At 46.1% G+C, this 144,179-nt stretch overlaps 2 protein-coding genes and 1 pseudogene across 12 annotated transcripts in view; all 3 read right to left on the reverse strand.

Annotated features, from left to right (window-relative positions):
• Positions 1–26,877: 26,877 nt before the first annotated feature.
• LOC138767972 (zinc finger protein 182-like) lies at positions 26,878–64,959 on the reverse strand. Its single transcript, XM_069945909.1, has 12 exons — positions 64,874–64,959; positions 58,524–58,657; positions 57,906–58,079; positions 57,691–57,814; positions 57,481–57,587; positions 47,137–47,218; positions 30,705–30,838; positions 30,423–30,596; positions 30,208–30,331; positions 30,001–30,104; positions 28,833–28,914; positions 26,878–28,405 (listed from the first exon to the last, which is right to left on the reverse strand). Exons 1-12 carry the CDS (start codon positions 64,902–64,904, stop codon positions 27,093–27,095), a joined length of 2,583 nt encoding a protein of 860 aa, XP_069802010.1. The 5' UTR covers positions 64,905–64,959; the 3' UTR covers positions 26,878–27,092.
• A 6,316-nt stretch (positions 64,960–71,275) lies between these two features.
• LOC138767434 (zinc finger protein 420-like) lies at positions 71,276–101,435 on the reverse strand (annotated as a pseudogene).
• A 24,623-nt stretch (positions 101,436–126,058) lies between these two features.
• ILDR2 (immunoglobulin like domain containing receptor 2) overlaps positions 126,059–144,179 on the reverse strand; it is a 275,290-nt gene continuing 257,169 nt past the window's right edge. For 8 of the 11 annotated variants that reach the window (XM_069945917.1, XM_069945916.1, XM_069945915.1 and 5 more), the window contains 5 exons: positions 132,992–133,138; positions 132,528–132,698; positions 132,240–132,353; positions 129,434–129,632; positions 127,173–128,528 (listed from right to left, as the gene is read on the reverse strand). In XM_069945917.1, the coding sequence (XP_069802018.1) occupies positions 127,826–128,528; positions 129,434–129,632; positions 132,240–132,353; positions 132,528–132,698; positions 132,992–133,138 (1,334 nt within the window). In that variant the 3' untranslated portion in view covers positions 127,173–127,825. Of the gene's footprint in view, positions 126,633–127,172; positions 128,529–129,433; positions 129,633–132,239; positions 132,354–132,527; positions 132,699–132,991; positions 133,139–144,179 lie in introns of those variants that run through there. The other 3 variants (XM_069945912.1, XM_069945919.1, XM_069945913.1) reach the window with 2 other exon arrangements.

Genomic DNA, 144,179 nt, shown 5'->3' on the forward strand with positions numbered 1-144,179 from the left:
TCTCTATTCTACTGGTCCATTTACACAGAAAGATTATCTGCCAAAGATTTGAAGCCAAAGCCAGGAACAGACTATAATCAGAGATCAGGTCATACAGGAAAACCTGAGATTTCTCCTCTTTTTAAATCCATTCCTGGCTTTTGCTTCAAATCTTTGGCAGATAATCTTTCTGTGTAAATGGACCCTTAGCGGCTGCCTCCTGTCACTGGCTGAGGGGTAAGCAGCAGTGATCGGGGACCTGGGACCCCACCCGGCAGCCATGGAAGCAGCTACCCTTTGGCCCCTCTTGTCTACAGTTCAGGTGTGGTTTGCAGATTGAAGCCCGGGACATACTAAAAAGCATGAACAAAAAGAATGAACATTATTTCCTATGGGGAAACATGTAAAATATGGTTTTAATTGGTTTTATTAGATAGACCCGGAATAAACAGCATTTTTCTGTAGAGCTCAGTGGACTGAGTGTATATATATATATATATATACCATAAATACCGATGTGTTATACGCTACCTGTGCAAGGTACACATGAGTGGGATATAGAGGTATTGGAATGGGGGCATATCCCATAGAAAAAGAGGTGTAGTTCTCTCCCCGTGCGAGATAGACCCGGAATGAACAGCATTTTTCTGTAGTTCTCAGGTGTACCTTGCACAGGTATCACACATCGGTATTTATGGTATATACGCTCAGTCCATTAAGCACTACAGCAATGACATCCATGGTTGTAAACATTGACTCACAGAATAGGATGGGTCTGATACTGTATGGAGACCATAGCTTGCATTCATGTGTAAGGGCACTGTCACACAGGACGTTCTGTGTAATTGCAGGCATCGATTAAATGACTAATGAGAATTCGCTGATCGTTTTTTTAAACCTGAACCTAAAATCATCATTGATCGCAGATAGTTCGCAAATCGTTCGGTGTAATAACACGTCCTTCCCGTAGGTGTAATAGCTGCGAAACGAACGAAAAGCGAGGACAGGACGACCACAAGAAGGATCGCAAGTAACGTTCAATGTTCTGTGTAATTGGGTGAACGATTTCAGGTTGTTCGCCAAAGCGGTCCTTAGAGATGGTTTATCGTTAATCGTCTAATAGGAGCCTAATGATAAATCAATATGAAAAGTCGTTTATGCGATCGTGATTGCGTTTGTATATATTCAGTGACTATTCATAATTGCGTTCATGTCTATATACTACGAGTGATGAATGTTTACAATGAAAGACTTAAGAACGAGTTCACACTGCGTTTTTGCAATCCGTTTTAGGGCCAGTTCACACGGAGTAAAACTGGTGGAATTCTGTGGTGGAACTCTCCCATAGACTGCCAGTATGATACAGTCGCTGCTGGGATGTATTCGCCACGGAATTACGCCAGTTTTACTCCATGTGAACGGGCCCTTATGCAGAAAAGCAGATGAAAAAACAGATGTATTTGTGTGTATCCATCTTAGTCTGTTTTTTTCCCCCCCCAATGACTTCCATTATGTATATATAAAAAAAGTCAATGGAAAAATGGACAAAAACATTAGTTTTTTCATACGTTTCCCCCCCCCATAAAATGGATGAAAAAAAGGGATTGCAAAAACACAGTGTGAACCCAACCTAACTATGATTGAGTTCAGCTCAAAAAATGCATTGAACGACAACAAATTTTCGTTCAGCGTTTAATCGTTGCTGCGTTTATGCCGGAAGATTATGGCTTAAATTAAAACTTTTTGCACGATAGTAAGTGCATATAAAATGCCCTTCAGGGGCCTAAATTGTTGGTACCTTTAAGGACAGAGACAAATTTTATGAATATGACCTGTGTCACTTTATGTTTACTTTATGTTGGCGGCATTTATTAAACTATATTTCATTTTTTTTAGACAATGGAAAGCTTAAAACATAAGCAGCAAATTTCCAAATTTTCTGTAAAATTTTGAAATCGGATATTTTTAGGGACCTGTTCAGGTTTAGGCTGCGTTCACACTACGTATATTTCAGTCAGTATTGTGGTCCTCATATTGCAACCAAAACCAGGAGTGGATTAAAAACACAGAAAGGATCTGTTCACACAATGTTGAAATTGAGTGGATGGCCGCGATATAACAGTAAATAACGGCCATTATTTCAATATAACAGCCGTTGTTGTAAAATAAAATATTTGCCATTAAATGGCGGCCATCCACTCAATTTCATCATTGTGTGAACAGATCCTTTCTGTGTTTTTAATCCACTCCTGGTTTTGGTAGCAATACTGACTGAAATATACTGACTGAAATATATACTGACTGAAATATACATAGTGTGAACGCAGCCTTAGGCTAGGTTCACACTATGTATCTGTGCGGCTGTATTGCGGGCTGTAAATCATGGGCCGTTTTTTTCCGGTTCATGTGTACGCTGGAAAGTATACAATATACGGCTGCACAGTGCACACTATGTATGAACCTACGGCCCGATCGTAAACGGACCCGTAAAAAATTAACAAGACCATTGTTTGCGGCTGGAACTGTGCAAATTCACGGCCGTGGATTGACAGGCGGTCCGTACGGAGTACTTCAAAAATAGCCGGCAATAATGCCGAATGCCGATGCCTCTAATAGTTAATATATTAAATTAATAAAACACATTTTCTTTGTAATAAAGTCCCTTTCGTTGTTCAATAATTTAATTCTAACGAATCCATCATTGTGCAATTAAATATACTGTTAAAATAAATATATATATAAATAAATGTATATTTATATATATATATATATATATATTTATTTTTTGACAGTATATTTACTGTATATTTGCACAATGATGGATTCATTTAAATTAAATTATTGAACAACGAAACTGATTTTATTACAACGAAAATGTGTTTTATTAATTAAATATTAATTAGCACAGGAAGCTCCATAAGCCGTTAATTCATATTGCCGGCAATAGAGCTTTCTGTACTAATCATCACTTTACTTTAATGAAAACATCAAATGTTTCTTCTAATTATGTTATCACAATAGCATTATTAGAAGAAACATTTAGAATTATATGTGCGCTCAGCTGATTGGCTGATCGGCTCAGCGCACATATAATTAGCGGGTCCGCAGTACAGTGACTTCATTGTGCTGCAGACCAGCGAAGAGACAACATCGGGGTGAGTATAGAGCTCTCCCCACCCCCTCCCCAGCACTGCACCCCTCCCAGCAAGGAAGGGGGGTCACTTAACCCCTCCTTGCTGGGATGGGTGCAGTCTGACATCAGTCGGGCCCCCAAGGGGTTAAGGGGGATGCACTACATCCTCCCTTAACCCCTTGGGGGCCAGACTGTAAGCAGCGATCTGTAAAGATGCTGCATACTGTAAGGAGCACAACACCGCTCACAATGATGGGTGTTGTGCTCCTGTTTGTGTGTTTTTTGTGTGTTTCTCCCTTTTTGTTATTCAGATATCGGTATCCAGTGGATTACGTCGGATTCGGTGGACTACGTCGATGATCAGCGGTTGTTTGGTGTTTTCTTTTTATAAAATGGTCAATGAGGGGTGTGGGGGTGTTTTTATTTGAATAAAAAAAATTTTTCACTTGTGTCTTGTCTTTATTTCTTTACTTTATAGACTTAGTAGTGGAAGCCGTCTAATAGACGGAATCCATTACTAAGTTGGGGCCTAGTGTTAGCCGGTATAAAATGGCTAACACTAACCCCCCATTATTACCCCAGTACCCAATGCCACCAGGGGTACTGGGAAGAGCCGGGTGCCAGTGGTCCCGGAACGTCAATATTGGCGCTCCTGGCCTGGGCGGCAGCAGGCTGGTAAGATTTAGGCTGGGGAGGGCCTAAACCAATGGCTCTTCCCACCCTGGTGTTACCAGGCTGCTGTCGTTTGGTTTTTAACCCGGCTGGTTATAAAAATAGGGGGGACCCTATGCGGACTCGGGGGAAATTGCTCTACACATTTTGTGTATTTTTTTTTCTCTTTTAACCTCTTGTGAAAATGAAAAAATTAAGGCTAAACCAACATTATAGTGTAAAAAATGTAATATTTCATTTTCACGCCACATTGTTCCACATTTGTGCCCGTCACCAGTGGGGTCCATATGCTCACTACACCCCTTTTTAAAAATGAAAAAAATCAAGACAAGATCAATGATTTAGTGTAAAAATTTAACATTTTTTACACTAAATGTTGGTCTAGCCTTGATTTTTTTCCATTTTCACCAGGGGTTATAAAAGAAAATGAACGCAAAACGTGTAGGGTAATTTCCCCTGAGCACGAAAATACCCCACATGTGGGCATAATGTGCCATATGAGCACAGGGCAAGCCACCAAAGGGACAGAGCGCTATTTAGAGGCTGGAATGGAGGATGGAGGATATGTCGCAATTACAAAGCTCCTGTGCTGCCAGGACAGTAGAAACCCCCCACAAGTGACCCCATTCTGGAAACTACACCCCTCAAGGAATCCAACAAGGGGTGCAGTGAGCATATGGACCCCACTGGTGACTGGCACATAAGTGGAACATGTGCCATGAAAATAAAAAATACAATTTCTTTCAATTTCACGGCACAAATTATGGCCGTCACCAGGGGGCCATATTCCCGCTGCCCCCCTTGTTAGATTCCTTATGGGGTGTAGTTTCGAGAATGGGGTCACTTGTGGGGGGTTTCTACTGTCCTGGCCGCACAGAGGCTTTGTAATTGCATCATGGCAGCCTCTAATGGGAATGGCGGCCATACCTATTTAGCTGGGGAAAAGGGACAATTCTAATTTATTTGGGGGTATTAGGCCAATTATTAGTTTATAAGGTTGGAAATGACAGGTGTCCATCAAATTCAACCTGTGTTGATCCAGAGGAAGGCAAAAAAAACTTTGCTAGTCAGACGACAGTAGCCTCATCACAGGGAAAAAATTCCTTCCCGACTCCATAATGGGGATCAGAATAATCCCCGGATCAACGTGACCCCTGAAATAGGAATAAGGGACAGAATTTAGATAATGTAGAACCCCAATGACGTGTGGTGCACCTTGGAGCGATCCAGTATGCAGAGGCCGTGGTGATCAGGACAGGTGTCACACTGGAAAATGGCGTCCTTCCTGATCCCCCTGTTACGCCACACTCTGCACTTCTTCTGGGGTCTCCCTTTCTCCTGTGTGGGGGACGTCACCTGGAAAATGTTGTCCTGGTGCGATACGGGGTCCTTCATATCCAGAAGCGCTGGGTCCGCTCCATGGCTGCTAAATATTAGGGCGCTGTTACTGCTTCTGATATTTTCGTATCGGGCCGCAAGCTACAGTAGCTCGGGCAGCGAGGGACCAGGAGAGGGGGTGCTGGTATAAAAGTTATCCCCGTACAGGTGGTAACCTTTATCCAGCAGTGGGAAGATCAGTTCCCGAACGACCTTCCCACTAGGATGGGGGGGGGGGCATCTGGGCGATGGATTCAGGTGTCCCTTCCTTCATACACTCTAAGGGTACGTGCACACTGCGGAATGGCGAAGGATAACCCTTTGTGCATTCCGCAGCTGGCACCCGCCGGCGGACTGATGGAGGCGCGTGTCTCCGTCCGTGTCATAGACTCCATTCTATGTACAGGCGGATTCCGCTCTCCGTCCAACGTGTTCATTCTCTGGATGGACGATGGAATCCGCCCGTGCATAGAATGAAGTCTATGAGACGGGTGGAGACGCGCGCCCGCATCAGTCCGCCAGCAGGTGCCAGCTGCGAAATGCACAAAGGGTTATCCTCCGCCATTCCGCAGTGTGCACGTACCCTAAGGCTGGGTTCACACTACGTATATTTCAGTCAGTATATTTTAGTCAGTATTGCAACCAAAACCAGGAGTGGATTAAAAACACAGAAAGGCTCTGTTCACACAATGTTGAAATTGAGTGGATGGCCGCCATTTAATGGCAAATATTTGCTGTTATTTTAGAACAACGGCTGTTATATTGAAATAATGGCCGTTATTTACTGTTATATGGCGGCCATCCACTCAATTTCACCATTGTGTGAACAGATCCTTTCTGTGTTTTTAATCCACTCCTGGTTTTGGTGGCAATACTGACTGAAATATATGTAGTGTGAACCCAGCCTAAAATCTGTAAGTGTACCCTGAGGTACGCTCACAGAGTTTGTAGAATTTTACGCCATACCGTCATCTCTTATTGGGACGGTTCTGGCGGAAAAGACGTGTCTGGGGGCAGCGTACGCTACGCTACCCCCAGACACGTCACTGGATGATGATTTTGATGATGAGGATGAATGGAGGGAAAAAGGATCCCCCCATTCATCCTCACTGTCTGTTTCGGTGTCGGAGGCAATAATAGCGTATGCGTCCAACGCCGAAAACATATTTTTTACATATATTTTACATATTTTTATATGGGGATTGGTATATGGGGTATGTAAATGTGTACTAGTGTAGTGTAAAACTTTATTTCATGTAGTGTTGTGTAATGTAGTGTTTACGTTTTTTTGACAGTAAGAAAAAAAATATCCCTACGCCAAGAAAGTAGTTGCTGATAAATGCCGCACTTATGTGATATAGGGGGAAAAAAACGCCCCTAGGCCAAAAAGGAGGAGTTGCTGATCAGCGGCGCACTTATTTGCGATGCTGATCAGCACTCAGCAGCATTAGGGCGCAAAAAAAGAAAAAAAAAAATGAAAAAAAAAAAAAATCTTTTTAACCCAAAGCAACTGATCAGTGAATAATATTGCTGATCAGCCGCTAGGGGGCAGTAGAGCGACGCTGCCAGAGACTTCCGAAGCGCCGAGGATTTCCGGAGATTGCCGAAGACCCGACACTGGACCCGACCGAACCAGGAAGTAAGCGTACGGACACCGCGGACCGCAGATCGTCGCTCCGGACGTCGGGATCAGTATAGTATAGGCACATACACTACACACACCTGTTCTGCACCCCACAGCTACCTAGCTGAGGGGTGCAGAACCCGGCAACACTGTTTTTTAACAGTTTGATTGCCGTGATGAGCCGGCTGGTACTGGCCGGCCCATCACGGCAATCGTGGGGGTGGCACCGGCGCCATCTTTACACAGGACACTAATGGCGATTGGTGCTATCTCGGACAGCACCAATCGCCATTGCTTTTCGGGTCACCCATGACCCGGAAAGTTGTATTCAGCTGCTATCGGCTGATCTGTATTGATCAGCCGATAGCAGGGATCGTCGGCACGGGGAGGGTTTGTAATGCCAGAAGGTTCTGCTGCAGTATTAGAGCATAGAGGTTGGATGTTATCACCTCCGTCCAGCAGAGGGAGTCAGTTCCCAGCTAGGAGTAACAGAGGTAACTGGGGAAGGAAAAGCCAGAGACTCAGGAAGTGTGACCCACCCAGTTCCTGTAGAGAGAGAAGATTCCAGTGCTGGAGGTCAAGGGCAGTGACCTGTGCCCAGTGTCGGACTGGAGTGCCTTGGCCCACCAGGGGAAATCATTCTTGGGGCCCACCCTTCTGCCACCGCACTTATGTATGGTAACATTAATAAAGGTACATTAACACGGCGTGATATGGGGCAGCATAGGGCTGCAAATGATTGCTAATCAGCAGGGCAGGAATATATAGAGATGTGCAGCCGACAGCAATGATCTTAGCCGCACAAAAGATCAAATCAGCCGACTATGGGACATTTCCTTGCATGTCAGCCAATCTCTGGCACTTTTACATGGGCCGATCATCGGCTGAATAGACTTCCTAGGAGCACTTGTTACCGATTATTGGCCGGTGTAATCGCGCTATAAGACAATTTTCTTTGCATGATAACACTGTATGCTACCAATAACACCAGTATATAAAGAGCAAATATCCCCACACATATTACCGCTATACAGTAACTGACCAAATCCTGTATATCAAGACCGATATTACCAATAAACCAGTATACAGGAGGGAAATAGTATCACCATATATATTACCGCTATACTGTTACTGACCAAATCCTGTATACTGAGACCAAAATTACCAGTACACAAGGGGGAAATATTACCGCCACACCACAACCATCACCACCATATTGTTACTGACCAAATCTGGTATACTAAGACCAATGAACACCGCACCAGATTACAAGTAACAAATAATACCCCCACATACTGACTAACACCGCCATTTACTGACTAACACCCCCACATACTGACTAACACCACAGCTGCTACTGAATAAAATCCTCTGAACAAAGATCAATATCCCCTCATACAGTCATATAGAGGTAGCCCCAGCTCTACACCATATACATTACGGTGCACATAGATTTAGTGACTCACAGGGGACGTCTTCTCTGATCGGAGTTCTTCCCTTTTCATCTACTTCTCCATCTGCCCTGGGCCGTTATGAGAACTTCTCCGAGCCACGAATCCACAGAATCTGCCAGAGAAATATATTAGGCTCCTCGCTCTGTCACCATCCTCATCTCTCTACAAACTGCACATCTGTATTGGCCTCTTTACACCTTCTCTCAGTGGTTAGCCCTGACTATTGTGTGTGTGTGTGTGTGTGTGTGTGTGTGTGTGTGTGTGTGTGTGTGTATATATATATATATATATATATATATATATATATATATATATATATATATATATATATAGTGCACACACCTTGTAGATGGCCCCTTGTTCAGTCCTCCATATAGATGGCCCTGTGTGCCTCTACTATAGTAGAGATCCCCCTCTGTGTAATCCCTTTATAGTAGATGACAACCTCTGTGCATTCCCTATTATCAGGGGTAGGGAACCTTGGCTCTCCAGCTGTTGCAAAACTACAACTCCCTTCATGCCTGCAACAACTGCAACAGCTGGAGATCCAAGGTTCCCTATTCCTGCCCTATAGTATATGGCCCCCTCTGTGTAGTCCCCTTATAGATGACCCCTCTGTGTAGTCCACTAAAGTAGATGCCCCCTATAGCCTATTGTATACACACCGCACTTAGTATAGTTAACCTTATAGATGCCCCCCATTGTTGTCCCCCTCTGTGTAGTGCCCTTTATAGATGCCTCCTCAGTGTTGTCCTCCTTATAAATTGCCCCCATCCAGTGTCCCTTATAGATGTCTCCCTGTGTTATCCCCCTTATAACTGGCCCCGCTTGTGTTATCCATCCCCCCATATAGATAGCCCCCTTATGTTGTCCATCCCTACCCCCCATATAGCCCCTTATGTTGTCTATTCCCCCGTATAGCCCCCTTATGTTGTCCTTGCCCCATATAGCCCCCTTAAGTTTTCCTTCCCCTGTATACAGCCCCTTATGTTGTCCTCCCCTGTATACAGCCCCTTATGTTGTCCTCCCCCTGTTTATAGCCCCTTATGTTGTCTTCCCCCTGTATACAGCCCCTTATGTTGTCCTTCCCTGTATATACCCCCTTATGTTGTCCTCCCCCTGTATATAGCCCCCCTTGTGTTGTCCTCCCCCTGTATACAGCCCCCCTTATGTTGTCCTTCCCTGTATACAGCCCCCCTTATGTTGTCCTGCCCCTGTATATACCCCCTTATGTTGTCCTCCCCCTGTATATAGCCCCCTTTATGTTGTTCTCCCCCTGTATACAGCCCCCCTTATGTTGTCCTGCCCCTGTATATAGCCCCTTATGTTGTCCTTCTCCTGTATATAGCCCCCTTATGTTGTCCTCCCCCTGTATATAGCCCCCCTTATGTTGTCCTCCCCCTGTATACAGCCCCTTATGTTGTCCTCCCCTGTATACAGCCCCCTTATCTTGTCCTCCCCCTGTATACAGCCCCCTTATCTTGTCCTCCCCCTGTATACAGCCCCCTTATCTTGTCCTCCCCCTGTATACAGCCCCCCTTCTGTTGTCCTCCCCCTGTATACAGCCCCCTTATGTTGTCCTCCCCCTGTATACAGCCCCCCTTCTGTTGTCCTCCCCCTGTATACAGCCCCTTATGTTGTCCTCCCCTGTATACAGCCCCCCTTATCTTGTCCTCCCCCTGTATACAGCCCCCCTTATGTTGTCCTCCCCTGTATACAGCCCCCCTTATGTTGTCCTCCCCTGTATATAGCCCCCTTATGTTGTTCTCCCCCTGTATACAGACCCCCTTATGCTGTCCTCCCCCTGTATACAGCCCCCCTTATGTTGTCCTCCCCCTGTATACAGCCCCCTTATGTTGTCCTCCCCCTGTATACAGACCCCCTTCTGTTGTCCTCCCCTGTATACAGCCCCCCTTATGTTGTCCTCCCCTGTATACAGCCCCCCTTATGTTGTCCTCCCCCTGTATACAGCCCCCCTTATGTTGTCCTCCCCCTGTATACAGCCCCCCCTTATCTTGCCCCCTCTGATAAAAAAAAAAAAAAACACAAGACAACTCACCTAACCACACGCTCCCCCGTCGGTTGCCGGTGTCCTCTTCTCTGACAGCAGCTCCGATGTGAAGTCCCGCCGGCGCCATCACTGACCTCAGTGTGCGCCGCGGTGGCTGGGACTTCCGGTATGCGCTGCATGAACCGGAAGTCCTAGCCGCCGCGGCGCACACTGAGGTCAGTGGTGGCGCCGGCGGGACTTCGCAACGGAGCTTGCGTAACTCTTGTGATCGCAAGCAAATCTCTGCTTGCGGTCACAAGAGTGATTGACAGGGCGGGAAGCCGTAGGCTTCCCGCCCTGTCAATCACAACACTGCTTACATTTAACTGGAAGCGATTGTTGCGATCGCTTCCAGTTAAAAAGGGAGGTGCGGCTCCCGGCCCCCCTAGGAGCAGGGGGCCCACTCCAGTTCGGGGCCCACCGGGGGTTTCCCCGGCCCCCCGGTGGCCCAGTCCGAGCCTGCCTGTGCCAGAGCTAAAGAGAGGTGTGACAAGGTGATCCACAGAAAGCAGGACAGCTCAGCCAGGTCCATGAGAGCTACAGCAGACAGAGCAGTGTGCAGCAGTGAGGGAAGAGAGCAACACAGCCCAGTGCTAGCAAGTGGAGTGCAGAGCACCTGGGACAAAGAGACACTGACACAGGAGTGTCCAGCCAGCCTCATCACTGCAGCAAGGAGGAAGGTACTGACACAGGAGTGTCCAGCCAGCCTCATCACTGCAGCAAGGAGGAAGGTACTGACACAGGAGTGTCCAGCCAGCCTCATCACTGCAGCAAGGAGAAAGGTACTGACACAGGAGTGTCCAGCCAGCCTCATCACTGCAGCAAGGAGAAAGGTACTGACACAGGAGTGTCCAGCCAGCCTCATCACTGCAGCAAGAAGGAAGGTACTGCTTAGGGGAGACAGAGCTGGTGCTGCAGGGGAGCCCATTGTTACCAGCAGAGTCAGGAAGTGGGGCCCCCTGAGAGACTGTATATAGTTGTGCTACACCACATAGACTGAAGTGATATCCTCCCTGCTACTTACCTAGCTTCATAAAGTGTTCCTGTTCAGTAAGAATCTACCTGTTATACAAGTTAAAGAGTTGTGGTTGTACTGCTGAATGATCTACAGTAAAGTTATCCCAACATTACTCAGCTGTCAGAGTGAGTTTGTCGCCATCCACCTGCACCCCTTACACGTGGCGTAGTCGGCAGGATGGAAATGGATATGGCGACAGAAGGCGCAACATCATCTGTTAGCGGCATGCAGACCATGATTCCAGTGGGGGCGCTACTGAGTCATCTGCCTAAGTTTAATGGATCCAGTGTGTTACTAGAGGACTGGAGAGAGAGGCTGGAGGGAGCCGCACGCCTGTGTAATACTGCCCCGCATCTGAGAGCAGAGCTAGCCTTGAACACATTAGAAGGGGAAGCCAGAAAAACAGTATTGCTACAGCCAGCAAGGCTGAGACAGACGTTTGAACAGATCTCAAGCATCCTTGAAGATGTGTATGGGGATGCAACATCTGAAGCTATGCTGAGGAAGAAATTCTTCACCAGATATCAGGGGGAAGATGAGTCATTGCCCCAGTATGCAAATGGCTTGCAAGAGCTTATGGCCACATTACAAAGAAAAGAAGGACGGGGAGCCACCTCCTTTACTAATGCCGAAGTAGTGTTGCGTGATCAGTTTCTTCTCGGCCTGAGGAGCCAGCCTTTAAGGAGAACCCTACGTGAGAGATTCAAGCTAGAGCCACACTCAACCTTACATGAGGTGCTTAAGGAAGCTATTACTCTGGAAAAGGAGGAACAAGGTACTATTGTCACAATAGCCCAGCAAGCAGAAGTGCTGCCAGTCAAAGAGAAAAGTATGGAGGCACGTGTCTCATCATTGGAAGAAGTGATTAGAGAACTCAAGGAGGCACTGACTATAACAGTGGAGAGGGCTGCACCCAGGGCCGGCCTTAAGGTAATTGGCGCCCTGTGCGAAACTTTTTTTCGGCGCCCCCCCCCCCCCCCCACACACACACACGGGTCTGCTGAGACCCCCTGAAGGTGTTATAAAGCTCCTACTCCTCCAGACAATATCCAGCACCCATCACCCGACCCTCCCAAACATTACTGCCACACCACAACCACTACCATCACTATCATATTGTTACTGACCAAATCAGTATACTAAATCCAATAAAACAAAGTACCAGACTACAAGTAACAAATATTACCACCGCATACTGACTAATACCACTGCATACTGACTACCACCACATACTAACTAACACCACCACATACTGACTAACACCGCAGCTGCTACTGACTAACACCACCACTGATACTGAACAACACCACCACATACTGACTAAAACCACTGCTGCTACTGAATAACACCACCACATACTGACTAAAACCACCGCCACTACTGAATAAAATCCTCTGTACACAGATCACTATAGAGGTAGAGCCAGCCCTAGACAGCTCTGTACACCATATACATTACAGTGAAGTTATATCCAGTGACTCACAGGGGACGTCTTCTCTGATCGGAGTTCTTCCCTTTTCATCATCTTCTCCATCTGTCCTGGGCCATCATGAGAACTTCTCCGAGCCACAAATCCACAGAATCTGCCAGACAGACATATTAGACTCCTCACTCTGGCATCATCCTCATCTCTATACTAACTGCACATCTGTATTGGCCCCTTTACACCCTCAGTTAGTGGGTAGGCTGACTCTATGTGACCCCCTTATAGTATATCCCCCCCCTGTGTAGCCTCCTTACAGATGGCCCCTTGTTTAGACTTCCCTATATATGGCCCTAAGTGGATCTCCATAAGAACCACCCTCTGTGTAGTCCCCTTATGGTATATGGCCCCCCTCTCTGTAGCCCTCCCTTATAAATGGCCCCCTCTTTGTAGTCTCCCTTACAGATGCCCCCCCCATGTTGTCCCCTCTGCCCCTCTTACAGATGGCCCCCATGTTGTCCCCTCTGCCCCTCTTACAGATTCCCCCTATGTTGTCCCCTCTTACAGATGGCCCCTCTATGTTGTACCCCTTATAAATGGCCCCGTGTTGTCCATCCCCTTATAGATGGCCCCCGTATTGTCACCCTTATAGATGCCCCCCCCTGTGTTGTCCATCCCCCTTACAGATGGCCCCCTTATGTTGTATCTTCTTATAGATTGCCCCCTTATAGATCGCCCCCCTTGTTGTCCCCTTTATAGATAGCCCCCTTATGTTGTCCCCCCTTATAGCTTGCCCCCTTATGTTGTCCCCTCTTATAGATTGTCCCCTTACAGATTGCCCCCTAATGTTGTCTCCCCCCTTATAGATACCTCCCCTATTGATTGCCCCCTTATGTTGTCTCCCCCCTTATAGATACCTCCCCTATTGATTGCCCCCTTATGTTGTCTCCCCCCTTATAGATGCCTCCCCTATTGATTGCCCCCTTATGTTGTCGCCCCCCTTACAGATGCCTCCCCAATAGATTTCCCCCTTGTTGTCTACCCCCTATAGATTGCCCCCTTGTTGTCTACCCCTTTATAAATTCCCCCCTATATATTGCCCCCTTGTTGTCTCCCCCCCTTATAGATGCCTCCCCTATAGATTGCCCCCTTGTTGTCTCCCCCTTATAGATGCCTCCCTATAGATTGCCCCCTTGTTGTGTACCCCCTTATAGATTGCCCCCTTGTGTACCCCCTTATAGATTGCCCCCTTGTTGTCTCCCCCTATAGATTGCCCCCTTGTGTACCCCCTTATAGATTGCCCCCTTGTTGTCTCCCCTATAGATTGCCCCCTTGTGTACCCCCTTATAGATTGCCCCCTTGTTGTCTCCCCCTATAGATTGCCCCCTTGTGTACCCCCTTATAGATTGCCCCCTTGTTGTCTCCCCTATAGATTGCCCCCTTGTGTACCCCCTTATAGATTGCCCCCTTGTTGTCTCCCCCTATAGATTGCCCCCTTGTGTACCCCCTTATAGATTGCCCCCTTGTCACCCCCTTATAGATTGCCCCCTTGTCTCCCCCTATAGATTGCCCCCTTGCTGTCTCCCCCTATAGATTGCCCCCCTGTGTACCCCCTTATAGATTGACCGCTTGTCTTCCCCTATAGATTGCCCCCTTGTGTACCCCCTTATAGATTGACCCCTTGCTGTTTGCCCTATAGATTGCCCCCTTGTGTACTCCCTTATAGATTTCCACCTTGTGTACCCCCTTATAGATTGACCCCCACCCCACACACACACACACACACACACACACAACTCACCTATTCCTCGTTCCCCCGCCGCGGCTCTCGTCTCGTCCCGGCCGATGCGCGCTCTCTGGCACCGCACACACCAGTGACTTCAGCGCACGCTGGGGCCGGTACTTCCTCCCTGTGCAGGAAGTACAAGGCCGACGGCTGACGCAGAGGTCACTGATGCGTGCTCTGCTGGGGAATTCCCAGGGAGCACGCATCAGCCGGGGGCGTACTGTCCTATCAATCTTGTGACCGCAAGCAGTCACAAGATTGATAGGACACAGTAGGCGGCGCCCGTGGGGAGGGGAGGCTGGGGGAAGCCACCACAGGAGGGGGGTGCCGGGCGGCCAGCTAGGGGAGCGCTCGGGCAGAAAGACAGCTGTCTCTCTGCCTCAGCGCCCCCCCAGCTAGACGGGAGTGATGCGCCCTGTGCAAGCGCACAGGTCGCACACCCCAAAGGCCGGCGCTGGCTGCACCTCAGACTCATTACCAAGGGGAGTCCTGTCCTGCATCCAGACAGTTCTACAAAGAGGCTCAACCTGCAAGAAGATGCTGGACATGTAATCAGGAGGGGCACCTAGCCAGAAACTGCCCCAACCGTGGCTTTATCAGCAACAGGAGAGATTTAAACTAGTTCCACCTGCGATTGAGGGGCGAATCGCAGGAGGAAGTACAGATTTGTGCCCCCTTCTGGAAGCTGTGGACTTAGTAGGAGAAAGTCCAGTCGTTAGAGCCAAGTTTAATGGAATAGAACTGTCCTGTCTACTAGACACTCTGTCACAAGTGACGACAATGGCCAGGAAAGTCTTTGAGACTTACTTTCCCTCCTCCTTGCACCAGGGAAGTACAGAATGGGTAAATCTTAAAGCTGCCAATAGTCTGCCTATTCCAATAGTTGGAGTCATGCAAGTTGACATTGAGCTTTGGGGCCGATTTATGAAGAAGAAAGGAGTGGTGGTGGTACAGAGTGCAATGGACCCAGAAGTCCCTGTGATATTGGGAATTAATGTGTTAAAAGAATTAGATGGTCTGATGGCTCAAGAGCTGGGTCCCAAGTATTGGAAGAATGTCCTAAACCTGAAACCTCCACAAGTGGCCCTCCAGAGATCGCTGAAACAGTGCCGGATGCAGGCAACCCTGTCCTGCCTTGTAGGAAAAGTGGGATGTGTGAGAGTACCCTGTTCAACTTCTTTGGAAGTGCCAGCAGGCCATGAAGTAGTAGTACCCCTACCAGTGGGCACCAGCCACCAATTGCTAGGAGCTACAGTGATGGTAGAGCCTGTGCTACAGAAAGAAGGGGTAGCAGTGGGACGAACCTTGTGCACAGTCCAGAGTGGCCAAGTCCTGATGAGAATAATGATCATTAACAGCCACAGTGTGGTACTGGCACCAAGAGAACTGGTGGCAGATGTGTTTCCTATTGAGGAGGTTGAAGCCATACAGGAGCCTAGCTGGCACATCAAGTCAACTGATATGGCCACCACCACCCTGACATTGTGCCAAGTAAGAACTGAAGCTGTCAGGACTACAGGAGGGCAGCTCTTGAACGAAGTACATTTGGAAGGTGCAGAGATGACTCCCGAGGAGAGGGAGCAGTTAGTCAGGGTCCTGGGATCTCACCCAAATGCTTTTTCCCGGCACGAAGCAGACTTTGGGAAGACACAGACGCTTGAACATGAAATTCCAACTGGAGATGCTCGACCAGTACGGGAACGGTACCGACAAATACCCCCAGCACTGTATCAGGAGGTCAAGGCCCTGCTGAAACATATGCAGGAAAGTCACATCATTCAGCCTAGCAGGAGCCCCTGGGCCTCACCAATTGTGCTGGTAAAGAAAAAGGATGGGACCTTGCGATTCTGTGTTGACTATAGGCGCCTCAATGCATGTACAGTCCGGGATGCCTACCCATTACCTCGAATTGAGGAATCCTTGGCAGCGCTAGGCCGTGCCAAATTCTTCTCTACCCTTGACCTGGCAAGTGGGTACTGGCAAGTGCCAATGGCAGAAAAAGACAGAGAGAAGACTGCCTTTGTTACACCTATGGGACTGTATGAGTTCCTCCGCATGCCTTTTGGACTGAACAATGCACCAGCTACATTCCAGAGGCTAATGGAACTGTGCTTGGGTGATCTGAATTTTGAATGCCTGCTGATTTACCTAGATGACATAATCATCTTTTCATCAAGTTTTGCGGAACATTTGGAGCGGTTAGACGTGGTCCTCGGCCGCCTAGAGGAGCATGGGCTGAAGTTAAAACCCATTAAGTGCCACTTGTTCCAGAAGAGCATTGAGTATCTAGGTCATGTGGTAACAAGGCAAGGAGTCCAGCCCATAGACTCAAAGATTCAGGCCGTTAAACAGTGGCCCACACCCAGCAACAGCAGTGAGCTTCGGGCCTTCCTGGGGCTGGTTGGATATTACCGGCGATTCATCAAGGAGTTTGCCCAGGTAGCAGCGCCTCTGTATGCGCTCCTCCAGGGGTGCTTGCCTGGAGATACAAAAGGAAAGCCATTTGTCTGGGCTGAGGAAGCCGAACTGGCCTTTAGGGAGCTGAAGAAATTGTTGACCAGTGCCCCTATCCTGGCCTATGCTGATTTCACAAAGCCATTTGTGCTGCAAACTGATGGAAGCCTGAGGGGACTTGGAGCTGTACTGACCCAAGAGCAAGATGGTCAAGAACGAGTAATAGCATATGCCAGCAGAACTCTGCGGGAGAGTGAGAAGAACCCCGACAACTACAGCTCCTTCAAACTTGAGCTCCTGGCAGTGGTGTGGGCGGTGACAGAAAAGTTTGCGGACATCTTGACAGGAGTCGAGTTTGTGTTGATGACTGACAATAACCCACTGGTTCACCTGAATAATGCCAAGCTGGGTGCCTTGGAGCAGCGGTGGGCAGCTCGACTTTGTAAATTTAACTTCAAGACACAATACAGGCCGGGGCGGAGTAATGCTAATGCAGATGCCTTGTCTCGTAACCCGTTGGAGAATCCCAGTGGCCCCACAGACGAAGAGCGGGAAGAGGTCGAGACCCCCAATTTCATGAAAGTGCCTAAACCACTGAAGAGTGCTCCGGTTCAGGGGGTGGAGCAGGCTGTCGAGATCACTGCGGGAAGGTCCATGGAGGAGTGGCAGGACTGCCAACAGCAAGACCCACAAATTGCCAGAGTAAGAGAATGGCTCCTTACTGATCACCAGCCAGCGTACAGGGAGTGTGAAACCTTGACATCATTTGGAAAGAAGTTGTGGCTGCAGAGGGGCCGTCTGACCTTCCGCGAGGGAGTCCTATGCAGAAGAGTACAACTCCCCACAGAGATTGGTCCCACCTGGCAAGTAGTAATACCAGATAGTGAGGTAAGGAACGTAGCTGAGTGGATGCATGAAAGGAAAGGGCATTTTGGACCTGCCAAGACTTGGGCATGGCTACAGAGATTCTTCTATCATCCTAACTCACAAAAGGTGGCCCAGGACATTTGCAGAAGCTGCCGAAACTGCAACGTAGCAAGAGCTGGGGATCAGCAGGCCCCAATTGGTGTTATACAGACAAGCTACCCACAACAACTTGTGATGATGGACTATCTTACAGTAGGAGAGTCCCCGAGAGGATACAAGTATTTGCTGGTCATGGTGGACCACTTTACGAAGTTTGCTGTAGCGGTCCCCACCCGGGACCAAACTGCTGAATCAGCAGCACAGTGCCTGTGGAAAAATTTCATTCTGCCTTATGGCTGTCCTACACAACTGCACTCTGACCAAGGGGCTTGCTTTGAAGGAAGAGTGATAGAGGAGCTCTGTCGGTTGTACCAGATTCGGAAGACACGCACAACACCTTACCATCCACAGGGAAATGGCGCATGTGAGCGCCTGAACAGAACCCTTCTACAGCTCTTGAGGACACTGGAGGAACAGAAAAAGGAGAGATGGCCAGACTACATTGCAGAGTTAGTGTGGGTGTACAACAACACTTTACACTCAGCCACCGGTTATTCACCATTCTTGTTGATGTTTGGGAGAAATGGGAGATGCCCTCTGACCATGATGATGCCTGACAGTGGAGAAAGTGAAGGGTGGACCCCTGAGACTTGGATGGGAGACCATCCGAAGAAGGTACAAGAAATGTACGACCTGGTTGCCCAGCGCCTTGGCCCCCGCACATTACCAGCAAACAAGAAATTGAAGGAGTTGCCGTTACAGGTGGGAGATCGGGTAATGGTACGCAATCGCACAGCCAGAAGGGCTGGAAAGCTGCAGTGGCGGTGGGAAGTCACGCCATATGAGGTGATCCGGCAACCCAACCCAACCATACCAGTGTATGAGGTAAGACCGGAGGGTGCAACTGGACCGATGCGCATAGTGCATCGAAATATGCTTAGACCATGCACTTTTCTGAGAAGAGTTCCTGAACCCCAGCCAGAGAGTATCAACATGCCCACGGTACCCTCTGGGGAAGAGGAATGGTGGGTACCACCCCAACCAGATCCAACCCCCTTGGAAAGAAGGGAAGATATGCAGCAAGAGGAGAACAACGCTCCCTCTGTGGAGCCTTCAGTTGAGCTAAGACATTCTGGACGTGCTAACTTTGGAAGGATGCCTGCACGTTATGATGACTATGTCTTGGGGATGCAGGTTGCCGGGACGGCTACCCTCAAACGAGGGGGGGAAGGTGTAATGCCAGAAGGTTCTGCTGCAGTATTAGAGCATAGAGGTTGGATGTTATCACCTCCGTCCAGCAGAGGGAGTCAGTTCCCAGCTAGGAGTAACAGAGGTAACTGGGGAAGGAAAAGCCAGAGACTCAGGAAGTGTCACCCACCCAGTTCCTGTAGAGAGAGAAGATTCCAGTGCTGGAGGTCAAGGGCAGTGACCTGTGCCAGAGCTAAAGAGAGGTGTGACAAGGTGATCACGAGCAAGCAGGACAGCTCAGCCAGGTCCATAAGAGCTACAACAGACAGAGCAGTGTGCAGCAGTGAAGGAAGAGAGCAACACAGCCCAGTGCTAGCAAGTGGAGTGCAGAGCACCTGGGACAAAGAGACACTGACACAGGAGTGTCCAGCCAGCCCCATCACTGCAGCAAGGAGGAAGGTACTGACACAGGAGTGTCCAGCCAGCCTCATCACTGCAGGAAGGAGGAAGGTACTGACACAGGAGTGTCCAGCCAGCCTCATCACTGCAGGAAGGAGGAAGGTACTGACACAGGAGTGTCCAGCCAGCCTCATCACTGCAGGAAGGAGGAAGGTACTGACACAGGAGTGTCCAGCCAGCCTCATCACTGCAGCAAGGAGGAAGGTACTGACACAGGAGTGTCCAGCCAGCCTCATCACTGCAGCAAGGAGAAAGGTACTGACACAGGAGTGTCCAGCCAGCCTCATCACTGCAGCAAGGAGGAAGGTACTGACACAGGAGTGTCCAGCCAGCCTCATCACTGCAGCAAGAAGGAAGGTACTGCTCAGGGGAGACAGAGCTGGTGCTGCAGGGGAGCCCATTGTTACCAGCAGAATCAGGAAGTGGGGCCCCCTGAGAGACTGTATATAGTTGTGCTACACCACATAGACTGAAGTGATATCCTCCCTGCTACTTACCTAGCTTCATAAAGAGACAGTGTTCCTGTTCAGTAAGAATCTACCTGTTATACAAGTTAAAGAATTGGTTGTACTGCTGAATTATCTGCAGTAAAGTTATCCCAACATTACTCAGCTGTCAGAGTGAGTTTGTCGCCATCCACCTGAGGTCAATCACCCCCCATGCCGATGAGCAGAGATGGCCTGCTATACATTATAGCAGGCCATCTTCCAGACCGCTGTGTGTGAACACACAGCAATCGGGGAAACATCGGGCGTAAACTTACGCCCGTTTGCGCTAAGTACCAGGGCGCAGTGGCGTAAGTTTATGCCCCATGTCGTTAAGGGGTTAAAGGGATACTCCAGTAAATTTTTTTTATTTCAAATCAATATATTTTAGAAAGTTATATAGGTCCGTGTGAACCTTCATATGTATGGACACTGCATATTAAATGCTGACACGCTACTGAACAAAAACCACTCGCTGCTGCTGCCGCCATCTCTGACCCCCAATGTCATCAAAGGATTATTCCCATTTAAAAAATTTCCACCATCTCATTGGGTCTTATTTTAAAGTTATGGGAACAATAAAGGAAACAGAAGAGAGAGTGTAGAAAAGGTGTATAGTAAAAGGTGTAAAATCCCGAGGTTTTTCAGCATACAGTGTATATAGAGCTATACATTTAGCATACAGTATATAGAGCTATACATTCAGTATACAGTGTATATAGAGCTATACATTCAGCATACAGTGTATATAGAGCTATACATTCAGCATACAGTATATAGTGCTATACATTCAGCATAAATAAACACTATAGACAAAGCATCAAAGATCATAATATTATATAATTCATAAAATGTACAATCCAAGAACTTACAAATATAATTCCTTCTCCATCCACTCACCTGATGAGTGATGTTATAGTCACCATACATTGACTCTCCTCACACTCCGCTCTCTCTCTCCACTCACCTGAGTGATGTTATAGTCACCATACATGGACTCTCCTCACACTCCGCTCTCTATCTCCACTCACCTGAGTGATGTTATAGTCACCATACATGGCCTCTCCTCACACTCCGCTCTCTCTCCACTCACCTGAGTGATGTTATAGTCACCATACATGGCCTCTCCTCACACTCCGCTCTCTCTCCACTCACCTGAGTGATGTTATAGTCACCATACATGGACTCTCCTCACACTCCGCTCTCTCTCTCCAGTCTCTGGCCCAAGTCTGTTCTTCTGGTGAGCTCCTTCCTGGTGAATGACCCCCATCTCACCACATTGGGGTCTCTTATAACCCTCTGGTGGCTACAGCCGCCTGCTCCCCCCACCTGGAGACACCCAGTCTGACAGAAACTTTTCATCCTCAGATTGGTCTCCCCTCCCCCACCTACAATATACAAAGTAAGAACAATGGGGCCAGAACCTGATCAACCAGTTTTAGTATCTATGGAGTCCTGGGATCAGCCTTGATTTACACATTGTATTGTAGGGAGCAGACATATTGGTCACACTCCTATTTACCATCTGTAAGAGACACCTGGGATACTCAGAGACCTTTTCATATGGAAATCAGTTTCTTTTATTGAATTCCATGCCCGTTCTCTGCACAGATCGTCTTTTGTGTTATTAGTCGCGTTGTTTACAAAACGTTTTGTTACTTGTTACTCTTTTTATAGTCAGGTTGTTGTTGTTCTTCAGCAATAGGAACTATTTTGTGTATGGACGGCTCTAGTTATGTGATTCCTGCATTGGGTATAAGGATTACATCGCACTATAGTATTACTATACCAATACTATACATATAAATAATTTGTGGCATTCATTATGTTTGTGAATCTCTAAGGGGGAAGAATATTTTTGGTTTATTATTAGGAGCATTACTGACCCCCTGTTCTTATATTTTACTGTAGCTCTATCAGCTGTTGTACATGGGTTTCATTATAAGTCCTAAAGGGAACGTCTGGCGCTGGATCAAAAATTATTTCGGGCTGGGGGTGGGGGTGAACATAAAAAAAGAAGTCATAATCACCTATTCCGGTGCCTGTGCAGTGCCGCGTCCCGCTCCTGGATGCCAAACAGCTCCGTTCTGGCCACATCCGACCGGATTGATGGATGTCCTGTTCAGCCAGTCAGCAACTGGGGCAGGACACCACAGAAGTCACTGATTGGCAGAGCAGGCTAAATCCCACCCGATTGTGACGTACCCAGAAAGCGGGAGGACACCTGGGAAGGTACCGGTGATGCGGAGCAGAGCGGGCATGGGGACAGGTGAGCATATTGTCTGTTTTCATTTCCCCCCACCACATGCCAATAATCTTTTGCTCCCCTGCCGGAATTCTCCTTTAATATCTATCATCTTTGTGCAGCCGCTGTATAATATCTGTAGTATAGCAATAATTAATAAAATTGGGTAACACAGCAAAATATTATTACCACTTACTGAGCCCCTCCATATTGTAACTGAATACCACCATGGTGACACCACTGTACCGTTAAGAAATACCACCGCCATAAAGTAACTAATTAATACCAATATACCGTAACCGCATAATATTCTCCATACTGTTAGTGAATATTATTACAGTAACAGCGCCCCTCTTGTCCTCAGGTTGGGTGCGGTATCGCAGCTCAGTTCCACTGAAGTGAATGGAGCTCAACTGTAATACCACACACAACCTGAGGACAGGGGTGGCGCTTTTTTGCAAGAAACTAGCTGTGTTTTATTTTCTCATCTTTAAAGAGGAGAATTGGTCTCTTTGTTTCAAAGCGAACCTTAAAATACTCCACATCTGCGACAAAAATCAGCGTCAGATAGCAGCCAACCACAGCCCATTTTAATAAAAATTAAAAGGTCCTCATACACCTTCAATAAGTGACAGCCAAGCCATCATTCATCTTTCACGTCCGACACCCATGCTTCCCACTCACAGGAGCATTTGGTGCGACCAGAGAGCTCTGACTGTGACTTATCTTTCCCAGAACAAAGGGGTCAAGCTGTGATTTTCCATCAGGCCCCTATCTCCGTCTATGCCAGCCTGCCTCCCCCCTTGTGCTGCCCAGTGCCCACTCATGTGCCAGCTTGCCTCCCCCCTTGTGCTGCCCGGTGCCCGCTCATGTGCCAGCCTGCCTACCTCCTTGTGCTGCCCGGTGCCCGCTTATGTGCCAGCCTGCCTCCCTCCTTGTGCTGCCCGGTGCCCGCTCATATGCCAGCTTGCCTCCCTCCTTGTGCTGCCCGATGCCTGCTCATGTGCCAGCCTGCCTCCCTCCTTGTGCTGCCCGGTGCCCGCTCATGTGCCAGCCTGCCTCCCTCCTTGTGCTGCCCGGTGCCCGCTCATGTGCCAGCCTGCCTCCCTCCTTGTGCTGCCCGGTGCCCGCTTATGTGCCAGCCTGCCTCCCCCTTGTGCTGCCCGGTGCCCACTTATGAGTTCACCCGCTGCATGGGAAGGGGCTGGGGATGATTCCACTACATAGACTACTGCATAGACTTCTACTTCTACATATACTGCGCCCCCTGACGTCACTTTTTTTTTTTTTTTTTGAGAAATTGAAGCCTGTCTGATCTACTAAATTGAGGGAAATAGCAGTATATGTGCATTTGCCATAACCAGTGTACATTAGGAATAAGTCTAACTGTGCTTATGTAATCACATATAAAAAAAAAGATTTTGGCCGGAGTTCTCCTTTAAAGTCTGCCTAAAGTTTAAAAAAAACTTGTTACATGTTATATTGACAGGCCTGAAGGATATCAATTTCATAGTCTCAGAGAACCCCTTTAAAGCGCCATTAAATGGTGGTCTAATTTTGGTTGCAAAATACTGTGTGAGAACATAGCCTTAAAGGGATCTATCTAGGATTAGGAAAAACACAGCTACTTTCTTGCAAAAACAGCGCCACCCCTGTCCTCAGGTTGTGTGTGTTATTACAACTCGGCTTTATTTGCTTCAGCGGGACAGAGCTGCAAACCCCCTCATAGACTGAGGACAGGAGAGGAGCTGTTTCTGGAAGTAAGTGGCCAGTATTAGACATCAGTGACCGGGCTGATCCTGGTATATACTGAAGACTCTCATGGTGCGTTTACACGTAACGATTATCGTGCAAATTTGCGTGATAACGATCTAATTCGAACGATAATCGTACGTTTAAACGCAGCGAACGATCAAACGACAAACGATACATCGCTCATTTTGATCTTTCAACATGTCATCAAATCGTCGTTCGCAAAAAATTCGCAAATCCTTCCGTGTGAACAGTCGTTCCCCGATTTAATCAATGTGTGAGATAGGCTTAAGCGTTCGCAAAACGAATTTTCCATACGATATATCGTACCGTATAAACGCTGATTGTTATGGGAAAAAAAATCGTTACTCCGACATCGTTAATCGTACGATCGGGCCAATTATCGTTTTGTGTAAACGCACCATCAGAGACGCCTACTATATATAACTAGATCAAATCCACCTGAACAAAGAGACATCCATCTACTTTCCGTCACCATGTTGTCTCCTGTGTTGCACTTGGAGAGGAGGAAACTTTAGATAAGACAGGACGGAGCATGGCGGCTACTGTCCCTATAGTCACATGATCCATGAAGCAGCCCCCAAACCAAGACAGGGGACCACTATGTCCAGGTCCGGACTATATACTATACTGAAATGTACTTAGTGATAAAACTAACACACACATATATATATATATATATATATATATATATATATATATACAGTGGTGCCTTGGATTACGAGCATAATTCGTTTCGGGGCCGTTCTTGTAATCTAAATCCACTCTTAAACCAAAGCAAATTTTCCCATAAGAAATCACTGATATGCAGACCATTGGTTACACTCCCCCAAAAATAATTATTTATTATTCTGAATAACATGTAAAACAGATGAAACAAACATTCAGAAACAGCAGAATCTGTGATATTATAAGTTACTGTACAGTAATGGAGAGGATGGGAAACACAAGGAAGGACAGAGACTGCAGGGAGCATGAAGGAATGAGCAGGGCAGATGTGGGCACATACATGCAGCGCTCTCTGTCCAGGGAGAGAGGGGTTACAGCTATGGAGAGATTACCCCCACAGTCCTGTCCCCTGATGTAAGCCCCAGCCTCAAGTGGATCTGCTATGATTTGGAAGGTGAGGGAGACTTCCTGGGTCAGAGTACAGTGCTGTAGACCCCGCTATGCAGACCATGCCCCTCCTCCACTCGCGCTCCAACCCAGTACAGGGAGCTCTTAAACCAAAGCAATGCTCTTAAACCAAATCACAATTTTGAAAAACTGTGAGCTCTTAAACCAAGTTACTCTTAAACCAAGGTACCACTGTATATATATATATATATATATATATATATATATATATATATATATATATATATATTGTAGGGATCTTCCCGGGGGATGGTGTGTTTGGACACAGTTCAGACAGCAAACTTGGACTTATAAAAACAGCTGGGTGTTTATTAGCTGCATAAACAGTCCTCAACAGAAATGTAGCAATACCATGCTTTTCAGAACAAAACAAAACAAAAAGGTCCTTGCCCGTCTGGGCACTTACTAACACAGGTCTCCTATCTGACTCTTCAGTAGGCAGTATCACAGGGTATGAATAGGCCCCAGCGGCGGCAGTATTCGTTGCTCCCAGGAGATACAGCATGCAAGCTGTTCACCCCTGGCTGAGAGCAATCCCTTTCAGACTGACCAGAGCTTTTGCCTTCTCAGGCTGATTGGGATCAGAGCTCACCTGATCCCAAAACCCACACTGGATCGAGGGGGAGGGAATGGCAGGTCCCACTACCAACCTACCCACCATTCCAGTAAATCCGGCCCGGAAAATTTAAAGAACAACTCAGCAGCATATCACTGCTGAGTGACAGGTCTCTTCCAGATTTACCATCTCCCCATAAGCAGTAGTCTGGGTGAGATGTACCTCCCCTCGAGCACTTTTCCTGTGACATGTCCACAATATATATAATTTTTTTTTAATTTCTTCCCAGTACCAATCGTAGAGGGACATTTATGAAGACTGGTGTACTCATAGGTCAGTCTTGAATAAAGCCCCGCCCCTTTTCCCCTGCCAGATTTACTAAGAGGCGCACACCTCTCAGTACAGCGTGCCGACCCTGCGCCTGGCGCATCAAATCTGCAGCTGATTGGAACAGGTGTAGATTTTTGCCTGGTTTACGTCTGTTTCCAAGAGTGAACCTTAAAGGGGTAATCCAGCAAAATCTTTTTTGTTTCAGATCAACTGGTTTCAGAAAGTTATATTGATTTGTAAATTGCTTCTATTTAAAATGCTCCTGTCATCAAGTACTTATCAACTGCTGTACGTCCTGCAGGAAGTGGTCTATTCATCCAGTGTGACACAGTGCTCTCTGCTGCCACCTCTGTCCATGTCAGGAACTGTCCAGAGCAGGAGCAAATCCCCATAGAAAACCTCTCCTGCTCTGGACAGTTCCTGACATGGACAGAGGTGGCAGCAGAGAGCACTGTGTCAGACTGGAAAGAATACACCAGTTCCTGCAGGACATACAGCAGCTGATAAGTACTGGAAGACTTGAGATTTTTAAATACAAGTAAATTACAAATCTATATAACTTTCTGAAACCATTTGATTTGAAAGAAAACGTTTTGCGCTCATCACTAATACTGTCCTCCCCCCTGATCCCTCTCTGCTCCCGCCACAGCTCCCATTCTTCTCCTTTGAGTATTTGGTGCAGGATCTGCTGCCTCAGCCAATCACCAGTAACAAGCTGAGTGGGAAGGTCCTGCAACAAAAAAAAAATGAAAGCAGGAGAGACTGATGCTGGGTAAGTATGGGGTTCCTTTTATTTTTTTTCCCCCAAAGTTCTCTAGACCCGATTTCTGGCTAAAACATTTCCCATATACTGCAGATACAGTACTGTTTATTCTCTTTGTGACCTGTCAAATGTTCAAAAAGGTTTATTCTCCAGCTAAAACATTTACCACATTCATGACATAGATGTTCGACTAGTAAAGCAACTTTTGAGCATAAAATCATCACTTTTCTACTGAGCCTGAATACCGTTTACCCCGTATGTGCAATTTCTGATGAGTAATAAGACTTGATTTTTGAGTAAAATGCTTCCCGCATTCTGAACAATGAAATGGCTTCTCTCCTGTGTGAATTCGCTGATGTTTTACAAGACTTGATTTATAGCTAAACCTTTTCTCACATTCTAAACATGAATACAGCTTCTCCTTAGTGTGAATTTTCAGATGTGAAGTTTCCTGATGTCTAAGAAACATAAATTTCTTAGTAAAAGAACTTCCACATTCCTGGCAAGGAAAAAACTTTTTCACTTTGTGAGTTTTCTGATGTTCCACAAGATGGGATTTGCGGCCAAAACATTTCCCACATTCAGGACATGAAAACGGCTTCTCTCTTGTGTGAGTCCTCAGATGTTCCACAAGATGTGATTTGCGGCCAAAACATTTTCCACATTCAGGACAAGAAAATGGCTTCTCTCCTGTGTGAGTTCTTTGGTGTTCCATAAGACTTGATTTTTCATTAAAAGATTTTTCACATTCTGAATATGTGAGATTGCCCCGTGTGTGAATTCTCTGATGTTTAAAAAGACTTGATTGTTGAGTAAAACGCTTCCCGCATTTTGAACAAGGAAATGGCTTCTCTCCTGTATGAATTCTTTGATGTTTGATAAGATTTGATTTCTGAGTAAAACATTTCTCACATTCTGAACATGAAAATGGCCTCTCCCCTGTGTGTTTTCTGTGATGTTTTACAAGGCTTGATTTATGGCTAAAACATTTCTCACATTCTGAACATGAATACAGCTTCTCCTTTGTGTGATTGTTCAGATGTTCCACAAGACTCCATTTATGGTTAAAACTTCTCCGGCAGAAAGTGCATGAAAATGGCTTCTCTCCTGTATGAGTTAACTGATGTCTAACAAGCTGACATTTCTGAGTAAAACAACGTCCACATTCCAGGCATGAAAAGGGCTTTTCCGCTTTGTGAGTTTTCTGATGTTCCACAAGATGACATTTGCGGCCAAAACATTTTCCACATTCAGGACACGAAAACGGCTTCTCTCTTGTGTGAGTTCTCAGATGTTCCACAAGATGGGATTTGCGACCAAAACATTTCCCACATTTAGAACATGAAAATGGCTTCTTTCCTTTGTGAGTTCTCCGATGTTCCATAAGACTTGACTTTTCCGTAAAAGATTTTCCACATTCTGAAGATGAAAGCGGTCTTTCATCTACCCGAACTTTCTCATGCAAGGACAGATGAGGATTGTCACCCAAATGGGAGTCTTCTATTCTGGCTTCACTTGGCAAAAGATGAAATACTAGAAAGAAAATCAACAAAAGAAATGTATAAAAATCACGACAAACACATGAAGATAAGAGGTTCACTTTTTCAAGATTATATACAGTAAATATGATAAAAAGTCTTGTTCTATGTATTTAGCTGCTACTCAGAGACAGATAATCCATCAGATTCTACCTGACATTTTAAATGATAGATACAGCTGGAGAAGTAGACGGTTACACACCAGCTCAGATAGTATGCAGGGGAGAGAAAAACCATGGAGGACAGATCACACATGTAAAAAAAGAGCAGCAGAGACTGTAGATGTGGTAACAATTTTTAATAAAAATGGAGAAGTGGTTTTTTTTTCTCCCACCATAATAAGAATAATAATAAAGGTTATTAGGAGTTTATAGCCTTTAGGTAACTTAATATAATATAAAGGATTAAAGTAAGGCTCTCACCATTCTCTGGCACTGGTGTGGGCTCTTCCTGTCTACTTGTTGTTTCTCCATAATTTTCCCGCAAGGATTCCATATTATGGACCTGAGGAAAAGAAGTAAAAAGGAGCCTTAGATTATCTTATAATCAGGTAATGAGCAGAACCCCTAACCCTGAACCTTGTTTGGAGCTTATAGGGAAGGGGTCTGAATACTAATACTAATAAGTAATAACCAGGTGGTATCACTACCCAATAGTGTTCTCCATAAAATCTCCTTCCGGTGCTGGACACATGGTGGCGCTGTGGTGCGGTCACTGGATCTATGCTCTGGTTGGACTCCCCCTGCCCTAATCTGCGTTGTTTTTGAACCTTCTTCTCTCCAGTCAAACAGACGTCATTATAATATTTTGTAGTGATCTTACTCACCGTATTTCTTATATTTACACTAAACATTTATATAAAAAAAACAACAAACGTCTATTCTCAAAACAACAGGAATTTTAATAAAGGGATACTCTGATAAAAAAAAGTATATTTGCAAATGAAATGGTCTCAGAAATTTATAGAAATTATCAAAATTATTTCAGTTAGAAAAATCTCCAGTCTTCCAGTACTTATCAGCTGCTGTATGTCCTGCAGGAAGTGGTGTATTCTCTTCAGTCTGACACTGTGCTCTCTGCTGCCACCTCTGCCCATGTCAGGAACTGTCCAGAGCAGTATAGGTTTTCTATGTGGATTTGCTGCTGCTCTGGACAGTTCCTGACATGGACAGAGGTGGCAGCAGAGAGCACTGTGTCAGACTGGAGAGAATACACCAGTTCCTGCAGGACATACAGCAGCTGATAAGTACTGGAAGACTGGATATTTTTAAAAGAAGTAAATTATATATCTTTCTGACACCAGTTGATATGGAAAAAAAAATTTCCGCGAGACTACCCTCATAACGTCCATTTTCCTATTAAATCAATAGAACTCATTAGTAATAGAAAGTGGCTGATTATCACCAATTTTTTAACCATAAAATAGACATTTTAAGGGTGTTTCAAGGCCCAAAATATAGGCAAAAACTGTATGAGAACTCCAGCCACAACCTACTATACCACAGCCAACACCAGATCATATACAGCGTATACTGCACTATATATAGTAGAAAGCTACAGAGGATTTACAGAAACATCAGCTTCATGTACCTGGTAATCCAGTGGGATATCTTCCTCTTCCTCCTCCTCCTTACACTCCTGGGGATATAGAGGACGGGGACATCTCTCTGGTGGATTTCTACTACTGGATCCATCTATAGGAAATAATCACAGGGACTGAATACATTGTATATATGTGATGATCAGATTATGGGGGGTCCAGGAGATCCATAACCCCAGTGTTTCCTCTCCTCTTACCTGGTGATGTGAGGGGCTGCTGATCCTCCACCATGACATCCTTGTACAGATCCTTGTGTCCTTCTATATACTCCCACTCCTCCATGGAGAAATAGACAGTGACATCCTGACACCTTATAGGAACCTGACACAGACAATGATACAATTATCCTCCAGACCCCTCACCCCTTGGTGTTATTGTATAATGTCCCAGCATTCCCAGCAGCATTGCTCACCTCTCTAGTCAGGAGCTCAATCATCCTGGAGGTCAGTTCTAGGATCTTCTGCTCATGTATCAGTGACTGAGGTGGAGGCTCGGTGATGGGGCTCTGGCTGCTGCTCCAGCCTCCTGACCTGACACCAGGGGGCGCCACACACTCACCAGACCCCTTCTTCACTACTGTGTAATTCTGTGTATGGAGACACTGATCACTACAGAGAGTCTAACAATCCTTCCCCTCCCGTCATTTACCTGCTTTATTACTAGAGATACAAGTGACATCATGTGAGACTCTCACCTCTCCAGTTATCCAGTAGATGATCTCTAGGGTGAGGTCTAATATCCTTCCCGCCATCTGCTCTCTCTCCTTCTCCATCCTTCTGGGGTCACTGATGTAATGGACCATAGTCTTTAGCTGTGAGAGTCCTGTACCTGAGGGAAAACAAATAAAATTAAGCATTGCACTAATAGTTCTAAAGGACTACTGATATCAGCATGCAATATATATATATATATATATATATATATATATATATATGTATATACACACACACACACACAAGCATCATGTTATAGAGCAGAAGGAGCTGAGTGGATTGATATATACCTTAGTATAACTAGTAATTTATTGATCTCTGATTTTTCCATGCCAAAGAGTCTAGTGAGCGACCCTATCATTGTGTGACATGGTTCACTGGACTCCTTACAGGGGAACTCCAGTAAAGAATGGGTTAACCCTGTTCAATACCCACGACAATCTAAGCTTGTGTGTGATAACTTTCTATTCCATGACTTGGCCCGTTTGTCTCCACCACATCCTGACTCACACCCTGAAGATGCAGAAAATCATCAATGCCTGGTCCACTCTGTCTCCACTTCTCTGTCCTCACCCTCCCTTCTGAGACAGAGGTCACATGATCTCTGTCTCTACTGTTGCCAGGCAAGCTGTAATACCTCATCTGTAACCCCGCCCACCACTGACATCACACAGTGATCACCTGACCAAGTCATCCTGACTACTGGGGCTGTGGTAATGGTAAAAACGTGTACAATCATCGGTATAGACAACAAAGATTCCAGTGTCTTATAATTCCTCCTACTTCCACTCACCTGAGTGATGTTATAGTCACCATACATGGACTCTCCTCACACTCCGCTCTCTCTCTCCACTCACCTGAGTGATGTTATAGTCACCATACATGGCCTCTCCTCAGACTCCGCTCTCTCTCTCCACTCACCTGAGTGATGTTATAGTCACCATACATGGACTCTCCTCACACTCCGCTCTCTATCTCCACTCACCTGAGTGATGTTAGTCACCATACATGGACTCTCCTCACACTCCGCTCTCTCTCTCCACTCACCTGAGTGATGTTATAGTCACCATACATGGCCTCTCCTCAGACTCCGCTCTCTATCTCCACTCACCTGAGTGATGTTATAGTCACCATACATGGACTCTCCTCACACTCCGCTCTCTCTCTCCACTCACCTGAGTGATGTTATAGTCACCATACATGGCCTCTCCTCAGACTCCGCTCTCTCTCTCCACTCACCTGAGTGATGTTATAGTCACCATACATGGCCTCTCCTCACACTCCGCTCTCTCTCTCCACTCACCTGAGTGATGTTATAGTCACCATACATGGACTCTCCTCACACTCCGCTCTCTGTCTCCACTCACCTGAGTGATGTTATAGTCACCATACATGGACTCTCCTCACACTCCGCTCTCTCTCTCCAGTCACTGTCCCAAGTCTGTTCTTCTGGTGAGCATCTTCCTGGTGAATGACCCCCATCTCACCACATTGGGGTCTCTTATACCCCTCTGGTGGCTACAGCCGCCTGCTCCCCCCACCTGGAGACACCCAGTCTAACAGAAACTTTTCATCCTCAGATTGGTCTTCCCTCCCCCACCTACAATATACAAAGTAAGAACAATGGCGCCAGAACCTGATCAACCAGTTTTAGTATCTATGGAGTCCTGGGATCAGCCTTCATTTACACATTGTATTGTAGGGAGCAGACATATTGGTCACACTCCTATTTACCATCTGTAAGAGACACCTGGGATACTCAGAGACATTTTCATATGGGAATCAGGGGAAACAGTCAGCATTTCATCTCCTGATGAGGAACACAGAGGTGCAGTCACCAACCTCAATAAATAAAAAACAACACACTTCCAAATGGTGAAGAAATTGGCAGCTGCATATAAAAGGGAAAATATAACCACACAACAGTTTGGCCCTCACACACACACTTTTTGTCTGGTATTTTTCAGGCCAAAAAAAATAAACACCAGAAAAAATGCCACTGTGGTGCATGACAATTTTTTTTTTTAACTTTATGTGTGAATGATCTTTTTTGTGATGTTTTTTCCCTCTGCTATCACATGACCTCGCTGCTGGACCACAAAAGGTGACAAAAACGCCAGAAATAAAACACCATACAAACAGTAATAGCATTTCTGAGACAAAGAGAACAATCCCATTGAAGTTTATGGGGGAAAAACACCACCCCCTCAGCAAGCTGCATTTGGGAAAAACTGCCACAGAGCTTCAACACCAGAGAGGAGAGAAAAACTCCACCCCAAAAACACTATGGGTAAGATTTATCAAACATGGTGTAAAGTGAAACTGGCTCAGTTGCCGCCAGCAACCAATCAGATTCTACCTCTCATTCCTCACAGACTCTTTCAAAAATAAAAGGTGGAATCTGCTTAGCCGGCAATGTGAGCAGACGTGCCTCAGTGAGCTCCATCAGCTAATCCTTCGTATATCCTGGGCATCCTGCCATCCACTACATTTTCCTGCCTTAGACCGTGTGGAGTATCGACCGGTTCTCTGCTGAGACGGGAATGAGCCACAAAAACAAGAATTTGACTAAGGATAAGACGAAGAGGGGAGGAGGAGCGCAGGGGTCTGCTGCCCCGGCGCCATCTTCACAGACAGACACAGCGGCTAATATTCCTGGGTGGCTCAGGAAATACACCCGCATGCAGGAAGATTCTAATCCTGCGGACGACCGGGGAGATATCGGGTCCGCACAGGCCGAGTGGCTATCTCCTGGGACCGCGAACTCCGGGACGGTGGCAGAGGCCTCCGCTCCAAAGATGGCGGCCGCACCTGAGGTGAGCGCGCAAAAGACTTGGGAGGAAGAAGCCGGGGCTTCTGACCAGAATGGTGCTACCCCCACTTTGCAGGACGTGCTAACAGCTATTGCAAGAGGCAACAAAGACCTCACGCTACTCATGGGGAACATACGGGAGGATGTCAACTTGCTCCGCCATGATTTACAAAAAGTCTCTGAAAGAATGGGTGCAGTGGAGGAAAGAGTGGGAGACAGAGGATCAAGTGAATCCCATGAAAAGAGACATGAAAAGGGTGGCTGCAAAGGCGGATGACATAGAAAACCGCCTGAGGCGGAATAACGTGCGCCTTATAGGAGTACCGGAGAAGGTGGAGGGGAGAAACCCCAGCGAATTCTTTGAGACATGGCTGCTGACGACCTTTGGCAAGGACACCCTAACGCCTTTATTTGCGGTGGAGCGAGCTCATTTGAGTGCCGTCCCGTCCATTACCCCCGGGGTCCCCTCCCAGAGAAGTCCTGATCAGGATATTACATTACAAGGACCGTGACATTATCCTGCGAAAAGCCCGTGAATTAGAACGTATAACCCTGGAGGGTCATAATATCTCTGTGTTCCCTGACTTTTCGGCAGAGGTGCAGAAGAGGAGGGCCAAATATATAGACATTAAAAAGAGACTGCGAGTGGCTGCGCTGGGCAGCACGCATATCTTTGAGGAACCTGCGGCGGCTCTCTCCTGGCTGGATGAAAATGAAAGCAGACTCCGCAGTTCCAATAGACGCAGACTGGACAGAGATTAACCTTGCGGATAAGGATTGCTGGGAAGATGATATACCTTGCAGCGGATCTGCAGGGCTCTTGGAGTATTTCTGTTGCGGATATTAACAGAAAGAAACGCCCTGTAACTGTTTTTTATGTCAATGTGCAGGAAGAGGGATATGCTGTGATATCCCCAGTTGCCTATGGAAGAAACAGCTCATAGGGTTTTCTCTTCTTTTATTTCCTCCGCTATCCCTGTCTCCCCATCTCCCTGTGTACTGTGATTATCTTTCTTTTCTTTATTTTACCGTCGCCATTGGAGTTAGATATACTATGCGCCTAAAGAGATTATTTAGGCTATTTAACTATTCTGTACGATGTGGTGCAGGAGGGAATATGAGCTGTGGTGTTCACTGTCTACTGTTAAAGGGGTTGTCCGGCGATAAAAAATTATTCACAGAATAACACACATTACAAAGTTATACAACTTTGTAATGTATGTTATGTCTGTGAATGGCCCCCTTCCCCGTGTTTCCCCCCACCCACGCTAGACCCGGAAGTGTGGTGCATTATACTCACCGCATCTCGTGTCGTCCACGGTCTCCGATCGTCAGCAGTGACGTCTTCTTCGGGAGCTTGGCGGATCTTCCCGAGTGCCGGCCACCCTCTGCAGCGTCATCCGAAGCTCAGCCGCGATTGGCTGAGCATAACTGTGCTCAGCCAATCACGGCTGAGCGGCTGATGACGCGGCCACGTCATCAGCTGCTCAGCCGCGATTGGCTGAGCACAGTTATGCTCAGCCAATCGCGGCTGAGCTTCGGATGACGCTGCAGAGGGCGGCCGGCACTCGGGAAGATCCGCCGGCCTCCCGAAGAAGACGTCACTGCTGACGATCGGAGACCGTGGTTGGCACGTGACAGGTAATGTATAGCGCACCACACTTCCGGGTACACGGGTGGGGGTGGTGGTGGGACACAGGGAAGGGGGCCATTCACAGACATAACATACATTACAAAGTTGTATAACTTTGTAATGTGTGTTATTCTGTGAATAATTTTTTATCGCCGGACAACCCCTTTAAAGAGGCAGAACGTACTGTTAAGCCTCCTCCTTCTTTTCTCCTTTTTCTGACCTATTCGCTATCCCTGTCTTCCCGCCTCCCCTTGTATTGTGTCTGCCTTTCCTTTCTTTTGAATGTTGTTACTACTGAGGCAAGATAACGCGAACACTTAGGGATGTATTACATGTTCCACAACTGTCCTTTTAGCGAGATGGGATGTCTGCTATAGGGTCTGTAATGTACTACGGGAGGGGCGGGCTACAACATCCTACCTCTTTTCTACAGTCTATTAGCTATCCCTGTCCCCCTGCTTCCCTTTGTATTGTGTTCATCCTTCTATTCTGTATGTAGTGGCAGGGCCCAAGTTTGTTAAGGAGCTCAGCAGAAGTTAACGCAAGCACATGAAGTGGCTGCTAGGAATGTTATGTGTTCTGCTCTCTTGTTGGGTCTTTTGTTTGGACCCCGATAACCGCCAGTTGCAGATGTTTCCAGTTTTTTTTATAACAGTTATTTTCTTAAGGATGGCTATTATATTGGAAGGTTGTTAATATGTGCTATACTCACCCAAGTGCAACTCTCGTATTGGAGGCTGTATATATGTGTATTTCCTACCCCCTAGCGTCCACATGGCACAGCAACTAACAATTATAGCATGGAATGTGAGGGGGTTGGGCTCTCCCACAAAGAGGTTAGCGGTATTTCAGGCCCTACATAAATCCCAACCTGCCATATTATGTCTATCAGAAACACATCTTACAGACGACACTAAAAACATATTGAATAAGTCTTGGGTGGGACATGCATATCACTCTACCTTTTCTTCACATGCAAGGGGAGTGCATCGGACTCTGATGTACAAAGAGCTTAAGTCACTGGTGGACTCTGAGGGTCGATATGTATGTGTCTCTACTGTGAGATTTGGCGGGTGCGCTATGTAATAATAGCATTGCACATTCCCCCCCCCTTACTCTCATGCCACGCTACGTAGCATACTTACCTTTACCATGACAGTACCGGAGGTGCCGACACTCCTAATAGGAGACTTTAATAACGTAATGGATCTGCAGCTGGATAAGCTTCATGTTTCATATAGTGGCCCGGTGCCTCACCCCTCGAGCATGTCACAAGTTCTGGAGGAGTCAGGTATGTTGGATCTCTGGCGTGCGAAGCACCCACAGAGTACTCAGTTCTCTTGTTACTCCTCATCACATGGCACACTGTCTCGCATTGATCTGGCAATAGGAAACAATTTAATGAGGCAGGCTACTTTGCAGGTGGAATACTTACCTCGCGGCCTATCTGACCACTCTCCTCTGAAAGTAGACATAGGGAGAGGTACCCCATTGGGTGCTCTAAGAGCCCCCTGGCGGTTGAATCCGTACTGGCTTGAAATTATCGGTACTACTTCCCGCTTAGCTGTTGAAATAGAATCCTTTCTCCATATAAATAGGGGTACCGCATCTCTTTTAATAATATGGGACACACTAAAGGCATATATCCGAGGTCTCCTCATAAAAGATATAAACACCTGTAAAACTAAATCAAAACGTATTCATGACTCGCTACAGAAAAGGGTGGTGGACACGGAACGGCGGTTTATTAATAGCCCCTCGGAGACTACAAGGAAGACATGGGATGAGGCCCAAACAATTTTTAAAGAGCACCTAGAACATACTGCGGACAATAAAAGATTCTTTCAAAAGCTAGCTTATTTTGAAAGTGGGGAGAGCACGGGTAGGCTACTCGCTAGAATAGCCTCAGCAAAAAGGGGACCGTCATTTATACTGCAATTGAACGGACCAGATGGTGGGTTAATTACTGGGGACGGGGACATCTTGCAGGCAATGGTGTCGTTTTACAAGGAAACTTATTCCTCTACATTGTTGCCCACTTCTAGTGAAATAATGGAGTTTGTCTCTAACATTGATCTCCCTTCCCTGACACAGGCACAGAGGGAACAATTAGATGATCCCCTGACGGTGGAGGAGTTGGAGGGGGCGTTACAAGACTTTCCCAATGAACGCTCGCCTGGGTCGGATGGTTTGCCCAGTGAATTCTTTAAATTACACAGTGAGTGCCTATTGACACAACTTTTGGCCACCTTTGACTCCTCCACGGCAGAGGGAATATTGCCTGCCTCTATGAGGGAGGCAATAATAGTCCTCATTCCAAAGCCGGGCAAAAACTTACAACAAATGGGTTCATACAGGCCAATCTCACTATTGTGTGTAGATATCAAAATCATAGCCAAGGCGCTGGCCAATAGACTCATTCGGGTTATCTCGGGTCTGGTCCATGGAGACCAGACTGGATTTATGCCTGGAAAATCCACTGCAGATAATATACGATGTGTATTCTTTAATTTGCAGGCGCCAATTGAGGGGGCGGAGGGGCAGCGGGCGATGCTCTCACTCGACGCTGCCAAAGCATTTGACAGCGTCGAGTGGGAATACCTATGGTGTGTGCTGTCTCACATGGGATTTGGTCCTAGATACATTTCATGGATTAAACTACTCTATACCGAGCCATCTGCGCGACTCAGAGTGAACGGTCTGCTGTCCGAATCGTTCCTCCTCCAACGGGGTACTAGGCAGGGGTGTCCCCTCTCCCCGTTTCTTTTTGCATTGGCTATTGAGCCACTGGCCTGCATGATTCGGGCCTCAAATGGTGTGGTGGGCTTTAGACATGGAAGGATTGAGGACCGCATCGCACTGTACGCTAATGACATGCTCCTGTTCCTAAGGGATGCAGCGAGTTCCCTACCACTGGTCATGGACCTTCTTTCTGTATTTGGCAGGTATTCGGGGTTGACAATCAATTGGTACAAATCGGCGCTGCTGCCCTTGGATGCTCCCCCGAAACAATTCCGGTTGTTGGACGCAACTGTCCCTGTTGTTTCTCAATTCAGATACTTGGGGGTGCAGGTCACTTCGGATGTTTCGAAATATCTATCACTAAATCTGTCTCCTCTAATGGTAAGGTCGGCTAGTAAGATAAAGATATGGCGCAAGCTTCCCCTATCGCTTGTAGGTAGGTCTAATTTAACAAAAATGATACTGATGCCACAGTTTTTGTATATATTGCATAATGCACCAGTATGGGTGCCTATGACATATTTTAATCGCATTCAGCCCTTGTTTCGAGAACTGATATGGGATGGGAAGACACCTAGAATTCGGTTAGACACGTTGCAGAGGGACAAAGATCGGGGAGGATTGGCGGTACCCAACCCTTATCTATATTATTTGGCTGCGCAGCTTCAACAGCTCAGAGGATGGGCAGGATCGGGGAACATGGCTCCCACGGGCATACTGTTTCTAAGTGTGGCTGAAGGGCGAACTCCTATATATTTGCTAGAAATAGCGTCTCAAACAAGGCCGCCGGATGTGCCTCTCCTGTTGCCTATGCTCAAAAAGGTCTGGTCACAGGCTAAATACTTCTTAAATTGTACGTCTTATACTAAATATACCCCACTGTGGCATAATGCAGATTTTCCTCATTTGTGTACTCTAGACGGGTCTACCTTCTGGGATACAAAAGGGGTGCATACACTTTCACAACTGTATAGTGAGGGAACCCTAAAAACATATGCCCAGCTCCAGGCCGACTATGATCTACCACACTCTGCCTTCTATAGGTACTTGCAATTACGACATGCCTTGGAGGCACAGTTTGGTGGGACTCCAGTCACCATATCCACACCACCAATACTTGACACGGTTCTTACTGCGTCAGACTCTAAAGGTCTGATATCTCTAATATATCAGGAACTGCTAGAGGCCTGCCTCTCACGACGACCCCTGGTGGTTAAGGAGCAATGGGAAGTAGATATAGGCCCAATAACTGACGAACAATGGACAAATATACTTGCCCTAACTCCCAAATTGGCTGTATCAGAGACACATAGATCCTCTCAATTGTTCTTACTACACCGGGTGTATAGGACACCCAAGTTTCTGCATAGAATTGGTGTGCGTGCTGATTCCAATTGCCCTAGGTGTGGCTTAGCTGACGCACATATTATTCATCTGATGTGGAGTTGCACTGAGCTGGAGGGTTATTGGAGGGAGGTTGTAGCCCTCATACGAAGGGTATATGGAGGTGCTGTGCCAGTGGAACCCCTAAAATGTATACTGGGTCTGATACCTGAGGAAGATGAGCCTACTGGTATTGAGCTGGCTATATGCAGAATTCTATGCCAGGCACGTAAATTATTTGCCCATCACTGGATACAGGCGAGTGCGCCCACCATCACGGAACTCGTAGCCAGACTTAATGAGGTTATACGTTTGGAAAAAGGGGTATATCAGAAAAGAAAGGCATCCAAGAAATTTGAAAGTATATGGGGCCCCTGGCTCGATGCACCTGGTATACCGTCTAGAAATCTTAGACGCAATCCAATGGAAGCCCTCTTATTATTGTCAGACCAGACTGCGGCAACTGTTCGCCGTGATGGGACACGGGGAGGGAGGAGAGATACTATACGGTAGATGATTGAGTTATCCTGATGGTGAGTGCCCTGACGGGACTGTTGGGCTCAAGATAGGGAGGCTCATACCCAGGTCTTTGAACACACCACTGTGCCTTATTGTTCTCTAATGGATGATACTGAGGAGAGTTGCACTTTATCATCTTATTTTTATGATAATAGTTTTTATCTGTATAGCCTAACCAATGTTGTTGCCTTCATACAATTATTATCCCTTTGTGATAGGGAAGTTGGTTCGGGGGGGAGAGGGGGGTTGGTACTTTAAGATGTGTGGGGGGAGGATGGGGGGTCTGTTTTGTTTGTATGTTTAACAAAAAAAGACACGCTTTGTGTGTGTGGAAAATACTGTTAATAAAAACAATCTGATAAAAAAAAAAAAGGTGGAATCTGATTGGTTGCTAGGGGCAACTGAGACAGTTTCACTTTACACCATGTTTGATAAATCTCCCCCTTTGTGTATAAGGCTGACATCTGGCCACTGGCGTTTTTATTGGGGTTTTTAAAGATTTTAGGGCTATGTGAAGCCGGGTTTAGGCCATGTTCACAGAATGCAATGGAAATCATTAAAGACTGAAAATAAGGGCGGTTTTAATTTTAAAATGGTGGTTGTAATTTTACTAAAAAAAAAAAACATGGCCTCCAGGGCTGCTGCCACATGTGCCAGTGACACCATACCCACATGGGATGTCTAACAGCCGCCCAATGTCGTGGGGATATACTGCGGGTCTATAACAAATTTGGTGCAACCTTTATTAGAAATATCTTGTATGGGTGGAAAAACAAAATGGTGCCTGTACATCCTCAGCGTGGCTTCTTCTTCATGTGAGTTCTTAGATGTTCCACAAGACTCGATTTATGCATAAAACATTTGTCACATGCGGTACATGAATATGGCTTCTCCCCCGTGTGAGTTCTAAGATGATCTACAAGAATCGATTTCCGACTAAAGCACCTCTCACACTCAGGACAGGAATACGGCTTTTCTCCTGTGTGAGTTTTCACATGTAACGCAGGACCCAATTTCTGTACAAAACATTTCCTACATTCAGGACACGAGAATGGCTTCTCGCCTGTGTGAATTCTCTGATGTCTAAACAGATGCGATCTCCTAGTAAAACATTTCCCACAATCCGGGCATAAAAATGGTTTCTCTCCCGTGTGAGTCCTTTCATGGGTCACAAGACCGGATTTCTGAGTAAAGGATGTCCCACATTCTAAGCAGGAAAATGTGCCAATCCTCTTGTGTACAGAGAGAGGAGATTTCTCTTTGAAAAAATTTTCACATTTCGAATTTACGAAAATTTTCCCTGGTCCAAGTTCTGTCTTTGGCAATCTGAGATTGGTTCTCTTCTGCCTCATAGGGCGGCCATAAAACCAGATAAAATCAGGAGTTTCTCATCCCATCTTCCCCTGAAAAATAAACAATTTTCCCTAACTAAACTGATATTTCATCCAATTCTATTTAAAATTCATACAATGAGCATTACAGATCTATGTATCAAAATGAGGTCAAAAAATCCCCCCCAGTTACACACAGAAACTTTTAGACCTATACAAATGTAGTATTACATGGCACCCATTCACATTAATGTAGATTGCCCTAAATCCAGTGACAATTGGGATTGTGTATACCATCCAATAGAGAAGAAGGAATTTTATAGATTGGCCTTTTTCCCATCCTTCTCTACCCAGAGTACATCTGGAAGAGCGAACAATTCCTGTTTATTCATGTAGATAAATATTTTATGATTCTGTAATCTTAAAGGGGTACTCCGTGCTGGGGTCATTTTTATTGTACGGCCGGGGCAGGGGTGGATATAGAAGCCGCCGGTCACTTACCTCCAAGGTTCCAGCGACGGGTCCCGGATTGAGCCGTCCCGTTCTTCCGTTCGGCTGCCGCTTCCTGGTCTTAGCTGTGGCTTGAGATATGACGTCTCAAGGCAGCTCAGCTACTCAGCAGCCAAGGCGGGACTGTACTACGACCGCTAAATGGCTGAGCTGCCTTAAAACTAGGGCTGGGCGGTATATCGTCAAAATACCGATAATGTCCTTGGCGTCGGTTAACTGACCTCAACTCTGCCAGGACGGTATCTGTGGTATATTTGTCCTCCGGCGGCCGCATCCTCAGTCCCCTCGCGTCTGGGGCTCCTACCCTGCCTGGGGACGCATATATAGTGGAGCAGGGCAGGGGACGAGAGATCCCGTGCCTCCGTAGTATGACAGTTTGAAGCTTCCCCCCCCCCCCCGCGCCCTGGGCACACATGCGCCCTGGTGGGAGGAGGAGATACCATTTATGTGCCCCCCTTTTACCCAGGTCCCCCAAGCTTCTGCCACCCTGGCCAGTCACCCCCAGCTTCTGCCACCCTGCCCCAGTCATCCCCAGCTGCTGCCACCCTGTCCCAGTCATCCCTAACTCCCCCAGTCACCCCCAGCTGCTGCCACCCTGTCCCAGTCATCCCTAACTCCCCCAGTCACCCCCAGCTTCTGCCACCCTGCCCCAGTCATCCCTAACTGCCCCAGTCACCCCCAGCTGCTGCCACCCTGCCCCAGTCACCCCCAGCTGCTGCCACCCTGCCCCAGTCATCCCTAACTCCCCCAGTCACCCCCAGCTGCTGCCACCCTGCCCCAGTCATCCCTAACTCCCCCAGTCACCCCCAGCTTCTGCCACCCTGCCCCAGTCTTCCCTAACTGCCCCAGTCACCCCCAGCTGCTGCCACCCTGCCCCAGTCATCCCTAACTCCCCCAGTCACCCCCATCTTCTGCCACCCTGCCCCAGTCACCCCCAGCTGCTGCCACCCTGCCCCAGTCATCCCTAACTCCCCAAGTCACCCCCAGCTGCTGCCACCCTGCCCCAGTCATCCCTAACTGCCCCAGTCACCCCCAGCTGCTGCCACCCTGCCCCAGTCATCCCTAACTCCCCCAGTCACCCCCATCTTCTGCCACCCTGCCCCAGTCACCCCCAGCTGCTGCCACCCTGCCCCAGTCATCCCTAACTCCCCCAGTCACCCCCAGCTGCTGCCACCCTGCCCCAGTCACCCCCAGCTGCTGCCACCCTGCCCAGTCATCCCCAACTCCCCAAGTCACCCCCAGCTGCTGCCACCCTGCCCCAGTCACCACCAGCTGCTGCCACCCTGCCCCAGTCACCCCCAGGCGCTGCCACCCTGCCCCAGTAACCCCCAGCTGCTGCCACCCTGCCCCAGTCATCCCTAACTCCCCCAGTCACCCCCAGCTGCTGCCACCCTGCCCCAGTCACCCCCAGCTGCTGCCACCCTGCCCCAGTCACCCCCAGCTGCTGCCACCCTGCCCCAGTCATCCCTAACTCCCCCAGTCACCCCCATCTTCTGCCACCCTGCCCCAGTCACCCCCAGCTGCTGCCACCCTGCCCCAGTCATCCCTAACTCCCCAAGTCACCCCCAGCTGCTGCCACCCTGCCCCAGTCATCCCTAACTCCCCCAGTCACCCCCAGCTGCTGCCACCCTGCCCCAGTCACCCCCAGCTGCTGCCACCCTGCCCAGTCATCCCCAACTCCCCAAGTCACCCCCAGCTGCTGCCACACTTCCCCAGTCACCCCCAGCTGCTGCCACCCTGCCCCAGTCGTCCCTAACTCCCCAAGTCACCCCCAGCTTCTGCCACCCTGCCCCAGTCATCCCTAACTGCCCCAGTCACCCCCAGCTGCTGCCACCCTGCCCCAGTCTCCTCCAGCTGCTGCCACCCTGCCCCAGTCATCCCTAACTGCCCCAGTCACCCCCAGCTGCTGCCACCCTGCCACAGTCCGCCCCAGCTGCTGCCATCATGCCCCAGTCAGACCCAGCTGCTGCCACCCTGCCCCAGTCACCCCCAGCTGGTGCCACCCTGCCCCAGTCATCCCTAACTGCCCCAGTCACCCCCAGCTACTGCCACCCTGCCCCAGTCACCCCCAGCTGCTGCCACCCTGCCCCAGTCACCCCCAGCTGCTGCCACCCTGCCCCAGTCACCCCCAGCTGCTGCCACCCTGCCCCAGTCACCCCCAGCTGCTGCCACCCTGCCCCAGTCATCCCCAACTCCCCAAGTCACCCCCAGCTGCTGCCACCCTGCCCCAGTCGTCCCTAACTGCCCAAGTTACCCCCAGCTTCTGCCACCCTGCCCCAGTCATCCCTAACTGCCCCAGTCACCCCCAGCTGCTGCCACCCTGCCCCAGTCTCCTCCAGCTGCTGCCACCCTGCCCCAGTCATCCCTAACTGCCCCAGTCACCCCCAGCTGCTGCCACCCTGCCACAGTCACCCCCAGCTGCTGCCACCCTGCCCTGTCACCCCCAGCTGCTGCCACCCTGCCCCAGTCACCCCCAGCTGGTGCCACCCTGCCCCAGTCATCCCTAACTGCCCCAGTCACCCCCAGCTGCTGCCACCCTGCCACAGTCACCCCCAGCTGCTGCCACCCTGCCCTGTCACCCCCAGCTGCTGCCACCCTGCCCCAGTCACCCCCAGCTGCTGCAACCTTGCCCCAGTCACCCCCAGCTGCTGCCACCCTGCCCCAGTCACCCCCAGCTGCTGCCACCCTTCCCAAGTCATCCCTAACTGCCCCAGTTCTAATTGCAACGCCCCCTCTTCTTTTTGATGTATTGCCACAGGTTGGGGCAGGCTCACACAGAATTCAGTGCAGTTTCTATGCTATGGGGCCCCATGAATCCTAGCTCTGCCCCTGCTCCACCCCCAGCTATCTCTTGGGATCCCCTGATACACATGAATGCTCAGCTTAACTGAGTGTACATGTGTTTTCAATCAAAATGGGAAGAAGACTGTACCAGCAATAGGGCATGAGGATCTGCATAGCTATATATACACGTCTTGTAGTGTGTACATAGCTGTGTACTTGTATATACACGTCTTGTAGTGTGTATATAGCTGTGTACTTGTATATACATGTCCTGTAGTGTGTACATAGCTGTGTACTTGTATACACATGTCCTGTAGTGTGTACATAGCTGTGTACTTGTATACACATGTCCTGTAGTGTGTACATAGCTGTATACTTGTATATACATGCAGGGGCGGTCTTGGCATTTCTGGGGCCCCAAGCGAAGTTATGTCTGGGCCCCCCCCTCGACACACGTTCCAAAACAATAGACTGCTGTGTGTTGCCCTCAGTAGTATATACCCCTTGTGCGCTACTGCCAGTAATATATACTCCTTGTGTGCTGCCCCCAATAGTATATACCCCTTGTGTCCTGTCCCCAGTAGTATATATCCCTTGTTTGCTTCCCCCAGTAGTATATAGACCCCTGTGTGTTCCCCCAGTTTTATATAGCCCCCAGTGTGCTCCCCCAGAAGTATATAGACCTCCTGTGTGCTGCCCCAGTTGTATATAGACCCCCTGTGTGCTGCCCCCAGTTGTATATACCCCCTGTGTGCTCCCCCACTAGTATATAGGCCCCCTGTGTGCTCCCTCAGGGGTATTTAGCCCCCTTGTGTGCTCCCCCACTTGGATATAGACCCCTGTGTTCTACTCCAGTAGTATATAAACCCCCTGTGTGGTTCCCCCAGTAGTATATAGACCCCCTGTGTGCCCCACCAGTATTATATAGACCACCTGTGTGCCTCACAAGTAGTATATAGACCCCCTGTATGTTTCCCCAGTAGTATATAGACCCCCTGTGTGCCCCACCAGTATTATATAGACCACCTGTGTGCCTCACAAGTAGTATATAGACCCCCTGTATGTTCCCCCAGTAGTATATAGCATAGTATATATAGTATTATATAGTATACAGACCCCTGTGTGCTCCCCCAGTTATATATAGACCACCTGTGTGCCTCACAAGTAGTATATAGACCCCCTGTATGTTCCCCCAGTAGTATATAGACCCCCTATGTGCCTCACCAGTAGTATATAGACCCCCTGTGTGCTCCCCCACTTGGATATAGACATCCTGTGTGCTCTCCAAGTTGTATATAGACCCCATTCTGCTGCCCCAAGTAGTATATAGACCCCCTGTGTGCTGCCCCCAGTAGTATATAGACCCCTCTGTGAAGCCCCAGTAGTCTATAGCCCCCCTGTGTGCTCCCCCTGTTATATAGCCCCCCTGTGTGCTCCCCCCATTTATATAGACCCCCGATGTGCGCTCCCCCAGTTAAAAAGACCCCTGTGTGCTCCCCCTCCCATATAGTATATAACACAATAAAACAAACACTTATACTAACCTGGGTCAGGGCGTCTCCTCTTCTCTTCACTCTTGTGGCCGCGGGAAGGGTTTTCCCTGCGATCACAAGAGACCGCACTCCCCTTGTCCTGGCGCCGATGCTCCAGTGATGTCGCTGGAGCGCCGGCACCACAAGGACAAAGCTGCCACTTGTGACCGCAGGGAAAACCCTTCCTGCGGCCACAAGAGTGACTGACAGGAAGGGAGCCAATGTCTCCCGCCCTGTCAGTGCTGCTGCTGCATGTAACTGTGAGCGCTAATTACGAGTGCTCATAGTTACAGTTCAGATGGCAGCAACGAGCGGGGCAGCGGCCCTGTCCAGCAGTCTTGAGCACAAGAGCGGGGCGTGGGGGCCCCCCTGGATGTTGGGGGCCCCAAGTGATCACTTGGGGTGCTTGGTGCCAAAGACCGCCACTGTATACATGTCCTGTAGTGTGTACATAGCTGTATACTTGTATATACATGTCCTGTAGTGTGTACATAGCTGTATACTTGTATATACATGTCCTGTAGTGTGTACATAGCTGTATACTTGTATATACATGTCCTGTAGTGTGTACATAGCTGTATACCTGTGTATACATGTCCTGTAGTGTGTACATAGCTGTATACTTGTATATACATGTCCTGTAGTGTGTACATAGCAGAGACCTGGACGTGCATACACAGGTACACAGCTGAGACCCCCTAATAATGACAATAGACTAAATGGCACAGCCTTGGGTTGCTGCTAAGTGAGTTACTTTATTTCTTTTACTCTATTGAAAAAAAATATCCCCACGGTCAGGTGGATGTGGCTTACAAAGGCGCGTGTCATAATTATCGCTCGATTATCGTTACCGTGGCTACATGTATGATTAACCGCGATATCTATTTAGGCCAATATCGCCCAGCCCTACTCGAGACGTCGCGTCCCAAGCCGCAGCTCAGTCCAGGAAGCGGCAGCCAGACGGGAGAACGGGGCGGCGCGATGCAGGACCCGGCGCTGGAACCGGGGAGGAAAGTGACCGGCGGCTTCTATATCCACCCCCTCACCAGCAGTACAATAAAAATGACCCCAGCCCGGAGTACCCCTTTAATCTCGCATTTCTTTTCCTTTACATTTTACAATGATTCTTAATGTCTGCAACTTATAAGGAAGAATAAAGGCTCTCACCTTTCACTGACACTGATATGGGGCGGTCAACTCTATTCATTGTTTCTCCATAATGTTCCTGTGATGATCTCACATTATGGACCTGAGGGAAGAAAATAAAGGAAGGAAGGAGCGTTAGGTTATTGTATGTCCATAGGTAAGAAACTACTTGAAGGCTTAGGAAGGTTTTCCTCAAGTAGTGATCCGACAGGATGAACATTCGGCTGAGTATTGGACACATCACCCTTGGTGCCTACATCTGAGCTGTGTATTCTGGATGGGGCTGCAGTATGATCTGTGTAGCAGAATGATGTCAGCGACTTGTTCAATACACTAGAATATTCCGAGGCAGCTGATTGGCATTATGCTGTTATTTAAGGGGTATTCCACTCAAACATACCTTTTGATATGTTGCTGCCCATGGTGAGACTAACAATTCTTTCCGTACTTATTATTATCTATTCAGTCGCCTTCCCCCAGTTCTCAGCTGCTGCTTTCTGCTGAAGACATAAAAATCTGTGTGTGAGCTTTTCTCTTTGTCTCCCCCTCCCTTGTGAGGCGGCTGATGTAAACAAGTCTCTGGCAACTTTGTGGCTTCTTTGTAATGCAACAAAGTTGCAGATAAAGCCTACCAGGTCAGAGACAGAGGTCTCTGTGTAAACAGGGGATATGTGGCCGATAACAATGAATGTTAATGGCTGCACAAACGATAGAGGGATTGTTCATTAGACTTGGACATGCGATGCGCCCGGCCTTGTAAAGGCACTGCAGGGAAACACCGATCTCATTGACTGGCACTCATTTGTGTCCTTGCGCAGGGCCATATCGAGTCCCTACACTGCAGAACCTTACTTTTATTTAAACCAGGGGTGTTGCTAAGTTCTAAAAAGATCAGGGGCACAAGCCCTAAGGCAAAACCAATAAGTATAACAGACAACAGACATGGAAAACAGACATGTTAACTAGATGGGCTCATGACCTCTTGTGGGTGAGTTCTCCCTGGGCAGTTGAGGCATGTAATGTAATGTAATGTAATGACCCTATCGACCACCAGATGGCGCAGGACTTCCACATTCTTTCTGCCTAAAGCTGTTGCACGGCTTGAGTGCCAAAACTGTATACTGTGCAGAAGACTGTAAAGTATATACTGGTTCCTTTACACAGGGGAGCCACCGTTTCCATGATTTCTCCCCGTTGCTCTCATAAAATATGACACACCCTCCCGATATTATATACTGTATACTGTGCAGGCAGCTGGGCAGCATACACTTATAGCCAGACATAGCAGTTCCTTCACACATGGGCAGTGCTTATCCCCCTACTGCAGCCTATATACCCCATTGCACAGTATACAGTCCAGAGACTGTGCAGTATACAGTACATCAGGGGAATCAGTGGTTCATCCACAATGGGATTCCGCTTATACCCCTACTGCTGCCCATATACCCAACGGCTGAGTATTGGACACATCACCCTTGGTGCCTACATCTGAGCTGTGTATTCTGGATGGGGCTGCAGTATGATCTGTGTAGCAGAATGATGTCAGCGACTTGTTCAATACATTAGAATATCTAGAATCAGCTGATTGGCATGGTGCCAAAAAGTGCTAGAGATTTGTAATTTACTTCTATTAAAAAAATCTCAAGTCTTCTAGTACTTATGAGCTGCTGTATGTCCTGCAGGAAGTGGTGAATTCTTTCCAGTCTGACACAGTGCTCTCTGCTGCCACCTCTGTCCATGGCAGGAACTGTCCAGAGAAGGAAAGGTTTTCTATGGGGATTTGCTGCTGCTCTGGACAGTTCCTGACATGGACAGAGGTGGCAGCAGAGAGCACTGTGTCATACTGGAGAGAATACACCACTTCCTGCAGGACATACAGCAGCTGATAAGTACGGAAAGACTTGAGGTTTTATAATAGAAGTAAATTACAAATCTCTGGCACTTTCTGGCAACAGTTGATTTGAAAGGAAAAGTCCTGATTAGCAGCAATGGGCGTTTCTAGAAATGCTCGTAGGCCCATCTGAAAGTGCCAGGGATCAGCCGACCAGCAGGAAAACGTTGGTTGGATGACTGGATCCAGGGGGTAAAATCTATTGTTATCTTTTGTCTGGAAGTAAAATCTATTGTTATCTTTTGTCTGGAAGTAAAATCTATTGTTATCTTTTGTTTGGAAGTAAAATCTATTGTTATCTTTGAAAAGAAGGTAAACTCTATTGTTATCTTTTGGCCAGCGGTAAAATCTATTGTTATCGGTTGCACACCTCTCTGTTTACATAGGAGATGCGTATACAGCCTAAAGACTGAACTGTACATCAGAGGGACAGCGGCTTCTTTCCACAGGGGCACTGCCCGACCCTTGATTCTACCCCAGAGACAGTATGTAGGCTGTAGATTGTGTCAGTGGCTGCAGCCAGGTGAGAAGCAACGTGCTTCCATATCGTACAGGGTTGGAGAGGGGTGGGTGGTCTCCCTGCCGGGGATCAGCTGGTACGGTGGTGTGGTAGCGGAGTGGGTCTGGGGTCACTTGGGCACTAGTCATGGTAGCCTGGAGTGGTGGGACCCACCCCAAACAGTCTGGTGTCCCAGTGGCTTACAAAAAAAAAAAAAAAAAAAGGTTAACTCAAGTGTAAGTGTATATAGGTGCAGATGCACAAGAATAGGCCAGGGTCCAGTACTTAGAATAAAAATAGATCAATTTACTTGTCAGAACTTTGCAGGAATACAGTTCAGTGCAATACAATACAAGGAGACAATCTTGCAGTTGAGGTAGAGATCAGGTGCTTTTGAAAAGAGAGTGTTGTAGAAGAGAGAAGAGAGGAGAGGGGGTGCCTGAGGGACCTTGTCCAATGTAGTACTGTACTCTGCCTGGAACAGTTGGAAGAGTGTAGAAGAGATACAGAGAACACTCATACTCACGTATAGACTTCAGTCTGACCGCCATCTGCACTACAGTTGTGAGCTACTTGTCCTGTCAGGGTAGTACGAGCCTCAGGCCTCGTTATCTGGGCTAAGCAGACTCCTGAGACTTCACAGTCATACTGCACTGCGCAGTGGAATACGTAGACTTTTCGTAACTTTGTTCCACTGGGGTCAATTGCTGTGACTGCTGAGGTAACTGCTCTGCACGTTTAGAGAGGTTCACAAGGGTGCTCCCTCTTACACTGACTCCAGACAACTAACTACACTCCTCTCACCAGAAACTAACTCCTTCCAACAGGGGTGCATCTAAACCTTCCTGTGATTGGTGGGGCTGAATGGGTAAATGGGTAAATAACATGTGACACATAACATTTAGCCCTTAGCCTCCTTCAGCTGTGCATAGAAGATAACAGACACTTTATCGACACCTAGTGGGAAAAACACTAACTGCAGTGGATACTTCCTCCCACTTTTGTGAACCCAAGGGGCTCATACCGGGTCACTACACCCCTCTTATCGAAAGCCTCATTCACTGGTATATAGGGGTCTGGGGGTTACCTCCAGCTATATTACAGTCTATTGAACACATCCACAGTACATTGAATTTATCAGTTGATTTAAAGACATTTTTATCCTCTTTAAATAATGTTTTATTATATTTTTTACTCAAACATATATTATATATATACTCAAACAGTAGTTTCACAGGAAACTTTGCTTCAGTTCTCAAACAGTGCAGTGCACCGCCATCTCCCATCCTTTACTGTATAAGGCTGGGTTCACACTATGTATATTTGAGGCTGTATTTGGTCCTCATGTCAGGTCCTCATAGCAACCAAAACCAGGAGTGGATTGAAAACACAGAAAGGATCTGTTCACACAATGTTGAAATTGAGTGGATGGCCGCCATATAACAGTAAATAACGGCCATTATTTCAATACCACAGCCGTTGTTTTAAAATAACAGCAAATATTTGCCATTAAATGACGGCCATCCACTCAATTACAACATTATGTGAACAGAGCCTTTCTGTGTTTTCAATCCACTCCTGGTTTTGGTTGCTATACAGCCTCACAAATACAGCCTCAAATATACATAGTGTGAACCCAGCCTAAGATTGCTGGAGTGCATATACAGTACAGTAGTAGTACAGTCAGTGCACCGCCATCTCCCATCCTTTACTGTATAAGATTGCTGGAGTGCATATACAGTACAGTAGTAGTACAGTCAGTGCACCACCATCTCCCATACTTTACTGTATAAGACTGCTGGAGTGCATATACAGCACAGTAGTAGTACAGTCAGTGCACCGCCATCTCCCATCCTTTACTGTATAAGATTGCTGGAGTGCATATACAGTACAGTAGTAGTACATTCAGTGCACCACCATCTCCCGTCCTGTACTGTATAGGACTGCTGGAGTGCATATACAGTACAGTAGTAGGACAGTCAGTGCACGGCCATCTCCCATCCTTTACTGTATAAGATTGCTGGAGTGCATATACAGTACAGTAGTAGTACAGTCAGTGCACCACCATCTCCCATCCTGTACAGTATAAGATTGCTGGAGTGCATATACAGTACAGTAGTAGTACAGTCAGTGCACCGCCATCTCCCATCCTTTACTGTATAAGATTGCTGGAGTGCATATACAGTACAGTAGTAGTACAGTCAGTGCACCGCCATCTCCCATCCTTTACTGTATAAGATTGCTGGAGTGCATATACAGTACAGTAGTAGTACAGTCAGTGCACCACCATCTCCCATCCTGTACTGTATAAGATTGCTGGAGTGCATATACAGCACAGTAGTAGTACAGCCAGTGCACCACCATCTCCCATCCTGTACAGTATAAGATTGCTGGAGTGCATATACAGTACAGTAGTAGTACAGCCAGTGCACCACCATCTCCCATCCTGTACTGCATAAGACTGCTGAAGTGCATATACAGCACAGTAGTAGTACAGTCAGTGCACCACCATCTCCAATCCGGTACTAAAATTGCTGGTTTTGTTGAATGTTTCTTGTATATAATGTCCTGTACAGTATATAGTGCTGCTCTGTAATGTACCCGGGAATATACCGGGTATTTATCAACATAACAAATGATACTGTAGGTTATTATTGGTGGCTGCTGGAACCAATTAAAACACATTTACATTATTTCCTATGGGAAGACACTGCTCGCTTCTCAAACTGCCCTCCTGAACCAATTACGTTCCAGAACAGAGGCATCGCTGTATTATAGATGCATTAGCACAGCACTGTTCATTTACCACGGTGTTCCTCTGGGTATTCGTAAAAATGCATTTAGTGTGTCCTTAATGTTTCTGGCAACCGCTTTGGTGACGACGTAACGTTTGCGGGTCTCCCTATTAATAAAGTCCCGCAAGATCTTAGGCAGCGCCTTCTTACCCCTCGATCCATCATAGTTAACTGTGTGGTTCCATTTCTTGTATATATCAAAGGGGACCAATTCTTGAAAGAGTAATTGCGCAAAGCGGTGTGGTTTATTTTTTGCGATACTTTGTAAATTACCAAGACTATAAGAGTCCAGTTTACGTAGTTTAAAATTGGAGATAGTCACATTTGAGGTACCAGTGTCACCTATACAATTGTCAGTGGTGGTGGTCGTGCTGGGTGTGGTGGCAGTGCTGGCGGTACTGAAGTTGTTGCTGGATGTAGTGATGGTACTACTGCTAGTGGTAGTGAAGGTGTTGCTGGATGTGCTGGCGGTAGTGGGGGTGGTGCTGGATGTGGTGGCAGTGCTGGCGGTAGTGGGGGTGGTGCTGGATGTGGTGGCAGTGCTGGCGGTAGTGGGGGTGGTGCTGGATGTGGTGGCAGTGCTGGCGGTACTGAAGTTGTTGAATCCACTAAAGCAGGATGAATCCTCTGGTTCCTCTGTCTTAAGGTTGGGTACCCTTTCAATGTCATTTGTATCCCACAATAGCGATGAGAGTGAACCACATGTTTCATTGGAAACCACTTGACCAACCAAGGATAATGTTTCAGTCCAATCCTCTGCCTCAACCTGTTTTGCTGTTGAAATGTTTTTCTTAACCCCTTCTGCAAGTGCCTGGTTTATTGAAGCTAGCCCTTGGTTTAGGCCATCTGCCAATGTCTGGTTGAGCGTAGAACAGGCTTGCTTCACCCCATTTTTCAGCATTTGGTTTGCGCTGGAGAATGCGGTTTGAACAGCGTCCTGCACAATATTTCCAATGACACAACGCAGTTCCTTGACCTCCATTTCCAAAGTGGCAAGTCTGTCTTCAGCAATACGTTCACCTCGTGGCACAATGGAGGGAGTGGAGACAGTGGGTAGCAGATATTGTAGGTTTGTTGTTAGTGGGGTGGAACACATACCGCGCTCATGGGAAGGCCATCGTCCTGCCATACTTTCACCAACTGTAGGTAAATTCAAAGCGCCCTCCGAAAGACAGCCCGTGTCCATCTGTGTTGTATCACCGTCCGTCCGATGGAAATTTTGTACTGATAAGTTGTCATGTCGATAAGCGTGAGCCATAACCTGCGCCTCGGTAATATGGTCCACTGTGACAGTGGGAGCCTGAATAACTGCAACGTCCTCATTGTGTTTCTGACAATACCCAGGTGAGGTAAAAATAGAGTTTTTGAGGTGCACCAAGGCCTCTGTTTGGGGTGTCTTCAGGGCTTCCTTTTGCTGCTAATAACAGGATAAATTTAGGAAAGGGCTCAGATATAACAAAGAAGATTCATAGAGATCTTGAGTTTATTAATAAGTTTAAGTGCAAGCAGTGGTGTGGGCTTGGGGTGGGGGTGGGGTGCGATTTGGTGGCGCCCCTAAGAATGTTAAGTGGAGATGCATACAGGACATACACTTCATAGTTCACCACACCAATTGCTAAGCTTGCTACATCGCATCCTGCGCCACCTTCAGGAGAAGACCTGCACTGACCTGCTGGATCGGAGGGAAGGTGAGGGAGGAGTTTTATTATTATTGTTTTTTGTCTGACCTATTAGGGAAAGGGAGAAGAAACTATCTGAATATACCTACTGGGGCATCTACTATATGGGGATGGGGGGTTAACTAAATGGGGGTATTTACTTAAAATGATAGTCACCACCATCATCTTCTGATCATTACAAATATTCCTTTGTCATGGAGAGAGGGATTCGTGGCCATTGAGTCCCATGGATTGCGTCTCCGGACTGAGGTGGGGAGAGGGGGCTCAACGGTCAAGTAGCCCGCCTCGGAGACACTGTCCACCAATGATTAAAAGGCTCTTTTTCAGCTAAACGAGGAACAGGAAATTTTTTAAAAAGGTATTTTTGTAACGATCAGGAGAAGCAGTAGATAATGGTGTCGAAAACCGCACCTACACAAAGGGATGACAGTATCCCTTTAATTGGAGGGTTAACTACCTTAAAGATTCAGCATACTGGGGAGATTACATAACTAAGGTAATGAGGGGATTACCTACCTTATATACTGGGGGCATCTACCTAATGGAGGAATTACCGACCTACTGGTGGCATCTACCTAATGGGAGATTACCTATATACTGGGGGCATCTAAATAATGGGGGATTACCTATATACTGGGGGCATCTACCTAATGGGGGATTACCTATATACTGGTGGCATCTACCTAATGGGGGATTACCTATATACTGGGGGCATCTACCTAATGGGGGATTACCTATATACTGGTGGCATCTACCTAATGGGGGATTACCTATGTATTGGTGGCATCTACCTAATGGGGGATTACCTATCTACTGGAAGGCATCTACCTAAAGGGGGATTACCTATATACTGGGGGGCATCTACCTAATGGGGGCATCTACCTAATGGAGGTTAGCTATATACTGGGGGCAACTACCTAATGGGTGGGATAACCCGCCTACTGGGGGTATCTACCTACTGGATATGATTACCTATATACTGTGGGCAACTACCTACTGGGTAGGATTATGTGCCTACTGGGGGCATCTATCTAATTTGAGGTTTACCTGCCTACTAGGGAATCTACATAATGAAACAACAGTAGTTCTCAGTCTTTTCACAATGAGAACCATTTGGCCATCAACCTACAGCAAAATAACCCGTGTCCGAGGTGCCCTATAGTATAAAGTTGTTGTGTGGCTGAGAAATTTCTTTCCTGATGTCTAAATATTTATCTCTGTATCACGAACCTAACATGTATGACTGGGGTATTAAGGGTGTGCATGATTTTAATATTGGTCTTCACTGCCACCACTGGGGAGCAACACTTGTAAAGGATGAATAGAGTGTTGGTCACATGACCTTTCCTCAGACCAGCTTGTAATAGAGTATTTAGAGTAAGAGTATTCTGAAGGATTCATCTCACAGGTTCAACCCCTTTACTCAGGTTGGAACCAGTCACTGGAACCACGTCCAGCCATCTCCAGAAAGCTGGATGATTTAAGTCAGTCCAGGCCCGACTAGGAAAGAAGTCGGAGGTGTACAACTATTCTAGCTCAGGCTAGTAGACACAAAAGGAAATTGTAATGAAATTCCCTGCTCTATATGTAAAGAACCAGCGGTCATTTGGCCACAGGATTTTTCGAGACAATTCAAAACATTTTGCCTCTGCTCCAGGAATAACTCTCACCAGCTCCTGTACTATTCTGTAAGGATAACCGCCAGCAAGTAAAGACGCCCCTAACCGCCAGCAAGTAAAGACGCCCCTAACCGCCAGCAAGTATAGACGCCCCTAACTACTCAGACACATGGCTATGTAAGCAATGAGACTACAATTTTATTGTAGCTGTCTGGGACTGCAATCACTTCAAGAAATGCTTTTTATTGCTGCTCTGAAGTGTCATAGAGGTGTGGCCAAAATACTTCAGTGCCACGCCTGGCCACACCTCTGTGACACTTCAGAGCAGCAATAAAAAGCATTTCTTGAAGTGATCGCAGTCCCAGACAGCTACAATAAAATTGTAGTCTCATTGCTTACATCAGAGTAGTGATACAGAATTATGAAACATTTTATGCACAATATCCTGTAGGTCACCTCCACATGAAAGTGTTTTATGCATAAAATATATTTTGTTATGAAGTTTTATATTTTTTTGTAATCATTTTAATAAAGTACAGATTTAATATTTACAATCACAGTTATGTGATTAAGCAATTATATATAGAAGATGTAAAAAAAAAAAAAAAAAGCAAACCATGACAGAGATGGCGTGTCCAGACTGAGTGCCCGCCACACAGTAACAATGCCAGTGAGTGCCCCTCAAATCTTTCATAATGCCTATTAGTGCCCACACTCACTAATAATGCCCCAGTAATAGCAATGATGCCCCCTGCTTGGTAATGCCATACTCCGTAGTGCCCCTAGTGAGTAGTGTTGCCACCAATAGAGCCTATATTTAGTAATATTGCCACCTCTTAATGGTAATCCCCCCTTATTGCCCCTACGTGTAATTATGTCCCTCATAGTTCTCTCTTCATGGTAATACCCTCCCCCCTTATTAGTAATAACATCCCCTCATTACCGCTTCTTAGTAATAATGCCCCCATCATAGTAATAATTCCCCCTAATTGCCCCCCTTTAGTAATATTGTCCCCCTTAATGGTAATGCCCCTCTTATTGCCGCTTCTTAGTAATAATGCCCCTTTAAAGGAGAAGTCCGCCCCAAATGTTTATTAAAGTATTGTATTGCCCCCCAAAAGTTGTACAAATCACCAATATACACTTATTACGGGAAATGCTTATAAAGTGCTTTTTTCCCTGCACTTACTACTGCATCAAGGCTTCACTTCCATCCCCTCCTTGGTTGAACTTGATTGACATGTGTCTTTTTTCAACCGTATTAACTATGTAACTTCCTGGATAACATGGTGCTGTCACTTCCTGGATAACATGGTGCTGTCACTTCCTTGATAACATGGTGATGTCACTTCCTGGATAACATGGTGATGTCACTTCCTGGATAACATGGTGATGTCACTTCCTGGATAACATGGTGATGTCACTTCCTGGATAACATGGTGATGTCACTTCCTGGATAACATGGTGCTGTCACTTCCTGGATAACATGGTGATGTCACAGCTGCTACAGCCAGTAAGAGGCTGCGGGTCGTGACATCACCATTTTATCCAGGAAGTGAAGCCTTGATGTAGTAGTAAGTGCAGGGGCCAAAGTAAGGATCCCATCGGAGGGTCTCATAGGCTGCACTGTACTTCTGGAGGAGGCAGATACAGCTGAGGGGGCAGGAGACTCTATTCACCAGGCAAGTAACTCCTTGTGCTAGCAACCCCCTGATCTACAGCCAACCTTCACTGCCACGTGCAACCATTTATAGCACCAGAAACCATGTCCAGCCACAACCTACCGCAGCCAACACCAGATCATATACAGCGTATACTGCACTGCTGCTTCATATATAGTGAAAAGCTATAGAGGATTTACAGAAACATCAGCTTCATGTACCTGGTAATCCAGTGGGATCTCTTCCTCCTCATCCTCCTCCTCCTTACACTCCTGGGGATATAGAGGACGGGGACATCTCTCTGGTGGATTTCTACTACTGGATCCATCTATAGGAAATAATCACAGGGACTGAATACATTGTATATATGTGGTGATCAGATGATGGGGGATCCAGGACATCCATAACCCCAGTGTTTCCTCTCCTCTTACCTGGTGATGTGAGGGGCTGCTGATCCTCCACCATGAAATCCTTGTACAGATCCTTGTGTCCTTCTATATACTCCCACTCCTCCATGGAGAAATACACGGTGACATCCTGACACCTTATAGGAACCTGACACAGACAATGATACAATTATCCTCCAGACCCCTCACCCCTTGGTGTTATTGTATAATGTCCCAGCATTCCCAGCAGCATTGCTCACCTCTCTAGTCAGGAGCTCAGTCATCCTGGAGGTCAGTTCTAGGATCTTCTGCTCATGTATCAGTGAATGAGGTGGAGGCTTGGTGATGGGGCTCTGGCTGCAGCTCCAGCCTCCTGACCTGACACCAGGGGGCGCCACACACTCACCAGACCCCTTCTTCACTACTGTGTAATTCTGTGTATGGAGACACTGATCACCACAGAGAGTCTAACAATCCTTCCCCTCCCGTCATTTACCTGCTTTATTAAAGGGGTAGTTCACCAAAAAGATATTTCTTACAAATCAACTGGTGTCAGAGATTTGTAATTTACTTCTGTTAAAAAAAATCCATGTCAGGAACTGCCCAGAGCAGGAGAGGTTTTCTTTGGGGATTTTCTACTGCTCTGGACAGTTCCTGACATGGACAGAGGTGGCAGCAGAGAGCACTCAGACTGGAGCGAATATACCACTTCCTGCAGGACAAACAGCAGCTGATAAGTACTGGAAGACTGGAACATTTTAAATAGAACTAAACTACAAACCTATATAACTTTCTGGCACCAGTTGATTTGAAAAAAAAATTTTTTTATGAAGTACTCCTTTACTAGAGATACAAGTGAAGTCATGTGAGACTCTCACCTCTCCAGTTATCCAGTAGATGATCTCTAGGGTGAGGTCTAATATATTTCCCGCCATCTGCTCTCTCTCCTTCTCCATCCTTGTGCGATCATTGATATAGAGGACCATTGTCTTTAGCTGTGAGAGTCCTGATCCTGGGGGAAAACAAAGCAGATTTGGGGTTAAATCACAATTAGTGATACCACCACACCATGAGCACTACATAGTGACAGAATATTACCACCATACTGTCATCAAATAATACCGCCACACTATGACCATTACAGAGTGACTAGTCCTGAGAAACTGGAAGAAGTTTCCCAGGACTGGATCCATCTTTTCCCAGCACCTGGGGAGGAGCGGCACAGAGTGGAGAAGACTTCAAAGCCCGCAGCCTGATGAGCCATACTGTTATTATATAATACCGCCATACTGTTATTATATAATATCGCCAAAGCATGACCACTACATAGTAACTGAATAATACCACCATACTGTTATCATGTAAAGAATTACTGACAGCAGCGTATAATAGTCACAAAACCTGCCCCTCATGTCTTGAAGAGGTTCCTTTGTATGGAGGCTTCCCTGCACCTCTGGGGGTACTTGGGGCCACTATCTTTCCCTGACTCTATACTGCTATGAACCTGCAGTCGGCACATCACACAACATTCTGCACATGTGACCAGAGTGTGGAGTCTCTGAGCGCACTGGTGAGTGTGGTTCAGCAGTTCAGTAACTATGTAGTGGTCATGGTATGGCGGTACTATATGGTAAAAGTATGGTGGTATTAATCAGTCACTATGTAGTGTTCATAGTGTGGCGGTATTATATGACAACAGTATGGTGGTATTATTCTGTCTATACTTTGTGGACATGGTGTGGCGGTATTATATGATAACAGTATGGTGGTATTATTCTGTCTATATTTTGTGGACATGGTGTGGCGGTATTATATGATAACAGTATGGTGGTATTATTCTGTCTATATTTTGTGGACATGGAGTGGTGGTATTATATGGTAATAGTATGGGAGTATTATTTATTCATTAGGTAATGTTCATGGTATGGCGGGGTTATATAATAACATAATATGGTGGTATTATTCTGTCACCATGTAGTGGACATGGTGTGACGGTATTCATTGATAACATTTTGCTGGTATTATTCAGTCTCTATGTGGTGGCAGTATGTGGTAATGGTATTATTGTGTCTTGTATAGTGGTAGTAACGTTGGTCTTGGCATATTGGGATTGGTAGGGTACAAATAATATTTGGTAACTAATAGATAAATAATTACACATAGAAAAGGCCCCCTGTACACTTTATAATAAAGCTGGCCAACCCGGCGTCACCTCAAAGTATATGGCATCCCCCCGACTCTCCACCGACAGATGATGTTAGAGGAGACAGGGGTGGATGATGGATTTTCACTGCCCGGCCTCTCTGTCATCAGAAGCATAAGAGCAGCGTGGCTGCGGCTTACCCCTCCCCATAGGGATCAGAGGGCCGATCAGTCATGTATGGGAGAGACGGATGTCCGGTGAATTGGCACTTATAGAGCTATAGTGTCCTTCAGGTACTTCTATTTAGTCTGATTGTGTCTGTGGGTGGGCGAGGGATGACCATATAGAACATCATGAATATATATATACTAGAAAATGTACCTGGCGCTGCCCGGGTATAAAGTGTCAGTGTGTATAGAGGGTCCTGTATACCTGTAGTATAGAGTTGGTGGAGGTCTTGTATACCTGAAGTATATACACTCACCGGCCACTTTATTAGGTACACCATGCTAGTAACGGGTTGGACCCCCTTTTGCCTTCAGAACTGCCTCAATTCTTGGTGGCATAGATACAACAAGGTGCTGGAAGCTTCCTCAGAGATTTTGGTCCATATTGACATGATCGCATCACACAGTTGCCGCAGATTTGTCGGCTGCACATCCATGATGCCAATCTCCCGTTCCACCACATCCCAAAGATGCTCTATTGGATTGAGATCTGGTGACTGTGGAGGCCATTTGAGTACAGTGAACTCATTGTCATGTTCAAGAAACCAGTCTGAGATGATTCTAGCTTTATGACATGGCGCATTATCCTGCTGAAAGTAGCCATCAGATGTTGGGTACATTGTGGTCATAAAGGGATGGACATGGTCAGCAACAATACTCAGGTAGGCTGTGGCGTTGCAACGATGCTCAATTGGTACCAAGGGGCCCAAAGAGTGCCAAGAAAATATTCCCCACACCATGACACTACCACCACCAGCCTGAACCGTTGATACAAGGCAGGATGGATCCATGCTTTCATGTTGTTGACGCCAAATTCTGAACCTACCATCCGAATGTCGCAGCAGAAATCGAGACTCATCAGACCAGGCAACGTTTTTCCAATCTTCTACTGTCCAATTTCGATGAGCTTGTGCAAATTGTAGCCTCAGTTTCCTGTTCTTAGCTGAAAGGAGTGGCACCCGGTGTAGTCTTCTGCTGCTGTAGCCCATCTGCCTCAAAGCTGGACGTACTGTGCGTTCAGAGATGCTCTTCTGCCTACCTTGGTTGTAACGGTTGGCTATTTGAGTCACTGTTGCCTTTCTATCAGCTGGAACCAGTCTGCCCATTCTCCTCTGACCTCTGGCATCAACAAGGCATTTCCGCCCACAGAACTGCCGCTCACTGGATGGTTTTTCTTTTTCGGACCATTCTCTGTAAACCCTAAAGATGGTTGTGCGTGAAAATCCCAGTAGATCAGCAGTTTCTGAAATACTCAGACCAGCCCTTCTGGCGCCAACAACCATGCCACGTTCAAAGGCACTCAAAGGTTCTGTATACCTGTAGTATAGAGTTGGTGGAGGTGCTATGGCAGTGTTATCCAGTCAAAGTATGGCGGTATTGGTCAGGTCTGGTATGGCGGTGTTATCCAGTCACAGTAAGGCGGTATTGGTCAGGTCTGGTATGGCGGTGTTATCCAGTCACAGTATGGTGGTATTGGTCAGGTCTGGTATGGCAGATTCATCCAGTCACAGTATGGCGGTATTGGTAAGGTCTGGTATAGCGGTGTTATCCAGTCACTGTATGGCGGTATTGGTCAGGTCTGGTATGGCGGTGTTATCCAGTCACAGTATGGCGATATTGGTCAGGTCTGGTATGGCAGTGTTATCCAGTCACAGTATGGCGGTATTGGTCAGGTCTGGTATGGCGGTGTTATCCAGTCACAGTAAGGCGGTATTGGTCAGGTCTGGTATGGCGGTGTTATCCAGTCACAGTATGGTGGTATTGGTCAGGTCTGGTATGGCAGATTCATCCAGTCACAGTATAGCGGTATTGGTAAGGTCTGGTATAGCGGTGTTATCCAGTCACTGTATGGCGGTATTGGTCAGGTCTGGTATGGCGGTGTTATCCAGTCACAGTGTGTCGGTATTGGTCAGGTCTGGTATGGCGGTGTTATCCAGTCACAGTATGGCGGTATTGGTCAGGTCTGGTGTGGTGGTGTTATCCAGTCACAGTGTGGGGGTATTCGTCAGGTCTGGTATAGCAGTGTTATCCAGTCACAGTGTGGCCGTATTGGTCAGGTCTGGTATGGCAGTGTTATCCAGTCACAGTGTGGCCGTATTGGTCAGGTCTGATATGGCAGAGTTATCCAGTCACAGTTTGGTGGTATTGGTCAGGTCTAGTATGGCAGTGTTATCCATTCACAGTATGGCGGTATTGGTCAGGTCTGGTATGGCAATGTTATCCAGTCACAATATGGCGGTATTGGTCAGGTCTGGTATGGCAGTGTTATCCAGTCACAGTATGGCGGTATTGGTCAGGTCTGGTATGGCAGTGTTATCCAGTCACAGTATAGCGGTATTGGTAAGGTCTGGTATAGCGGTGTTATCCAGTCACTGTATGGCGGTATTGGTCAGGTCTGGTATGGCGGTGTTATCCAGTCACAGTGTGTCGGTATTGGTCAGGTCTGGTATGGCGGTGTTATCCAGTCACAGTATGGCGGTATTGGTCAGGTCTGGTGTGGTGGTGTTATCCAGTCACAGTGTGGGGGTATTCGTCAGGTCTGGTATAGCAGTGTTATCCAGTCACAGTGTGGCCGTATTGGTCAGGTCTGGTATGGCAGTGTTATCCAGTCACAGTGTGGCCGTATTGGTCAGGTCTGATATGGCAGAGTTATCCAGTCACAGTTTGGTGGTATTGGTCAGGTCTAGTATGGCAGTGTTATCCATTCACAGTATGGCGGTATTGGTCAGGTCTGGTATGGCAATGTTATCCAGTCACAATATGGCGGTATTGGTCAGGTCTGGTATGGCAGTGTTATCCAGTCACAGTATGGCGGTATTGGTCAGGTCTGGTATGGCAGTGTTATCCAGTCACAGTATGGCGGTATTGGTCAGGTCTGGTATGGCAGTGTTATCCAGTCACAGTATGGCGGTATTGGTCAGGTCTGGTGTGGTGGTTTTGGTCAGGTCTGGTGTGGGGTTGTTAAATGTGACGTGTGGAGCTATTACCTACCAGTCCTGATGCTAATTGGTGAGTGAGGATGGGGCGTCTTTAGGTTCAGTTCTTAGGGCAGCAGCAGCTGGTAATACTGCCCTGTATACCTGTATAGATGGAGTAGGGGGTCCTGTATACCTGTAGTGCCCTGTATATACATGTACTGTATAGATGGAGTAGGGGGTCCTGTATACATGTACTGTATAGATGGAGTAGGGGGCCCTGTATACATGTACTGTATAGATGGAGTAGGGGGTCCTGTATATACATGTACTGTATAGATGGAGTAGGGGGTCCTGTATACATGTCCTGTATAGATGGAGTAGGGGGTCCTGTATATACATGTACTGTATAGATGGAGTAGGGGGTCCTGTATACATGTCCTGTATAGATGGAGTAGGGGGTCCTGTATACATGTACTGTATAGATGGAGTAGGGGGCCCTGTATACATGTACTGTATAGATGGAGTAGGGGGTCCTGTATATACATGTACTGTATAGATGGAGTAGGGGGTCCTGTATACATGTCCTGTATAGATGGAGTAGGGGGTCCTGTATATACATGTACTGTATAGATGGAGTAGGGGGTCCTGTATATACATGTACTGTATAGATGGAGTAGGGGGTCCTGTATATACATGTACTGTATAGATGGAGTAGGGGGTCCTGTATATACATGTACTGTATAGATGGAGTAGGGGGCCCTGTATATACATGTACTGTATAGATGGAGTAGGGGGTCCTGTATATACATGTACTGTATAGATGGAGTAGGGGGTCCTGTATACCTGTACTGTATAGATGGAGTAGGGGGCCCTGTATATACATGTACTGTATAGATGGAGTAGGGGGTCCTGTATACATGTCCTGTATAGATGGAGTAGGGGGTCCTGTATACATGTACTGTATAGATGGAGTAGGGGGCCCTGTATACATGTACTGTATAGATGGAGTAGGGGGTCCTGTATATACATGTACTGTATAGATGGAGTAGGGGGTCCTGTATACATGTCCTGTATAGATGGAGTAGGGGGTCCTGTATATACATGTACTGTATAGATGGAGTAGGGGGTCCTGTATATACATGTACTGTATAGATGGAGTAGGGGGTCCTGTATATACATGTACTGTATAGATGGAGTAGGGGGTCCTGTATATACATGTACTGTATAGATGGAGTAGGGGGCCCTGTATATACATGTACTGTATAGATGGAGTAGGGGGTCCTGTATATACATGTACTGTATAGATGGAGTAGGGGGTCCTGTATACCTGTACTGTATAGATGGAGTAGGGGGTCTACCAGTTATTACTGTGGATGTTGTGAGGCAGCTTCCCTAGCAACCATTGCTCCCTGTGAAAATGAAAGCAGTAATCCTATTGGTTGCTAAGGCTCCAACTGCCGTTGTCTCTGGGCAGCTAATTATATCACCTGTGTGTGCAGTGAGATTTTCCAATTCATCTCTATGGGGCGCCGCTCTTCCCCCTCCCCCTCCCCTCCTGTACATCTGGCGGGGACGGGACCTTAGCTAAAACCTTCCCGGGCACCCAATGTATCTGTGTGCCAAATTAGGGGTTAAACGGTTCAGGCGTTGGGAAGTCTATAGAGGACAGACAGACAGACTTTGATTTTTATGATATAGATATATAAAAACAGCCAACTGCATCTTATGTATCCAGCAAGTAATGTATACCTGTATACACTGCGTCCTGTTATTCTCTATAATGTCAGTCTATGGATACAGATCCCGCTGTACTGTATACACTGCGTCCTGTTATTCTCTATAATGTCAGTCTATGGATACAGATCCCGCTGTACTGTATACACTGCGTCCTGTTATTCTCTATATCAGTCTATGGATACGGATCCCACTGTAGTATATACCTTGTATATCCTTTTCTGCTGTATAACACATAATGTACAGTGTGCGCCCGGCCTGACTGCAGATGTTACCGATGATGGCCGTCTGTATATATATCAGCCGCCCTGTATACAGCAGAGCTGTGACGTCACTCACCTCTCCTATACTGGGGTCCAGGATCCTCTCCATACACTGCCCGCCCCCTCCCATGCTCCTGGTAGCTATGACGTCACAGGAAGGGGCGGGGCCAGGAGCATAACAGGAAGCAGCAGCCACGTGCTCATCTACATATGTATACAGAGGAGGCAGCAGTATAGACATGGGGCTGTGTGCTGGAGGGGAGCCAGGCTTGTTACATGGGACTGCCTGCTGGAGGGGAGCCATGCTTGTTACATGGGGCTGCCTGCTGGAGGGGAGCCAGGCTTGTTACATGGGGCTGTGTGCTGGGGGGGAGCCAGGCTTGTTACATGGGACTGCCTGCTGGAGGGGAGCCAGACTTGTTACATGGGACTGCCTGCTGGAGGGGAGCCAGGCTTGTTACATGGGGCTGCCTGCTGGAGGGGAGCCAGGCTTGTTACATGGGGCTGTGTGCTGGGGGGGAGCCAGGCTTGTTACATGGGGCTGTGTGCTGGGGGGGAGCCAGGCTTGTTACATGGGGCTGTGTGCTGGGGGGGAGCCAGGCTTGTTACATGGGGCTGTGTGCTGGGGGGGGGGGAGCCAGGCTTGTTACATGGGGCTGCCTGCTGGAGGGCAGCCAGGCTTGTTACATGGGGCTGTGTGCTGGAGGGGAGCCATGCTTGTTACATGGGGCTGCCTGCTGGAGGGGAGCCAGGCTTGTTACATGGGGCTGCCTGCTGGAGGGGAGCCAGGCTTGTTACATGGGGCTGCCTGCTGGAGGGGAGCCAGGCTTGTTACATGGGGCTGCTGCTGGAGGGGGGAGCCAGGCTTGTTACATGGGGCTGCCTGCTGGAGGGGGAGCCAGGCTTTTTACATGGGACTGCCTGCTGGAGGGGAGCCATGCTTGTTACATGGGGCTGCCTGCTGGAGGGGAGCCAGGCTTGTTACATGGGGCTGCCTGCTGGAGGGGAGCCAGGCTTGTTACATGGGGCTGCCTGCTGGAGGGGAGCCAGGCTTGTTACATGGGACTGCCTGCTGGAGGGGAGCCAGGCTTGTTATCTATGTCATCTATCTATCTGTAGTGATCACGTGTAGTGTAGTGATGGGTGACACATATAACAATACCTGCAGAGCGTTGCAGTTGTGGCCTCCTTCTATGTCCAGCTATCATCTGCAGGTCATGGGGGTCAGTGATGTGTAGCAGACAGTATCATTTATGGCCACTCCAGAAAATCTGCTGCCTGATCAATACTCATTTGGCCTGATGGCAGGAGCTGCCCTGCACACAAGCCTGCCTTGGGGTCACCTGATTCTGCTCCGTCAGTTATTCCCAGGTTAGAAAAAAACTGCGCCCCCCCCCCCCTTCCTCAGGTTATGCCTGGTATTACAACTCTGCTCCGTTCACTTCAATGTAACAGAGCTGTAACACTACACACAACCTGAGGACAAGTGTGGCTCTGTTTCTGGGAGGAAAATCCAGGGTAATAATTATAGTATGAATACTATACAGGCTCCATAGTGGTGTGCACCACATACAGCAGCCGGATCTAACCTTCCTGGGGGCTATATATCTAATAACCATCTGTGTCCTATACCAACTTGTCCTACAGAGGGTCCCAGTCCATGTCCACAAATCTCCTTTACTTATATATTTCATCCCAGAATATAAGATATCACAGAGAGTGGAGATATATATATATATATATATATACTACCTGGATGTGTTTGTGTTGCTCTCTGCTGCTCATTCTCCTGCTATGGAGTGAGTAGTTCTCTGCCGCTCTTCCTGCACCCTCCCATTCATTAGCTGCATCCCCGCCTTACTTTAGGCTCATGTTGTTATCTCACAGAGCCCTGGGATTATTCAGCCTCTAGTCAGATGACAGCGAGTGCCCCGCCCCCCCCCCCCCCTCCCCGCTCCAGACATTGCACCAGCACTGAATGCAACGTATCTATACGGCGTAGCGCTCTGGCCTGGAGGCGGGGTCTCATCCCTGCAGGCGGCGCGTATCCTCGTTGCAACCTTTCCTCAGTACTGTAAGCCAGCGCCTGCTGGGTTGTGGCCCCTCCCCCAGGTCAGATCACAACTCCATACACACTATTGATTGCTTGCCTGTTGTACGGTGCAGTGATCTGGCCTGGGGGAGAGGCCTCATCCCTGCTGGCGCCAGCTTACAGTGCTGAAGCGAGGAGAGGTGGATTGCAGCAGCACCAAAGTGATTGGGGGAGCCGCTTTCCTGCTCTTTCCTTAGAAGCGTCTGCTCTGCCTCCTGTTACAGCTGTGGTGGCGAACCAGAGATGCTGCTGATGGTGGACTGTGCTACATCTGGGTAAGTATGCTATTTTTTTGTTTTGTTTTTAATTACAGAGGGGGGTGCCTTTTACATGGGGATACTACCTATTGCAATTGCTACCTATTGCGGGGGGGGGGGGGGAGGCGGCTGAGAAGGGCTAGCAATGGTATTACCCCCAAGGGATACCTACTACATGGGCCATTACATATAGGTGGATGTCAACTACATGGGGGATACTAACACTTTGGGGGCTAGCAAGGGAGTTACCTATAGGGGCATGCCTACTACATGGGGGTTATACCTATTGTAGGGACTACCAGGAAGAATTACATGTGTACGGGGAAGACGGTGCCTAAACACTATTTTGATGCACAAAGCAGAACATAACTACAGAAGAATACTACCTACTGGGAGGACTACCAACATAGGGATGCCTACATGGGGAATACTACCAGCACAGATATGCCTAACTACTATATGAGTGCTCAGAAGGGTGCCTTACTACTATATGGATGCACAGAGCGGGTCCATCATATGCAGCACAGAGGGGACTAACTACTATATGGGGACACAGAGGACACCTTTACTGTAAGAGCAAGAAGCCCAAAATGTTTGGCAGATTCTGCGGGGTCAAATTGTGTCCAGGAAAAGTCTTCACGATAGCCGGGCCAGATGGAGAAGACGTCAGATGTAAGTCACTGCATGTAACCGCAATGTAAAAAAATTTATGGTGCAGAGCCTGTGTACAGCTGGTATCTACCTCTATATTGGGGGGGAAATACTGGTATTTGTACAGTCAGGGAACACATTTTTTTTTCACTTTTTCTTTTTTACCCCTCTTCGCCGCCATAGGCACCGGACCACGAGTGCCTAGTCCGCGCCGGGGGGAGGGGGTCCGGGGCCGGCGTGAGCTTCCGGCACACACAGCCTGACAGGCCGGAAGCTCACAGCTGCAGCCCCACAATGTCCGAACTTCTCTCCTGCTCGGCGATGTTGTCACATCACGTGAGTGGCGCTGAGCAGGAGAGAAGTCCGGGACCAGTGAACAATACCCTTCCCCTGCCCAGCCTGCCTCTGCTCCCCCTGCCCTCGGCCGCTCTGTCTCCCTCTGAACCCCAGCCTCTCCCCTTGTACCCCAGCCTCTCCCCCTGAACCCCAGCTTCTCCCCTGCCCCCCTACTGCTCCCCAGTGTCTCTTTCCTGCCCCCGGCCGCTCCGTCTCCCCCCCCCCCCCCCCCCAGCCTCACCTGTCACCTGTGAGTCATTAGTAACTGCACTGTAGTCACTTCTATAGCGTGCAGAGCCTGTGTACCATTGTGTTTGTGGTAGTGTACTGACACAGCCCCGCAGTCACTACAGTACACTAGTGCAAACTTTTAAACTAGGACCCAACTACAACAGCTGCAGGCACTACAACTCCCAGCATATCCTGAGGGCTGCAGACTGTCAGTACATGCTGGGAGTTGTAGTGCCTGCAGCTGTTGTAGTTGGGTCCTATACACTGGATGCTTTGTGGGAGATCAGAATACATAGATCTGTGGGGGCTCAGTGTAGGGAAGTGACCCCAGAACATCACTAATAGGGGATAGAACAAAAACATCTCCCCCTATCCCCTATTAGTGCTGTTCTATGGTCACTTCCCTGTACTGAGCCCCCCCCCCCCCCGAATCTATGTATTCTTATATGCCACAAAGCATCCAATGTATAATGCCCCTACAACAGATGAAGGCACTACAACTTCCAGCATGTACTGACAGTCTGCAGCCCTCAGGATATGCTTGGAGTTGTAGTACAATAGTAGAATCCTCTGATAGCTGCTGCTGTAGACAGATGTATTGCTGGACCTTCAGGGCTGATGGTTGTCACCCACAGATTGCAGTGAAATCCACTCAGAAACTACAACTCCCAGCATACCCCGAAAGCTGTTTAAATGGAGGTTATTCTGAGATTTTTAGTTCGACTGAAAATGTTATTCCCAAGGGATTTGTCACAGATACAGATGAATCCAGGAAAGGAGCGGGTCAGCGTGTTGTGTCTCACTGGTTCTATATTGGTGGGCCCCAAGGATCATTTCCTCTGGTGGGCCCCAGGTACCCCAGTCCGACACTGGACAGAAGCGGTCCCCAAACTAAGACGTTCCGGCCTCCTTCCTTCCTCCATCACGTCTTCCATTGACCTGCAGCTGGTCGCTGGCATTTTTGCAAGAAAAAAAAAAACGGGGCAGTTTCATGATGCTGAGTAATTATTTTCGTTATTTATTATTGGTAATTGGTTTGATAACTCTCATTCTTAGGTATAACCCCTAGACGATTCATGACTTACGGGTACGGTGTGTCTGAACCACAGTAACTATGAAGTGAGCTCCGGAGCTGAGAACGCTTCATAGCAGGTGAGGACTGGATATCGTTATCAAAATTTTTACTTTTATAAAATCACCATGTTCAATTATAAAGCTACACTGATGGTGAATCCGGCTTTTGTGCAAATGGAACAATTAACAGGTAGAAATTAGGGATGGTCCGAACCGAGTTTTGTTCGGGTTCGTACGAACCCGAACTCTCGGTAATGATTCCCGCTGTCTGGCCGCTTCGTGCAGCGGGCGGATCCAGTGGGAGGACCGCCTGGAAAACTGGGATACAGCCATAGCCATAGGCGGTCCTTCCGCTGTATCCACCTGCTCCTTGGAGCGGGCAGATAGCGGGAATCTGATGCCGAACGTTCGGGTTCATACGAACCCAAACCTCGGAGGGTTTGGACCATCCCTAGTAGAAATGATTGGCAGATAGGACACCCCCTATAAAGGAGAGATTCTGCATCTGGTGACCACAGACCATTTCTGTCTTCTTATCCCTTTTTCCTGTTTTTGGTCACTTTTTTGCATTTTGCCATTGCTCTCACCCATAGAGGTATCATGAGACGGACTCTACAACCCACACAAGTGGCTCAGGTAGTGCAGCTCATCCAGGATGGCACATTAATGCCAGCTGTGGCAAGAAGGTTTGCTGTGTCTGTCAGCGTAGTGTCCAGAGCATGGAGCAGATACCAGGAGATGTGGAGGGGACTGTAGGAGGGCAAAAACCCAGCATCAGGACATCAGGAGAAGAAGTGCCAGAGCACTGTAAAATGACCCTCAGCAGCCACTAATATCCATGTCTGCTCAAACTGTCAGAAACCGACTCCATGAGGATGGTATGAGGGACCGATGTCCACAGATGAGGGTTGTGCTCACAGCCCAACACCGCACAGGACGCTTGGTATTTACCAGAGAATACCAGGACTGGCAAATTCTCCACTAGCGCCCCCAGTGCTCTTCACAGATGAAAGCAGGTTCACACTGAGCACGTGACAGACATGGCCGGAGACGCTGTGGAGAGCGATCTGCTGCCAGCAACATCCTTCAGCATGAGCGGTTTGGCAGTGTGTCAGTAATGGTGTGTGTGGGGGGGTCGCATAGCCCTCCATGTGCTGCCAGAGGTAGCCTGGCTGCCATTAGGTACCAAGATGAGATCCTCAGACCCCTTGTGAGACCATATGCTGGTGTGGTTGGGGTTCCTCCTAATGCAGGACAATCCTAGACCTCATGTGGCTGGAGTGTGTCAGCAGTTCCTGCAAGGTGGAGGCAGTGAAGCTATGGACTGGCCGCCCGTTCCCCAGACCTGAATACGATTGAGCACATCTGGGACATCATGTCTCCTCCATCCATCAACCTGTTGGCAGCTGCTTTAGTCCAGGTCTGGAAGAAGATCCCTCAGGAGACCATCCACCACCTCTTCAGGAGCACGCTCAGGTGACTGTGGCACCGAAGGGTCAGGTAAGACAGGTCAGGGTCTGCGTATGGGTCGTGGACAGACATGAAGATGGCTAGGTGCCTCAGGTTCAAAGTCAGGGATCCTATCGGAATGGGTACGGGAGTCTCCTCTGCATAGCGGCTCTTGGAGCAGGCTGTCTCTCTTATACACAGTTTTACAGGGAGCCATCTTGTTCTCCTGAACCCTACACAGTAACGGGCTCAGGATCTTCTCCGCATTACGGTTTACCAATAATTTTTTTTTTTATTAATTTATTGACATTTTTTCAACAAAACCCAAAGGTCCAGTGCATGCATAAGAGGGACTGACTACATATCATACAAAGTGAACGGGACAAATTAAAGACAAAACAGCAGCAATCCTTGCTTAGTAAAGCAATTCAATAAGATATAGATGAGAAGTAGTGTTCAGACATGGTCACTGTCACCTTCCATGTGATAGTTAATGTGATTCCTAACATACCTGTAAATAACGCCATTTACCAGATATGGCTCCTTACACCTTAAAAATTTTTGCCTCCAACTCCCTCCAATCTGCTATCCGTGATCAGTTGTTAGGGGAAATCTGTCTCTAGTAACAGACACACCAGATAGGGTTTAGCCACTTCTATGCTATGCCTTGTAGGTAGTCAGACCTTCCCTCTCATCTCTGACCACCCATGAAATAATGGGCAGCAGTCGTTTCCGTTCCTGTGATGCGATTACACAAGCGCCAGTGGATCAGTGACCCTATTCTCCCCCCACATGCTATCTAGAGTAATGTACCATACATTATCCCCCAGCACAGTGCCAGCTTGTACAGTCCAGTTAATTTTAATAGGATCTATGTCATGGCATATCAGAGAAGGTGAGAGTAGGTGCTGTGATGCGATTGACAAGACAAGTAAGGGAAAGGTAGTCCCTGTGTGTGTACTACTAACAAACAGCCCGACTTTGGAAAGAGCAGAAGACCATGGAGGGGGCTCAATAATAGCAGTGAGAGCACTGGAGTCCCCTTGTCATCACTTCAAACTAAATCATTCACAAATCAAAGGAGATTTTTTGGAAATGGTTCATTCATTCCAAACCATGGAACTAATTTCCTCTATCAGAGCTCGTCATGTAATTTATATCTGTAGACAGCAGGGCCTACAATGGAGCCCCACACCTTTCCCTTCCTACCATCTTTACATTTAAAATCGCTCTCCGTTGTCCTACAAGACCTGGTTTCTGGTTAAAACATTTCCCATATACTGCACATGACTATCATTGCTTCCCTGTTAGTTCTCAGATGAGGAACAAGACTTGATCTCTGACTAAACCACTTCGCACATTCAGAACATGAAGACTGCTTCTCTCCTGTGTGAATTCTCTGATCATTTAAAAGATCTGATTTCTTACTAGAACATTTCCCGCATCCTGATTATGAACATAGCTTCTCCCTTCTGTGACTTTTCAGATGTTCCACAAGACTTGATTTATGCTTAAAACATTTCTCACACTCCGGACATGGAAATGGTTTCTCCCCCGAGTGAGTTTTTAGATGGTGCATAAGATTTGATTTCCGAATAAAGCGCTTCAAACATTGAGAACACGAAAAAGGCTTCTCCCCTGTGTGACTACTCTGATGTTTAAAAAGACTTGATTTCACACTATAGCATTTCCCACATTCTGGACATGAATAGGGTTTCTCTTCTGTGTGAGTTCGTAGATGTCTCTCAAGATGTTGTTCAATCTTAAACCACTTTCCACACTCCAAGCATGAAAATGGATTCTCTTCTGAGTGATTTCGCTGATGTTTAAAAAGACTAGATTTCTGAGTAAAACATTTCCCACATTCAGGACAAGAGAACGGCTTCTCTCCTGTGTGAGTGCTTTGATGTTTAATTAGAGCTGCTTTCTGACCAAAACCTCTTCCACATTCTAAACATGAAAATGGCTTCTCACCTGTGTGAGTTTTCAGATGTTCCATAAGATTCGTTTTCTTTCCAAAACATCTCCCGCATTCAGGACATGAAAACGGCTTCTCTCCTGTGTGAATTCTCTGATGTACAACAAGATGTGATTTTCTGGTAAAACATTTCCCACATTCCACACATGGAAATGGCTTCTCCCCTGTGTGAATTCTCTGATGTATCACAAAAATAGATTTATGAGTAAAAGATTTCCCACATTCCAAACATAAAAATGGCCCTTCACGTATCTGAAGTTTCTTGTTTGTGGAGGAAGGAGATTTCTTTTCAAAATGTTTCTCACCTTGAGAACTTGCAAATATTTCATCCAGTCTAGTTTTTTGTTTGTCAATCTGTGATTGATTATAGTTTACTTCAAAATAGGGAGGTAAAAAGCCATGTCTGTGGGAGTCTCGCATCACGTCCTCACCTGGAACAAGAAACAAGTTTTCTCTAAATTTCATATCTATGTGAAAAATAAATCTAATAATCAATATATAAGAGTATAGTATTACATACTTCAAAAGGTCACATTCTTCCATCTATTCTCATACAAAAAAAATTAACAGAGACAAGTCATTTTATAGCCTTATGTCAGAATTCTCTGCTCTTACAGAGACTCTGTCAGCAGGTTTATGGTGGCATAAAATAGTGACAGCAAAGCTGAACAGAATGATGTATCACTTACATTGTTCTGTGCAGCTGATCCAGAGATATCCTCCTTAATAACATGGACAATCAGTAGTCCTCCCCATTATGTGCATGAGCTCAGTAGTCCTGGATATTCATGAGAAGCAAAAAACTCTGCCTACCAGCTGCTGATTGGCAGTTATCTATCCATGCTGTGTATAGGCACTCACCTGTCAATCAGCAGCTGGAGGGGGGGGGGGGGGGGCAAGAATCCTATTCTCCTGCATATTAGGAGAACGGCCGAACAGAATGATGTAAGTAATACACCGATCTGTTCAGTATTTCTGTCACTAGTTTATGCTGCCCTCATTTAAGGCAGAATAAACTTAGCGTACCTGTTGTGATGGGCCACTTTTGGATCAGATGCGAGATCGCCTGCTAATTCGGTAATTTGGGTCTCCTTGGATATGGATACAAAATGACACTATGAAGCGCCCAACCCACACTGGATCCAAAAGAGAAACTGTATCTCCATATTTATGGAAACCCTGAACTTCTGGATTAGCAAACAATCTCACCGCTGATTCAGAAGTGGCCCATCCTACCTGGTACACGTTAACGCATTGTTATCCAATGTTTTATACTTTTATATATTTTTTAATCTAATTTGCTTGGGAGCTGGTTGGTCACACTAGATCAACATCACAGTGTATGACCCCCTAAAGAGTTGTTTTTGGATGCTCCTAATACCCCCTTTAAAGAACTTTAAAGGGGGGCAACTCCAGCGAATAATGTAATCTTTCAAATCAACTGGTGTCAGAAAGTGCCAGAGATTTGTAATTTACTTCTATTGAAAAATCTTAAGTCTTCCAGTACTTATCAGCTGTTGTATGTCCTGCATCTCTATGTCTATGACATGCAGCAGCTGATAAGTACTGGAATACTGGAGATTTTAATAGAAATAAATTACAAATCTCTGACACCAGTTGATTTGAAAGAAAATTTCACTGGAATACCCCTTTAAAGCGTGACTTTCTACATGAAAGGCTCTGTCTAGTTTAAAGTAATCTCAGTATGTAACAAATAAGGCCAGAATACAACACAATGTATATAAAAGGCTCTCACCATTCTCCGACATTGATATGGACTTTTCCAGTCCACCTGTTGTTCCTCCATAACTTTCCTGAAATGAAACTTCATTATGAACCTGAGGAAAAAAAATAAAAACAAAATTATATATTTTTTATTCATTTGTTAGATTTACAGAAACATCAGCTTCCTCTACCTGGTAATCCAGTGGGATCTCTTCCTCCTCCTCCTCTTCCTCCTTACACTCCTGGGGATATAGAGGACGGGGACATCTCTCTGGTGCATTTCTACTACTGGATCCATCTATAGGAAATAATCACAGGGACTGAATACATTGTATATATGTGATGATCAGATGATGGGGGATCCAGGAGATCCACAAATCAGTTTTATAGATTTGTAGGTAAATTTAGTGTCGTTTAGAGGTGACAAGGAGGGAAATTTTTATGGAAACCTTATCAGTGCTTTAGTGGCGGATAGGGTAATAGCTGGTAACATTTCCTTTTATAGCCTATGGGGGAAGGTCTGGAAGAAGATTAAAAAACTTTGTAATATAGTTAAAGTGTCACTGTCGTGAATTTTTTTTTTGCAGAAATCAATAGTCCAGGCGATTTTAAGAAACTTTGTAATTGGGTTTATTATCCGAAAAATGCATTTTTATCATGAAAAAGCAGTTTGAAGCTCTCCCCCCTGTCTTCATTGTTCTCCTATGGAGAGAGCTAAAGAAAAGACCAAAACAGGACAACAAAGAGTTAATCTACAAATCCCTCACGGGATATCTCCTGTGACAGTCACCAGTGACCTGTCTGAGCTCGGATTACAGCTGTCACCCAGCTCCGTGCCTGTAATCCTCTGTTATCTGCTTTCTGCTGCCGGCTAACTCCCTCCTTCCTCCTCCCCCCTCCCCTCTCCCTAGAACAGACAGGGGACGTCTCCTGCAACAAGTCACAATTTTCAGATTTTTCAGAGTGGATGAAAAAGAGGAAGGAGGGGGGGACCTGGGAAAAGGCTTTTTACATGCAGATAATGGCAGATTTGGCTAATAAACCCAATTACAAAGTTTCTTAAAATCGCCTGGACTATTGATTTCTGCAAAAAAAAAAAATACGACAGTGACTCTTTAATAGCACAAGATACACTCCACTGTGGGCTAATAGGAATTTGGGGGAATTACACAAATTAGATGACTGGGAGTTGTGGGTTAGATATAACATTAGGGAAATTACACAAATATTCACACTAGGTAAATTGGATAGTTTTTCCACAATTTGTAGCTCTTTTTTTTTTTTTTTACAGGAGCGACAGTTTTTTCACTATATGAAATTAGCTCACACGGTTCGGTCCACTCCGAATCAAGAAATTTTTGACATACAGGAGCATGCACTTTTTGATTATATGGAAGGAATGAAGGGTGATAAACGTGGGGAGGTGGGAATGATGTATCGGGTTATTTTGAAAATAGGCACTAATATTCACCAAAATTTTAAACACAGATGGGATAGGAGTTTGGCTCCACTTACAGATCAGGAATGGGCTAATATGATGGAAAATGGTAAAACTAGTACAATTAATGTGGAACATCGACTAGTCCCGTTTAAGATTTTACACTGGTTACATTATTCCCCAGCTTTCCTCTACAAGATAGGGAAAAGAGACTCTTCTGGTTGCCCTAAATGCGGAATGGAGGAGGCAAATAATATCCACTTGTTATGGGAATGTAGGGAAAGTCAACTGTTTTGGGGGGAAGTGGTAGATTGTATTAAAGCGAGACTAGGGGTGGAGGTTCCGTACACGTCGGCGTGTAGAGTTATGGGATGCCCTCTAGAACTTATTTCTCACCATTGTATAACTCTAAAGGTGTTGATGGCTGCTCGTGTAGTAATAATGAGGCATTGGATTTCAGAGGACAGACCGAGGTTAAATGAATGGTTAGCGGTTATTAATAAAATCCATTTCTACGAGAAAATTTATTATTCTCAGACAAATAAAGGCAAGAAGAACTACCAAAAACTGTGGGGAAGATGGAGGCAAAGTGATTAATCATCTCCTTTTTTTCTTTCCTTTCCCTCTGCAGCGACAGCCTTGTAGGATGGGGGGGGGGGGGGGTAGATTTATTGAATAGATCCGGGATGGCTTAGTAGTAGGGATGGTCCGAACCGAGCTTGGTTCGGGTTCGTACAAACCCGAACCCTTGGTAATGATTCCCGCTGTCTGCCCACTCCGTGGAACGGGCGGATCCAGCGGGAGGACCGCCTGGAAAACTGGACGAACCCGAACCTCGGCAGGTTTGGACCATCCCTACTTGGTAGGTGTATATAGTTTAGGTTAAAAAATGTATTGGGGCAGATCTCATATTAAATAAGGGTGGCGTATATCAGTAAACCTGCAACATAATTCTTGATATGAATCCTGGAATATGTCTGGTTAGACTGGTAGGATTTGCTAAAAAATTGATAGCAAACAATGTTATTTGTATGTGGGTGTATTGAATACTGATTAATGGAAAAGTTTATGAATCGCCATTGTATCCCTTCGGATCTGTATGTATTTTGTGCCACTCCCTAATTTTAACTATTTTATTGTTATATATTTTTGTCTCTAAATAAAAATTATTGAAAGTAAAAAAAAAAAAAATTCTGTGTCATTCAGGGATCATGGAACCATATAGAAACTCAGGGGGAGACTTATCAAACATGGTGTAAAGTGAAACTGGCCCAGTTGCCCCTAGCAACCAATCAGATTCCACTTTTCATTTTCCAAAGAGTCTGTGAGGAATGAAAGGTGGAATCTGATTGGTTGCTAGGGGCAACTGAGCCAGTTTCACTTTACACCATGTTTGATCAATCTCCCCCAATATCTGCAATTTATAAGGACATTGTATAACACATAGGGGGCGATTTATTAAAGGGTGCAAAATATACACTGGTGTAATCTACCCACAAGAAAACAATCACAGCTCTGGTAAAATGAAAGCTGAGCTGTGATTGGTAAAATGAAAGCTGAGCTCTGATTGGTTGCTGTGGGAGCTGAGCTCTGATTGGTTGCTGTGGGAGCTGAGCTCTGATTGGTTGCTGTGGGAGCTGAGCTGTGATTGGTTGCTGTGGGAGCTGAGCTGTGATTGGTTGCTGTGGGCAGTTTACACCAGTGGATAATTTACACCCTTTGATAAATCTGGGCCAAGATGTTTGCAGGCCTCTTACCGATCACTATTATGGGGTTCTCAAGGTCACTCTCTGTCCCTTCATAACTTCCCTGTAGGTATCCTACTTTAAGGACCTGTAAAAAAAAAAGAAGAACCTTCATTAAGGGTACGTTAACACTTACCGTATGCGCTGCGGATACCTGCCCATTCACTTTAATGGAATGACATACTCGCAGCGGGATTATCATATCACTGTGAGTATGTCAAAGTCAGCGCCCTTGACCCCCACGGCCCCAATACACACATTACTGGGTCCCCGCTCCGGGTTGCTTCTGGGCTCTCGGCGTCTGGACATCCTGCTCAGCCAATCAGTACGCTGCGGCAGGGTAGCGCACTGATTGACTGATCGCAGGGAGACGCCAGGAGCCCCGAAGCAACTCGGAGTGGGGACCCGGTAGCATTTGAATGCGGGCCGTGGGGGCTAAGGGCGCTGACTTACACGCTGAGGGATGACAATTTCAGATTTCGCTGCATAAAATTTTCTGCTGATACAGTATGTGTGAACGTACCCTAAAACTACAAAGCTCAAAAAATCCCTCAGACAAAACTTAAAAAAAAAGCCAAAAAATTGCCAGCAGAAAAAAACAACAATATACCTACAGAAATGACATTTGTTTAGCATTTATACTGCTATAGAAGTCTTAGGGAGGATACACGACACTATTTTTTGAGGGTTCCTTCACACGTACCGCATCCGCTGCGGATATAGTGCCTGTTCATCCCTATGAGAATACATTATCGAAGCGGGATTGACATCCCGCTGTGAGTATGTAAGTTAACCCCCCGCCGGCCGGAGTATACATAACCTGCTCCCTGCTCCGGGGGATCCTGGCTGGACGTCCCGCTCAGCAGTGAGCTGATTGGCTGAGCGGGACGAGCAGACGTCGGGAACTCCTGAAGCAAGCCGGAGCGGGGAGAAGGTGATTAATGCTCCGGCCGCCGGGAGGTTAAATTACATATATGCGAGTATATATTCTCATAGAGATGAACAGACACTAAATCCGCAGCGGATTTTGCTGCAAATTCGCAGTGTGAAATCCGCTGTGGATCCGGTGTGTGGGAAGGCTCCCTGAGGAAGAAAAGAAAAATGGCATTTCATATTTCCCTATTGACTCTCTGCTAACATCTGGACACAGCGTTTGCCACTCTGTGCTTAAAGGAGATGTGTAATTTACTTCTATTAAAAAAATCTCCAGTCTTCCAGTACTTATCAGCTGCAGTGTGTCCTGCAGGAAGTGGTGTATTCTTTCCAGTCAGAAGAGCAGGAGAGGTTTTCTATGAGGATTTGCTGCTGCTCTGGACAGTTCCTGACATGGACAGAGGTGGCAGCAGAGAGCACTGTGTCAGACTGGAAAGAATACACCACTTCCTGCAGGACATCCAGCAGCTGATAGGTACTGGAGACTGGAGATTTTTTTTTTATAGAAATAAATTACATGCCTGACACCCCTGCTCCTGTCAGTGCTGCTGCACAGACCTCCATATACTGCTGAACATTGGAACAGAATTTTAGCAGGTCAGGCATAAGTAATCAACTGTCAAGAGATGAGGGGGGTCTCCAGGTCCCCCTGATTTATGAGCCTGGTTGCAGCATACTTCCTGTGACCCCTATAACTACCCCACCGTTCATGTACCTGGTAATCCAGTGGGATATCCTCCTCCTCCTCCTCCTTACACTCCTGGGGATATAGAGGACAGGGACATCTCTCTGGTGGATTTCTACTACTGGATCCATCTATAGGAAATAATCACAGGGACTGAATACATTGTATATATGTGATGATCAGATGATGGGGGATCCAGGAGATCCATAACCCCAGTGTTTCCTCTCCTCTTACCTGGTGATGTGAGGGGCCGCTGATCCTCCACCATGACATCCTTGTACAGATCCTTGTGTCCCTCTATATACTCCCACTCCTCCATGGAGAAATACACGGTGACATCCTGACACCTTATAGGAACCTGACACAGACAATGATACAATTATCCTCCAGACCCCTCACCCCTTGGTGTTATTGTATAATGTCCCAGCATTCCCAGCAGCATTGCTCACCTCTCTAGTCAGGAGCTCAGTCATCCTGGAGGTCAGTTCTAGGATCTTCTGCTCATGTATCAGAGAATGAGGTGGAGGCTCGGTGATGGGGCTCTGGCTGCTGCTCCAGCCTCCTGACCTGACACCAGGGGGCTCCACACACTCACCAGACCCCTTCTTCACTACTGTGTAATTCTGTGTATGGAGACACTGATCACTACAGAGAGTCTAACAATCCTTCCCCTCCCGTCATTTACCTGCTTTATTACTAGAGATACAAGTGACGTCATGTGAGACTCTCACCTCTCCAGTTATCCAGTAGATGATCTCTAGGGTGAGGTCTAATATCCTTCCCGCCATCTGCTCTCTCTCCTTCTCCATCCTTCTGGGGTCACTGATGTAATGGACCATCGTCTTTAGCTGTGAGAGTCCTGAACCTACGAAGCCTAAGAGAAAACAAGGAGGATTTAGAGCAAAATCATCCTAAATAAAGTGTAGTATCTCTATAAAGAATTACTGACAGCAGCGTATACTAGTCAGAACCCTGCCCCTCCAATATGCCCCTCGTGTATTAGAAGTTCATTTGTATGGAGGCTTCCCTGCACCTCTGGGGGTATTTGTGTCTCTCTATACTCCGCGCTGCTATGAACCTGCAGTCAGCACATCACACAGATAGCGACATGTCAGAGGTTTGTATTGGTCTGGGTCCCGGTGCTGAGACCCCCCACCGATTGTAAGAAAGAAGACATGGAGCCCTATGGAGGTTATGGTAATCGCTGTACTGGAAGTTCCATAGGGCTCCATTATATTTCCATCCACTGCTAATTTAGTGAGACGGATATAAAGAGGCTGCTGCTTCATAAAGCGTCTGCTCCTTCATAAAGCGGCTTCCAGCCACCAGGGGGAGCTCACCACAGCACATTTGTACAGCACAGCAGGGACAGTTTACGGTACAGCAGCTTCGGGCCACCAGGGGGAGCTCACCACAGCACACTTGTACAGCACAGCAGGGACAGTGTACGGTATGGCAGCTTCCAGCCACCAGGGTGGCTCACCACAGCACACTTGTACAGCACAGCAGGGACAGTGTACGGTATGGCAGCTTCTGGCCACCAGGGGGAGGTCACCACAGCACACTTGTACAGCACAGCAGGGACAGTGTACTGTATGGCAGCTTCCGGCCACCAGGGGGAGCTCACCACAGCACAGCAGGGACAGTGTACGGTATGGTAGCTTCCGGCCACCAGGGGGAGCTCACCACAGCACACTTGTACAGCACATCGGGCACAGAGCCTGTGCTATGGCGGCTTCAGCTTTTCTAGGTCTTACTTTCAGGGCCTTATAATTAGCAATTCAGGGGAAACAGGGTATTGAGTTGTTTATGATCCTGTGAACCGCACCCCTCAGCAGCCCAATAATAAGCAGTGTGTCTCCACATGGTTATTACCCAGCTTTCCCAGGATCCTGAAAGAGAAATCTGCAGAGCTTTTCTACAATATGGAAAAGGTTAAACAGCAGATGTGTTTATACAGTCACACATACTGTACATAGCCACCCAGTCTGTACGGGGCCATAGAGACGAATGGGCATTTATCTGCAATTGTGGACAGAGAATACGAATGTGTGGCAGTAATAGCCTAATGGTGATGTGTTATTACTGCGGACAGACAGCACGGACATGTGACGGTAATAACCTAATGGTGATGTGTTATTACTGCGGACAGACAGCACGGACGTGTGACGGTAATACCTAATGGTTATGTGTTATTACTGCGGACAGACAGCACGGACGTGTGACGGTAATACCTAATGGTTATGTGTTATTACTGCGGACAGACAGCACGGACGTGTGACGGTAATACCTAATGGTGATGTGTTATTACTGCGGACAGCACGGACATGTGACGGTAATAACCTAATGGTGATGTGTTATTACTGTGGACAGACAACACGGACGTGTGACAGTAATACCTAATGGTGATGTGTTATTACTGCGGAGAGACAACACGGACGTGTGACGGTAATACCTACTGGTGATGTGTTATTACTGCGGACAGACAGCACGGCGTGTTACGGTAATAACATAATGGTGATGTGTTATTTCTGCGGACAGACAGCACGGACATGTGACAGTAATACCTAATGGTGATGTGTTATTACTGCGGACAGACAGCACGGACGTGTGACGGTAATACCTAATGGTGATGTGTTATTACTGCGGACAGACAGCACGGACATGTGACAGTAATACCTAATGGTGATGTGTTATTACTGCGGACAGACAACACGGACGTGTTATTACTGCGGACAGACAACACGGACGTGTTACAGTAATACCTAATGGTGATGTGTTATTACTGCGGACAGACAACACGGACGTGTTACAGTAATACCTAATGGTGATGTGTTATTACTGCGGACAGACAGCACGGACATGTGACGGTAATACCTAATGGTGATGTGTTATTACTGCGGACAGACAACACGGACGTGTTATTACTGCGGACAGACAACACGGACGTGTTATTACTGCGGACAGACAACCGTGTAAATTGTAACAGCAGAATTGATTTCCAGCCAATTAATAAATCGCGAAATCCTTGAATCGAGCAGAAAACCCTCTCCAGCATCCGCAGTAATACTCAGGATAAGCACAAAACACCATGATAGAAAAAGACAGAAAAAAGCACAAATCTAATCGGTGTAAAGTTCCATCAGCAGCTATAACACCATCCCCAGCCGTGTGTATATATATCAGCCGCCCTGTATACAGCAGAGCTGTGACGTCACTCACCTCTCCTATACTGGGGTCCAGGATCCTCTCCATACACTGCCCGCCCCCTCCCATGCTCCTGGTAGCTATGACGTCACAGGAAGGGGCGGGGCCAGGAGCATAACAGGAAGCAGCAGCCACGTGCTCATCTACATATGTATACAGAGGAGGCAGCAGTATAGACATGGGGCTGTGTGCTGGAGGGGAGCCAGGCTTGTTACATGGGACTGCCTGCTGGAGGGGAGCCAGGCTTGTTACATGGGGCTGCCTGCTGGAGGGGAGCCAGGCTTGTTACATGGGACTGCCTGCTGGAGGGGGAGCCAGGCTTGTTACATGGGGCTGCCTGCTGGAGGGGAGCCAGGCTTGTTACATGGGGCTGCCTGCTGGAGGGGGAGCCAGGCTTGTTACATGGGGCTGCCTGCTGGGGGGGGGAGCCAGGCTTGTTACATGGGGCTGCCTGCTGGAGGGGGAGCCAGGCTTGTTACATGGGGCTGCCTGCTGGGGGGGGGAGCCAGGCTTGTTACATGGGGCTGCCTGCTGGAGGGGAGCCAGGCTTGTTACATGGGGCTGCCTGCTGGAGGGGAGCCAGGCTTGTTACATGGGGCTGCCTGCTGGAGGGGGAGCCAGGCTTGTTACATGGGGCTGTGTGCTGGGGGGGAGCCAGGCTTGTTACATGGGGCTGCCTGCTGGAGGGGAGCCAGGCCTGTTACATGGGGCTGCCTGCTGGAGGGGAGCCAGGCTTGTTACATGGGGCTGCCTGCTGGAGGGGAGCCAGGCTTGTTACATGGGACTGCCTGCTGGAGGGGAGCCAGGCTTGTTACATGGGGCTGCCTGCTGGAGGGGAGCCAGGCTTGTTACATGGGGCTGCCTGCTGGAGGGGAGCCAGGCTTGTTACATGGGGCTGCCTGCTGGAGGGGGAGCCAGGCTTGTTACATGGGGCTGCCTGCTGGAGGGGAGCCAGGCTTGTTACATGGGGCTGCCTGCTGGAGGGATTCCCGTGCACTGCGCAAATGACCGAACGACGATTGTTTACACTGAAAAATTTTTGTTGGCAGAAAGGATGAGATCAACAACAAAGGAATGACCTGTTGCTGCTGTGTTCACACCATAGTATACTGATGCTGCATCGTGGTCCTATACGGTATAATTCTGCAGCGTCACCCCCTGGTCCCTGTGTGCTGACAGACAGCTCCCCTCAATGTAATATGGCTGTCTATAGAGCAGCATATAATGATACAGATCATTCTGACTTCCCATTACCGCAGCTGATCCAGAGATCTCCTCCTGAATAACATGGACACTAAGAGGGGCATTTATTAAGTCCGACGTTTTTTACGCCGTACCTAAAAATGCCCCCGCAGCTCCGGAGATTTATGTAGAGGCGGACTGCCTCTACATAAATCCCGTGCGCGCCGGTGCGCACCGCCGAAAACCTACGCCAGCTGAGGACTGGAGTAGGTTTTCAGCGTATATTTGGGCGGAACAGATGGTAAATCTCCCTCCGTTCCGCCCACTAGACGCCCCCTTTCCGCCCCCTGGCGTACTCGGCGGAAAGTGCCGATTTGCGAATATTTTATTCGCAGATTGGCCATTTGCATATAAAAAATGCGCAAATCGGCACTTTCCGCCGAAAATCATCCGTTCGCCAGATGATACATGTGGCCCTAAGTAGTCTTCTCCATTGGGTACATGAGCCCAGTAGTCCAGGATATTCATGAAAAGCAGAAAACTCCCCCCACCAGCTACTGACTGGCAGTTATCTATCCATGCTGCAATTAGGCAGTCAGCTGTCAATCAGCAGCTGGGGGGAGGGGGTGTGGTAAGAATCCTATTCTCCTGCATATTAGGAGAACGGGTGAACAGAATGATGTAAGTAATACACTGACCTGTTCAGCATTTATATCACTAGTTTATGCTGCTCTCGTTTAAAGGAGAATTCCTTCGCAGGGCAAAAAAATCACTGAGGGGGGGGGAGATAATAAAGCCAATATGTTTACTGCTCGCTGAGCCTGCATTGTGCCGCATCACAGAGCTCTCCAACCCCACCGGACGGCATCTTCTCCTGGGTTCCAGGAACGTTACGACCCAAGTTCAATGTTACAGACAGGTGGGATTAACCTGCTCAGCCCTTCAGTGACTGCAGCGGTGTCCTGTCCCAGTCACTGACTGGCTTAGTGGGGCCTCTGTCACCTAGGTTGTGAAACAGCTGGAGCAGGATGTGGCACAGCAGCGGGACAAGTAACATGATTTGTTTTTTTTAATGTTCCCCCAGCCCAAAATTTTTTTTTTGGCCCAGTGTCAGACTTCTCCTTTAAGAAAGTATAAACCTAGTGACAGATTCCCTTTAAGCTTTGTGTATGAGGTGACTGGACTAAGGAAAGCATGTAAGAGAAAGGAAACACTATTATGTGGTCCTAAAGGTATAGTGCCCCCCCCCCCCAAAAAACATTGACATACACAGAAATATACTTACCATCCCACTTGTGACGATCGCTGTTCGAATTTCCCACCGGCCGCGTCCCCGCCATCTAGGGCCGCCGTCCTCACTTCCAGGTCCGGGTCCAATGAATGGGAGAGAAAAGGCTGCTGGTGCACAGGGCAGCGTTTTCATTGGCTAAAGCTTATTAACACACATTACAAAGTTATATAACGTAATGTGTGTTTATTAAGCAGAAAAAGAAAAACACCGCACTACCCCTTTAAGTCCTAGAGAAACAGCTGGACAATCAGCCCTCAGAATTGCAGCCTATGGGACAGATGCTGCACCGCCTGTTGCTATGGGCACTGGGGTAAAATGGCTGCTTGGCCAATCAGTGGCTGCCGCTCTGTCCCGTCTCGGTCTGCGATTGAACAGTCTGTCACTGAAGAGACGGGGGCAGAAATTTCAGCGGTGAGCGGGGAACACAGGCGAAAGGCAACAGGACACTGGGGGAGAATAGGTAAGAAAACTATTATTTTTCATATAAAAAGCGCGGGCTGCACAGACATTGCCAACACTATACATATCTATCGATCTATATGTGTGTATATATATATATATATATATATATATATATATATATATATATATATATATATATACACACATATACATAGCCCTTGCTGCACAATAATCAAGCCGTGTGTAGGCGGGTTAAATGAGTGCCAATCCTCTCAATCGTTTCCACTGTGGGGTTGAGTCACAGTAGACAGAAGTGGCAGCAGAGAGCACTGTATTAGACTGGAGAAAATACACCACTTCCTGCAGGATATACAGCAGCTGATAGGTACTGGAAGATTGGAGATTTTTAAATAGAAGTAAAATTACAAATCTATATAACTTTCTGAAACCAACTGATTTGAAATAAAATGGTTTTCACCGGAGTTCCCCTTTAACCATTTTACACTTTGCTCATGGATAATAATGATACTGTAATAAATCATATTAAATAGTAATTTTTCATAAAACATTTTATTGACCTTTTTCAACAAAACACATATGTCCAGCACAGTCACACATAAGAGGAGTATAAATATAAAATCTGACAACTTATCATACAAAAAGAATAGCACAAGCAACAAAAACATCCCAAATATTGTCTAATAGAGAGGTTATCCTATGAATCAGTTATCCCCGAGGACTGGAGACTGGGCTGGGACCCCCCGAGAGTGTGTGTGTCTCAGCGATCAGACCACCCATGATTAGATAGCCCCTTATCCTAGGGATATTATCATGAGACAAACCCTTTAAAGCAATTTAATGAGATATACATGAAGGACAAGTCTTCATAGATGAATCTCACATAGGAGAATTTAGTCCAAACCGGAACAAACTTAAAGGGGTTATCCAGCGCTACAAAAACATGGCCACTTTCCCCCCCCCCTCTCGTCTCCAGATTGGGTGGGGTTTCAAACTCTGTTCCATTGAAGTAAATGGAGCTTAATTGCAAATTACACCTGAACTGGAGACAAGAGAGGGGAAAAGTGGCCATGTTTTTGTAGCACTGGATAACCCCTTTAATTTCCCATATTTATCAACATGTATAAAATAGAAGCTGGTGTAACCCGCGGCCAATCACAGCTCCGGTAAAATGAAAGCTGAGCTGTGGTTGATGCTGCCCCCAGCATCCAATCTATACTTTCAGAATTTTTGAGCAATAAAAGAGCTTATCTCCTTAAAGGGATTATCCAGGCTTAGAAAAACATGGCCGCTTTCTTCCAGGCACAGGGGTGGCGCTGTGTTTCCAAGAAAGTAGCTGTGCTTTTTCTAGTGAGCTTAAAGGTTTTTCTCCAGAGATACAAAAACATGGCCGCTTTCTTCCAGGCACAGGGGTGGCGCTGTGTTTTCAAGAAAGTAGCTGTGCGTTTTCTAGTGAGCTTAAAGGGGTTTATCCAGCGATACAAAAACATGGCCTCTTTCTTCCGGAGACAGCACCGCTCTTGTCTCCAGTTCAGGTGTGGTTTGCAATTAAGCTGCATTTACTTTAATGAAACTGAGTCACAGAACCTGCATCCAAACAGAGCTGTCTCTGGAAGAAAGTGGCCATGTTTTTGTAGCGCTGAATAACCCCTTTAATGAGTTCTCTGATGTTCCACAAGACCAGGTTCCTGGCTCAAGCATTTTCTGTACACTGCTCTTTCCCTTTGTGACTTCTCCAATGAGGATGACGACAAGGCTTGATTTCTGACGACAACATTTGTAACATGAACACGAATCCCCATGTGAATTCTATCACTGTCAGAGTGCCTTCACATCTACCGACTCGCAGCGTTAATAACGCTGCGAGTCAGATAGGTCCTGGCAGATCACTGTCATTACATATATGCAGTAGTCTTAACGACTGCTGCGTGTATGTAAATCTGCCGGCCGCTTAACCCCTTCTGATGCCGCCCGCCTCCCGCTCTGCATACATTACCTGTCCTCGCTCCACGGGGTCCCAGCGTCCTGCTCTCCTGCCCGGCCAATCAGTGGCTGCGGCAGGGCAACACACTGATTGGCCGGGCGCGAGAGCAGGACGCCGGGACCCCGTGGAGCGAGGAGGTATGTATACAGAGCGGTAGGCGGCTGGCATCAGAAGGGGTTAAGCGGCCGGCAGATTTACAAACACGCAGCAGTCGTTCAGACCGCTGCATGTATGTAATGACAGTGATCTGCCAGGACTTAGCCGACTCGCAGCGTTATTAACGCTGCGAGTCGGTAGGTGTGAAGGCACCCTTAAAAAGATCTGATTTGGCTTTATTTCCCACATCCCAATTATGAATTATGGCTTTGTGTGACTTCTAAGATGTTCCATAAGACTTGATTTATGCTTGAAACATTTCTCACACTCTGTACATGAAAATGGTTTCTCCCCTGTATGAGTTTTTAGGTGTTGCACAAGATTTGATTTCCGAACAAAGCACTTTAAACATTGAGCACATGAAAATGGCTTCTCCCCTGTGTGACTTCTCTCATGTTTAAAAAGACGTGATTTTAAACTAAAACATTTCCCACATGTTGAACATGAAAATGGTTTCTCCTCCGTGTGAAATCGTTGATGTCTCTCAAGGTGTTGTTCGATCTTAAACCACTTCCCACACTCCAAGCAGGAAAATGGATGCTCTCTTTTGTGGTTTCTCTGATGTTTGACAAGACTTGACTTCTGAGTAAAACATTTCCCACATTCTGGACAAGAGAATGGCTTCTCTCCTGTGTGAGTTCTTTGATGTTTAATAAGGTCTGCTTTCTGAGTAAAACATCTCCCACATTCAGAACATGAAAATGGCTTCTCTCCTGTGTGAGTTTTTAGGTGTTCCACAAGATTTGATTTCTTTACAAAACATCTCCCGCATTCCGAACAAGGAAATGGCTTCTCTCCCGTGTGAATTCTCTGATGTCCAACAAGATGTGATTTCCTAGTAAAAGATTTCCCACATTCCATGCAAGGAAATGGCTTCTCCCCTGTGTGAATTCTCTGATGTATCAAAAGACCTGATTTGTGAGTGAAAGATTTCCCACATTCTAAGCATATTAGCGGACCTTCGTACATGTGAATTCTCTTGTGAAGGGACAGGTGAGAATTATCTTTAAAATGATTCCCATGTTCAGAAATTGGAAACATTTTACCAAGTCCGGCCATGTTTTCAACGAACAGTGATTGATTATCTTCTCGGTCATAATAATGCGGGAAAAGGTATCGTCCAGGGGATCTTCTTATCCCATCTTCACCTGGAAAAAGAAACAAAAAATGTATTGTAACAAAACCAAAATTTTATAATATTTTTCAATAAATTTTTAAAATTCAATCTAAAGGCTCTCACCGTTCTGTGACAGTGATATGGCGTTTCCGAGTCCATTCATCAATCCGTCATAACTTTCCTGCAAGGGTGCCATATTAAAGACCTTGAAGAAACAAGAAGGAACCTATAACTAGTGGAGATCAAAGTCTTCCTAGAAGGCAAGAACCGATCGGCCCGAAAAGAATCAGACGGGATCAATAATCAGATGACTATATTACGCACGTTATCTCGTCACATGACGGGAGCCGATCCGGAAGGGGACAGCTGCGCTCACTAACATTATTCACCAACATCACAGCTTTTACTGTAAAGAAGCCTTTCATCACCACTGGAGATTGACCCTTTTTCTTTTCAGCCAGTGCACAATCACTTTTTTCCTTAAAGGGGTAGTGCAGCGCTAAACATTTATTCACAAAATAACACAACTTTACAATATACAACTTTGTAATGTGTGTTATGTATGTGAATGGCCCCTTCCCCGTGTTTCCCCCCACCGACGCTAGACCCGGAAGTGTGGTGCATTATACTTACCGCATTCGTGACGACACCCGGCCGCCATCTTGTGACAATGTCCTCATCTTCGGGAGGCCGGCCGAACCACTCCAGCTGTCCCTCATGCCGGCCCCCCTCTGCCGCGTCAGCTGCGATTGGCTGAGCACAGTTATGCCATAACTGGCGGCCGGGTGTCGACGCGACTGCGGTAAGTATAATGCACCACACTTCCGGGTCTAGCGTGGGTGGGGGGAAACACAGGGAAGGGGGCCATTCACATACATAACACATTACAAAGTTGTATAACTTTGTAATGTGTGTTATTTTGTGAATTAAAGTTTAGTGCCGCACTACCCCTTTAAGGTACTATTACACCAGATGATTATCGGCCGTACTTGGCCGATTATCAAACAATAATTGTTTAGTGCTCGTGCTCAATATTCGCTCATGTCTACTGCTGACAATGTATTTTAAAGAAGTAGTCCGGGTTAGACTTTTTTTTTTCCAAAACAGCCTGAGAGGAGGTGGCTGAACCTAACATGTACTTACCTCCCTGGCTCCAGCGCTGGGGTCCGCTGTCCTCTGCTCCAATCCTGGCAGCTTCCTGGTCTGAGCAGGACCCGCTACGCCCGCTGACTGGCTAAGCGGATCTGACACATCACAACCCAGCTCCCCACTCAGACCAGGAAGCCACTGGGGACCAGAGAGGAGGACAGCAGACCCTATTGCTGGAGCTGGGGAGGTAAGTATATATATGTTGTTATGTTCAGCCACCTCCTCCTCGGCTCCGAACATGGACTTCTCCATTAATTTATTTTTACTATTTTTACAATTTCATCATGTCCTTCATTACACATCTCTTCTCACAGCTAAATAGATTTAGTTGCTTATATTTTTCTAGGCTTCTTTGTACTTTGTTGCTTCTCCGTATGGTTTATAACCCTGGTTGTAAGATTACCAGTAAGATTATGAAGCACTGACTCTATACAGCAGGAAGCTTCATTACATCAATCTACAGAGGATTCGCAGTAACATCATCTTCATGTACCTGGTAATCCAGTGGGATATCTTCCTCCTCTTCCTCCTCCTTACACTCCTGGGGATATAGAGGACGGGGACATCTATCTGGTGGATTTTTACTACTGGATCCATCTATAGGAAATAATCACAGGGACTGAATACATTATCAAAACTAGTGAGAAATTTAGTAGAGCCATTGTCCATGATAGAATTTGCATTTTTAGCAGCCTATAAGCAAATCAAACTATGGGGGAGACTTATCAAACTGGTGTAAAGTGAAACTGGCTCAGTTGCCCCTAGCAACCAATCAGATTCCACCTTTCATGTTCCAAAGAGTCTGTGAGGAATGAAAGGTGGAGTCTGATTGGTTGCTAGGGGCAACTGAGCCAGTTTCACTTTACACCAGTGTGATAAATCTCCCCCTATATGCATACTTTTGTATGATTGGCCTTTTTCTTATCCTCCTCCACTATTCTACTAAGATTATTTGCCAGAGAACTGTCACTGGCCTTATGTACCCTGTGAGACATCCCGCAGAACTACTACTCCCATTAGCTCCTGCCATCTCACTATTTGTTTGTTGATATGTGCTTGTAGGAATTCCTTGTGTGACTGCTGACTGGTCTCCTTCTTCTGTCCTACCATAAGTCCTGGAAGTATTTGAGTGCTGGGAACTCATTTTAGGATCCAGAGAAAAGAAACTGCTATAGGTAAAGAGTAAAGGTTCTGCAGTTTAGCAGAAGACAACATTTCTGGAAGGTTCTTACCATTCTCCGACACTGATGTGAGCTCCTCGTGACCACTTGTCGTTCCTCCATAACTTTCCTGCATGGGGCCCACAGCAGGAACCTAAAGAAAAAGCATAGGGCATCCTTAGTTTATTTAATATACATGTGAATTTAACCCCCCCCCCCCCCCCCCCCCCGCCCCCAGAAGGCATCAACCAATTCAATGCAAAATAATAAGGATCTCCTCAAGTGTCGACCAGACCAACACTGGATGGAGCGATAGACATCAGCAGCAATGTGTCTGTTATTATGTCACATGTAATGATGGGAGCCAATCCTGCAGTAGACAGCTGTGCTCACCAACATTATTCACCAACATCACAGCTTTTACTGTAAAGAAGCCTTTCATCAAACTTTTGCTCTTGTACTTTTTAAAGAGATAATTTGCAAAATCACTTCTGAGCTTTTACCTATTCTCTTTAACCCCTTAACGACGCAAGACGGGTATACACGTCATGCAGCCGTTAAGGGGAAGCAGAGAGGGCTCCCGGCGTGAGCCCTCTCTGCAGCCCGCGGTCTCCGATTGCTATGTGCAGCCAGGGACCGCAGGTATTAGCCGCTGCGGCCGGCTAATTAGCTATTCAGCTGACAGCTGCATTTGAATACTGTATGTGGCCCCTGTCCCTGGTGTCTAGTGGGGGATCTCCCCCCCTGTGATGCGATCGCGGAGGGGAGATCCGTTCTAATGAGCCGGCCGGGGCTCAGTGTCCGAATGACCATGATCCCGGCTCGGCAATCTATGTAGATGGTCTGCTGCAGACCATTATAATAGAGCACCGATCTGATGGATCATTGCTGTGTATATAGTAGACCCCCAGGGGGATCAGTGCCGTGTATATAGTAGACCCCCAGGGGGATCAGTGCCGTGTATATAGTAGACCCCCAGGGGGATCAGTGCCGTGTATATAGTAGACCCCCAGGGGGATCAGTGCCGTGTATATAGGAGTCCCCCAGGGGGATCAGTGCTGTGTATATAGGACTCCCCCAGGGGGATAGGTGCTGTGTATATAGAAGTCCCCCAGGAGGATCAGTGCTGTGTATATAGGACTCCCCCAGGGGGCTTCTAATTACTGTATAAGAAAAAAGAATAAAGTATTGTTAATAATAAATAACCCCCTCCCCGAATAAAAGTCCAAATACCCCCCCCTTTTCCCATTTTATAAATAAAAATAAATAAATAAACAAACAAAACATGTTTGGTAGCGCTGCGTGCGTAATTGCCCGAAATATTAATTTATTTTATTCATGATCCCTTACGGTAAATGGCGTAAGCGCAAAAAAATTCCAAAGTGCAAAATTGCGCATTTTTGGTCGCATCAAATCCAGAAAAATTGTTAAAAAAGCAATCAAAAAGTCGCATATGTGCAATCAAGGTACCGATAGAAAGAACACATCATGGCGCAAAAAATGACACCTCACACAGCCCCATAGACCAAAGGATAAAAGCGCTATAAGCCTGGGAATGGAGCGGTTTTAAGGAACGTTTATTTTCTGTAAAAGGTTTTAATTTTTTACGAGCCATCAATTAATATAAAAGTTATACAAATTGCACATCGTTTTAATCGTACCGACTTGAGGAACATATATAACAAGTCAGTTTTCACCGCGCATATAATTTTTTTCTGGTTTCACAGCATATTTTATGCAAAAATTCAGCCTGTCATTGCAAAATACAATTAGTGACGCAAAAAATAAGGGCTCATGTGGGTCCGTAGGTGTAAAAATGCAAGTGCTATGGTCTTTTATACACAAGGAGGAAAAAACGAAAACGCAAAAACGAAAATTAGCCCGGTCCTTATTAAAGTGGTACTCTGGCGAAAATCTTTTTCTTTCAAATCAACCGGTGTCAGAAAGTTATATAGATTTGTAATTTACTTCCATTCTCAAGTCAACCAGTACTTATCAGCTGCTGTATGTCCTGCAGGAAGTGGTGTATTCTCTCCAGTGTGACACAGTGCTCTCTGCTGCCACCTCTGTCCATGTCAGGAACTGTCCAGAGCAGTAGCAAATCCCCATAGAAACCTCCCCTGCTCTGGACAGTTCCTGACATGGACAGAGGTGGCAGCAGAGAGCACTGTGTCACACTGGAAAGCATACACCACTTCCTGCAGGACATACAGCAGCTGATAAGTACTGGAAGACTTGAGAATGGAAGTAAATTACAAATCTATATAACTTTCTAATATCAGTTGATTTGAAAGAAAAAGATTTTTGCTGGACAACCCCTTTTAAAACTCTTTTAGAGGATTTACAGAAATCTCAACTTCATGTACCTGGTAATCCAGTGGGATCTCTTCCTCTTCCTCCTCCTCCTTACACTCCTGGGGATATAGAGGACGGGGACATCTCTCTGGTGGATTTCTACTACTGGATCCATCTATAGGAAATAATCACAGGGACTGAATACACTGTATATATGTGATGATCAGATGATGGGGGATCCAGGAGATCCATAACCCCAGTGTTTCCTCTCCTCTTACCTGGTGATGTGAGGGGCCGCTGATCCTCCACCATGACATCCTTGTACAGATCCTTGTGTCCTTCTATATACTCCCACTCCTCCATGGAGAAATAGACAGTGACATCCTGACACCTTATAGGAACCTGACACAGACAATGATACAATTATCCTCCAGACCCCTCACCCCTTGGTGTTATTGTATAATGTCCCAGCATTCCCAGCAGCATTGCTCACCTCTCTAGTCAGGAGCTCAGTCATCCTGGAGGTCAGTTCTAGGATCTTCTGCTCATGTATCAGTGACTGAGGTGGAGGCTCGGTGATGGGGCTCTGGCTGCTGCTCCAGCCTCCTGACCTGACACCAGGGGGCGCCACACACTCACCAGACCCCTTCTTCACTACTGTGTAATTCTGTGTATGGAGACACTGATCACTACAGAGAGTCTAAGGGTGGTATTACACGGGCGAATGGGGGCCCGATAATACCTGTAAACGAGCAGCGATCTGCTAGATCGTTGCTCGTTTACTTGGCCTATTACACGGCCCGATAATCGTTAAACAAGGGCTGCAGGGACATCGTTACCGATGTCCTTGCAGCCTTTGTTTAAACTGTATACATACCTAATCCATGGTCCAGGGTTCCTCTTCTTCTTAACTTCTCCCCGGGTCCGCGCACTTCAGCTTCACAGCAGGTTGTCTCTGCTAACAGGCCGGAGCGCACGGGACCCGGTAAGAAGCTCTGAGGAAGAGGAACCCTGGACCATGGATTAGGTATGTATTCTTCTTTGCTAATCGTCAGCGTCGGCCGCGCACCGCTATTACACGTAGCGGTGCACGGTCGGCGCCCGACTATTATAGGTCTAAACTTATATCAACGATCAGCCGATGACAACGATAATCGTCTGAATCGGGCCGATTCGGCCGATTATCGTTCCGTGTAATAGTATCCTAACAATCCTTCCCCTCCAGTTATTTACCTGCTTTACTACTAGAGATACAAGTGACGTCATGTGAGACTCTCACCTCTCCAGTTATCCAGTAGATGATCTCTAGGGTGAGGTCTAATATCCTTCCCGCCATCTGCTCTCTCTCCTTCTCCATCCTTGTTCAGTCATTTACAAGAATGCCGAGGGTCCTGAGAGTCCTGTGACTAAGGAACCTGAGAGGAAACGGAGAACTTGGTGCTAAATCATCTTCCATGAAGTATAGTGTCTCACTAATTGTGGCCTCCATACACCTTGTACTTCTGTTTATGAGCATCAATATAAGTATACAGTGTATGGGGCTCTCCCGACACTCCACCAACAGAAGATGTTGGTGGAGATTGGAGCCAGGTGTGAAGGAAAAATCACTGCCCAACCCCTTTGTTGTTGGACAGATAAGCCGCCACCAGAGCAGTCTGGCAACAGCTTACCCCTTCAGGGTGGGTTCACACTACGGAATTCTTCCGTCGGCTGTCCACGCGCACGGCCACGCGCCTTTCTGACGGCTCCATAGACACCATTCTATGGCCCGTTGTATTCCGCTATCCGCCGAAAGAACTGACATGTCACTTCTTTCAGTGGATAGCGGAATACGCCGGCCCATAGAATGGTGTCTACGGAGTCGGCAGGAAGGCGCGCGGACAGCCAACGGAATTCCGCAGAGTTTATTCGCGAGAATTGCGTGGTGTGAACCCACCCTTACACAGAGGACACAGGAACGGTTTACTGTGCTGGACTGTGCTGTGTATATGGAGGACGGGAGAGATTGTTTGGTCCACAGTTATTGAAGCCAAAAATGGTCACAAAACCTGCCCGGCCAATATGTCCCTCACAGTCCTGCACCATTTGGTATCAATGCTGCTCTACACCTGGATGCCAGACAACGTCCTATCATCAGCAATCTAAAACCCATTACCTGTAATATTATATTTTTCCAGAAAAGCATCCAGGCCTCCCCCGAACCTATGTAATGAAACAGCGATGACATCATCATGTGGTAGAGAGCTTTACCGCTGTTACCATAAAGAATCCCTGTCCACAACAAAAGCAGAAGTACACTACTAATATATCACTACATCACACGACTACACTACTATAGGACTATACTACCTTATCATACAACACTACTATAACATATCACTACACTACTATATCATACAATTACACTACGATAAGACTATACTACTATATCATACAACTACGCTACTATAGGACTATACTACCTTATCATACAACACTACTATAACATATCACTATACTACTATATCATACAATTACACTACTATAAGACTATACTAATATACCATATCACCACACTACTATACTACTACTCACTATACTATACTAAAAAATACTACAACATACGACTACACTATACAAGTAATATATAAGACTACACTATACTATACTAGTATTATATACGACTACACTATACTAGTATTATATACGACTACACTATACTACTATTATATATGACTACACTATACTAGTATCATATACGACTACACTATACTACTATTATATACCACTACACTATACTAGCATTATATACTACACTATACTAGTATTATATATGACTACACTATGGGAGATACTAAAAAGCATAAACAAAACGAATGAAGAAAAAGAATGAACATTATTTCCTATGGGGAGACATCTAAAATATGGTTTTAATTGGTTTAATTAGTTAGATAGATCAGGAATGAGCAGCATTTTTCTGTAGTGCTCAGGGGACTGAGTGTATATACCACAGAAACCGATGTGTTATACGCTACCTGTGCAAGGTACACCTGGAATGAATAGGATAAGTAGTGAAATTAAAGGGGTAGTGCGGCGCTCAGAAATTATTCACAGAAAAACACACATTACAAAGTTATACAACTTTGTAATGTATGTTATGTCTGTGAATCGCCCCGTTCCCCGTGTCCCACCACCCCCACCCGTGTACCCGGAAGTGTTGGTGCATTATACATTACCTGATCCGTGTCGAGCCCGTCCGCCATCTTGTGCCAATCGCGGCCGAGCACAGTTATGACGCGGCGGAGGGGGGACGGCGGCAGCGACTCGGCCGTCCGTTCGAAGATGACGTTTGGCACAAGATGGCAGACGGGCTCGACACGGATCAGGTAATGTATAATGCACCAACACTTCGGGGTACACGGGTGGGGGTGGTGGGACACGGGAAGGGGGCGATTCACAGACATAACATACATTACAAAGTTGTATAACTTTGTAATGTGTGTTATTCTGTGAATAAATTCTGAGCGCCGCACTACCCCTTTAAGGCATATTCCATCAAAAAAAGAGGTGTAGTTCTTTCCCCGCGCAAGATAGACCCGGAATGAACAGGATATATCTGTAGTGCACAGAGCAAGGAGTGTTTGTACAATAGAAACCGATTGGTAATACCTTATCTGTCCAAGGTGCACCTGGCATGAGTAGGATACATAGTCGATGCAAGGGAAGAGAGATCCATCCTTCTGGACAAATAAGAACTCTGCTCCAGCTAAAGAGGAAGACTTTCGGAAGAAGCCCTTTTGCAGGTTATCCTTGATGTACGCAGACATGGCTTCAGTTTGCGGATCAGAGGGGGGATACACTCTACCACGAGTGGGCGTAGCACTGAGAAGTAGATTTATGGGGCAATCTTATGGCTGATGAGGTGCTAACATGTCAGCCTTCTTTTCGAGGAACACATCAGCAAAGTCCTGTTACTGGTCTGGGAGACCAGGCAATGGCTTGGAAGAGTCAGAAGGTGGTGGAGGTACCCGGTTGCGAGAGGTCTGCAGACATCGTCTGAAGCAATCTGGCCCCCAACGCAAGACCTCCCTGGTCTTCCAGTCAAGGCTAGGGGCGTGCAGCTGTAGCTAAGGGAGACCCAACAGGGTGGCAGAAGAGGAACGGGACAGAATGTAGAAGGTGATCTTCTCTGTACTGGGACTTGCCAGAAGTTTGTCGAGCAGGACCACAGGGAGTAAGGATCCGGACCAAGGATTCTGCAACGAAGTTGCGTGCTGGGCCAGAATCCAGGAAGGCGGTGGACTGGAATCGCTGTCCAGAAGAAGCAGAGATCGTAATCGCCAAGGACAGGTGTGGAGAGGAAGCAATCACACCTAGGGAGGCCTCTCCTACCTGGCCTAGGTGTAAGAGTTTCCCCGTCTGCTGAGGATGTTGAGCACAATTCAGGTGGAAGTGGCACAGGTTTTGCTCCCGACAACGAGTTCTCTCTTCTGCCGTCAAACGACCTATGTCCACCTGCATGGGCTCATCGGTTTCTGTGGTATATACACTCAGTCCACTGAGCACTACAGAAAAATGCTGCTCATTCCGGCTCTATCTAATTAAACCAATTAAAACCATATTTTAGATGTCTCCCCATAGGAAATAATGTTCATTCTTTTTGTTCATGCTTTTTAGTATGTTCCCTACACTATACTATTATATACGACTACACTATACTATTATATACCACTACACTATACTACTATTATATACGACTACACTATACTACTATTATATACCACTACACTATACTATTATACCACTACACTATACTACTATTATATACAACTACACTATACTAGTATTATATACTACTACACTATACCGACTACACTATACTACTATTATATACAACTACACTATACTACTATTATATACTACACTATACTACTATCATATACGACTACACTATACTACTATTATATACTACACTATACTACTATTATATACCACTACACTATACTACTATTATATGAACTGGAGAGAGTGGAACGGCTGCACATCCCAGCTATGGTTGATACTAATGCCGCTAGGCCTATATTAAAAATCAACACCAGAGTGTCTGTATATGAATTGATCAAGCCATATTGCCCCGTGTACCACCGCGCAGGTCCTCTGGTCCACACGGGTCCCTACACTAACTCCACACCGTGTCGGTCAGCGACCGCCAACCCCGCAAAGCGTGCACGTGCAGGGAAGGGAGGCCAAGGAACGGCCCTGCAACCCCAATGTCACAGGACCAGACCCAAAAAGCCCCACCAAAACCCGGCCAGCACCACCGGCGGGGAAGGCTGCCCCCAAACGACACAAGTATGGATATGGTATTACACTTACCATTGCTGCTCTCACAGAATGGGGAAGACATAGGGTCCAGACATGTGAGCACAGACATATCCTGCTAATTTTGGTCATGTGGGTCTTATAAAGGAGTGCTAGCTGTTCAGAGAGGGAGAACTGCAAAACACGAACTGGAGAGAATGGAACCGCTGCACATCCCATCTATGGCTGATACTAATGCCGCTAGGCCTATATTAAAAATCAACACCAGAGTGTCTGTATATGAATTGATCAAGCCATATTGCCCCGTGTACCACCGTGCAGGTCCTCTGGTCCACACGGGTCCCTACACTAACTCCACACCGTGTCGGTCAGCGACCGCCAACCCCACAAAGCGTGCACGTGCAGGGAAGGGAGGCCATGGAACGGCCCTGCAACCCCAATGTCACAGGACCAGACCCAAAAAGCCCCACCAAAACCCGGCCAGCACCACCGGCGGGGAAGGCTGCCCCCAAACGACACAAGTATGGGTATGGTATGACACTAAGGCTAGGTTCACACTGCGTTTTCAGCATCCGTTTAACGCATCCTTTTTTTGCAAAAAACGCATGAAAAACGGATTGCAAAAAACGGATTCATTTGTGTGCATCCGGTTTTCCATTGACTTCCATTATAAAAAAAACGGATCCGTTTTTTTTGGCGGACCAAAACGGACCAAAAAATGTTGCTGACCCTATTTTTCTGGACGTTAAAAAAAACGGATCCGTTAAACGGATGCTGAAAACGCAGTGTGAACCTAGCCTTACCATTGCTGCTCTCACAGAATGGGGAAGACATAGGGTCCAGACATGTGAGCACAGACATATCCTTCTAATTTTGGTCATGTGGGTCTTATAAAGGAGTTGTCATGAATGTGCCTGTGCTGAGTTCCGTGCGCCCCTCGGCTTGTGCTGTGCGACGGCGCTGATACTTAGTGTTTTGTATGTGATGTGCTGTAACCTGAACCCTGTCTGAACACTGGCCTGTTTCTATCAGGATGTTCAGCCCCACCCGTTTGCTGTGTGCTCTGGCCATGTAGGAGTTACACTGCTCCAGTTCTGTGCACAGGTGATTTAGTTGATACCAGGAGCCTTGTCCAATAAGGGCTGGGAGTTTCCCCTTATTCCCTATAAGTGTTTGGCTGAGGCTCATTCTGGTGCCGGTTAGGCTAGGTTCACACTGCGTTTTCAGCATCCGTTTAACGCATCCGTTTTTTGCAAAAAACGCATGAAAAACGGATTGCAAAAAACGGATTCATTTGTGTGCATCCGTTTTTTCCATTGACTTCCATTATAAAAAAAAACGGATCCGTTTTTTTTGGCGGACCAAAACGGACCAAAAAACTTTGCTGACCCTATTTTTCTGGACGTTAAAAAAAACGGGTCCGTTAAACGGATGCTGAAAACGCAGTGTGAACCTAGCCTTATTGAGCTTGTCTCAGCCTGCTTCTGCCTCTGTTTAGCTCTGTGTTTATTCTGACTATTTTGCCTTGTATTCTGACTATCCCTGCTTGCTGCCTGCCCCTGACCATATTGCCTGTTTATTGACCTTGCTTTTTGGATTGTGTTTTTGTACTGCGCTGCCCGATTGTTGTGACCCGGACTGTCGACCATTCTTTATTGTGTTTTGTCTGTCTGTCTTGTCTTTGTGTCCCACCTAGTCAGTGCAGGGACCGCCGCCCAGTTGCTCGCCGCCATCTTAGGGCGGATTGTGGCAAGTAGGTAGAGGACAGTGGGCGGGGCTGAGCTTAGGGCTCTGTGTGTCTGGTGTCACCGGTTCCTGACAGGAGTGCTAGCTGTTCAGAGAGGGAGAACTGTGAAACACGAACTGGAGAGAATGGAACCGCTGCACATCCCATCTATGGCTGATACTAATGCCGCTAGGCCTATATTAAAAATCAAGTGTCTGTATATGAATTGATCAAGCCATATTGCCCCGTGTACCACCGGGGCGACCTTCTCCGCCGGTGGTGCTGGCCGGGTTCTGGTGTGGTGTTTTTGGGTCTGGTCCTGCGGCATGGGGGTCGCAGGGCCGTCCCATGGCCCCCGTTCCCTGGCTGTGCACGCCTGCGGGGTTGGTGGCCACTGACTGGCACGGTGTGGACTTAGTGTAGGGACCCATGTGTATCAGATACCGGCACGAGGTACATGGGGCAGTATGGCTTGATCAATTCATACACAAAATTCTGATGTGTTTTTTATTTAGCCTAGCGGCACTAGTATCAGCCATAGGTGTGAGGTGCAGCGCTCTGTTTCTTCCCTGAACCGCATACTACTATTATATACTACACTATACTACTATTATATACGACTATCTACCCCAGAGGACAGAAGTATACGGGTATGTATATTGCACAGTGAATGGTATATATATATTTTCTGCTATAATACTGGAGATTTTTCATGATTTTGCTTTGTTTCAAAACACAATAAAAGCACAAATCTAATCGGTGTAAAGTTCCATCAGCAGCTATAACACCATCCCCAGCCGTCTGTATATATATCAGCCGCCCTGTATACAGCAGAGCTGTGACGTCACTCACCTCTCCTATACTGGGGTCCAGGATCCTCTCCATACACTGCCCGCCCCCTCCCATGCTCCTGGTAGCTATGACGTCACAGGAAGGGGCGGGGCCAGGAGCATAACAGGAAGCAGCAGCCACGTGCTCATCTACATATGTATACAGAGGAGGCAGCAGTATAGACATGGGGCTGCTGCTGGAGGGGAGCCAGGCTTGTTACATGGGACTGCCTGCCGGAGGGGGAGCCAGGCTTGTTACATGGGGCTGCCTGCTGGAGGGGAGCCAGGCTTGTTACATGGGGCTGTGTGCTGGGGGGGGAGCCAGGCTTGTTACATGGGACTGCCTGCTGGAGGGGAGCCAGGCTTGTTACATGGGGCTGCCTGCTGGGGGGAGCCAGGCTTGTTACATGGGGCTGTGTGCTGGGGGGAGCCAGGCTTGTTACATGGGGCTGCTGCTGGAGGGGAGCCAGGCTTGTTACATGGGGCTGCCTGCTGGAGGGGGAGCCATGCTTGTTACATGGGGCTGCCTGCTGGAGGGGAGCCATGCTTGTTACATGGGGCTGCCTGCTGGAGGGGAGCCAGGCTTGTTACATGGGGCTGCCTGCTGGAGGGGAGCCAGGCTTGTTACATGGGGCTGCCTGCTGGAGGGGAGCCAGGCTTGTTACATGGGGCTGCCTGCTGGAGGGGAGCCAGGCTTGTTACATGGGGCTGCCTGCTGGAGGGGAGCCAGGCTTGTTACATGGGGCTGCCTGCTGGAGGGGAGCCAGGCTTGTTACATGGGGCTGCCTGCTGGAGGGGAGCCAGGCTTGTTACATGGGGCTGCCTGCTGGAGGGGACCCAGGCTTGTTACATGGGGCTGCCTGCTGGAGGGGAGCCAGGCTTGTTACATGGGGCTGCCTGCTGGAGGGGAGCCAGGCTTGTTACATGGGGCTGCCTGCTGGAGGGGAGCCAGGCTTGTTACATGGGGCTGCCTGCTGGAGGGGAGCCAGGCTTGTTACATGGGGCTGTCTGCTGGAGGGGAGCCAGGCTTGTTACATGGGGCTGCCTGCTGGAGGGGAGCCAGGCTTGTTACATGGGGCTGCCTGCTGGAGGGGAGCCAGGCTTGTTACATGGGGCTGCCTGCTGGAGGGGAGCCAGGCTTGTTACATGGGGCTGCCTGCTGGAGGGGAGCCAGGCTTGTTACATGGGGCTGCCTGCTGGAGGGGAGCCAGGCTTGTTACATGGGGCTGCCTGCTGGAGGGGAGCCAGGCTTGTTACATGGGGCTGCCTGCTGGAGGGGAGCCAGGCTTGTTACATGGGGCTGCCTGCTGGAGGGGAGCCAGGCTTGTTACATGGGGCTGCCTGCTGGAGGGGAGCCAGGCTTGTTACATGGGGCTGCCTGCTGGAGGGGAGCCAGGCTTGTTACATGGGGCTGCCTGCTGGAGGGGAGCCAGGCTTGTTACATGGGGCTGCCTGCTGGAGGGGAGCCAGGCTTGTTACATGGGGCTGCCTGCTGGAGGGGAGCCAGGCTTGTTACATGGGGCTGCCTGCTGGAGGGGAGCCAGGCTTGTTACATGGGGCTGCGTGTTGGAGGGGAGCCATGCTTTTTACATGGGGCTGCGTGTTGGAGGGGAGCCAGGCTTGTTACATGGGGCTGCGTGTTAGAGGGGAGCCAGGCTTGTTACATGGGGCTGCGTGTGAGAGGGGAGCCAGGCTTGTTACATGGGGCTGCGTGTTAGAGGGGAGCCAGGCTTGTTACATGGGGCTGCGTGTTAGAGGGGAGCCAGGCTTGTTACATGGGGCTGCGTGTTAGAGGGGAGCCATGCTTGTTACATGGGGCTGTGTGCTGGAGGAGAGAGGTTGCTAGTCTCGTCTATGTTCACACCGTGCAGTTCGAGGCTCAGAAATACTCCTACGTTCATAAGCAAATTAAATGGATTATCCAGCGTTAGGAAATACATGTCCACTTTCTTTCAGAGACAGCACCGCTCTTGTCTCCAGGTCAGGTGCGGGTTGCAATTAAACTCCATTCACTTAATGAAACGGAGTTGCAAGACCTGCGCCCAAACTGGAGACAAAAGCGGTGCTGTATCTGATAGAAAGTGGCCATGTTTTTGTAGCTCTGGATAACCCCTTTAGGACTCTAATTAACCCTTAGGGGACACAGCCAGTTTTCATTTTTGCGTTTTCGTTTTTCCCTCCTCGTGTATATAAGGCCATAGCGCCTGCATTTTTCCACCTAGAGACCCAAATGGGCCCTTATTTTTTGCGCAACTAATTGTACTTTGCTAAGGCAGATGTAATTTTTGCCTAAAATGTGCCGGGAAACCAGAAAAAAATTATATGTGTGGTGAAATTGAAAAAAAAAACCGCATTTCTTTTATTTGGGGGAAATGTGTTTTTACGCCATTCGCCCTGGGGTAAAACTGACTTGTTATGCATGTTCCTCAAGTCGTTACGATTAAAACGATATGTAACATGTATAACTTATATTGTATCTGATGGCCTGTATAAAATTCAAACCGTTGTTAACCAATATACGTTCCTTAAAATCGCTCCATTCCCAGGCTTATAGCGCTTTTATCCTTTGGTCTATGGGTCTGTGTGAGGTGTCATTTTTTGCGCCATGATGTGATCTTTCTATCGGTACCTTGATTGCGCATATATGACTTTTTGATCGCTTTTTATTACAATTATTCTGGATTTGATGCGACCAAAAATGCGCAATTTTGCACTTTGGGATTTTTTTGTGCTGACGCCGTTTACCGTGTGAGATCAGGAATGTGATTAATTAATAGTTCGGGCGATTACGCACGCGGCGATAGCAAACATGTTTGTTTATTAATTTATTTATTTATTTTTATTTATAAAATGGGGAAAGGGGGGTGATTCAGACTTTTATTAGGGGAGGGGGTTTTGTGTTATTAAAAATACTTTTTTCTTTTACTTTAGACATATACTAGAAGCCCCCCTGGGGTTAGGGTTATTCCCCCTGGGGGGCTTCTAGTATATGCACTCTGATCTCTCATAGAGATCCATGCAGTATAGTTATACTGCATGAATCCATGAGATCGGTGTTCTATTACTTTTGGCTGCTGCAGCCAAAAGCAATAGAATGCCGAGCCGGGATCAGCGCCATTACGGAGCAGACCCCGGCCCGGTATGGATGCAGGGATCGCCCCCCCGCAATCGCGCCGCAGGGGGGCGATCCCCCCACTAGACCACCAGGGATGTATAACCGCAAGTATTTAGAAGCAGCTGTCAACTTTGACAGCTGCTTCTAAGTACTTAATTAGCGGGCACGGCGATCGGACCGTGCCCGCTAATAGCCGCGAGCCCGGGCTACTCGCGGCACCCGGGATCGCGGCAGTTCAGAGGGTGGTCGCCGCGCGACCCCCCTCTGAACTCCCATAGCGGCACGAGGACGTTAAATAACGTCCTGGTGCAGCTATGGGTTAAAAAAAAAATGGTATTTTTATTTATTTTTTGGAGTATATTTACATGAAAATGCCTGGTCATAGCAGCAGAGAAGTTTTTGAAGCTGCTGGAGGCTCCAGTGTCCCCGGACGACAAGATGCAGGGGCCGTCAGAGGTTTGCAGCCTCCTCTATCCACTTACACAAGCAGAAACTACTCCAGTGGCCAAACAATACATGAAGACGGTTTTGTTCACCGATGAGCCGATCAGCCTATGATGGAGGGAGGCAGTCTATGATGGAGGGAGGGAGGCAGTCTATGATGGAGGGAGGGAGGCAGTCTATGATGGAGGGAGGCAGTCTATGATGGAGGGAGGGAGGCAGTCTATGATGGAGGGAGGGAGGCAGTCTATGATGGAGGGAGGGAGGCAGTCTATGATGGATGGAGGGAGGCAGTCTATGATGGATGGAGGGAGGCAGCCTATGATGGATGGAGGGAGGCAGTCTATGATGGATGGAGGGAGGCAGTCTATGATGGATGGAGGGAGGCAGTCTATGATGGAGGGAGGCAGTCTATGATGGAGGGAGGGAGGCAGTCTATGATGGAGGGAGGGAGGCAGTCTATGATGGAGGGAGGGAGGCAGTCTATGATGGAGGGAGGGAGGCAGTCTATGATGGAGGGTGGGAGGCAGTCTATGATGGATGGAGGGAGGCATTCTATGAGGGAGGGAGGTAGTCTGTGATGGATGGAGGGAGGCAGTCTATGATGGAGGGAGGGAGGCAGTCTATGATGGATGGAGGGAGGCAGTCTATGATGGATGGAGGGAGGCAGTCTATGATGGATGGAGGGAGGCAGTCTATGATGGAGGGAGGGAGGCAGTCTATGATGGATGGAGGCAGCCTATGATGGAGGGAGGGAGGCAGTCTATGATGGAGGGAGGGAGGCAGTCTATGATGGATGGAGGGAGGCAGTCTATGATGGATGGAGGGAGGCAGTCTATGATGGATGGAGGGAGGCAGTCTATGATGGAGGGAGGGAGGCAGTCTATGATGGAGGGAGGCAGTCTATGATGGAGGGAGGGAGGCAGTCTATGATGGATGGAGGGAGGCAGTCTATGATGGAGGGAGGCAGTCTATGATGGAGTGAGGGAGGCAGTCTATGATGGATGGAGGGAGGCAGTCTATGATGGAGGGAGGGAGGCAGTCTATGATGGATGGAGGGAGGCAGTCTATGATGGAGGGAGGCAGTCTATGATGGATGGAGGCAGCCTATGATGGAGGGAGGCAGTCTATGATGGAGGGAGGGAGGCAGTCTATGATGGATGGAGGCAGCCTATGATGGAGGGAGGCAGTCTATGATGGATGGAGGGAGGCAGTCTATGATGGATGGAGGGAGGCAGTCTATGATGGATGGAGGGAGGCAGTCTATGATGGAGGGAGGGAGGCAGTCTATGATGGATGGAGGGAGGCAGTCTATGATGGAGGGAGGGAGGCAGTCTATGATGGAGGGAGGGAGGCAGTCTATGATGGAGGGAGGGAGGCAGTCTATGATGGAGGGAGGGAGGCAGTCTATGATGGATGGAGGGAGGCAGTCTATGATGGAGGGAGGGAGGCAGTCTATGATGGAGGGAGGCAGTCTATGATGGATGGAGGGAGGCAGTCTATGATGGATGGAGGGAGGCAGTCTATGATGGATTATTATTATTATTATTATTATTTATTTATAAAGCGCCCTTAGTTCCAGAGCGCTATACAACAGAAAGGCAACAGGCAGGAACAATACAAGATCAGAAAACATTACATGAAGGCAAAAGACAGACTGGTACATGGGGGAAGAGGACCCTGCCCGCGAGGGCTCACAATCTATAGGGTATAGGGAGAGAAACAGGAGGTAACGTGCAGCCATTCAAGTGTGATGCAGAGTTATTGTAGGTTGTAGCCTTGTTTGAAGAGATGGGTTTTCAGGTTACCTTTGAAGGACTTGATGGTGGATGAGAGACGGATGTGTCGGGGTAGCAAGTTCCAGAGTATGGGGGAGGCTCGGGCAAAGTCTTGGAGTCGGTTGTGCGAGGTACGAACAAGGGGGGAGCGGAGACGGAGGTCACTGGAGGATCGAAGGTTGCGTGAGGGACGGTAGCGGGATATCAGGTCAGAGATGTACGGAGGGGACAGGTTGTGGATGGCTTTGTATGTCATGGTCAACAATTTAAAGTCAATACGTTGGGCAATGGGGAGCCAGCGGAGGGATTGGCAGAGGGGAGAGGCAGAGGCAAAGCGAGGGGAAAGGTGGATTAGTCGGGCGGCAGAGTTAAGGATAGACTGGAGTGGATCAAGGGAGTTAGCTGGAAGGCCAGAGAGGAGGATGTTACAGTAGTCCAAGCGGGAGATAATGAGAGCATGTACCAATAGTTTGGTGGAGTCAGGGGTGAGGAAAGAGCGGATTCTGGAAATGTTTTTGAGGTGAAGGCGGCAGGAGGTGGTCAGTCCTGAATATGTGGTTTAAAGGACAGGGCAGAGTCAAAGGTGACCCCAAGGCAGCGGACTTGGGGGACAGGGGACAGAGTGCAGCCATTGATAGTGATTGACAGATTAGAAGGCGGGGTGGAGCGAGATGGGGGAAAGATGATAAGTTCTGTTTTGTCCATGTTGAGTTTTAGAAAGCGGGAGGAGAAGAAGGAGGATATGGCCGATAGACACTCTGGAATCCTGGATAGCAAATGGATGGAGGGAGGCAGTCTATGATGGATGGATGGAGGGAGGCAGTCTATGATGGAGGGAGGCAGTCTATGATGGATGGAGGCAGTCTATGATGGAGGGAGGGAGGCAGTCTATGATGGATGGAGGGAGGCAGTCTATGATGGATGGAGGCAGTCTATGATGGAGGGAGGCAGTCTATGATGGATGGAGGGAGGCAGTCTATGATGGATGGAGGGAGGCAGTCTATGATGGATGGAGGGAGGCAGTCTATGATGGATGGAGGGAGGCAGTCTATGATGGATGGAGGGAGGCAGCCTATGATGGATGGAGGGAGGCAGCCTATGATGGATGGAGGGAGGCAGTCTATGATGGAGGGAGGGAGGCAGTCTATGATGGATGGAGGGAGGCAGCCTATGATGGATGGAGGGAGGCAGCCTATGATGGATGGATGGAGGGAGGCAGTCTATGATGGAGGGAAGGAGGCAGTCTATGATGGATGGAGGGAGGCAGTCTATGATGGATGGAGGGAGGCAGTTCACATCTAAGCAACAGCTCTGGGAGTGGATTCTGTAAAACAATTGAAGCAGAAAACATCCAAAAACGGACAAATTCAATGGACGAGAGAGTTCAGAATCTCCTTTCCAACAAGGCTCCTATGTGCAAATGTAACAGAACCTAGAAGACATTTCTGACCTGAAAACTGTTTGATCTGTTTGTAATAATCTGCTGACGCTTTTAATGTCACAAATCACCATTTTTTTGTTCTTTATAGAAAAGTTTGAAAACTCTGCTGAGCATAATAATTTTTTATTTTTTTTTAAATATACTGTTATCTTAGGCAGTTTCTTCAAAAACCTTTCAATTATACTCGAATAGTTGATGACTGGAAAACTACAATGACTGCAATTCATAAAGATAATTTTAGAAAATATGAGAAAATATTATTTTCATAATAATTTGGAACCCAGTGCAGTTGCTGTGCGGAGTTACTGATATCAGGAGCTGAGCTGCAGATACTCCGCACAGCAACTACATAGTGAGGGAATCCATTAGCTTCTTGCCCCGTGCACAGACAGATTCACCTGCGGCAGAGCAGCTGATCAGTTATGGAGAAGCATTAGGGTCCATTTACACAGAAAGATTATCTGCCAAAGATTTAAAGCCAAAGCCAGGAACAGATTATAAACAGAGATCAGGTCATAAAGGTCAGGTCTTCTCTTCTCATATCCATTCCTGGCTTCGGCTTCAAATCTTTGGCAGATAATCTGTCAGATAATCTTTCTGTGTAAATGGACCCTTACATGGTTGGGGAGGGGGCCCAAGTTGACCTCTTGCATCAGGGCCCGTGATGAGACATTAGCTGCACCCCTGCACTTCTGTTATTTGATCTGGAAAATTGGGGGAGGGGAGGAAACGAAACTTATAAAGTGCTGCATGTTTCCCGCGTAGCTACCATAGAGGCAGGCTAGGCAGTTGCTATGGGGCCTGTGCAGGAGGGGGGCCCGGGGGAGAAGGTAAGAGCGTGTGTCTTTCTGCTTAACCCCTTATGTACTGCAGTGTATAAATGTCCCAATGTTTACTTACATGCTGCAACACAAAAAAGGGTTAACTAGCAGAAGACAGAGATCTCTGCCTCACTGCACTGATAACCTCTGACCTCTGTTCTCTAGCTGCAAGTAGGAAAGGAAAATGTGCAGAGCTCCGTGCAGAGGTCAGGAGTAATATATATGCAGTGCTTTGTGTTGTGCGTAGGGGAGGGGGGCCCTTAAAAATGTTTGCTATGGGACCCTGTGAATCCTAGCTACGCCCCTGCCCGCCATCTCTCATTAATTACACACCCTCTTACTACAAGCCAGGTCAGGTAATGTCAGGTATCTGCTCTGGGATTTCTGGGTGCTGAGTCCATCTGGCTCATGTAGGAGAGATATTCTCGGTATCGTCACTCCTCACAGCACTGTACAGTATTGGAAACTGACTGAACTGCTTGTTCTGTTGCTGCCATCTTCTGGCCAGTTTTCTAATTGCATTTGTAATTGTTTCGTTTTTTTCTTTTATAATATATATATATATATATATATATATATATATATATACACACACACACACAGTGGTGCCTTGGATTAGGATCATAATCCGTTCCAGCACCATGCTTGTGATCCAAATCCACTCTTAAACCAAAGCAAGTTTTCCCATAAGAAATCATACAAAATTCAGAAAATTGGCGCCACACCCCAAAAATAATGATTTATTATTCTGAATAACATGTAAAACAAATGAAACAAACATTCAGAAACAGCAGAATATGTGATATTATAAGTTACTGTACAGTAATGGAGAGGATGGGAAACACCAGGGCGGACAGAGACTGCAGGGAGCAGGAAGGAATGAGCAGGGCAGATGTGGGCACATACATGCAGCACTCTCTGTCCGGGGAGAGAGGGGTTACAGCTATGGAGAGATTACATCCACAGACCTGTCCCCTGATGTAAGCCCCAGCCTCAAGTGGATCTGCTCTTATTTGGAAGGTGAGGGAGACTTCCTGGGTCAGAGTACAGGGCTGTAGACACCACTGTGCAGGCCATGCCCCTCCCCCACTCGCACTCCCACCCAGTACAGGGAGCTCCTACAACAAAGCAAAGCTCTCACGCCAAGTCACAATTTTGAAAAACTGTGAGCTCTTAAACCAAAACGCTCTCAAACCAAGGTTATTATCTATCTATATATATATATTATAAAATATATATTATCTGACATATATGATTGCAGGTGAAGTCTGGGTTTTGCCACAAGAGTGAGGGTAAATCTCCCATTGCTCTGTCATTGTCCGTGTACGTCTTGGTGTGGGTGACTAAATATGAGGCTACTACACACTCAAGGACATCTTGTCTGGCTGACAGACATTGAGCAGAGGCATCATTAGATGGAGCAGGATGGTTGTATGAATGAACTGTATGCCAGCTAGGCCCTTATGACTGAGCTGTCAGGAGATGTTGAGTAGTGGTTACATGAGGGCACAGATAGTGGACATGCCTGGACCATTTCTAGGTACTTGGCAGAAAATTTGGTATCTTGGTGCCCAAACTTGGCAGAACCCAAAAGCTTTGCATTTGACACCCTGTGGCTGGAGAAGTTGGATGCAGCACTAGAGAGTCCTGGAAAACATGGATACAGCCATAGGCCATATCTGTTTTCCTGGCAGCCCTAGGACTGCATCCAACTTGGAGTTGGGTTGGAGTATGGAGCCTTGTGGTAAGTGCTTCAATCCTGTTTGTGCTGTAATGTGAGGATGACACTCTACCTCCTTCTGGTGTAATAATGTGGGGGTGAGGGTGGGGAGGCACTGCCCCTTGCTGGTGGGAAGATTGGGTGGGGGGATGGAGACACTTCCACCCGCTGGTGTGATGATGATGTGTGGGGGAGGGACACTGCCCCCTGCTGCTGTGAAGATTGGGTGGGGGGGTGGAGACACTGCCCCCTGCTGCTGTGATGATGTGGGAAGGACACACTGCCCTCTGCTGGTGTGATAAAATGTGGAGGACACACTGCCTCCTGCTGATGTGATGATGTGGGGAGGACACACTGCCTCCTGCTGCTGTGATGATGTGGGGAGGACACACTGCCTCCTGCTGCTGTGATGATGTGGGGAGGACACACTGCCTCCTGCTGCTGTGATGATGTGGGGAGGACACACTGCCCTCTGCTGGTGTGATAAAATGTGGATGACACACTGCCCCCTGCTGGTGTGATGATGTGGGGGGAACGGCTACTTGGTGACTTTGATCACACAAGTCTCATCTTAGCTGCACCACCATATTATTTTGTGTGACTTTATTACAGTTCTCTCTGACCCTGCTATCTACCTAATGGTCTCGTGACATCCATGGGTGACGCTCTCTGACACCACGTTGCCACATATTGTAGCGCTGAGCAGGAACATACACAGCAATAGAAGCACAATGTATGATATAATATAATGTAAGGTATAATGTCTTGTAACGGGCGTCTCCAGTCCCTGAGGGGTTGTTACACAGTCCGCCGACTCCTTTAGGCCACATTCACACATCAGTATATTCTCCTGGATGAAAATCTGGATCCTCTATTTTTCATGCACAAAAAATCATCCGTTTTGCATCCGTATTGTGTTCCGTATTTTTTGGTAATCCGCAAAAAAAGTTGTAGTGAAGAAAAAAGATGGGATGGCAAAAATGATGTCATTAGCTGTCCCAACCCCCCCCCCCCCCCCCCAGCAGATCCGCAGCAGATTTGATGGTGCAGATTTAATGCTGTCTTCAGTTATTTAGATGAAATCTGCTGCGGATCCGCAGCGGAAAATACGCTGCGGATCCGGTAAGTGTGAACATACCCTTAGGGTATAAACCCACACACTGTATACGCAGCGCATTTACTGCTGCGATACGCAGCAAATACGCATCAAATACGCAACAAATCCGCAGCAGATTAGATCTAAATAACTGAACACAGCATCAAAACTAAACCATCAAATCTGCTGCGTATTTGTTGCGTATCTGCTGCGTATACGGTGTGTGGGTTTGTACCCTTACAGTCATTTCTATCAGGCAGGATATTTCTGGCAGGAGGAGCCGTGATACAGATGGTTTTGCGGATTGCAATGTACTCTCCGCAATTTTTGTGCTCACCATAGACTTCTATTGGGGTGTAATTACGGACCGTATTACAACATGTCCGTTTTTTTTTGTCATGGATTGCGGATCCGCAATAAAACTGGATGTCTGAATAGCACCATTGAAAATAATGGGTTGTAATGGATCCTGTTTTTCCTGGTCCGGGAAAACGGATGAAAATTACTGACGTGTGAATTAGGCCTTAGCGATTATGGGCCTCGTACTAATGACAAGATCTCCGCACTTTCTGCACATTCTGTCTATTTGAATGTAATGACAGGTAAAGTGCGCGGATTAGTCATCCAGGCCTCCGGCTTTAACAATGATCTGCCGGGTGGGAGAGGGAAGATCCTGGTAACTTTCATATGGAAAATTAATCTTTTCTTAGTGTTCTATCCATTTACATTGCTCTTCTAGACAGAAGGAAACTAATCCACCATCTTAGTCCCTGGGACGTACCTTCCAGTTGTATATGACTCCTCTTATTCCCATTGTACAGTAAACTTGACTCTGCTACATCTCACTCACTGAACATTGGCTTGATTGACTGTTCCATCTGTAACGCACACTTGGCTCTGCTACATCTTTGATGGTTGGCTCTAGAAATGAGCCAATTGCTCATCTGAAATAAGTAAAGCGTTTTATTTGATCAGCGCTCTGCTCATCAATTCTGCCGATTTTCAGCGCTGTTTCGCTCCTAGGAGAAGTTTCCTAGGATTGGATCCAGCTTTTCCTTGCATCCTGGGAGGAGCAGCAGGCAGAGATCAGCTGTCTGTAAAAGTCTTCATCTGCTATATGTAAGTGCTGTATTAGGCTCGGGCTCCATGATGCCCGGTCGTGTGATGGATGTCATGTGACTGTGGGGTGCGGTCACTTGTATGAATGACAGAGTCGGCCAACTGGCAGTGCGACATGGTGGTTCATGGTCGTGTGACTGGAAATTGCCTAATAGCTCCAACCTTAGGGGCCTATTCCACGGAGCGATAATCGGCCTGATTCGGATGATTATCGCTCGGTGGAATAGAGAAAACTATCAGTCGATGACCGTGCATCGCTGCGTGGAATAGCTTTGCGCGGCGGGCGACCGACGATTTTAGAAGCAGCATACATTACCTGGCAGGGCTTCTCCTCCGCTCCGTCTTCCTCCCCGGGTCCCGCGGCGCAGCAGCAGCTTCCGTGTGGCCTAACTGAGCTGTCAGATCGCTCAGCCAATCACAGGCCGGGACCGCCGCGGGCAGTAATTGGCTGAGCGGTCTGACAACTCAGTCAGGCCGCTCCGGAGTTGATGCTGTGCTGCGGGACCCGGGGAGGAAGAAGGAGCGAAGAAGAAGCCCTGCTAGAGGTAATGTATGCTGCAAGGATATCGGGAACAATGTCCCTGCAGCCCTCGCTATCGATTGTCGGGCCGTGTAATAGGCCCAGTAAACGAGCGCCGATCTAGCACATCGGCGCTTGCTTACATCGTTGATCGGGCCCTGCTCGGCCCGTGGAATAGGACCCTTACATAGCCTGTACGGGTCTCAGTGATTGGCGTGCGCTTACAGAACCTTCCCGAGACTCAATCAGTTGTGTGGCCGGGATTGTTGGATCGTTCTCATGGCCCATCGCAGCTATTGGCCACACATCTATTATACGGGGAAATGTGCAGCCAATGGCTATGTTTAAGCTGATCAGAGTGTTTGCTCGTACAGCGACTGATCCTTGGTCCCAAAATATAGGGTTATGTCAGCTTGTTCGGGCGATAATTGTTCTGTGTAATAGGGGTCTTAGACATCAAATCCTTTACAGGAATCAACCTAAATGTTTGCATTAGCCATAAGCAAGTACATATCTTCAGGTCATAGTGCTTTGGGGACATATCTCTGTCTCCTTCTTTATCTTGTAGTCACAGAGTCACTCAAGCTTCCTATAAGTGCAGAGACCCCCCTCCTCTTCTCCCCGACTTGTCTTGTGGCTTCTCCTCTTAGGTTAGTTCCTGAAGTATGACATCCTAGGAGGGAAAAAATATAGAAATAAAGCTAGACAGCTAGACATTAATTACAAAGAATACATTGTATAATGCGACTCCTCGGGGGCGGAGCATAATCTCATTCTTTACTCATCTCTATCATGCTCTGCACCTCAGGCCTAGTTCTAGGTTGAAGCCTAAATTTACCTTTTATTGAAACTAAATGAAATTAATAGCAGCGGAACAAATAGAATAATCACAACCGCTGACTGTAAAGTGTGTGTATATATAGTATCTTTTTTTTTTTTTTTTAATAATCCAAAAAACATTGTTATCTTGTACCAAGGTCTACGGCTCATTATGAGAAAATGCTGGATGTCAGCAGCCATGGTGTTATATTCCCATCGGGAGCAGGCAAGGCTCGAGACATCATGCCTGACATGCTCTTTTGTTCGATAATGCGTAGTCAACAAAGGTCTCCATGGTAACGCTGCGATGTCTACACGAAGGAGCTTCTGTCACTCGATAATGCCCTGCACGGGTGCAGTGTGTGCATTCCCATTCATTAAAGAAAAAAAAAAAAGATGAAAGCTCATAGTGTGACCGGCGTGTCTGCTCTTGGAGAATCAGAACATGCTAGGAGTTGTAGTTTTGCCCCAGCTTCTAATCCTGCTTTAAAGGGTTAAATAGACGGTGCAGGGTAACAAAAACAAGGCTACTTTCTGTGAAAAACAGCACCACATTTGTCCCCTGGTTGGGTCTGATATTGCATTAAAGCAGGGATGGGAAACGTCCGGCCCGCGAGGTCCTTCGATCCAGCCCCCGCCTAATAGTAAAATATCCCTGCTGACTTCTTCACCGCGCTCCCTGACTGCTTAGGAGTGCGGTGAAGAAGTCAGCAGGGATAGGTGGAGGTGGGCGGGCACAAGGCCGCCGTGCGATAGGCCGTATCCCCTGTCACTTCCGCTTATTTGTTGCGTCCGCTGCAGCGGCCGTCCGCTGCGGCACTACGCACATGTCCACTCCCACACCAGCGACTGTCCTCTGCGTCATCCTCTGCCACTTGCTGTGTCCGACAGGTGGAGGTTCCGGGGGAGAGCTAGGTGGGAATCAGGTGCGGGAATCAGGAGCGGGAATAAGGAGCGGGAGTGCGCGGAAATCAGGAACAGGAGTGTCGGGGAATCAGCAGAAGGAAGCAGGAGCGGGAGTGCGGGGAAATCAGGAACAGGAGTGTCGGGGAATCAGCAGAAGGAAGCAGGAACGGGGGACTCAGGAGCGGGAGTGCGGGGGACTCAGGAGCGGGAGTGCCGGGGAATCAGGAGCAGGAGTGCGGGGGAATCAGAAGCGGGAGAATCAGGGCCGGGAGTGCCGGGGAATCACGGGAGGCACAGCATGTGGCAGCATTAATCTGTGCCCCTGGCTATAATGCTGCCACATATGCCCCCTGTATATCATGCTGCCACATTCTGTGTGCTTGAATTTAATGCTGCCAAATGCCGTGCCCTTGAATATAATGCTGCCACATGCCGTACCCCTGACTGTAATGCTGCCACATGCCGTACCCCTGACTGTAATCAGTACCAGCCCACGTAAAACGCATCGCCAAGGAAAAGCATTTCCAACCATCACATTAACGGTGAGTTTATTTTCATTTTTTATAACGTTATTTTGTACAGCCCTCAAACTATTTTGTAAATTTCAAAATGGCCCCTGACAGAAAAAAGGTTCCCCACCCCTGCATTAAAGTGAATGGGGTTGGGCTGCAATACCAAATACAACCTGTGGACACATGTGGCACTGTGTTTAATTTAAAAGCAAAGACCCAATTCAAAGCTTTGATAATCACTTGTGGCTCTTACCTGCCATTTGGAAGGGCTGATTGGGGTCACACATACTACCATGCAAGTGTAACAAATTATTGGTGGCCTCTGCCTCTTGGAGGGTGTAGTTGAGTGTATCAGTGGACACAGTAAGTTTCCAAGCAGCCTGTAGTTAAATCCCTAGGGTAGTAAGGCAGTTTGGTGCGCTGGGGGGCTTCTGCCCCATGTGCGCCAATCTGGCCTGCCCACTCAGCTGATATTCATTAAAATGGGCGGGCCAGCGCCCTGGGGGCAGCAGCCCCACCCCCACTGCACCAAACCACCTTACTAGCCTAGGGATTAAACTACAGACTGTACAGAAGCTGCGCCGAGGATGGAGGTAAGAAACTTTCCTTTATCCTCAGGGCACCATGCGCTAAAAGGAGATATCAACAGGTTAGAGTCATCTAAGCTGCTGAGTTTTCCTTTAAGGGTGCACATCAAATCTGCTGCAGATCCTGTATGTGTGAACGCACCCTTAGGCTGGGTTCACACTACATATATTTCAGTCAGTACTGTGGTCCTCATATTGCAACCAAAACCAGGAGTGGATAAAAAACACAGAAAGGCTCTGTTCACACAATGTTGAAATTGAGTGGATGGCCGCCATATAACAGTAAATGACGGCCATTATTTCAAAATAACAGCCGTTGTTTTAAAATAACAGTAAATATTTGCCATTATATGGCGGCCATCCACTCAATTTCAACATTGTGTGAACAGATCCTTTCTTTGTTTTCAATCCACTCCTGGTTTTGGTTGCAATATGAGGACCACAATACTGACTGAAATATACGTAGTGTGAACCCAGCCTAAGGGTGCGTTCACATGTACAGGATCCACAGCAGATCCGCAACAGATTTGATGGTGTGTTCAGTTATTAAGATGAAATCAGCTGCGGATCCGGTACGTGTGAACATACCCTAAAGGGGTCGTTCCAAAAATATTCTCCACAGCTGGGGCTGGTATAAAAATAAATGTGTTATCTCACCCTCTCCGGGCCCCTCTGCCTCCATGCCAACGCTCCGAATCCTCCTGCCTGCTCAGCTAATGGCTGAAGCGGGGCAGCTAATGGCTGAGGCGGGGCAGCTAATGACTGAGGCGGGGCAGCTAATGACTGAGGCGGGGCAGCTAATGACTGAGGCGGGGCAGCTAATGGCTGAGGCGGGGCAGCTAATGACTGAGGCGGGGCAGCTAATGGCTGAGGCGGGGCAGCTAATGACTAAGGCGGGGCAGCTAATGACTGAGGCGGGGCAGCTAATGGCTGAGGCGGGGCAGCTAATGGCTGAGGCGGGGCAGCTAATGGCTGAAGCAGGGCAGCTAATGGCTGAGGTGGGGCAGCTAATGAATGAGGCGGGGCAGCTAATGGCTGAGGCAGGGGGGCAGCTAATGGCTGAAGCGGGGCAGCTAATGGCTGAGGCGGGGCAGCTAATGAATGAGGCAGGGCAGCTAAGGGCTGAGGCAGGGCAGCTAATGGCTGAGGCGGAGCAGCTAAGGACTGAGGCAGGGCAGCTAATGGCTGAGGCGGGGCAGCTAAGGACTGAGGCAGGGCAGCTAATGGCTGAGGCAGGGCAGCTAATGGCTGAGGTGGGGCAGCTAATGACTGAGGCGGGGCAGCTAATGAATGAGGCAGGGCAGCTAAGGGCTGAGGCAGGGCAGCTAATGGCTGAGGCGGGGCAGCTAAGGACTGAGGCAGGGCCGCTAATGGCTGAGGTGGGGCAGCTAAGAACTAAAGCCGGGCAGCGCTGCAGATAATGATTGGCTGGGCAGGCAGGTCCTGAGCAACTGAAATGACGCAAAATCCGCAAGGGAACTGAAGAAGGTGAGTATAGCTATCTGCTCATCTCCACTTGCAACTGGCTATCCACTGTCCGAGCATCACCAGATGTTATACATTACCACCTTCGCTGGGTGGAATATCCTGGTATAGACCAGCGCCCCCTACTGGATCCTGCTAATACCCACACTGAAGTGTTCTGTCCTGTCTGGCCAGCCTTTCCCTATACTGGGACCAGGACTCTTGGGCTAGCAAACAGGTGCCATCTAACAGAAGTAGTCCAGGCTACTGATTCCTAAGGCTGAATAATGGGGGGGGGGGGGGGAGGGGGTCCACAACCTTAGGGACGTTACACCATCATCCTAATTTCTGCTCATTTTATTGTAGTTCCTATAACCTGAGGTTCTTCTCTTGCTTCCAGCTGCCTGAAAAAGACACCGTAAAGAGGCGGCTATTGTCTGTTAGTAATTGTGTCACCCAGATACGGTTACTGGTCGCCTGTAGATGGCGCTGTATGAAAAGAAATGAGCATTGATATTGGCCGTACAGTGACGCTGGATATACACTATGTGATCCTGTTTACTGCAGAGGAGATGGACGGGGAGGTCACATGGGGCCCTATGTCTATCTACCGCCCTCTAACCACTTACATTCTGTCTATTACTCCAATTTCATTAGATGCATTCTATTAAAGCTTAATCATTGTTTAAAATTAAGAAAAAAAAATATTATTTTTCTCATTAACCCTTTGGAGTGGTGAGAGGTGATGTTAGTGCCGTCACTACTGTTGTTAAGCCCCTCCCCATGGTGCCAGGGCTGGGCTGTGTGCCAGTGGTACTACATAGGTTCTTCCTTTTCCTGGATTCTTCAGCACATACTCCGCTCTGCTATGCCAAGACATAGCTGTGGTGCACTATGGTGGGCTGACAATTTACACAGTTACTACTATAGAGGATACATGGGGAAGAAGGGGATTACTGATGCACTGGGTTTGTAAGGTGCTTTGTGAGCAGAAAGGAAAGAAACAGCAGCAGCAAACAGGCATGCCTTTCATGGGTATGGACAGTGCGGATGATCTCAAATCTAACAGCTTGCAAATACACAGCTCAGGCTTTCAATTTGGCTCCCCCTCTCCTAAACAGAACACATGGTATGCCCCACCCTCAATTTATATGATCTATCCTTATGAGGCTGTTACTAGAGACAAATTTCCCCTGACAACAGGCATTGGACAGTAGATTTCAGGGAGAAACGTTAGAGCTGTTTTTCATGGGTAAGGAGTCATTTGTGGTAAATTATGAAATTTACAAATATGTTCACAATCACATTGAGGGACGTTATTGAAAACAACAGTGACAATTTATGTTCAGATGTCTAAAATTTCTTGGAATTTGCATATCACTAATAATTTATTATGACAGGAAAAAATGTAATCTATCTCCTATCTATCTATCTATCTATCTCCTATCTATCTATCTATCTATCTATCTATCTATCTATCTATCTATCTCCTATCTATATATTATCTATCTATCATCTATATCTGTCTCCTATCTATCTATCTATCTATCTATCTATCTATCTATCTATCTCCTATCTATCTCCTATCTATCTATCTATCTATCTATCTATCTATCTATCTCCTATCTATCTATCTATCTCCTATCTATCTCCTATCTATCTATCTATCTATCTATCTATCTATCTATCTATCTATCTATCTATCATCTATATCTCTCTATCTATCTATCTATCTATCTATCTATCTATCTCCTATCTATCTATCTCCTATCTATCTATCTATCTATCTATCTATCTATCTATCTATCTATCATCTATATCTCTCTTATCTATCTATCTATCTATCTATCTATCTCCTATCTATCTATCATCTATATCTGTCTCCTATCTATCTATCTAGCAAAAATACAGCACTGCAGCACTCCAGTAAAGGTGAATAAACGATGAGTGGTTTATTTAAAGCATCACACGGTACAGCAGCGACGTTTCGGTCGTACAATTCCGACCATTTTCAAGCTAGTGATCACACCACATACAAGTGAGTTATATACATGTGTCTATACATAAGCAATTAGTGAGTCATCAAATCAATCAGGTGCATATACAGGTAAATATTTACCAATTCAGTCTCCACAGTGTAAATATACATATGAGGGTCCTCATTTGGCCCATACAATAAAAAAGTATAAGTGATCAGTGTATACATAAGAAAATATGAAGTAAATATAGTTAATGAACAAATTGGAACAAGCTGGGTTCACTCACAGTTCTTGACTATCAGCATCACACGTATAATGAAACAATTAACTTCCGTCCTTTGGACCGCACGCTATTCTGGAACGCACAATAATGCACGCATGCGTGGATCCCGAACCAATAAGCAGAGAACACGTCATCCATGACGATAACGTTATAGGTAGTCATGTGAGCACATTATAGTTAACCCATTAAGGACATGTAAGTGACAACCGAACCTACCGCAAATGCCAACCAATTATCACAGGCATAACCCCATACCATCCAGCCGGACGGAAAATGGAGAAATGTTGGCCTTTACTCCTGTTTAAGAAACGAGATAATCTCGCCCCAAGGAGATAAGGCTTAACCCTGTGGGGGCTATGAGCAGATGGTTCTGAATGCAATTCGCTAAGTTACGTCCTCGGGTCCACTGAGTGCAAAAATTAAAGTCCAATGCAAAAAATGTAATAAACATATGTGAGTGTTGATGCTGTCCGTCACATATGTTTATTACATTTTTTGCATTGGACTTTAATTTTTGCACTCAGTGGACCCGAGGACGTAACTTAGCGAATTGCATTCAGAACCATCTGCTCATAGCCCCCACAGGGTTAAGCCTTATCTCCTTGGGGCGAGATTATCTCGTTTCTTAAACAGGAGTAAAGGCCAACATTTCTCCATTTTCCGTCCGGCTGGATGGTATGGGGTTATGCCTGTGATAATTGGTTGGCATTTGCGGTAGGTTCGGTTGTCACTTACATGTCCTTAATGGGTTAACTATAATGTGCTCACATGACTACCTATAACGTTATCGTCATGGATGACGTGTTCTCTGCTTATTGGTTCGGGATCCACGCATGCGTGCATTATTGTGCGTTCCAGAATAGCGTGCGGTCCAAAGGACGGAAGTTAATTGTTTCATTATACGTGTGATGCTGATAGTCAAGAACTGTGAGTGAACCCAGCTTGTTCCAATTTGTTCATTAACTATATTTACTTCATATTTTCTTATGTATACACTGATCACTTATACTTTTTTATTGTATGGGCCAAATGAGGACCCTCATATGTATATTTACACTGTGGAGACTGAATTGGTAAATATTTACCTGTATATGCACCTGATTGATTTGATGACTCACTAATTGCTTATGTATAGACACATGTATATAACTCACTTGTATGTGGTGTGATCACTAGCTTGAAAATGGTCGGAATTGTACGACCGAAACGTCGCTGCTGTACCGTGTGATGCTTTAAATAAACCACTCATCGTTTATTCACCTTTACTGGAGTGCTGCAGTGCTGTATTTTTGCTATATTAATACCAGGGGATCTGGTTATACTGCAAGGCACCCAACTTCAACTATTGCATCGAGTGCCACGCCATATTGTATTTATCTATCTATCTATCTATCTATCTCCTATCTATCTATCTATCTATCTATCTATCTATATCTCTCTTCTATCTATCTCCTATCTATCTATCTATCTTCTATCTATCTATCTTCTATCTATCTCCTATCTATCTCCTATCATCTATCTATCTATCTATCTATCTATCTATCTCCTATCTATCTATCTATCTATCCATCTCCTATCTATCTATCTATCTATCTATCATCTATATCTCTCTCCTATCTATCTATTTATCTATCTATCTATCTATCTCCTGTTTATCTATCTATCTCCTATCTATCTATCTATCTATCTATCTATCTATCTATCTATCTATCTCCTGTTTATCTATCTATCTATCTATCTATCTATCTATCTATCTATCTATCTCCTATCTATCTATCTATCTATCTATCTATCTATCTCCTGTTTATCTATCTATCTATCTATCTATCTATCTATCTATCTATCTATCTATCTATCTATCTCCTGTTTATCTATCTATCTATCTATCTATCTATCTGCATATATAATTGTAGTTGTTGATGACCACAGAGCAGATAATGACGTTTCAGTCTCCTAACATGAAGTTACACTTATCCTCTTCTTCTTCTTCTTCTGATGCACCTGTGGATTACTCTTCAGCTCCAGTCGTTGTTGTCGGCTCTGAGAACATCTGGTCTATTGCCAATCTTTACAGATAAAAGGCTTTTGTTTCCTCCGGCTCTATTCTCCGATTTGTCAGATTACAGATCATGCAGCGCACAGTAGAGAGTACTGAGATGATCGTATGTAGAGAAATGACTGTCTGCCTGTATTTACATCTCAATGCACAAACACAAAGCAAATAACCCTCTTCAGAGCGACTAAGAATAAAAGGAGAGGAAAAGCAGCAGCAGCATCTCTACACAGCCCGACAACTCCTTATTACTATATATCATATACACTAATCTTATAAAACACCCAAATATCTACACCCAGGAATCCTGTGCCTGTTCAGCGTCTTGTATATAGGAGCAGTATTATAGTAGTTATATTCTTGTATATAGGAGCAGTATTATAGTTGTTATATTCCTGTATATAGGAGCAGTATTATAGTAGTTATATACCTGTATATAGGGGCAGTATTATAGTAGTTATATACCTGTATATAGGGGCAGTATTATAGTAGTTATATTCTTGTATATAGGAGCAGTATTATAGTTGTTATATTCCTGTATATAGGAGCAGTATTATAGTAGTTATATACCTGTATATAGGGGCAGTATTATAGTAGTTATATTCTTGTATATAGGAGCAGTATTATAGTAGTTATATTCTTGTATATAGGAGCAGTATTATAGTAGTTATATTCCTGTATATAGGAGCAGTATTATAGTAGTATATTCCTGTACACAGGAGCAGTATTATAGTAGTTATATTCTTGTATATAGGAGCAGTATTATAGTGGTTATATTCCTGTATATAGGAGTAGTACTATAGTAGTTATATTCTTGTATATAGGAGCAGTATAATAGTAGTTATATTTTTGTACACAGGAGCAGTATTATAGTAGTTATATTCTTGTATATAGGAGCAGTATTATAGTAGTTATATTCCTGTATATAGGAGCAGTATTATAGTAGTTATATTTTTGTACACAGGAGCAGTATTATAGTAGTTATATTCCTGTATATAGGGGGCAGTGTTATAGTAGTTATATTCCTGTATATAGGAGCAGTATATAGTAGTTATATTCTTGTATACAGGAGCAGTATTATAGTAGTTATATCCCTGTATATTGGAGCAGTATTATATAAGTTATATTTTTGTATATAGGAGCAGTACTATAGTAGTTATATTCCTGTATATAGGAGCAGTATTATAGTAGTTATATTCCTGTATATAGGAGCAGTATTATAGTAGTTATATTCCTGTATATAGGGGGCAGTGTTATAGTAGTTATATTCCTGTATATAGGAGCAGTATGATAGTAGTTATATTCTTGTATATAGGGGGCAGTGTTATAGTAGTTATATTCCTGTATATAGGAGCAGTATTATAGTAGTTATATCCCTGTATATAGGGGGCAGTATTATATTATATTCTTGTACACAGGAGCAGTATTATAGTAGTTATATTCTTGTATATAGGAGCAGTATTAAGTAGATATTAGAGCACATTTAGGAGAATGTCAGTCTGCTATCTGCCCACTAGTTCTTATTGATGAACACACTATTTTTATTTAAAAAAAAATGCTAACTATGGGACGGTCTCTTTAGGTCTTTGATTTTTGTTTTTTTTGTTAGGCAATTTTGTTTCTTCGCAGCTTATACCAATACCAATTAGTGATACCTTTGTTTCCTTCCCCAAACATTTTTTTTCTGATCTGTATTTTAATTTCTACTATTATGATGATGAAAATATAAAAATGAAACATTGGAGCCCAAATATTCTACAATAAATTTTTATGACATCAAACGCTGCAAAGCTTCAGGCTGAAAATAAAGATACAACCATATTTATATCACAATTTTTTTAATAACAAAATGATAGGAGACAACGAATCATTTCGAAGGCAGCGGAATATTCTGTTCACAGTACTTTACAAGCCCTTCTAGAAAGAATTTATATATACATGAAGCTCAAGCAAGGGCCAACCTTATGTTCTCAGCCTATGGTACTTACCCAATTTAACACTGTATGTGCGCATCCCATCATGCAATGCTGAAGATAATGTCAGCACGATTGACCAATACAAAAATAATTTTGAATCTAATATAGACATAGTGTTCGTCTTTGGAGCAAGTGGCTGAAAAAATAGCCGGTTGTAGCTGAGAATCAACTTATAACTTCTGCATGTAAGGTTACGGTTATTGGAAATGTAAAAAAAATTCTATTGTGCAGCAGTTAATACAATCAAGATTCCCATCTAATTCAGTTTTTACGTCTAAGCAAATCTATTTCTTTATACTTCTATTAAAACTCAATAATTAACAATATTTTGTAGAGTAAAAAGTAAAAAAAAAAACAACACGACAAATAAAATAGTCATTCGTTTAGTGTTGGGCAACGTAACAATAAGCAGTTAGTATAAATGTGATGAATATTAGTAAACTGGATGTTGCGTCAGCAGAAAATTCTTCTAGATATTCACTGTGGGGTATACATATATATTTATATATTATTTTTTAAAGATGTTTTTTTCCCAAAATTTTTTTGCTTTTTGTATTGGAATATTTAAAAAATGTTTTAATCAGGCACAAAACTAATTTTTTCCTCCCCTCTCTTGTACAAACTAATAACACAGCGTTTATTGTAAAGGCAAAAACCCTACTCTAGCTTTGTATGGCTCAACTTTTATATGGGGTCATATGAAACAGAGCTTCTCTGCTAACCGCATTTAGATAAAATTCTTTACAACAGCCATGTGGACCACAGGAAACAATAGACTGAAGAGGACCCACTGACTTCTATGGTCTAGGCATGCTCTGTGACCACACCTATTGTAAATGGCCTGATCCTGTGTTGTCTATATACTTGTGTCACCACTGACTGTAATCCTGCCTGTGATGATAAGGAGGAGGCTGCTAAGAAGTTTTCTATACAGAATAGGAAGTCATTTTATCATTAGGATTAGTGTCCAAACTGAAAACTGAAAGAGGTTTCAAGATTATTTTAAAATATAGATTGTAAAATCAAGAATTAGAAAAAACAATATTACCACAAGTTCTAGAAAAATTAGCTTAACTGATTCAGATACATTTTATACAGATTACCTGTATATGGAACCCATGGAATCCCTACAGCTCCGTACTACAAGGTTGTAGGGGCTCTTTCTGTCACTGAATACAATAACATGATATTCTAGAAATTATTTTAAACTTTTTTTAAAAATTTAAACATTTTTTATGAAAAGACGACCCATAGGTAAAATCTAGAGAATCTTCCTTCAATGTAATGAGGTGAATTATGAATCTAAAAGTAAAATGAGTAAGATATGTTTAGCTGAATCCATGCAAGTTACATCGTTCAAACTGAAAAAAAGCAAAGGCAAAAGACCATCTTTTTTTCATAAATGCAACAAGATTTAGTAAAATTTTATATGTTTAAGTTTTATCATAAAGATACTAAAGCAGAAAACACGGTACTATAAAATAATTACTATTAAAAACTCAAATACTAAATCATAAAAACTTCAAAAAGCAACACAATACATTCACAGTACATTCACCCCTTCTAGGAGTTTGCTCTCGATTGGCAAGATCCGATAAATTTTACAAAAAGTGAAAGAAAAATCACGTGTATTGTTTTGTCTTCTATAACCAAAACTATTTCTTCCATTGAAGAGATAGTTGTGATATGGTAAAAACAGAAATGAGGGGGAGTAGATATATGGTAGCAGTGAAAAAATACTACATAAAAAAGAAAGAAAGAGAGGTACGTAGCTAGCACCTTATCCATGTTAACGAAAGAGACAATTGGCCAAATTCACAGACACCATGATGACTATTAGTGGACAACCAATTTTTTTTATTTATGCTTTTATTATGCTTTAAAAATTTAAAATTGTTAACCTTGTGAAGGAAAGCAAATTTTTAGATTTAGGATTGTATATTATTTGAATATTTCTTCTCCATTAGTTTATTTTATTTGCATATTAAGATTTTGGTTTTTAATTTTAGGATAAATTGAAATTATTTAAATAAAAAATTTTAGGATAAATTTAAATAAAGATCAAATTCAAAATCAATTTTACCAAGATAGCTAAACTCAAAGCAACGTTTGTTTTCTTTTACTTTTTTTTCCCATTTGTCTGTGAATTCGACTGGCTTCAACACAAAGACATCGCTAAGTCCTTTCTTGGACGCTGTGAATGAGAGGCACAAAGAGGTTGGATGGTACAAAAATAACACTGTTTTGAGTGTGAGACATAAGGAATGTTGGAGAATGGAGGCAATTTCCACCCCTGCTAAGTTTTTGTTTAGGAACTGGAGTAAGATAAAGTATACTAAGGCTAGTCCTAACACAATCTAATAATGTGGCAAATTGTGATGCCCTGCTATATTCCACATTTTTTTTTTAATTTTTGAGGTCCATTACTGGTTGGGTTGTATACGCAGCAGGAGACCACTGCTTCCAACTTAAGGCCCAAATGCCTATGGTTTACTAGCTACTTAAAGATCTTCCGCGTCAAGAAGGGGTTCCTTGGATCACAGTGGCTAATGGCTCTGCCTCTTGTAACCAGGACTGCCTCAGTACCTCCTCCAAAGAGAATCTTCCTTAAGTCTTTCACGGTGTCAGACAACGAGGGACATCCTGTTTGGAAAATCACCCTGTGAAAAATAATAAACAGTAAGATATGAACATGACAAAATGGAGAACAAAATGATAAACCTCATCCTGTCCTTGGGGCAAGACAATTAGAACCCCCCAACTGATGGCCCACATTTTTTTGAACTTACTAAATTTCTATAACGGACATCCTAAAAATTATAATATAAACTAGCCACGTGTCGCCCGACTGAGACTGCCACAAAAAACAAAAAGGACTGGACAGATGTCAAAGACATGATTCATGACGTGCACAGATGGAAGGGCATGGTGACATATGGAATGTTTTATATCGGATGGATGGAAATTTTTTCTTTATATATAATTTTTTTTTCCTGTTCCCTATTAGATGTTCCCCTCAAACTGTGTGTAAAAACCACAAACTAAAAGAAGAGAGAACATGATTATCGAAGAATAAAGGAAACCACCCGTCTGTTTTTGATTTTTACTTTCTTTTGTTTCAATTTAATACATTTCAAAAAGTTTTATACATTTAATAAAAAAGCTGCCACATTTTACAGGTTCATGTAAATTAATTTGGGAACAAAAATAATTAGCAGCAGCGGCAACACAAACAGTTTCATATCTGTACAAGTCTAGAATGTTTTTGCTTGTTTTTTTTATTGTTGCAAAAAAATAGATTTCTGGTCAGGTGAATTTAAAATTCAGAGTCTTTTTGGAGCAGCTTTTTGAAACTGCACAGACAACGCGGCATCAACTTTTTTTTTTTTTTTGCTTTCTACAACATTTCATTCTCAGTTCCAAAACAGCAATAAAATAACCACAAAAAAAAAATCAACCTAAAAAGAGTGGAACCACCCGTAAGCCCACATTGTAGTTTTTTTTTTTTTTTATTATTTGTTTACAAAGATTTCTCAACTTAAACATGTATCCCAATTTCAACCATGCCTGCACAAGACAAGTTACATCTGGATCCGAATATACAGAATAGATATATAAAAAAGACATAATTTACCACTCATTGTCCATAGCATGGAGAACTGTCCAAACAGCCCAAGTTTTTCTTGTGTTTTTTTTTTGACAAACCCGAAAAATAGGACAAAAAGTCCCTGTTTCGAAATGTGGCCAAACAGGAGCTGCCTTTATACAGCATGCGTTTCTCAATTGGCATCATGTTAATGGTCCACCAACACAGTATAATAGTGTCCTCACACACACATTCTACCCATTTTTTTTAAATTTTTGACAAAGCCCGCCAACCCCATTTGGCCTGTGACCCATTCATGTAAAAAAAGAAGGCTTTTCTCACTGTTTTACTTGGTTGGTCCTTTTTCTTCCTCTTGTCTGAGGCGCTGAGATAGGAGTGTTCTCTTGAGCGAAACGGGAGAGCCCTGGCAAGCTCTCTCTCACTGTACGGAGGAAGTGAGTCTTCTTCCTCAACTTTGTGTTCTTTGCCGTCTCCTGTCTTGAACGTTGGAGATCGACCATAGCTGCGACTTGAATTCTGCCGCAAGCTCAGTTTGGATGGGGTTATGCTGGTTTCCTCAATACCCCTTGATTTCCTTTCGAGAATGCTGCTAAGATAAGCATCGTCGTAACTCTGCCCCATTCGGGATATTCTTTTGGGCAGATGTTTGTCCTCTGGGGCTCGTATCCTAGACGGGCTGAAGGACCAGCCTCTTTCGTTGTCTGAAAACAGTTCCCTGCCGTGGTTTCTCTTTCCATAGTAGTCATCGGTTGAGGTATCCTGGTATAGAGATCTTCCTCTCATTTCGGACCTCTCAAACCTTGGCCCTGTCCCGGGACCTCGACTGTCAGCCCTGCAGGACCTCTTTTTATATGAGTCTGCAAATACAGCTAATTCATCCGTAGAGACGGCTTGGACTGCCATTGGAAAGGCTTTCCTTTCTAACACCTCTGACGTTGGTCTCTGGAGACTGTGGAAGGAAACGAGAATTAGAATGGGAAAACGAGAATTAGAGGCAAATGTATAAAAAGCAGCAAACATTTTTGCACTCTAAATATCTGTAAGCAAGGCTGTAAGTTTTTCTATGAAGGCTGAGATTCTGGGGTATAATACAGGATGTAACTCAGGATCAGTAATGTAACGTATGTACACAGTGACCCCACAAGCAGAATAGTGAGTGCAGCTCTGGAGTGTAATACAGGATGTAACTCAGGATCAGTAATGTAATGTATGTACACAGTGACCCCACCAGCAGAATAGTGAGTGCAGCTCTGGAGTATAATACAGAATGTAACTCAGGATCAGTACAGGATCAGTAATGTAATGTATGTACACAGTGACCCCACCAGCAGAATAGTGAGTGCAGCTCTGGAGTATAATACAAGATATAACTCAGCATCAGTAATGTAATGTATATACACAGTGACCCCACCAGCAGAATAGTGAGTGCAGCTCTGGAGTAAAATACAAGATGTAACTCAGCATCAGTAATGTAATGTAACACAGTGACCTCACATAACATGTAACTCAGGATCAGTACAGGATAAGTAATATAATGTATGTACACAGTGACCCTACCAGCAGAATATTGACTGCAGCTCTGTATAGAATATAGATATATTAGTTATTGTGCACGAGTGGAGTATTATTAGTGTTAAAATTAGTGTTATATAAAAAATAAAAAATCTAGTTTGCACATGTGGTAACCCCACATGTACAAACTAGATTTTTTATTTTTTATATAACACTAATTTTAACACTAATAATACTCCACTCGTGCACAATATAAGATCTACAGTATATATCTCAGGATTAGTAATGTACATTTGCTATAATTCTCCCAGCTAGAGGTTAAATGCTTGAGAAATCACTTACCTGCTCCTGAAGCTTTCATCTCGAAATTTGGAACACGCTGAGGGTCTCGCTGTGGCCCCGACCACCCCCGACCAGTATTCCTTATCTCCGTCAATGGTGCAACTAGCAGGCAATGGCTTCCTGCGGACTTGGCGATAGGAACGGTTAAATTGAGTGTTGTCTTCATGCAGGGAGCTTAACTCTGAGATTGTGTGGCTGTCTGAGGGAAGACAGTAATAAGATGGATATTAGGTATCATATACAGCCCCTCACCCCCTCAGCAGTCTGTCTCTTCCTGGGAGAGCTGGCTGACAACCGCTATGAATATCCCACATAGGGGCCAATAAGACTCCACATTTGTCCTCTGTAATATGTAACAGTCTCCATCATGCAGTCTTCTGCTCTCATATTCCTGCCTGGCTAGGTAAGATGTGTCATTTTAGAACCTGGAAAAGCTGGGTGGGGGTTGCAATGGCAGCTATTCTGGTTGTTACCCAACTTTCCTAGAAGCAGATCATTGTCCAATCCTCTACTTCTTTCTATGGCTAACACAACATTATTCTATTAGAAGCAGGTCTCAACACTTGTTTACTCATTGGCAGAAAAAGGTGAGAGTTTACTAGGCGGTGGCACACATGATATATACATGTTACAGGGTATCACTAAAGGGATTCTAGGAAAATGAGAGCCCTTCCATACCCTGACCAAATACTCACCTCTCCCTGTTACTGCAGTCCTCCTAATACCAAAATGCTTTCGGCAGCAGAGGACAGCAGGCCACAGGAACGAAGAGGGCAAACTACTGTATCTGCAGAGTATCGTCTGGGGTCTATATTAGTTTAGGGGTCTGAGGTCTGTATTAGTTTAGGGGTCTGGTCTGTGTATTATTTTAGGGGTCTGGTGTCTGTATTAGTTTAGGGGTCTGGTCTGGGGTCTGTATTTAGGGGTCTGGTCTGGGGTCTGTATTTAGGGGTCTGGTCTGGGGTCTGTATTAAGTGGTCTAGTCTGGGGTCTGTATTAGATTAGGGATCTGGTCTGGGGTCTGTATTAATTTAGAGGTCTGGTCTGGGTTGTGTATTAGTTTAGGGGTCTGGTCTGGGGTCTGTATTAATTTAGGGGTCTGGTGTCTGTATTAGTTTAGGGGTCTAGTCTGGGGTCTGTATTAGTTTAGGGGTCTAGTCTGGGGTCTGTATTAGATTAGGGGTCTGGTCTGGGGTCTGTATTAGTTTAGGGGTCTGGGGTCTGTATTAGTTTAGAGGTCTGGTCTGGGGTCTGTATTAGTTTAGGGGTCTGGTCTGGGGTCTGTATTAGTTTAGGGGTCTAGTCTGGGGTCTGTATTAGATTAGGGGTCTGGTCTGGGGTCTGTATTAGTTTAGGGGTCTGGGGTCTGTATTAGTTTAGAGGTCTGGTCTGGGGTCTGTATTAGTTTAGGGGTCTGGTCTGGGGTCTGTATTAGTTTAGGGGTCTGGGGTCTGTATTAGATTAGGGGTCTGGTCTGGGGTCTGTATTAGTATAGGGGTCTGGTCTGGGGTCTGTATTAGTTTAGGGGTCTGGTCTGGGACCTGTATTAGATTAGGGGTCAGGTCTGGGGTCTGTATTAGTTTAGGGGTCTAGTCTGGGGTCTGTATTAGATTAGGGGTCTGGTCTGGGGTCTGTATTAGTTTAGGGGTCTGGTCTAGGGGCCGGATAAGTTTAGGGGGCTGGTCTGGGGTCTGTATTAGTTTTGGGGTCTAGTCTGGGGTCTGTATTAGTTTAGGGGTCTGGTCTGGGGTCTGTATTAGTTTAGGGGTCTGGTCTGGGGTCTGTATTAGTTTAGGGGTCTGGGGTCTGTATTAGATTAGGGGTCTGGTCTGGGGTCTGTATTAGTATAGGGGTCTGGTCTGGGGTCTGTATTAGTTTAGGGGTCAGGTCTGGGACCTGTATTAGATTAGGGGTCAGGTCTGTGGTCTGTATTAGATTAGGGGGCTGGTCTAGGGGCCGGATAAGTTTAGGGGGCTGGTCTGGGGTCTGTATTAGTTTTGGGGTCTAGTCTGGGGTCTGTATTAGTTTAGGGTTCTGGTCTGGGGTCTGTATTAGTTTAGGGGTCTGACCTGAGATCTGTATTAGTTTAGGGATCTGGTCTGGGACCTGTATTAGTTTAGGGGTCTGGTCTTGGGTCTGTATTAGTTTAGGGTTCTGGTCTGGGGTCTGTATTAGTTTAGGGATCTGGGTTCTGTATTAGATTAGGGGGCTGGTCTGGGGTCTGTATTTAGGGGATATGATCTATTCTAGAGTCTCTATTTTTAGGGTTCTGGGATCTGTATTATTTAGGGGGTATTGTGTTTATTTAAGTATCTAAACTCTGCATTTAGAGGGTCTGATCTAGGTTCTTAGTAATTTAGATGTCTACGTGGTCTCCAGTTTGAAGGTCTGACCTCTGAATTATATAGGGAGACAGTTCGGGATCCTCTAAGAAATAACAGACACATCTCATTAAAAATCCAAGAACCTCTGGTGAAGTAAAACCCGTCACCAATGTGAACAGAGCCTGATTGTAAGACTAGCCATGAGCATGCAGCTGTACTCCAGTCGTTAATCTTCTAAGCCTGAGATGCCACTAATTTGTCTGTACTTATGTTCCTCTGGGCTAAGCAGAATATAACATATTTCTGCGCTGGGACAATGCGAGGCTGGAAGTGACAACTCGTACCGGTGACTCATTGTGTAGGTGGCCGCCAAGTTCACATAAAAATGACTCAGTTGAACAGATTCTGAAGACTTGAATTAAACCCCTAACTCTTGAGACGGATTTAGCTACAAGTGAAGACGTTGTGTATGGAGCACTTACATCGTTCTCGCATCCTATGGGCCGGGTCAAACTGAGCCAGCTCTTTCTCCACGTAGTACAGGACCTTCATCGAATCTCGCTCCTTGTCTGCCTGGATGCGGTACCCTTTACGCACTGATGAGAATACAGACATATTATATTACTGCAGGAAATGTATCTGAGCCTAATTCTCGTATGCGTCACATTAGAGGACAGGTCACTGCTTCCCGCACTCCTCTCCTGACATCATCTGTGCTTCTGGGGCACCATGCTCCTTCCACTAGGTACTATGAGTAATGCCACATTTACCATTTTGTCCTCCTAAGGAGTCGCTCTGCACCAGTGGCGGCACGTGCTGTTTTTCCATCAGCATTGGAGGTGGGGCTGGCGCAACGGGAACCGTGGAGATGTAATATGGTGGGCAGGCAGTGGGAACGGTGGGGGGGTATCCAATCTTGGCAGCCTTGCCTGCTTCATACACTGCAGAGGAGAGAGAAGAAATACAGTGGTATGAGAAAAATCTGGAAATACATTGTATACAAGGATTTCAGAAGGTTGACACATGTGTTATTAAGTGCAATGTAAATCCAGTATGCGGGAAGCTCTGAAGCTCCCCTAGTGGTGGTCAGGGGCAGAGAGAATATTATCATTGAACTTTATATCTATAGAGGGGATTAAGAGCTATGTACAGAACAACAAACCTTCACTATACATGAGTTCTTGTCAATAAGAAGTCATGCACATACTCGTATAAGGATACAACAGATACTCACAGGCTCTCGGACAGCAGCAGGTTTCTGGGCAGCAAGGACAGCGAACGTAACAACAACAGCTGTGGGGGCAGCACTGACACCAACAAAGACCCACCATGGCGAAGAAGAGGAAGGTGCTGATTATGACCAGGCAGACAAACACCCATTCTGTATGTGACAAAGAAGATTTGCCGATCAGTGTACAGTAAAAAATGCCGCCATTGTTAGTTTATGCTCGGTCTACCTCTGTTACCGTTCTAAAATACATCATGGGCATCACTATATACCTTCCTGAAAGTATGACTTTAACCATTGCGGAAACTTACCTACCTAAAAACTTAAAGCAGGGTTGACCCACTACGCCAACCCCTATACACATGATCGCTTTTTCTTTATGAAGAAGCTGCCTTCAAGAAACCACTCATTTGGGGCAAGGTGGTTTCCGGTAACTGTTCGTCAGCTCGTACATCTAGATGCATGGACCACCAATGACTTTTAGAGGAAAAGAGTTTATGGCCTGAATATGTCTGGTACTGCCCAGAGACTCTGCAGTAATAATGATGTTTGGGCACAAACTTTAGGTAACAGGAGTGAGGATGGCCTTGGTTGGCAAGAGAGGACACTTTTGGATTCGGGTGGCCCAACCAACAGACTGTTTAGGGGATACTGTTTAGATGATCTCCTTGGGGTTGGATCCCCCTTGGCTAAGACTATACACTGACAATACTCTCCATAGTTTTAATGCAGTAACTCTTTCACCCTTATAAGAGTACACCCAACTTAATCAAGAACTTCAGAAATGTTTACAATGCAAAAAATAGGTAACTTGGAGCCAAATTTACTCTCCGACAAGACATAGGACAGTAGATGGGGTGATAAATGTGCGGGGGGTCACAGAGAGGTATGGACGAGATGACTGGACTACAATGAGTACACTGTGAATGTCTGAGTTTTCTTGGAAGAATAAAAAAAAAAAATCCTCAATGATCCACCAAGTGAATGAGGGGAATGTATCCCACTGTGTACCCTCTAAATGTCCCAGAGATAGGCCTGGATTAAGAGAGTCATCATAGATATTGCAGCCTGGCCAGTGTCAGTTCTTGTATTATCAGCATAAAATAAAGGAGTCATGGGGGAAGCTTACTGCATGCAGATCCAGCTGTATAAGTCTGTATGTAGAAGCTTCCCCTATTGGGTGGTTTTATCATTAGCCGTGCGAACCTCTGTATGAAGACAATACATGTTTGGCCTTTATAAATTGAGATGTTTCTGTGCCAACCTGCAAAACTAGTTTCTAATCGAATCAATTGATCATTCAAGGAGAAGTCCCATGTACAACTGCAGGCAGATAATACACAACAGAACTCACCCATCCCCGTGCCTCAGATGCACCGCTCCTGGGTCCCATTCACATCAGCCAGGGTCCTGCAGCTCTTCTAGCTGCAACATCACGCCCCCCGCTGAAGTGACTGCCAGCCCAGCCGATCAGTGACTGGGGCGGGACACCAGGCGATCGCTCAGCCGGGCTGTGATGTCCCCGCTAGAGAAGCTGGGTATCTGACGTACCCTGAAGATGGCAACCGGCTGATGTGAACGGGATCCAGGAGTGATGCACTGGAGGCACGAGGACGAGTGAGTTCTTTCACCAATCTCAGGACACAGCTAGGAGATGTGCATGGCAGAGCAGTTAACTACCCCGCTAGGGCCCTCCAGTTGTTGCATAACTACTATCTCCATTATGCCTGAACAGCTAAAGCTTTGGCTATCAAAGATATGATGAAAAATGTAGTTCTGCAACATCTGGAGGACTAATGGTTCCCCATCTCTGCTATTATATACCATGATCCCACAAAGATAGCAGCAGCAGCAGCATAGAGAACTGAGTGTGGAGGGGAGGGATGTGATATGTGATCCTGTAGTTAGCAGGAAGTCAGCTGACCCAGGACAAAACACTGGGATTTTCTGTGGGTCAGGCTGGGGATCACATGACCCAATTATAGTACTGGAACAAAATAGATGTCACTGTAGGAACAGTGAAGGTAAATGTGGGCAAAAAAAAGGAAAAGAAAAGAAAAGTGAGTGTTCCTAAGGAAGTACAGCTCACTCACAAGAAAGTGCCAGGGAAGCCGTATACAGAGTTTTATTGATATATATACTATTGATTTCCTGCCTTATCTAGGCCTTGGCTGTACTACAGAGCTTCCCTTATTCCCCTGGTCCTTAATGATGAGATGGCTCTGCTCACCCTGACCTTGTCTCTACAGCAAAAGCCAATACATTGTGTACAGAATGTACATTATTTTTATATAGAAAGTCATAAAAAAGTATAACAAATGTTCATAATGGAATCTTGATTCACGTAATCTGTCATCTTCTGATGATACACTCCCCGTCTTATATCAACAGACCCAATGTGAGCTATCAAACCCCTCCCACAGCGATGAGCCATCTAGTCAGGTAGGCAGCAGCCGGCAGGCACACCTGTGTGCACCGCTGACAGCATGTTATTACAGACGCCTTCAGGTAGCTTTATAACCCGAGTCTGCGAGGCATTACAGGCTGATTACTTCACTGTGGTACGTGAGTGCGGCTAATTTCACTATGGTAACAATGCTGTATCTGCTTATTATACACTCAAGAATAACTGCGCTGTATATGGAAGGAAGCGGCCTCTGTACAGAACACATCTAGGATCCTCTCCAGCAGAACTCACAGACTCTCCGCACAACCTTCTCAGTGTGAATCATGTCTCCAAACCGGGACACAACATCAAAGTGGGCGACCTTGTTCCTGACCATCCATGGAGCGGTACGGACCACCCAGCTCTGCTGTGCCGTCTCCGCTGTGCCGCCAGATGACTGCAGCTTACAGTGGAGCTCTACTATACAGCTATTCTGTAGTCACAGTCACAAACCTGCTTACTATACTAGAGATTATGCAGCTGCCAGCCCACATAAAGAACTGCAAGCTACTTTTTCACAAGATTCTGTTCTTTGCAGCAAACAGTTAAAGAGACTGTCAGTAGGATTATGGTGTCCTATCTCAGGGTAGCAAAAAGTAGTGACAGAGAAGCTGAGCAGAATGATGCATTACTGTTCTGTGCAGCTGATCCAGAGATCTCTTACTGAATAACATGGACAATAAGTAGTCCTCTCCATTATGTGCATGAGCCCAGTAGTCCTGGATATTCATGAGCAGAAAACCCCTTCCACTAGCTGGCGATTGTCAGTTATCTATCCATGCTGTGTATAGGCAGTCATCTATTAATCAGCAGCTGGAGGGCGGGGGGAGGGGTGCGGCAAGAATCCTATTCTCCTGCATATCAGGAGAACGGCTGAACAGAAAGATATAAGTAATACACCGATCTGTTCAGCATTTATATCACTAGTTTATGCTGCCCTCACTTAAGGCAACATAAACCTGGTGACAGATTCCCTTTAATCTGGGAACATCCACATGACAGCCCATATGAAAATTTAATATTCTACAGATTTCAGAGACAACCAAGCTAAGATCGTCTGCCTAAAAGCCCACATCAACCTAGAAGGAAACAGATAAGCCGGGGGCATCCATATAAGAGCCCACATGAATCCTGAGATGTCTTATGTTTTCCGATGGTTTTCATTTTGATTTAGAAAACAAATTAAAGGGGTTATCCAGGATTAGAAAAACAGCTAGTTTCTGTCTTACATGACACCACTCTTTTCCCCAGTTTGCCCTCAGGAGTGGTGCTGTTTTAAGAAAATGGCAACAATGGGGGAGATTTATCAAACATGGTGTAAAGTGAAACTGGCTCAGTTGTCCATAGCAACCAATCAGATTCCACCTTTCATTCCTCACAGACTATTTGGAAAATGAAAGGAGGAATCCGATTGGTTGTTAGGGGCAACTGAGCCAGTTTCACTTTACACCATGTTTGATAAATCTCCACCAATGTATGTAAAGCAAATTATAAACTTCCATTGACTTCCAGGTGGCCACTGGCATTTTTGCAAAAAATAAATAAAAAAAGAGAGGCAGTGTGAAGCCAGCCTCAACTATCTTATGTGTATAGGGGACTACCAATTCCAAGACAATGTTGGAGAGAGAAGAATCAGACATACAGAATGTCAACAGCCTGATTTTTGACAGCCCATACAACATCACAGCCCATACAACATGACAGCCCATACAACTTGCTCACCACTAAGGGGCCTATTCCACGGAGCGATAATTGTCCGAATCCGCCCAATTCGGACAATTATCGCTCTGTGGAATAGAAAGAACGATCAGCAGATGATGGTGTCATCGGCTGATTGTTTATTTAGGTTCAAATCTAAAATCATCGCTGCGTGGCGGGTGACCAACGATCTCACAAACACCATACATTACCTACACATGTTGCAGGGCTTCTCCTGTGCTCCTTCTCCCTCCCGCGCACAGCAGCAGTTTTGGTGCAACCTGTCTGAGCTGACAGACCGCTCAGCCAATCACAGGCCAGGACCGCCGCGGCCAGACCGATTGGCTGAGCGATCTGTCAGCTCACACAGGCCACACCGAAGCTCCTGCTGTGCGCAGGATCGGGAGGAAGAAGGAGCGCAGGAGAAGGCCTGCAACATGTGTAGGTAATGTATGATGTTTAAACAAGGGCTGCAAGGACATCGGTAACAATGTCCCTGCAGCCCTCGCTAAACGATTATCGGGCTGTGTAATAGGCCCAGTAAACGAGCGCTGATCTAGTAGATCGTCGCTCGTTTGCATTATTGATTGGGCCCCCATCGGCCCGTGGAATAGGACCCTTACACTCTCTGATAGACGTCGGGGAAGTGAAGTTATTATATATGTTTATTATTTGTAGCTTATTTTGAGCAGTCTCACTCCACTCAATGGATGACGTCAAAAGTCACAAAGTGATAACAAATGCAGCAAATTTATCATCCATCCTGTGCCAATATGGTAAATTTGGCACAGTTGCTATTAGCATTCGGATCAAAGTGCAAACTAGAAAAGTGGAGTGAATGATATTACACGTTATAGATCCCTCCATTGTGTTTCGCTTTTTCATTGCCTCAAATTAGTTTGAAAGCTCTTTGTCCTTATTATTTCTATTTTTTTACCATGCGGTGTAATTTGGTGCCGAGCACTTGTGTCCTGCGAGCTCTACACCCCCACTGACTGATGAATGTGAACAGAACATCTATTCTACCGCATGAAGGACTGAGAATGAATCACAAAGTGAGCAAAAGGGAGGCAGCAATTGGAATCTACTGAGGAAAGCAGCCATGACACATAGTACCCTCCACATAAAGAGAATTCTGGGCTCTGATTTTTACTTCTTCTATATGTACAATAAGTTTTACCATATACAATGTTACCTTGGTTTAAGAGTAACTTGGACTGAGAGCGTTTTGCAAGAAGAGCTCACAGTTTTTCAAAATTGTGACTTGGTGTAAGAGCTCCCTGTACTGGGTGGAAGCGCGAGTGGGGGAGGGGCATGGTCTGCATAGCGGGGCCTACAGCCCTGTACTCTGACCCAGGAAGTCTCCCTCACCTTCCAAATCATAGCAGATCCACTTCAGGCTGGGGCTTACATCAGGGGACAGGACTGTGGAGGTAATCTCTCCATAGCTGTAACCCTTCTCTCCCCGGACAGAGAGTGCTGCATGTATGTGCCCACATCTGCCCTGCTCATTCCTTCCTGCTCCCTGCAGTCTCTGTCCGCCCTTGTGTTTTCCATCCTCTCCATTCCTGCTATAATGTGCCTATACTCACACTCATCTATACACACTGCTTCTATAATGTGTCTGCACTTACACTCAGCTATACACACTGCTGCTATAATGTGCCTGCACTCAGCCATTCACACTGCTGTCATGTGACCACACAGACCTATGACAGCAGCCCTGCTTCTCTATTCTAGCTTGTTTAACTAAGCTCCTGTATTATGGGGATCTGCAGCTCCAGGAGCTGCTGCACATCACACCTACGGCTGACACTAATGCCTCTCGGCTACATTTAAAAACCAACGCCAGGATGTTGGTATATAATCTGACCAAACCATATTGCCCCATGTACCCTGTGCAGGTCCCCTGGTTCACATGAGTCCCTACACTAAACCAACACGTGTCAGTCAGCAACCGCCAACCCCGCAAAGCGAGCGCAAGCAGGGAAGGGAGGCCACTGCAACCCCAAAGTCACAGGACAAAATCCGCCGTCGGAGAAAGCGGCCACCAAGCAACACAAGTGTAAACAAGGTCTTACTCACCACTGCACCGGAGGTAGAATGGAAGAAATAGGAGGTACTTACCATGTGTGCACAGGTGCTTCTTGCTAACTGGGTCTTACAAGGAGGAGTGCTAGCTTTGAAAGGTTTGCGTTCGCTGACCGGCAGCGAACGCAAACAAGAATATAACTACTATAATATTGCTCCTACATACAAGAATATAACTACTAATACCATATCCACACTTGTGTTGTTTGTGGGCAGCCTTCCTCGCCGGTGGTGCTGGCTGGGACTTTTTGGGGGGGCACTTTGGGTCTGGTCCTGTGACATGGGGGTTGCAGGGCCATTACATGGCCTCCATTCCCTGCATGTGCACGCTTTTCGGGGGTGGCGGTCACTGACCAACACTGTGTGGAGTTAGCGTAGGGACCCGTGTGAACCAGGAGACCTGCACGTTGGTACACGGAGCGGTATGGCTTGATCAATTCATATTCCAACATCCTGAAGTTGTTTTTTTAAAATAGGCTTAGCAGCATTAGTATCAGCCATAGGTGTGATGTACAGCCATTCCTCTCTCTCTCCATGTCGGATAACTACTATAATACTGCTCCTATATACAAGAATATACTACTATAATACTGCCCCCTATATATAGGAATATAACTACAATAATACTGCTCCTATATACAAGAATATAACTACTATAATACTACCCCCTATATGCAGGAATATAACTACTATAATACTGCTTCTATATACAGGAATATAACTGCTATAATACTACTCCTATATACAGGGATATAACTACTATAAAACTGCTCCTATATACAGGAATATAACTACTATAATACTGCTCCTATATACAGGAATATAACTACTATGATACTGCTCCTATAATACTGCTCCTATATACAGGAATATAACTACTATAATATTGCTCCTATATACAGGAATATAACTACTATAATACTGCCCATATATACAGGAATATAACTACTATAATACTGCTCCTATATACAAGAATATAACTACTATAATACTGCTCCCTATATACAGGAATATAACTACTATAATACTGCCCCCTATATACAGGAATATAACTACTATAATACTGCTCCTATATACAAGAATATAACTACTATAATACAGCTCCTATATACAAGAATATAACTACTATAATACTGCTCCTATATACAGGAATATACTACTATAATACTGCTCCCTATATACAAGAATATAACTACTATAACACTGCTCCTATATACAGGAATATAACTACTATAATACTGCTCCTATATACAGGAATATAACTACTATAATACTGCTCCTATATACAGGAATATAACTACTATAATACTGCTCCTATATACAAGAATATAACTACTATAATACTGCCCCTTATATACAAGAATATAACTACTATAATACTGCCCCCTATATACAGGAATATAACTACTATAATAAAGTCCAGTAGATTAACTGAGTCAGCACCAAAAATGCATATGTGGCTGGAGCGACTAACTGTGCTAGGATGATAGGAGTGGAGGATATAGAGGCGTAAGGAAAGGTAGCTAGGTGGTGCATATAGCTAGTAAAGATAACTCCAATACGATCCAAAAGTAGAAAAGAGCTTAGCACTCACCGTATGCTGCCAACATAGTCCACTTTATTCAAACAGGCATGAATACAGGGGAGGGAGGTGGAAGCAGGAGCGTCAAGGCGACAGACTGTTTCACTCGCAGTACGCGAGTTTCGTCAGGCCCACAGACGTCACTGCCGGAGGAGGGTCTGATATAAATACGTAACAACAATACAGGTGAGTTTAAAAGCAATTAAAAACAATACAAAAAAGTTGTTACAAAAAAGAGCCAAAATCATTACGCTCGTTAAGGCCTAAGGGACCCACAGCTTGTAACCTGCTGATCCACATAGATTCTCTCTGGAGTAAACGCTGGTGGCGATCTCCGCCATTGGCACTACAAAAAACTCTTTCCAATCCTAAAAATTTTAATACCTTGGTGTCTCCACCGTGCATGTCCCGTACATGAGAGATGAGTCTAGGCACCCCCTTGCCAGTTTTTATAGAATAGCAATGTTCCTTGTATCGGATGTTAAGAGCTCTTTTTGTTTTGCCAACATAAAAACGTCCACAGGGACAAAAAATACAATACACAACAAAGGTGCTCTTACAAGTGATCAGCTCGTTAATAAAGCACTCTTTGCCATTGAGCTTAACAAAGGATACTGGATACATTTGATTACAATAAACACACTGGCCACATTTCTTGTTGCCTACAATAGTGTTCACACTGAGCCAGTTTTTTTGGGATGCGGTAACCACCTGGGAACCTGATTTCCTCTTAAGTGTTTCACCTAAAGTAATGTTTTTACGATACGTGACAATGGGTTTGTGAATTGCTGTACTGTTAAGATCCGGGTCATCTTCTATATAATGCCAATGTTTGCGTATACTGTCATTAATACATCTATTCATATTGGTATTTTGAAAAGAAAAAACAAACCTTTTAGGTCTGGAGTGGGGTTTCTTTTTACTAAGTAGTAAGTGAGCACGGTTTTTTTCAGATACTTTTTCAATGGCCCTATTCACAATAGAGTGTGGGTATTTTCTTTCTTCTAGTCTTTGTGCTAGTTCGGACGCTTGTTGTGTAAACTTGTCTGTGGTATTATTAATTCTCTTAAGTCTCAAAAATTGGCTATACGGAATGCTGTTCTTCACCTGCTTAGGGTGGGAGCTATGGTAATGTAGAATGGAATTAGTAGCCTGCGGCTTTCTATATACAGAGGTAATCAGGTTCCCATCAGATATATCAACTAATACATCGAGGAACTCAATTTTATGCCCCCCAAATTTGCTAGTGAAAATCATATTAACGTTATTATTCTCATTCAAATATTTAACAAAATCATTAAACTGTCCCTCAGAGCCCTCCCAAACAATGAAAACATCATCCACATATCTAAAATAATTCTTAATGTGAGAAATAAAGGGGTTGCAACTGTGAAAAACAATATTCATCTCCATAAAGGCCAAAAAGAGATTAGCATAGGTGCATGATACGGGCGTACCCATCGCGGTACCGGTATTTTGCCCGTACCATGCACCCTCAAAAACAAAATAATTATTAGTGAGAATAAACAATAAAGCCTCCCTAACAAAATTACGTAGAACAAAGGGGTGATTAGTAAGCTCGAGGATGCGATCGATAGCCTCCACACCCGCATCATGAGGGATGCGGGTGTAGAGGCTCTCAACGTCCACCGAAACCAAGTGACAGCCAGGAGTAAAGTGGCTCTCCTCCAAGGCTAGTAGGAAATCGTTGGAATCTTTAAGGTACGCGGGGAAGCCATCCAGAAGAGGTCTGAGTAACCAATCCAAATATTGAGAGACCCCCTCGGTCGCGGATCCGATAGCGGATACAATGGGGCGACCGGGGGGCCTCTCAAGGCGAGTGAAACAGTCTGTCGCCTTGACGCTCCTGCTTCCACCTCCCTCCCCTGTATTCATGCCTGTTTGAATAAAGTGGACTATGTTGGCAGCATACGGTGAGTGCTAAGCTCTTTTCTACTTTTGGATCGTATTATAACTACTATAATACTGCCCCCTATTTACAGGAATATAACTACTATAATACTGCCCCCTATATACAGGAATATAACTACTATAATACTGCTCCTATATACAAGAATATAACTACTATAATACAGCTCCTATATACAAGAATATAACTACTATAATACTGCTCCTATATACAGGAATATACTACTATAATACTGCTCCTATATACAGGAATATAACTACTATAATACTGCTCCTATATACAAGAATATAACTACTATAATACTGCTCCTATATACAGGAATATAACTACTATAATACTGCCCCCTATATACAGGAATATAACTACTATAATACTGCCCCCTATATACAGGAATATAACTACTATAATACTGCTCCTATATACAGGAATATAACTACTATAATACTGCTCCTATATACAAGAATATAACTACTATAATACAGCTCCTATATACAAGAATATAACTACTATAATACTGCTCCTATATACAGGAATATACTACTATAATACTGCTCCTATATACAGGAATATAACTACTATAATACTGCTCCTATATACAAGAATATAACTACTATAATACTGCTCCTATATACAAGAATATAACTACTATAATACTGCTCCCTATATACAAGAATATAACTACTATAATACTGCTCCTATATACAAGGATATAACTACTATAATACTGCCCCTATATAAAGGAAAATAATTCTTATAATACCCCCTCATATGTATAGACAGATAAGTTGCCCGGTTAGGAGGATGACATGTAGCTGCTCGGTCATAGCAGGTCAGGGGCTGCGGTAGATAATGGACATTTCTCTGTTTTTCCTTCTCGCTCTTCTCGGTAATTGCCAATCAATTATCACAATTACATATTCTGTGCTCGGTGAAGTGGATGGAGCCATCATCCATTGTTAGATGAAGGGACGGACTCTATGGAGGATATGAGATTGCTGTGACTCAGCGGGGGGGAATTTAACTCGGGATATACTTGACTGTGACCGCAGCTCGATGTGACACCTGCGTCTCTTGCAACAAACACATTATACGGTGACTGTTCCGAGCCGCGAGGTCACTTCAATTACATAATACACAGCAGGATGCGGGTCAATAATATAGATTCCGTGCGGAAGGAAGGGAAATGTATTACTTTTTATGTTCTATTTATTAAAGGGGGTTTTATAGCAACAACATTTATCTCCTAGAGACTGACAGGGTGTACTGCCGCAACGTCTCCAGCGGCCATCCTCGTATGGACTCACCTTGATCTGCCCGGGGGCCCCAGTGGGCCAATCCCGACTTATATTTATTAACAATCCTTTTGGACGGCTGATGTATTGTATTGATGGTAACACTCATTTATGGAGCGTTCCTCGAAGGCGGCTCTATTTTCCTTTCTCTATGA

This window comes from Dendropsophus ebraccatus, chromosome 11 (assembly GCF_027789765.1).
Source record: "Dendropsophus ebraccatus isolate aDenEbr1 chromosome 11, aDenEbr1.pat, whole genome shotgun sequence".
NCBI classification, from domain to species: Eukaryota; Metazoa; Chordata; class Amphibia; order Anura; family Hylidae; genus Dendropsophus; species Dendropsophus ebraccatus.

Bases quoted from the DNA above. Each gene is read 5' to 3' on its own strand.
- LOC138767972 (XM_069945909.1), bottom strand. From the start codon at position 64,904: ATGTGTTATACAGCAGAAAAGGATATACAAG. The intron at 58,080-58,523 runs GTGAGAGTCTCA...CTCCATACACAG, and splicing joins TCTACTGGATAACTGGAGAG to AATTACACAGTAGTGAAGAA. The intron at 47,219-57,480 runs GTACATGAAGCT...TTCTTCCCTCAG, and splicing joins AGATCCCACTGGATTACCAG to GTCCATAATGTGAGATCATC.